General features: G+C 40.8%; 4 protein-coding genes across 6 annotated transcripts; all 4 read right to left on the minus strand.

Moving 5' to 3' along the window:
- Positions 1 to 17,133: 17,133 nt before the first annotated feature.
- kmt2ba (lysine (K)-specific methyltransferase 2Ba) lies at positions 17,134 to 66,166 on the minus strand. Its single transcript, XM_063010960.1, has 37 exons — positions 65,842 to 66,166; positions 53,286 to 53,355; positions 46,773 to 48,146; positions 46,165 to 46,355; positions 44,692 to 44,793; positions 43,613 to 43,769; positions 42,572 to 42,770; positions 42,280 to 42,329; positions 41,007 to 41,249; positions 40,514 to 40,608; positions 38,479 to 38,583; positions 38,273 to 38,386; positions 37,890 to 38,036; positions 37,681 to 37,773; positions 35,392 to 35,509; positions 34,548 to 34,661; positions 33,681 to 33,868; positions 33,419 to 33,520; positions 32,929 to 33,039; positions 32,494 to 32,570; positions 31,366 to 31,493; positions 30,296 to 30,381; positions 30,069 to 30,203; positions 29,816 to 29,974; positions 29,609 to 29,720; positions 29,337 to 29,415; positions 28,014 to 28,171; positions 27,381 to 27,533; positions 24,955 to 27,190; positions 24,747 to 24,866; positions 23,346 to 23,467; positions 22,593 to 22,724; positions 22,250 to 22,502; positions 21,605 to 21,712; positions 20,106 to 20,189; positions 19,360 to 19,489; positions 17,134 to 18,567 (listed from the first exon to the last, which is right to left on the minus strand). Exons 1-37 carry the CDS (start codon positions 66,136 to 66,138, stop codon positions 18,292 to 18,294), a joined length of 8,418 nt encoding a protein of 2,805 aa, XP_062867030.1. The 5' UTR covers positions 66,139 to 66,166; the 3' UTR covers positions 17,134 to 18,291.
- A 2,761-nt stretch (positions 66,167 to 68,927) lies between these two features.
- Positions 68,928 to 78,017, minus strand: ndufv1 (NADH:ubiquinone oxidoreductase core subunit V1). 2 transcript variants are annotated; one of them, XM_063010961.1, is made up of 11 exons: positions 77,928 to 78,017; positions 75,211 to 75,360; positions 75,005 to 75,087; positions 73,890 to 74,060; positions 73,253 to 73,436; positions 72,466 to 72,655; positions 71,909 to 72,121; positions 71,128 to 71,294; positions 70,511 to 70,592; positions 69,241 to 69,386; positions 68,928 to 69,164 (listed from the first exon to the last, which is right to left on the minus strand). In XM_063010961.1, the coding sequence occupies exons 2-11, from the start codon at positions 75,352 to 75,354 to the stop codon at positions 69,087 to 69,089; spliced, it is 1,458 nt and encodes a 485-aa protein (XP_062867031.1). In that variant the 5' UTR covers positions 75,355 to 75,360; positions 77,928 to 78,017; the 3' UTR covers positions 68,928 to 69,086. The 2 variants fall into 2 exon arrangements, with proteins under 2 accessions (XP_062867031.1, XP_062867032.1); XM_063010962.1 differs by having other exon boundaries at positions 77,985 to 78,006.
- Positions 78,018 to 83,208: 5,191 nt separating this feature from the next.
- On the minus strand, positions 83,209 to 91,748 carry hcn3 (hyperpolarization activated cyclic nucleotide-gated potassium channel 3). Its single transcript, XM_062985530.1, has 7 exons — positions 91,261 to 91,748; positions 89,425 to 89,857; positions 87,412 to 87,573; positions 87,110 to 87,328; positions 84,645 to 84,791; positions 84,298 to 84,538; positions 83,209 to 83,447 (listed from the first exon to the last, which is right to left on the minus strand). The coding sequence occupies exons 1-7, from the start codon at positions 91,746 to 91,748 to the stop codon at positions 83,257 to 83,259; spliced, it is 1,881 nt and encodes a 626-aa protein (XP_062841600.1). The 3' UTR covers positions 83,209 to 83,256.
- Positions 91,749 to 100,523: 8,775 nt separating this feature from the next.
- Positions 100,524 to 119,944, minus strand: clk2a (CDC-like kinase 2a). 2 transcript variants are annotated; one of them, XM_063010963.1, is made up of 13 exons: positions 119,855 to 119,944; positions 116,233 to 116,426; positions 112,908 to 113,136; positions 110,441 to 110,531; positions 109,591 to 109,657; positions 108,660 to 108,776; positions 108,304 to 108,470; positions 107,063 to 107,157; positions 106,808 to 106,937; positions 103,949 to 104,031; positions 102,503 to 102,582; positions 101,810 to 101,900; positions 100,524 to 101,687 (listed from the first exon to the last, which is right to left on the minus strand). In XM_063010963.1, the coding sequence occupies exons 2-13, from the start codon at positions 116,424 to 116,426 to the stop codon at positions 101,496 to 101,498; spliced, it is 1,536 nt and encodes a 511-aa protein (XP_062867033.1). In that variant the 5' UTR covers positions 119,855 to 119,944; the 3' UTR covers positions 100,524 to 101,495. The 2 variants fall into 2 exon arrangements, with proteins under 2 accessions (XP_062867033.1, XP_062867034.1); XM_063010964.1 differs by lacking the exons at positions 110,441 to 110,531; positions 116,233 to 116,426; positions 119,855 to 119,944 and having other exon boundaries at positions 112,908 to 112,965.
- Positions 119,945 to 121,896: the final 1,952 nt, after the last annotated feature.

Here is a 121,896-nt window from a genome sequence, read left to right on the forward strand (position 1 = left end):
CCAACTGGGTGATCTGGGGGCAGACCTACCTAGTTGGTCCACCTTGTAGATATAAAGTCAGAGACGATCGCTCATCTATTGCTGCTGTTTGAGTTGGTCATCTTCTAGACCTTCATCGGTGGTCACAGGACGCTGCCCACGGGACGCTGTTGGCTGGATATATTTTTGGTTGGTGGACTATTCTCAGTCCAGCAGTTACAGTGAGGTGTTTAAAAACTCCAGCAGCGCTGCTGTGTCTGATCCACTCATACCAGCACAACACACACTAACACACACTAACACACCACCACCATGTCAGTGTCACTGCAGTGTTGAGAATGACCCACCACCCAAATAATACCTACTCTGTAGTGGTCCTGGCCATTGAAGAACAGCATGAAAGGAGGCTAACAAAGCATGCAGAGAAACAGATAGACTACAGTCAGTAATTGTAGAACTACAAAATGCTCCTGTATGGTAAGTAGAGCTGATAAAATGGACAGTGAGTGTAGAAACAAGGAGGTGGTTTTAATGTTATGGCTGATCAGTGTCTATCTATCTGTCTGTCTGTCTGTCTGTCTGTCTGTCTGTCTGTCTATATGACTGTCTGTCTATCTATCTATCTATCTATCTATCTATCTATCTATCTATCTATCTATCTATCTATCTATCTATCTATATGTCTGTCTGTCTGTCTGTCTATCTCTCTATCTATATGTCTGTCTGTCTATCTATCCATCTATATGTCTGTCTGTCTGTCTGTCTATCTGTCTGTCTATCTGTCTGTCTGTCTGTCTATCTATATGTCCGTTCATTCATCCGATTGTGTCTGTCCCCCTTTCTGTGTCTATCTGTCTTTCTGTCTGTTTGTCTACCTGTCTTCCTACCTAGCTATCTATTTTTCTGTCTGTCTGTCTACCTATCTGCATATCTATCTTTCTGTCTGTCTATCTGTCTATCTATCTATCTACAGTGGGGCCAAAAAGTATTTAGTCAGCCACTGATTGTGCAGGTTCTCCTACTTAGAAAGATGAGAGAGGTCTGTAATTTTCATCATAGGTACACTTCAACTATGAGAGACAAAATGAGAAAAAAAAAATCCAGGAAATCACATTGTAGGATTTTTAAAGAATTTATTTGTAAATTATGGTGGAAAAGAAGTATTTGGTCAATAACAAAAGTTCAACTCAATACTTTGTAACATAACCCTTGTTGGCAATGACAGAGGTCAAACGTTTCCTGTAAGTCTTCACCAGGTTTGCACACACTGTAGCTGGTATTTTGGCCCATTCCTCCATGCAGATCTTCTCTAGAGCAGTGATGTTTTGGGGCTGTCGCTGGGCAAAACGGACTCCACAAATGTTCTATGGGGTTGAGGTCTGGAGACTGGCTAGGCCACTCCAGGACCTTGAAATGCTTTTTACGGAGCCACTCCTTCGTTGCCCGAGCGGTGTGTTTGGGATCATTGTCATGCTGGAAGACCCAGCCACGTTCCATCTTCAATGCTCTCACTGATGGAACGAGGTTTTGGCTTAAAATCTCACGATACATGGCCCCGTTCATTCTTCCCTTAACACGGATCGGTCGTCCTGTCCCCTTCGCAGAAAAACAGCCCCAAAGCATGATGTTTCCACCCCCATGCTTCACAGTAGGTATGGTGTTCTTGGGTTCTTCTTCTTCCTCCAAACACGACGAGTTGAGTTTTTACCAAAAAGTTCCATTTTGGTTTCATCTGACCACATGATATTCTCCCAATCCTCTTGTGGATCATCCATATGCTCTCTGGCAAACTTCAGACGGGCCTGGACATGTACTGGCTTAAGCAGGGGGACACGCCTGGCACTGCAGGATTTGAGTCCCTCTCGGCGTAGTGTGTTACTGATGGTAGCCTTTGTTACTTTGGTCCCAGCTCTCTGCAGGTCATTCATCAGGTCCCTCCGTGTAGTTCTGGGATTTTTGCTCACCGTTCTCATGATCATTTTGACCCCACGGGATGAGATCTTGACCCCAAGGGAGATTATCAATGGTCTTGTATGTCTTCCATTTTCTTACAATTGTTCCCACAGTTGATTTATTCACACCAACCTGCTTGCCTATTGTAGATTCACTCTTCCCAGCCTGGTGCAGGTCTACAATTTTCTTCCTGGTGTCCTTCGACAGCTCTTTGGTCTTGGCCATGGTTGAGTTTGGAGTCTGACTGTTTGAGGCTGTGGACAGGTGTCTTTTATACAGATAACGAGGTCAAACAGGTGCCATTAATACAGGTAACGAGTGGAGGACAGAAGAGATTCTTAAAGAAGAAGTTAAAGGTCTGTGAGAGCCAGAAATCTTGCTTGTTTGTTATTGACCAAATACTTATTTTCCACCATAATTTACGAATAAATTCTTTAAAAATCCTACAATGTGATTTCCTGGATTTTTTTTCTCATTTTGTCTCTCATACTTGAAGTGTACCTATGATGAAAATTACAGACCTCTCTCATCTTTCTAAGTAGGAGAACTTGCACAATCAGTGGCTGACAATACTTTTTGACCCCACTCTGTCTGTCTGTCTGTCTGTCTGTCTGTCTGTCTGTCTATCTATCTATCTATCTATCTATCTCCGTCCAATTATCCGATTGTCTGTCTGTCCACGTTTCTGTTTGTCTGTCTATCTATCTTTCTATCTGTCTGTCTATCTATCTAGATATCTATTTTTCTGTCTGTCTATCTACCTATCTTCATATCTATCTTTCTGTCTGCCTGTCCACCTTTCTACCTAACTGTCTGTTTATCTATTTTTCTGTCTGTCTATCTGTCTGTCTGTCTATTTATCTATCTGTCTTTTTTCTGTCTGTTTGTCTACCTATCTTCCTATCTATCTATCTTTCTGATTGCCTGTCTGTCTGTCCACCTTTCTACCTACCCGTCTTTCTGTCTATCTTCCTATTTAGCTCTTTCTGTCTGTCTGTCTGTCTGTCTGTCTGTCTGTCTGTCTGTCTGTCTTTCTTTCTGTCTGTTTGTCTGTCTGTCGATCTATCTGTCTGACTTGTAAAAATAGAGTTGGAACATGACAAAGATTTGGCATTCTGAGAGCATAATCAGCCAGGTAGCACATAGGTAGATTAATGATCCTCAGCTGCCCTCTAAGAACATGAACAAAGCACATATCACCAGCAGTGCCAGTCACCCTATGCACCCTGCAAACACACATCTACACACACAAAAACCACACGTGGGCATTTACACATGCAAAAGCGCTCATTTGCATGTAAATGAAAGCGCTCACACAGAATGTGCAAGTTGGGGTGTACACACACATATACGCTACGTCTGTCGTCTCGTCTCGCTCTTCTCTAACACCCAACCCCCAGAACCTCGGGGTCTAAAACTCATGCACTGGATAAAAAAAAGAGAGTTCATGGTGTGAAAACACATGAAGGCTGGTGAGAAGTGGGAACTGGAAAGGGGGAAGGGGACCAAGAAGACAGGAGGTCGAATAGTGGTAGAAAAGAAAGCTGTAAGAAAACGATGGGGAAAAAAGAACACGGACATTAACCTAGTTGTCAGGGCCTACTCCTCTGGTCACTGCTGTGGTTTATCGTCCGCCAAAGCCAAACGCTTCCTTTCTCTCTGATTTTTCAGATTTTTTAACCCAGCTTAGTGCCCTCTCATCCTCTGTACTGCTTATGGGTGATTTTAACATCCATATTGATGACAACAACTGTAAATTTGCCAGGGAATTTTTGGAATTGTTACAGTGTTTTAATTTCACACAACATATACATTTTCCAACTCATAAAAAAGGTCATACTCTTGACCTTGTCTGCTCTACTGGTGTCCTAGTTCATCAGCCGTCCAGCCATGACCTTACTGTCTCTGATCATTTGACAATCATCATGGACATTGAGGTCACTAGGCCCATCACTAGAGCTAAACGTAAAATATCCTTCAGGAATCTTCAATATATCTCTCCCTCTGCTTTCTCAGATTCTCTTGTTAAAAAGATGTCTGTCTGTCCTGTACTGTCTAGTAATTCATCTGACCTTGTCGATTACTATAATGACATACTCGCCTCATGTCTTGATGAGCTGGCTCCTTTGAGAACCAAATTTGTTTCATTTAGTCATTCCGCACCATGGTACACAATTGAGCTTCACCAAATGAAATCCCGTAAACGCCAGCTTGAAAGACTTTATAAGAAAACCGGTCTAACAGTACATTATCAGATTTATTCTGATTATCTTCAACATTACAAAGACGCTCTTACGGCAGCCCGATCCACTTACTATTCCGAACTCATACATGCTGGATCAACAAATCCTAAGACTCTCTTTTCCACAATAAATAAACTTCTCAAACCAGTTGACAATACTACCAATTCCTTTACAGTTGACAAGTGTAACTCTTACCTCTCATTTTTTCAAACAAAAGTTGAGAATATCCACAATTTTCTGACAGTTTCCCCTGTCATCTCTGTTTCTCCGCCTATCTCATCTCAATTTATTACCCAGCCTCTGTCTCAGTTCTCACCTGTGTCTCTTTTGGACCTATCTGAGATCTTAACAGGGATGCGAAGCTCCACTTGTGTTTTGGATCCTGCTCCATCAAAACTTGTTAAGGGTTGTTTTCCAGTTATCTCATCACTTATCACAGAGATAATCAATTCCTCTCTTAGTTCTGGCTCAGTCCCTCAATCACTCAAATTGGCTGCTGTTACTCGCATACTTAAAAAACCTGGACTTGACTCTAACATTATGAGTAACTTTCGGCCCATTTCCAATCTTCCATTTCTGTCGAAAATACTGGAACGTGTTGTTGCCTCACAGCTCAAAGATCACCTAAATTCCAATAATCTATTTGAATCATTTCAGTCTGGTTTCCGCCCCCAGCACAGCACTGAGTCAGCCCTCCTCAAAGTCACAAATGACCTTCTTCTTTCCTCAGACTCTGGACAAATTAATATTCTCGTCCTCCTTGATCTTACTGCAGCTTTTGACACCATTAATCACTCCATTCTTCTGTCCCGCCTTGAATCCTCTGTCAACATCACTGGTACTGCCCTTTTGTGGTTAAGGTCATATCTCATAAACAGACAACAGTTTGTTAATATCAACAATTGTAGTTCTGCCATTGCTCCACTGTCCCAAGGCGTTCCCCAAGGCTCAGTGTTAGGTCCCCTTTTGTTTATTCTTTATATGCTCCCCCTTGGTGACATCATACGTCGGCATGGTTTACATTTCCACTGCTATGCTGATGATATTCAGCTTTACATCTCCTCCAAATCCATTAATACTGAACTTCACTCCACTCTGACAAATTGCATCACTGAAATGAAATTGTGGATGAAAGCTAATTTCCTCAAATTAAACTGTGAAAAATCAGATATGATCATCGTAGGTCCTACAACCCTGGCAAAAACCACAAAAAATTTTCAAATTACCATTGATAATGACACTTTGTCTCCGTCTTCTAACATCCGAAATCTTGGTGTAATTTTTGATAGCAACCTCTCTTTTGACCGCCATGTAAATCACATCACCAAAACTGCTTTCTTTCATCTAAAAAACATAGCACGTCTACGTCCATCACTCTCCTTTTCTGCCGCCGAAACCTTGATTCATGCTTTTATTACATCCAGAATTGATTATTGCAATAGCATCCTTTATGGTACATCTAACAAAATCCTAAAAAAACTTCAGTATATCCAGAATTCAGCTGCTCGCCTCCTTACTCATACTCGCTCCCGTGATCATATTACACCTGTTCTACAAAAACTTCATTGGCTTCCCGTTGCTCAACGCATTCAATTCAAAATTCTTCTATTCACTCACAAAGCTCTCCATAATCAGGCCCCATCCTACCTCACCGACCTGCTCCATCAGCACATTCCCTCCCGTAGCCTTCGCTCTTCTGAGGCTAACCTACTGTCCATACCCTCTAGGACCAAGCACCGGACCTGGGGTGACAGGGCCTTTTCCATAGCTGCTCCATCTTTATGGAATGCTCTCCCCAAACACCTACGAGATTGTCCTGACCTGTCCAAATTCAAGTCACTTCTCAAAACTCATCTATTCAGAGTGGCATTTAACTTGTAACAACACAAAATAAATGCTTTTATTTTTGCTATTCTTTTTAATAGTTTTTATACTTAGATCACGACAGAAATGTGAAGTCCTAGATCCTAAAACTTGTAAAGTTTTCAGTTTCCTGATTGCATGTAAATCTGTCCTGTTTCTGTCTAATTTTAAGAAATTGTTCTATATTTGTTGTTCTCTCTCATAATTTAGCTAATTTTTAATGAACTGTCTTATGCTGCTCTCTTTGTTTTTATCTTAATTATTCTTGATGTTGATGTACTATTTTGATTTTGTACTATGATTTGTATGGTGTATGTACGTATTTGTTTTGATTATTTGTCTTATGTAAAGCGTCTTTGAGTATCTTGAAAAGCGCTATATAAATAAAATGTATTATTATTATTATTATTACTTACATATTCGAGGACTGGAGCTATTTATTTGAGTTATACACTGATCAGCCATAACATTAAAACCACCTCCTTGTTTCTACACTCACTGTCCATATAGAAGCACTACAATTTTACAATTCTACAATTACTGACTGTAGTCCATCTGTTTCTCTACATACTTTTTAGCCTGCTTTCACCCTGTTCTTCAATGGGCAGGACCCCCACAGGACCACTACAGAGCAGGTATTATTTAGGTGGTGGATCATTCTCAGCACTGCAGTGACACTGACATGGTGGTGGTGTGTTAGGGTGTGTTGTGCTGGTATAAGTAGATCAGACACAGCACCACTGCAGAGTTTTTAAATACTGTGTCTACTCACTGTCCACTCTATTAGACACTCCTACCTAGTTGGTCCACCTTGTAGATGTAAAGTCAGAGATGATCGCTCATCTATTGCTGCTGTTTGAGTTGGTCATCTTCTAGACCTTCATCAGTGGTCACAGGACGCTGTTCTGTTGGCTGGATATATTTTTGGTTGGTGGACTATTCTCAGTCCAGCAGTGACAGTGAGGTGTTTAAAAACTCCAGCAGTGCTGCTGTGTCTGATCCACTCATACCAGCACAACACACACTAACACACCATCACCATGTCAGTGTCAGTGCAGTGCTGAGAATGACCCACCACCTAAATAATACCTGCTCTGTAGTGGTCCTGGGAGAGTCCTGACCATTGAAGAACAGCATGAAAAGGGTCTAACAAAGCATGCAGAGAAACAGATGGACTACAGTCAGTAATTGTAGAACTACAAAGTGCTTCTATATGGTAAGTGGAGCTGATAAAATGAACAATGTGTGTAGAAACAAGGAGGTGGTTTTAATGTTATGGCTGATCGGTGTATACGGTCTGTTGAATATGCTTTTACGGTTCCAGGGAGCTGGGTTTGATTCCAGCTGTATCAAACTAGCACTGTCTGTGAGATATTCTTCAGACTTTCTACATAAAATTCAGATAGTGGATAGGTTTCTTAAATTGCTCCTAAGTGTGACTGAATGAGTGAACACTTGAGTTTGTTTCCCTGTCCAGAATGTAGCCAAGGTCTGGCAATCCAGATGGAGTTGGATGAACTACAACCCTGACCAGGACATGTGAAAACTGTCGTCAGTAAAAATGAATAAATGAGTCCTTCAAATTGATTGTGCATTTGTTATAAAGTAATAACAATTCATCATTAATTCATCAGGGTCACTTTGGATCTTCTTCATTCGGGAAACACTGAGCGCAGGGGAGGAAGACTTTGGACAGTGCCAATCCATCACAGGGTTTTGAGATTGGAGATTGGAGATTCCTCCAGTCCACTGGGAAGGCTTTTCGCAAGATTGTGCCCATATGTGACGTCAGGTACTGATACTGGACGTAAAGGTCTGGCTCACAAATGTACGCTCAGGTGGCGCAGCAGTGAAAACACATGCCGCAACCAGAGCTGGGATCTCGAATACATCATTTCAAATCTCAGCTCTGCCTTGCCGGCTAGGCTGAGCGGCCACATGAACAATAATTGGCCTGTTGTTCAGATGGGCGCGACTATGCCAGATGGGGTCTCTCTCTGTCAGACTGGTACAATTACAACCTCTGCTGGCTGATTAGAGGCGCCTACACAGAGATGAGGGTGTGTCTCTCCATACACAACGCTAGGTGGCACAACACTCGTCAATGTGTGGGTGATGAGATGCATACGGCTTGCTGCCCACGTGTCAGAGGGGGCGTGGGTTAGCTTCGATCTCCTCGGTCAGAGCAGAAATCGGACTAGGCGGAGAGGAAGCATTGGGCAATTGGACATGCTAAAAGAGGAGAAAATGCATTAAAAAATTTGACTCAATGTATCCCAAAGGTGTTCAATATGGGCTCTAATATCTGATAATCTGTACAGGACACATGGAATAGTAGGCTCAAAAATCACAGTCTTAAAGGCTGCCAAGAAGTTTTTGAGACTGATAAAAGAAACAGTTGAGTTATTTGATTGCAAGCACAGGAAGTGAGGCTTCAAACCCAACACTGTGCTTATTTTTATGCATGCTGTAGTATTAGTCTTTGTGACTTTAGTTACTGTCACTGTTTCTTGTGCTTTAAAGAAAGCGGACAGAACCATGATGACTGTAGACCATCTAATGCCATACAGAATTTGCCTCCCCATTAATGTTTAATGCCCATGAAGGAGTGAATAATGTGTGACCATGGTTAACCAGGTTATATTTTGACATTTCTCAGCACAGCAATTGCACCTACATGTGTGGGTGTGATTAAGTAGTGCTGGTATAATCTCTGGATTTTTTAACATTATAGTTGGCAATATTGGATTGACAGTAGTCCAGTAAGTCCAGAAATATCCAGGCAACAGCACCATGTGTTCAAAAATTGACAATGATTAACAATTGAAGGACTGAGTGTTCTATACAAAGAGTGGCAAATAAAGTCGGGGTTTTGCTTAGGTTGAGAAATTTAGAGACATTGAGCCAAAAAGGCTACAAAAGCATTTCTAAGGACCTGGATATTTATCAACCCACAGTACGTCAAAGTCTTGCTACTATTTCAAAAGTGGACTTCCGTCAAAAAGCCAAGGGCGTGAGTCCTTATCTACCCTTCCCTCTTTCAGACATGGCCAACTGTGTCTGTTGAGCCCCCAGTCAGGCCGGTGGCACCACTGACACTCAAGCTGGTTGTAGTGATGGGACCACTTTAATATACTATGTTTGTTATGAAGTGATAACAATTCTAAATTAATTCATCAGGGTTGCTATGGATCTGGTTCCACCAGGAAACAGGGGGTGCAAGGGAGGGACACCTTGGACAGGACGCCAAGGACCTGGATGTTCATCAAGTCTTGCTGCTATACCAAGAGTGGACTTCCGGTAAAGATATGAAGCTGTGCATTTATTATATTCTTCCAATTACAAGCTTCTTTACACCAGTCATGTTTGAATTCCTACAGAGAATCACAATATGCCAAGGGTGTGAGTACTCATCTTCCATTCCCTCTCTCAGACATGGCCAACTGTGTCTGTTGAGCCCCCAGTCAGGCCAGTGGCACCACTGACACTCAAGCTAGTTGCAGTGATGAGATAGAGCATTAGTCTGCTGCACCAATTGACCACTCATTTGCTAAACTGGTCAGGATCACGGTGGCTTGGCACCACTTAAAAATATTCTCAGCAAGGTGGATTCAGATTCAGAATTCTGGAGATTTCCAATGGGTTTACAAACTGCGTCTGCAGCTTTACACTTATTTATTTAATGGATTCATGTATTCATTTTTACCTGGGTCATGGTGGTCAGGGGAACCACTGGCCACAAGGCAAAAAATACATAACTGACATTGCACTAATCCATCAAATAGTTCCAATCTGAACCAATCACACTTTGACTTCTAACAAAAGGCGATTTAAAGCAGCCAATCCACGTTCTGATTGTTTGTGGAATATGGTAGAAAAATCAGGGTTCCTAAAAAAGATCCATGTATTTTAATTTCAGGGAAGAGGTTAATTACTCTAAGGATCGGTTCGAAAACCTAGTGAGCTCTCTACATAAATAGCATTTTACGTCATCCTACGAACTCTCCCGAGAAGAAGGCTGTTCGAATTCTTAGATGCATTAAAATGCTGCCTACTGAGGTGCCTTATTTCAAGCGATAATCTGACTGAATAATGAAGGAGCATCTGATGCCTCCTCAGCGATGAAGGCAATCCCAGCATTTTCACAAAAAATTACAAACATTAATTCGTATAAAGGTGCATAAGTGTCATTTATTTGCAAATTCGGGCTTATCAGTGACTGTTTAACTGTTTTCGGTACACAGAGCGAGACGTTACCTGGCATGCTAGCGGGTTGTGCCACCTCAACCCATTGGTTTGAATGGCCTGAGGTTAATAGTGTTAGCTTAGTAAGCAAAAACTGCAATGAGTAAATTGCAGTAATTGCTGTCTAAGTAGTGAGGACTTATTAGAACCGTCTCTACTTAGGCATCTGCCTAGGTAGGCGGTAGACAGCAAGGCAGCCCACTAGGTTTTCGAACACACCCTAAGTTTTGGCTGAGTCAGAGTCCAGACCTTACATTAATTAAGTTGCCGTGTCTCTGCAAAAAGCCCCAAATGGTCCAAATTTCCTTCTCATCATTATGCACAAGTATGCTCCATAGATACTATACAGCTGCTAAAGGATGTTCCACCTGATACCTGAGGAAAAAATACAAGGGTTTACACGCCATTTGGGTTCTCGACTCTTAATTGAGGTTGTTAATTACTGCGTGTAATAAAGACTATTTAGAGTAATTTTCCATATTATTAGTGTAAGCAGAATGTGTGTCTTGTATTAATATTTGAATAAAGTTAAGATGACAATTTAACAAGCACTGTATGCCATTCGAATCTGCACTTAAGCCTGAGACGTACAACACGTCTGGGGATGTAGGATATATAGATGGTGGCTGGAACTATAAGGCGGCAGCAGCAAAATGGGGACAGTAGGTGCAGTCGGACAGCAAGAAGGAACGGGGCAGTCCCACAACATTTAACATCCCATGTATGTCAGAGGTCTGTGCATGAACATCCAAACATCAATCATACTTTTCCTACAGCTTGGAGGACTATCATGACATATCAAAATGGTAAGATAGAGAAGTGAAGGAATGTCAGTAATGTTAATAATCTGCGTTATAATCATACATAGACATGTAGTAAGCATGGAAAGTCTGGCTTATACAATATATGTATCATTCCTATTAGTGTACTGGCAATACAAGGTAACCCTTAGGACATGAGTAAAGATCCGAACAGATGAATGAAGGTACAAAACGTACCAGGTTTTCGAACCTAGTAAAAAGAACTGTGGGTAGACATTAAGGTAAGGGAATATAGACAGTAAAAGTGAAGAAATGCATTCATGCAGTACAAAAAAGGTCAAAAGTGGGATAATAAATGAGAATAAATAAAAGATGGGGCTTAAAAATGCTCAACTTGAGAAGAATACTTACCTTATCTCTCCTTCCAGAAATCTTGCTGATTCCTGGATACATCCTTCACTTGTCTGCCTTTGCGCCCCAATGTGTCTCTCTCTCACCTCGCACCCCACTGCCTTTCACACTACAGTAAACGCTTTATCTGTCTAAGTTTTTACCCGATCTAAAAATCTATCTTGTTCGGGTGTCCCAATTTCCAAACAGACGTGGATGGACACGATGGAAATCACAAATTTAGTTGTGTCAAAATCTTAAATTGATAGTGACTAGAAAAGTCAACCCAGACACATGATGTGTGCGGACCAGACTGGGACCTGGATTTAAAATTACACAAAGGGGGGAACCACAGAAAGGCTGTACCTTTCACAGAACAGAAGCCAGGAACGCGAGCGACGGTGCCAGACGGGACGAGAGACGGCGAAAATCACTGTGGACCTCTCCGACTGTGCCCATGAGGAACGAGACAGTTGGTGTGCAAGAGGGGAGATAGCAAGTGTGTATGCATGTGCATGATCGAGTGCAAGTGCGTAAAAGGGGTGGGAGGGGGAAGCAGGAGCGACCGATGAGGAAATGCTGGGGAAATACCTCCGTCTTTCTCTAGGAGGTGAGGACTGGCTAAGCACAAGGACACTTTATGTTAAATCTGTCCTGAAACATAGCTCCGTGCACGATTTAGCTCTTAATCGCTTGTATTCCCCCTGATCTATGTCTTTGGATAGAGGCTGGAATACAGTTTGCAGGCAGTAAGTGAAAGGAGTAAGAGGGAGGGGAATTAGCGATGAAGAGGGGAACAAAAAGGGGAGCGAGATGTTAAGAGGGGGAGGGGAACAGACTGTAGAAGCAGACTGTACGTGAAGAGGGAGAAAGCTGCATTTATACACGTGATCGGTGATAACTTTGCCATCCATGCAGCTCCAAGAAATGGTTTAAGAATCCTTTAAAATCGCATTTAAATGAGCTTAATTTTTTATCTTATTCCAAATCCACCCAACACAAAGAAGCACAAAATTTAGATTACCTTACAATATAATCTGTACAACTGAAAAAGCTACAGAAGCATTTTTAAGATCTGCATATTCACCAGTCAACAAAAGACAATTCACTAATGCTCTACTACTCTAATAGTAGAGGTCACACCAAGAGCACAACATTTAATGCTATAGGAGGTAAAAAGAGCCCCAGGATAACAGCACATGCTAAAGTCTTGAAGGAAATTATTGCTCACTCATGTCTCAAGACTGATGATAGACTGGATGATAAACATGACAACTTTTTGTGAGTAGGTGAAACCAAACTCATTCCAGCTGTGAAGCATGGTGGAGAAAGCATCACGGTTTGTAGCTGCTGTGCTGCCTTAGGCCCCTAAACAATATACACCGATCAGCCATAACATTAAAACCACCTCCTTGTTTCTACACTCACTGTCCATTTTATCAGCTCCACTTACCATATAGAGGCAATTTGTAGTTCTACAATTACTGACTGTAGTCCATTTATTTCTATACATACCTTTTTAGCCTGCTTTCACCCTGTTCTTTAATGGTCAGAACCCCCACAGGACCACCACAGAACAGATATTATTTAGGTGGTGGATCATTCTCAGCACTGCAGTGACACTGACATGGTGGTGGTGTGTTAGTGTGTGTTGTGCTGGTATGAGTGGATCAGACACAACAGTGCTGATGGAGTTTTTAAACACCTCACTGTCACTGCTGGACTGAGAATAGTCCACCAACCAAAAATATTTCCAGCCAACTGCACCCCGTAGGCAGCATCCTGTGACCACTGATGAAGGTCTACAAGATGACCAACTCAAACAGCAGCAATAGATGAGCGATCATCTCTGACTTTACATCTACAAGGTGGACCAACTAGGTAGGAGTGTCTAATAAAGTGGACAGTGAGTGGACACGGTATTTACAAACTCCAGCAGCACTGCTGTGTCTGATCCACTCATACCAGCACAACACACACTAACACACCACCACCATGTCAGTGTCACTGCAGTGCTGAGAATGATCCACCACCTAAATAATACCTGCTCTGTGGTGGTCCTGACCATTGAAGAACAGCAAGAAAGGGGACTAACAAAGTATGTAGAGAGACAGATGGACTACAGTCAGTAATTGTAGAACTACAAAGTTCTCCCAGCGTAGTCAATTTGTCTTCTGTGCAGCCCTTAGCGAAACCCTTTTTCACCTATGCACTCTGCACAGGTGCCTTTCTATCTGCTAATCAGGGTCCTTACACAGCGTTTGAAGACCTCACCCACATAGTCCGGTCATCCTGCCCTAGCAGAAACAGCCCCAGGGTAACAGTACCTGCTTAAGTCTTGAAGAAAATTATTGGTCACTGAAAAACACTGATGCACACCTCAAGTTTGCAAGTTAAAGTTTTCTGTCAGTAGGTGAAACCAAACATGCAAAAACATATAATGTGTATGGAGTAAAAATAGGACTGCAAATCAAACTCATTCTAGCTGTGAAGCATGGCGGAGAGAGCATCATCATCAGGTTTGAAGCTGCTGTGCTGCCTTAGGCCTGGACAGCTTGCAATAATTGCTGAAACATTACATTAGAATTTCTAAGCAGTCTATAAACTAAAGCTTTGATACAATGACATAAAACACATGAGTAAATCAACAAATTAATCATTTGAAATTAAGAAAATGGTAGTTAAAATGGGATGGATCTCCACAATTTCTTCTAAGCTCCTTTAAAATCAGTTTTTGATCTGAACTGATAGGAGACCGAACAACCTACACCTTCAATATAATAGACATTTGGAGAAGTCCTTAGCTCAGAGGTTCACATACTTTTTCCACAATTTTGCCTGGACTCCAGATTTGGGGAAAATATTTGCATGCTTGAAGAAGATCAGACCACATTTTTAAATAGCACTGTTGCATCACAGCAAGAAGGTCCTGGGTTTGAATCCCAGGTAAAACGGTCCGGGTCCTTTCTGTGTGAAGTTTGCACGTTCTCCTCGTGTCTACATGGGTTTCCTCCCACGGTCCACAGACGTGCAAGTGAGGTGAATTGGAGATAAAATTTGTCCATGAATGTGTTTGACATTAAAAACTAGAACTCATGAATCTTGTGTTACCAGTAACTACCTGTCCTGTCATGAATGTAACCAAAGTGTGTAAAACATTATGTTAAAATCCTAATAAATAAAAAAAATAATAGTTGGTAGAGGGGAAGTGGGTGTTATATGGGAATTTTGTGAACACAAGCATATAGTTCACATGTTATATGTATGTTTTTCTCCTTTGTGGAGTGTATTGTTGTGTACAGTACAATTCAGTAAAAAGCAAGAACTACAAAAACATTTAAATGTTGAACCCAGGACTAAGAATTCAAGGATTTATTTTTGTTGCCATCCCAAACATGAAACAATGATTAGGAAAAAAGGTGTAATTACATTTTGATCAGTTCTAATTAATATTTTCAATGACGAATTTTTAAAATATGTAGGTTCATTTTTTCTTCAAGCAACTTTTTAGTTCTTAATCCAGTCTGCAAATTATGGACAAAAGAAATATAATAACTGCTGAATAATATACTAGCTCTATTTAGCACTGTGGCTGAGCTGTTGTTGCTCATAGACTTCAACACTAAAACTGAATGAGCTCTGGCAATTTACAAATCTGATGAACCTACCTGTTTGAAAGGTGGCACTCCAATACAGTTGCACGATGACAGTCACTGATCTCTTCAACATGACCTGTGTTTTCTGCAGCCAGTGTTTGTGTATAGTGACTGCATGGCTAAATGGTTGATATTTTGCAGCTGTTAGCAGTGGGTGTGGCCAAAATAACCCTCACTCACCCTCTTATCCAGGCTGGAGCCTATCCCAGCTTTTCAATAGGTGCGAGGCACACAGTAACACCCTGGACGGGGCGCCAGTCCATCTCAGGGCAGACATACATATATGCACACATAGGGCAATTCAGTGTCTCCAATTAACCTGACTGCATGTTTTTAGGACCTTCTTGCACCGAGCCGGCCAAAATAACTGAAACCACTAATTAGAAAGCACTAGTGGTCCATCTACTGTTGCAAAGAAGTTTTGCACACATGAAATTGAATCTTCCGTATGAAATAAGGGATTAACACACTCAACAAGCACTTTATTAGCTGGTACACCAGTTACATTTACCAAACAGATACATTTTGTGGGTATACAATTACTGACTGTAAGCCATATGTTGCTCTGTACTCGCACCTGTTGACCAGATGATGTCTGGGTGATTGGTGGCCCATTTTTAGCACTGCGATGACACTATTATTGAAATGATAGCATTAGTAGCAGTGTTGTTGGGATTTTTAATTATCGTTTAAACATACTAACCTTTTTATTAGGAACACACCCTATTAGCACTTGTCTAAGGTGTACAGTTAAAGACATAAGCAATTTAAATTTTTTTCATCAGTAGACTTTGATTGTAGGCTTTATATTTTTGGTAGGAGCATCATTCTCCTCCGAGCATTGATACTAAAATGTTTAAAAATCCTAAACACACTGCTGCACCTGCTACTGAGTTAGCACTATGTTACTGTCATTACCATGGTGAGTGGATGTATACATCAATTACCCAAAACATTAAAACCACCTGAATAATATTGTGTTATATTGTGTAGGTACCCCTTGTGCCAGCAAAACAGTTCTGATCTGTCGACGCATGGTCTCCACAAGACCTCCAAAGTGCCCTGTGGGACAGTAATAGCATAGTGGGTAGAGATTTAGGCTTTCAGGTGGAAGTAGGGATGTAACGATACACTCTACCCACAATGCGATGCGATACTGGGTTCACGATACGAAACTGAAATTGAAGACAAATTAGGTTTTTTTTTTATTATTATTTCTCTTAAAAAAGGAAATAAAATACTGCATTTGTGATTATCTTTTATTTATCTAAATAATGAATGCCCTTTTATTTCTGAGGTAGGTACAAACTATACAAAACAATTTTGAATTAAGCCCAATTTGGCTGAAAAACCCCAAATTTGGCAACCAGGTGTATAGCGTCAGTGACGTCAACCAGGCGAGGTGAATAGGGCCAGTGCCCTCCTGCTGTTTTAAGTGAATATCGATTTATTGAATCGGTTATTAACTGTTTTGTGATAAATCGTTACATCCCTAGTTGGAAGATTGGAAGTTTGAATCAAGGCTCTGCTATGAAGGCACTGTTAGGCCCTTGAGCAAGGCCCTTGACCCTGTCTGCTTCAGGGGTGCTGTTCTCTTTAACAGCAGTACCAAAATTATATAAAGACTTATGTTCACTTGTTAAAAGTAGTTTGTAGTGGATTAAATCCAGCAGCAAATTTCAAAATTTGGTTCGAAACTCGGTGTTGCCACCGGTCGGCTGGGCGCCATCTGTCAGGCGTAATTGGCAGAGCCTGCAGCAGATACTTATTGGCCACCGTATCTGCAGGGTGGGGGTCGGACTATGTGTGGGTGGTTCTTCATACGCTGTGTAGGGACCCTGATTGGTGGAAGAGACGCCTGTGCTGAAAGCAGGGGCGAGTGAAGGGGGGCTGTACACGTGTCGGAAGAGGCGTGTACAGCGACGTGCTCTCCTCGGATGCAATCTGGTATCTCTCAGCAGCGGAGGACAAAATTGAGTGCGCTAAATGGGGAGGAAAATGGGGAGAAAATGCATTAAAAAACAAAATAAATAACCAACAGCATTTTGTTCAAACATTTAGTTTCTTTATTAGGTTTAGAACATTATAAATAAAAAAGTGCATAGAAAATTAACACATTTGAATATTTTGTACAACTATATACAAAATTGCTATTGTGCTAAACGACACAGAAGAGAAGTCCTCATGCTAAATAAGGGGACTCGATCCTCGCACGTCATTTAAAAAAAATTTACACAAATAAACAAACGACAAAAAGTGAAGCCTACTGCTAGCAGAAACATGGCTTATACGTTTAAAGCTAGCACAGAACTGCGAAGTTCCTGTTCACTCTATTCTACAAGCTATTACTGGTCTTTAGCTACTGAGGTAGTAGACCTGTAAAGCCATCCATGTAGCTATAGGAAGATGGTTTTTCTTAAGGTTAGGTTAGGTTAGGTTTTTGATCCCTTAAATCCCTTAATTAGGGTTGTAACAGAAAAGAATGAACTGCTTATAGTTGGAAGGGTTAATTTTCTAAAGCACAATAGAAATCCTATAAAACATGGCATTTATATCATTAAAAAATATAAATCTGTCCCAAAGCAGATCAAGACCACTCAACTTAACACCTTCCTCTCATATACAGCCAAATCTCAGATAGATCTGTCTGTAATTCCTGTACATGAACGGTGTTATTTAATAAAAACCTGTACAAGTATCAGGCTGAGGGGTATTTAGGTGAATAGGTGAATAAATCGTTCCTGTACAGTGGTGAAAATAAGAAAGCAAAAGGTTTGGAAGTTATAAAAGCAGTAAAATTATGACCTTCATTAAAATGCTTACTAAACTATTGGTTCACAGAAAAACAGTCCCAGTAGCAGTTTCTAATACTCCCACTCATCTGCGGTAAAATTCAGAGCCCCAATAAGGTGCAAAAAGAAAGATGCTCCAGCTGTGGAGATCTTTCAAATCAGTAGCAAAAAGAGATCTAAAATCTCTTGGTTTTTTTGTTTGCTTTACTCAAAAGCCTCAGTGAATGTATTAGTTGTGGTATTGCTCTCTGACTCGGAGCACTGATTGACAATCTATGAATCTATCAAGAATCCTGGTGCTTAAATTCACACCAAGTTTCTGTCCCTCCATCCCTAATATTCCAGCTTTCCCATGGGTGCTAAAATGGTCAAATCAGATGTCCGTTCGCCAGAGAAATAGCGAGTTCCCCTAGTTCAAGAAGCGTCTACAGCGCCTAGCGCCGCAGTTACAGTGTAGCTTGCTGTTGGCATCTTCGATGGGGAACTTATAATCGTAGGTGAGCTCCTCCCCACGGTAGATCTTCCTCAGAGCGAATATGACGATGTGCTTCTGGCCTTCCACGTTAATCACCCGGGAGTAACAGTTGGGCTCGCATGAGTGGTTAATAAAACGGGCAGCGTTGCCGTGCGTAGTGGCATCCACTACGTCGAAGTCATCGATGCGGAACATGTAGCAGCCGATACCCTTTAGAGACCAAAAAATATCCATTAACATACAGAGAGGACAGACCAGATATTCAGCTTGTGAATATCAATCTGAGCCCATTGTTATATTTAGCCATTTCATCAGCTCCACCTACCATATAAAAGCACGTTGTAGTTCTACAATTACTGACTGTAGTCCATCTGTTACTCTGCATGCTTTGTTAGCCCCCTTTCATGCTGTTCTTCAATGGTCAGGACCCCCACAGGACCACCACAGAGCAGGTATTATTTTGGTGGTGGATCATTCTCAGCACTGCAGTGACACTGACATGGTGGTGGTGTGTTAGTGTGTGTTGTGCTGGTATGAGTGTCCCTGCTGGACTGAGAATAGTCCACCAACCAAAACTATCCAGCCAACAGCGCCCTGTGAGCAGCGTCCTGTGACCACTGATGAAGGTCTAGAAGATGACTTTACATCTACAAGGTGAACCAATTAGGTAGGTGTGTCTAATAGAGTGGACAGTGAGTGGACACGGTATTTAAAAACTCCAGCAGCGCTGCTGTGTCTGATCCACTCATATCAGCACAACACACACTAACACACCACCACCATGTCAGTGTCACTGCAGTGCTGAGAATGATCCACCACCTAAATAATACCTGCTCTGTGCACTACAAAGTGCTTCTATATGGTAAGTGGAGCTGATAAAATGGACAGTGAGTGTAGAAACAAGGAGGTGGTTTTAATGTTATGGCTGATCAGTGTATCTCCAATTTCAGTAAACTGAGCAACTAATAAAACAATATTGGCAACACATTATTTGAAACATACCTTGCTGCTGTAGTAATTTTCCCGCTTGTCAGTCAGAATCGAACGAATGACAATACCGGCGTACTCGATCACCATCTCTCCAGCTTCTATGTTTCTCTTACAGAAGAGACCACGTCCGTGAATTTCCGACCTGTCAACAAAAGAAAATATCTTAAGATCCTTTCATCTGAACTGTTTAAAGGTCTTACCAAGAAAACAATGTTTAAAAAACTATTTCTTTGCATTTCTTAGTTTCTTGGGACTACACCAACAACAATGAATGGATAATTTTACTAGTGAACACGGTATTTTTTTAATCAGCCTCTACCAAACAGTTGAGATGATCACAAAAATGAGGCAACTTTCAAGTATAATTTTTCAGCTGCTAGCTTTAAGTTGACATACAGGTTAGAAAGGCTGTTTTCATAAAACCATCTACCAATATTTTTGAGTTTAAGACATGTCAACCAAGGAGAAGATACACAGCTATTTAGACTCACAGTAAGTTCAACCAGATGTCTGAGCAGACCATTAAAGGGTTAATATGTTTCGTCTTCCACTTCAACACACAATAAAAGAACCAAATTCTGATCCTCATGCAGGGCTGCACATGCTCATGAGCTGAACCAGGCGTCTTGGGATTAGGGAAAACCTAAAACCCTGCGAGCCAGGGGGACGCTAGGGTTTTGTTGTGGTTGAAACATTGCCATACAGGTTGCTCAATAGCTCAAAAGATCATATCATAGGACACTATCTGACTGACTTACCTGTAAACTCCAACAGCCTCTTTAGATGTTTTCTCGAGGTGTCGGAAGCGCATTGCCATTGGCAGCTCCATACTGGTCGCACGTCTATAAAAATAAAGGAGAGGTTTCAGACAAACTTCACGAGCATAGTTAATTTGAGGTAATTATAGGTATATAATAATAATAATTAACAGGTTATCCAATACTTAGCAAAAACTGTTGTTGGATTAATGCTGTCAGTTATTTACAACAGCTGCCTCTTGAGTCCAGCTGAGAGAGGAGCTACAGATCTCTACAGAGCAGGAATGCCGATTTGAAACACACCCTCACCCACCCTCAGTGCACATGTGCCAGCTCTATGGATAGCCGCATTTGGAGATTCTAGGTCTGTGCTCACATGAAACGCTGACAAAACGACTCCATTTCCTATGTAATTCGGCGGTACCGCCCACCTTGCCACGGCACTGCCTTGAGTGTAGACTAACAACTTTGCTGATTATTTTTACAACTGGTCGTTGGGTTCATGGTTTGACCTAGTTTTCCTCTGGCCTTTTTAAAATTGTATTTATGCATTTTCTCCCAATTTAGCGTAGTCAATTTGTCTTCCGCTGCTGGGAATCCATAATTGCAGTCAAGGTGGCTATATTGCTGCTCACGCCTCCTCCGACCCACGCGCGGCCCTTAGCAAAACCCTTTTTCACCCATGCACGCCGCACAGGCGCCTCTATCTGCTAATCAGGTTCCTTACACAGCGTTTGAAGACCCCACCCACTAAGTCCGGTCATCCCGCCCTAGCAGAAACTTGTGTGCTGCAGGCACTGTCAATTATGCCCGCTAGATGGCGCCCAGCCGACCGGTGGCATGCCGAGTTTCGAACCAAGGAGTTCAGAATCTCTTCGCTGATGTGCTACCTCTGGCCTGTTTAAAAAGCCGGCAATGAGATGAATTGTTTACATGATAGACAGAAGCGACACACAAACATGGCGGAGAGAAACCGATTCTGACTGTTTCGCAAAACCCTGAACTGTTGTATTCCACTTTAAAATAGAACCATGGCAGTGTGAGAAAAATTATGTCAAGACTAATAGCGAGCTGTGAAACAGTGCGCCGGGTTTGCATTTCAGAAAGCAAGTTTACTAATTCTGGATTATCGCTGGTCGTAGCTTCATAGCTCTTCAATATAATTGTATTTGCCTTGATCTCATATTAAGTACACTAATGATGTCAGGAAGAACTGTAATGTTAAGCGTGTTTTGTTAAAGCTTGTAATTAAGTTTTCACTAAAGATGTGTAAAATCTAAAAACTTTTACACTACAATATTAAAGTGTTTTTTTATGTTTTTACTGACAAAGCTGATCAATTATCAGTTAAAAATAATTAGCAAAATATGAATCCCTTGTTAATTACATGGACAAATACTGGACTAATACGCACCTGCACCATCAACATGCTATGATGGAATCGTGTACACACACAAACATTCCTGTATTACTAAGAAAAAAGAAGGAATATATGTGACCTGCTGGATTTGAGCTTGACCTCATCCTCGTCGTCATCACACGGCCTGCTTTCTGGAAGTTGCCGATGTTGGGAGGCCAAGAAGTTAAACATGTCAAATGTAGCATTCCTGCAGGGCATAAAGAACTTGTATTAAGAAAATCTTGAGTTTGATACTGTGTTAAATAATATGATAAAAAAGCATAGTTAATTATTTAATTCAGGTGTTTCATTCAGTCCCATTGCCACATGTGTCTTAAAATTAAGCAACTAGGGCACCTGTACAGAAAGTGGAGGAGCACAGAGATCAGGGCGTGGCTCTTACACACAAATCCACCGAAGTGTGGGAGACTAAGAAGCAATAGGTGGATCGTGTGTCAGACGAATATACACCCCCCTTGGACGCCATCAGGGTCTCTAGCAGTGGATTGGCTACGCTCTATTGGGAGAAAAAATTCCTGGACCATGTTGAGGTTCATATCTTGTTCTGACCCGCACATTGAAGGCTAACCCGTGTAATACCCGATCACCAAACGTGTTTAGATAATCTGATTTCTGATAGACATTATGGTAATCAGCCATCCCTATTAATTAATCAATCTAACGAATCAACTTTTCATACCTAAATCCGCCAATATATCTGAACATTCTAGTTACTGGTTCATACCTTGTATAGACTTCAGCCCGAGCACAACCACTTGGGTTTATTGGTAGCTCTTCTTCAGCATTCTCCTGCTGGTGGAAGCGGAAGTTGTAACTGTGGCACTGGCCTGCCCCCTGCAGCTGCTCCAGCAGAAACAGCACGGCATCATGAACAACCCCCAGTACCCTGGCTCCACTTATCCTGCCCAGTGGCAGCTGCTCGAGCCTATGGCCTATCCGTGCCTCTTGAACTCCGTCCACCACGGCCTTCCAAGCCACTGCATAAAGGAGAGCAAGATAAAATATACTCATTTCCCCTTTTTTCTCCATCGTCATGGTTTACTTTATGATACTAGGAGGATTCTGACCTTCTATGCTGTCAGCCTCCACGCTGAAGCCATCGTCACTGGTGATTTTGAAGAGAAGGTGAGGCTGACCCTGACTGACACAGCCATCTCCTTCCTTTTCGGGCGATGGGCCGTCCTCGTCTGAACTCCAACCTGAAGCAAAGGACGAAAGGTTACACCTTTAAACATGGTCATACTAAATACCCTTGGTTAGGGATTAACTTCTTGTTGTCCCAGAGGAAATTATAATTATAAAATAAAGACAAATGAGCTAACTGACAGACATTGAAGTTTGTTTTAAGATAAAGCAGTAATAGTTAGTAATAGAAATGAACTTGTACACCCTTGTGGGTGCTTTACGTTATATCTTGTAAACCACAGTGCGTTTTGTTTTGATGCATAAATAAATAATAGCCTCAATTCTGTAACATAAAGCTGGACATCTTGGCATTGATTTGTCCTTATATGCACCCAGACAGGTAACAAAGTCCAAAACCATCTTTGAAGATGGGGTTGGGGAAACATGGACATATCTGTTTCAGCAACAAGATCTAGAAATAAACTATGTATTGCCAAATAATAGTTTGTTTTTAATAATAAACCAGGTTTATAAAGGCTCTGCTTATAGTCCTAGCTCAATTGGACTCTGCTACCAAGGGGTCTGAATGAGCTTTTTTTTTTTTCCTCTTTATTTTTCATGCAACTGACCAGCCTACATTCATACATAACCAAAATCTGTTCACTTCTAATATAGTGTATACTACTCATCTATACCTGCACAGGGGCCCCAGTCAGAGAGGTCACTATTTCTGGAGCTGACCCAGTCATGAGTATTGTCATGTTTGTCTTTTTCTGTTTGCGGTGGATCACTGGGTTCAGATTCCTCTGAAGTAATTCTGTAACACAGGTTACATACAATTTGCAACTGATTAGAACACATACACATAGTGTTAATTATAGTATATGTATAGTACTGTGCAAAAATCTTAGGCCACCACTAGATCTGTTGTCTTAGTAGTTGTATAATGACCATTTATAATTAATCCTTAGTCTCTAACAGTCTCTATATATACACCGATCAGCCATAACATTAAATACCACCTTGTTTCTACACACATTGTTCATTTTATCAGCTCCATTTACCATATAGAAGCAATTTGTAGTTCTACAATTACTGACTGTACTCCATCCGTTTATCTGCATGCTTTGTTAGCCCCCTTTCATGCTGTTCTTAAATGTCAAGACTCTCCTAGGACCACCACAGAGTAGGTATTATTTGGGTGTTGGATCATTCTCAGCACTGCAGTGACACTGACATGGTGGTGGTGTGTTAGTGTGTGTTGTGCTGGTATGAGTGGATCAGACACAGCAGCGCTGCTGGAGTTTTTAAACACCTCACTGTCACTGCTGGACTGAGAATAGTCCACCAACCAAAAATACCAACAGCGTCTTGTGACCACTGATGAAGGTCTAGAAGATGACCAACTCAAACAGCAGCAATAGATGAGCGATCGTCTCTGACTTTACATCTACAAGGTGGACCAACTAGGTATGAGTGTCTAATAGAGTGGACAGTGAGTGGACACGGTATTTAAAAACTCCAGCAGCGCTGCTGTGTCTGATCCACTCATACCAGCACAACACACACTAACACACCACCACCATGTCAGTGTCACTGCAGTGCTGATAATGACCCACCACCTAAATAATACCTGCTCTGTGGGGGTCCTGTGGGGGTCCTGACCATTGAAGAAGAGGGTGAAAGCAGGCTAAAAAGTATGTAGAGAAATAGATGGACTACAGTCAGTAATTGTAGAACTTCAAAGTGCTTCTACATGGTAAAAGGAGCTGATAAAATGGACAGTGATTGTAGAAACAAGGAGGTGGTTTTAATGTTATGGCTGATCAGTGTATAAGCAAGAAGCAAGAAGATCGTGGGTTCGATCCCTAGGTGGGGCAGTCCGGGTCCTTTCTGTGTGGAGTTTGCATGTTCTCCCCGTGTCTGTGTGGGGTTTCCTCCCACAGTCCAAAAACATGCAAGTGAGGTGAATTGGAGATACAAAATTGTCCATGACTGTGTTTGACAAACTGAGGAATCTTGTGTGTGCAAATCTCACTCCAGTGTATATAAACATTGAACCTTAATATTAACACTCATAAATATCAAACACTAACCTTTTGCTTTCAGATTCTTTGGCTTCTTTAATCTTTGGTTGCCCAGGATTTTCAGCTTGTGGTCTATCCAAGTCCAGCACATCCTTCATTGTTGGGGCCTTAATCCGGACTTTATTCAATCTACAATTAAAGAAGAATAATAATAAATAAACAGACCCTAATTATCTACAAATTAGATATTTATCTGCTCAATCCAGTCTTAACCAACCTGTTTAGCTCATCCTGGGAGCTGGGAACTGTTGGTTCGGTGATTGTGTTGCACTGACCGATACTAATTCGGTCCGATGCCGAGGACACCCTCTTGACTCTGACCTGAGGCTTTGAATGGGACAGAATGGTAGGCTTGTGCTGGATCTTTAATTCTGGAGACTGGTGGAACTTCTCAAGGTACTGGTGGAGCTGGAATTGGTGTGGCTTTATCGCAGTAGGGCTGGCTACGTCTCGGTGAGTTGCCATGGCTCTCTCAAGAATAGACTGCGCCTTATCTTCCTGGCTTCTTCCAAATACTGGTGATACTGGCACAGATACGTTCTTGAGCTTTACGTCACTGGTTCTTTCTTTATTTGGATTTGCGATGCTCATTTGAACTTCTGAAGATTGCTGGGGTACCGTCTTTAACAAAACTTTAGTGGGGGGCACGGATCCATTGATGTATGACACTATGCGTGTTGTGGGACTTTGGCTGGGGCTGGCTTGAGGCACCGGGCTCAACATGATCCTCTGGACGAGGTTCTGACTGTGAATGACTTTAGCAATCTGGCTAATCTGGTTGTAAGGCTGTGAATTAGCATTAGGAATCTGGTAAGTGTTGGTCTGTGGGTCTTTTATTAAAATTTGCCCAGAGCGGTTGATGAGTAGGACTTGCGGACTGGACGATGCACCGGTCAGACTTGGTTTGGTCGTAGAAGGGATGCGGATGGCGATGGCTCTGCCCTTTGTGGCGGTCTTGGGATGAGAATCCAGACCGTTAATAACGACTGGAGATGAAGTGACGTGGTTTTTTTGTGGAAGACCGGGAGAAGCGGGAAGAACGTTAACAGGCAAAGATAGTGGCAGTGACATGCCAGCGGGTACAGCCACTTTGAGCAGTCTGTGCTGGGGGATTATTATATTTCTATGCACAGGCGGACGTGAAGCAATGATTCGCAGCTTTCCTCCAGGGGGTCTGGGTAAGATCTTTGCCTCTGGTGGTTTCACGTCGATCTTTACTGGGACTGGGACTGAAGTGGGGGTGTCACTTATTTGTATTAGGCTGCCATCATGAGGAGAGATAAAATTACCGCTGACAGGATCCAACCACAACTCGTTTAACTCAGCTACTGGTTTGCTGTCTGCTATGATGTCCTGGTGACCTGCAACAAATTCACTGCTTGTGTAAAAGACAGGGGAAGTGGACGGCACATCAGGCACGTCGACCGTAGATGAGAACGGCACATCCTGCCCTATTAAATCTCCAGCAGAAGCACCTTCTTGGTGTGTTGATACTTCTGTAATACAGTCAACAAGCATATCCACACTCTCTTGCAAAGACAGTGATTCGTGAAATTCCTGGCTTTCTTCACCGCCGTTGCTGTTTGATGGCTTTTTATCCTGACCATGATAGCTGACCTCTCCATTAGCTTCACCCGTGTCACTTTCAGAATCGTTATCAGCCCCGTCCAGCTGAGAGATGGACTTTGAGGTAGGAGGGGTGGACACCCCAGGTTGTGCGGAGTCCTTGGCAGAATCACAGACCACGACCGTACGAGAGAAGTTAAAGTAGCGCGCGGAGTCCTCGTCAGCCGAGTCGACCTCGGTCAGACCTTCCGTATGGACTTCCTTAGCAAGGTCCTGCACTTCTCCCGTGCTGCCGTATAAGCCGCAGTGCAGAGTCACGTCATCGTTCAGCAAGGCCTCGTCGAACTCCAGCTTCTCGTTCAACACAGACGCGACTGCCACTTCCGTGTCGGCATCGAAGTGCGTACAGAGCAAGTCTTGATCTGCGACTCCATCTTCGAGGACTGCAGTCATGGAGATACCCAGCTCTGGAATTTCGGCCGAGAAATCTCGAGGGACCTCTGCAGATTCAGGTGGGGTCGCCTTGAAATGTTGCAGATTTCTTGGGGAGTGGCATGGCGACAAAACAGCAGTCGAAGGGGGGCTTCCGACCACGCCTTGCCTAGGAGAGTACGCCGAAGTAGCACTGGAAGGGGAGGAAGGAGGGCGGCCCCTGCGGCGAGGTGAATGGGGGCTTATAGGGCTCTCGCGAGCGCTAACTGGAGACACGGGAGAGCTTCCAGAAAGCGATCTGGGGTGAAGCCCACCTCGTGAGCCAATTTTCATCGGACTTAAGGGGGAATGAGGAGGAGATGCATTTCGGCTGCGTGAGAAAAGCCTTCTCGACCGGCGCGTGTCATCAAGATCACTGATGGTCAGGATGTGATGAGAACTAGAAACAGCAGAACCTATAGAGAGGGGAAAAGATTAATGAAATGCACACAGTGTTAACCCTGTGAAGGCGGAGATGATGGTGCTTTCTGTATGCTGGCTTTGATTCCTTGTACCGTATAGATTTTTCAACCAAATACTCGAATGTACCCACCCCTATTCCACTAGAGACAATCACATACAATTAGACCAAAATAAAAAACACACCTGGTGAGGGCAACGGTCTGAAAGTTCCACCAGCTGGTCTCCGGTTGTGATGGTGCATTGGGGTTTTAGATTCTGTTCCTGAGTGCATTTTTGAGTTAGGAGACGGGGTTGTGGGAGTTAATTGGATAGCAACATCAGTGTCCAAGTCCACATCTAGCAAATACATATTACAGGTCAGTAAATATAACTGTACAAGACCCAGTCAATTCAGCTTATAATAACTCTTAATTCTTATCACCATGTCAGCTGCTATGGCTATTATCATGGCTAGCTAATAGATTATTTAAACATCAAGGTGGTGGGTCGATTTGCTTTCTTGTGTGTATGGTGGTTAAGAGTGTTTAACTTATATGGCGTTTTTAATTGCAAGTGATTCCAAGAAGTTTTTGGGGGGGGGGTACTGAGGTGAAGATTTCCTCGTAGCTGTTCGTATTGTAGAATTGTGTTCTGATGGTGTTCATTTGTTGGCATGAGTAGAGGATGTGTTTAATAGAAGTTCTTGATTTACAGAGGGGCCTGGTCTCCTTTTAGCAGGAAGGTATGGGTCAATTTGGTGTGTACTATGCAGCATTGTGTGTATATACTGTATAACTGTAGAGAGAGAAAAAAAAATAAAAAAAAGTGAAAACTTACCTTTCTGTGGTTTTGGACTGTGCGCTATGGTGCAGTTCTTCTCATTTTGTCCAAGATTTGGATTTCTCCTATGGTATGCATGTCGCACATCCATCACTTTACAGGTGTACTTGCATCGTTTTCGAGGATCCACTGTGCTCCAGTACCACCGAGTGCATCTAAAAAAAAAACATAACCAGATTGTCAGCTTTAAAAATACATGGAAAGAGAGTTGAAACGAAAGAGAAATTGCATGTAATAGAGATGTTAATTGTAATTGAATTAACAAAGTCAGTAGGTTAACAGGGGGGGGGGGGGGGGGGGGGGTTAACCTTAAATGAAAGAGCTGCAAAGTCACAACAAGTGAATCCAGGATTAAGAAATGTGGAGCAGCTATCCAAACTGGCCTCAACGTTTCACACCTCACTAACTGCTACACTGTTTTTCTCATGCTAGATGTAAGGTTGAATTAAACAGTTCAAGCATTCAAGTGCATCATGTTTACTGGTTAATTTGCACTATGAGGCGGTCCTGCAATCCTACGGCAATTCAGTTAGCAATCGGTTAGTCAAAATGTCCAAGATGTCGAAGTCTGAAGCACTCGGACTGTAGCTAAATGTCTACAGGTTCACATTAAACTATTAAGCTAGGCTGTGCTGTGTATTGTAGCTTCCATTTGTTCCGTCATGCAATTTATGAGTTATTTACTGACTGCCGTGAAATTTGGCACTTTTCTTTAAAAATCGATGAAACTGCTGCTCAGGTGGCGCAGCGGTAAAACACGCTAGCACACCAGAGCTGGGATTTCAAATACATCGTATCGAATCTCAGCTCTGCCATCCGGCTGGGCGGCTATATGAACAACGATTGGCTGTTGTTCATCCAGGTAAGGAACCGGAGAGAGACTCCTCATAACTGATGCAGTTACGACCTCTGCTGGCCGATTGATGGCGTCTGCACAGAGTCGAGGAATAATGCGATCAGGGTGTGGCTCTCTGTGCACAAGGCTGATCTGCATGTGAACTCGCCTCGTGCAGGTGAAAAGATGCAGTTGGCTACTATGCATGTGTCGGAGGGGGTGTGTGTCAGTTCGCTCTCCTCAATCAGGGCGGGGGTCAGCATCAGTAGAGAGGAAGCATAAATCGAATGCGCTAGAAATCTGTGATTTCTGAAAAACGAGGTTCGTGGAATTAAGCACATTTTCCCATTAATATAGTCGGGTCCTACCTATAAACAATGTGCCTCATTGTCTGCTCTTTAAAAAGGTCAGTGGCAAAATGGGTCGCTTAGATTTAACTCGAATTTTAGGTTGTCTTAAAAAAAGTAAAAATAAATAATACTCACTGGTAACCAACAGGATACAATTTTCCAGCATTTGCAGATAGCTCAGTCAGCACACCGAGCTTCTGAATATGCAATGAGCCTGCATAAAAGAAAAAAAATACACCACTAAGGATTTGATCTGATCACCATAGTGTATAATTCGGCAAGTCTGCACATGGTAAGTATATAGGGGTGTAAAATCCACATAAGCGTATACTAAACAGGGGCACTGCAATAAAAATGAATCAGTTTAACAGTAATTAATTAACACTAGTGTCTACTGATGTACATACCAATCACGACGTTAATACACTCTGGTTCCAAGCCAGTGAGGAACTTCCTTCGAAGGTTAATACCATCAAAATCGACATAGACTCGTCGTAGAACCTCAAACCCGTTCACCATCTATAGATAAAACATTTTTTTTGTAGTTTACAGTATAACAATGGAGTGCAAAACAATCTTGTAAGGTTTGGGTTAGCACGTTCATCCGTGTGTACCTTGTTGTTGATGAGATCTCGATGTTTATGACAGTATACCTTCTTATCGATCTGAAAGACACAGTGGCTGGCACGTGCACACATGAAGTGGTAATTACTGTGACAAGAAGCAAGACAGCAGCCCACTGTAGCTCCTGTCTGGTTACACCTCTCACAACGCTGAACACAGACAGAGAGAGTGTGTGTGTGTTTATTTGCAGTTGGTCTGGAACATGACAATTAAAAAAAATAACAATAATAAACTTAGATTTACCAAGAACCGCCCCCTGGCTACAGCACTGTAGACATTCAGCAACGCCCCTTTAACCTCCTGCACTTCAGCTGACCAGATGCAGCAGTTTATATGAGCCCACTCATTCTGCCCCAAGTATAGCAGCCTGCCCGCCTCCTAAAACAGAGTGTAAAGACAGCTTAATATACAAGACAGAACAAAATGCAGAACCATAGTAAAATAATCAATACGAAGGGATGCAAACTTACGCTGGGCTTGGCTTCACCCTGTTGCTGACAAAGTGAGCAATGTCTTGCATCTAATGCAGATTGGTTGACATTCAGTGTATCTGCAGCTAAACAGGACACAAATTTATTTATTTATTAGGATTTTAATGTCATGTTTTACACACTTTGGTTACAACCATGACAGGACATGCAAGGTAGTTACTGGTTACACAAGATTCATCAGATCAAGTATTTAATGTCAACCACAGTCACGGACAATTTTGTATCTCTAATTTTTCTTTGGACTGTGGGAGGACACCGGAGCTCCCAGAGGAAACCCATGCAGACAAGGGGAGAACATGCAAACTCCACACAGAAAGGACCCAGTCCGCTCTACCGGGAATCAAACCCAGGACCTTCTTGCCGTGAGGCGACAGTGCTACCCACCGAGCCACAGTGCCGCCCAAATAGGACACAAAAACAACACCACTGTACGACTTGTGCTATGGGCATTATATTTTTTACCATTGTTTACCAAAATTGCCATCAAATGCGTTATGCTACTATAATAAAAATAACCTCATGGACTCGGGTGTACTTTGGAAAACCGTTAACATAAATGTAAACGTTCCACAAGCAAATAGCAAAAAATTACAAATTTGGTTTGTTAGTAATATACGAGTGAGAAAGTCATGTTTGGCCACTGGATATAATGGTATAAGAAACTCCATATATGGTCATTAAGGCTTGTGACTGTTTGGATTTAAATAAGCAAATATTTAATTAGCCTTTGACAGGATAATTACTGAGGTGATCAATAGGTTTCAGCTGGCAACAGTTGTTTTTAGTCAAGGCTGCAGTCACATGACGTGCAGAAAAAACACTTTTGCACTCGCTGTGCCCATGTGTCCTATGGAAAGAGGCAATGCTGCATCAAAATCAAATCTAAAGGTGGTCCAACAAAACATTTGTCTATGAGAGGAGACTGAATACCAGTAGAAACCAGTGCTGCATGGTGTATGGTGGACAAATAAAAACACAGCGTTTGTAATCAAAAGGTTCAACAGACCTGTGGTGTGAATGGTTTGCTACAAAAAAATCTGGACACTTACCTTGTGCTTTTAAATGAATGTTTTCTTGATTCTTATTTGTCGTTTTAGTGGTACGGTCATGTTTCTTCAACCACTGGGCATAACTGTGTTCTTTAGAGGGTGGAATTATAGCACCTGGGATCATACAACTGAAACAAAGTATCCACAAATACCTTAATCATGCTGCTGCTTCTGACAGTGCAATTACAAGAGGCAATAACACATGCATTATATTTCTTACTGTCCCTCATAGACTGATACTCACTGGCCACATTAGAAACACAACACATATATATGGGGTAAGACATCCAGTGCTCTCAAAACAGCCTCGATTATCAGGTGCTGAAAACATTTCCATTCATGCTGCAAATCTCCCATTCCTCCACATACCAAAAGTATCTAATTGGATTCAGGTCTGGTGACTGGGGAAGCCCTGAACACACTGATGTACATGTACTTGTGATGAACATAGAACTAGTTTGAGATAGCCTGTTCATTGTACCATGGTGTATTATTAAGCTGGACATAGCCATAAAAAGATGAACAGAGTGTGCCCAAGCATGCATACGGTTGGCAACAGTACTCAGGGAGACGTGTGTGCCAGGAAAATATTCCCCACACCATCACACCACTGCCAGGCTAAACTGTTTAAGCTGCCTGAACAGGTAAACCTGTGCTCACTATAGCCTCTTATAGTTATTGACTGACAAAGTGAAAATCGCCCGTCTTCTATTGTTGCAGTCCGTTTGACTCAGGGTTCAACACATTGTTTGAAAGTTACCTTAGCCTTGCTGTCAGCTCAGACCTGTTTGGCCATCAATGGTAGCTTGCTGGATTTTTACTACATTTGTTTAATTATTACATGTAACAACATTCTGTCTAAACACTAGAAAAGAAGGTAAGCATATTATTCACAGAGCATCAGCAGTCTGGCAGTTAATCACATGATATTCATTTCGATGTTTGATGCGAACAATAACTAAGGCTCTTAATCAGTGTCTGTTTTGATGCATTGTGACTGGCTGATTGGTAAACTACATGAACGATCTGGTCTACCCACGTTACTAATAATGTGGCCGGTAAATTTATATTTGCTGTTCACAAATTCTACCAAAGAATAAAAGAATTAGTTTAAACAGTAGTAAATACCTTGGGAATTCTTTTGTAACCGGCATCCATGTTTTAGGGTCCCGACTGTTGAACCAACTAAAAGTTTGCTCCAGTAACTGCACAAATAAATACATATAAAAAATGAATTAGCACAAAAAATAAATTCACAATACAACTTGGATGTGGCAGAACAAAGTCTGAATCCCTTGACACATCTGAATTTCATTTTGAATAAATATAACTGCCATTTTACCATGAAACACACAATCACCGATCTACTGGAAGTAACACAGCTAAATGTCTGCTTACTTTTGAAAATAAGAGAATTCATTTTTAAGCAATCAAGCAATTTATAAGCAATCAAGTGTGATTAACAACACAGTGTAAATGGGTATGAAAACTTTCTGAACCCACTGTGACAGACAGGAGGATGACAGTGGGGGAAATTCTAAATAAATACACATCCACAGTCACCTTAATGTAGAAAGCCTTCGCTTGGGCGGTGGGCCTTTTTTCTTCTGGAAGCGATTTTTCTTGTTGTAGCTTCCTTGTCATTACTACCACTACATCCTCATGAAATGCTTTCTGTTAAATAAAATAAGAACTGTTAAAACTGGCAACTAATAAACACAATAAATTACGATTAATGGTTAAAGGTAAACAGTACTATGCTTTTTGATGTCTGCAGAAGACAAAGGGTACAATGAAAAACCTCATCATGCGTTTTTCCCCACAGACACTAAAACGTGGACTCATCTGCCCACAAAACAGATTTTTTGACAGATGTCTTAGGGTCTGTCTTAAATGAGCTAGAGCACAGAGAACTAGTGACATATACGCATATAGTGGCATATAATTACCGTAAGGCTCTCTCTGCACGTAATTGAGTTTTTGGTCAGAATTGGCCTGTAGTAAACACCTTTTGTCACTACCCTTCAGATTAGACATATTTAAGCTAACTCACCAATGAAGTGTACAGGCCTTCTTGAAGCTTCCTCACCACAGAATGAAGATCACACACCACATTCCTTTCCTTTATAATCTCAGAATCAGGAGAGGCCTTGCACTGTTTAGATGCACACATTCCAGAAAACACGTACTTAAAAATCATCCAAGCAAACCTTTTCCTACTTATCATAAAGACACATGACCAAAGCGATACCAGGAGGTCATATTAGAAGATGTCCCTAATATACAACCAGACAGGAAAGGGTGGAGAACTTTACCTGTGAACAGATCTGAAGATGACGGGTGGTTGGAGAGATCCTCAGGCTATTCATGACCTTCTCTAGGCCACTCTGCAGTACACTCTGGACCACTTCTTGCCACCCGCTCGGGAAGTGCTCACTGCAGGCTGCACAGGAGAACACCAGACTTTTCCCACGCAACCTGCTTAGGATCTCATGCATGTCATCTAACAAAGTTGAAGATGAAAAAGTGACAGAGTAATAGTTAAAAACATGGGGATTATATGTAGGGAATTGTAATGTTACTTTTTAGTAAAAGATTATTGTCAGGCATTTTCAATCATGAGAACTAATAAAATAAAAATAAAACATAATACTATAATATAGTACACTGCCTGCCCCAAAAATGTTAGTTTTAATTACAGTATGCATTTGCCATGGCATTGCTTCGACAACCTCATGTAGTGTCACAACATTTACTTCCATCGACTGAAGCAACCCCAGATCATAAAACTGCCTCCGAAAAATTGAACAATGAGCAATATGCATGATGGATGCATAGTTTCCTGAACTTCACTTCTTATCCGGTTCTTATCCACTGCTGTTGAGTAGGGACTCCAATGTTCATCCTCCCTCTTTATGCTTCCTTGCAAATTAAACCCTTTTCCCCCCAATTTGCATCACTAACAAGGGCCCAATTCTTTGAGCTTGTCACATTATGCATGTGGAAATGCTTCTACTTTCATAGCCATATGTTTTACAGTTAAATATCAACATCAGTTAATATTCGGCAGTGATTATCCATGGCTTTTAAGTATTTATTAAGTATTTTTATTTCTTTGGCCAAGCAGTGTACTTACTACGGTAGTGGACACAGAATCCCACCCCAGACGTGAATATTCTAACCTGTGAGTCCTTCACACTTGGGATGTACCCAGTGGGCGCAGCGAGCACACTGCATCATCTTTCTGTCGAATTCATGCTCACTGTAGCACTTCAGACACACTGTGCAAAAGTTACCTGTAAAATGAGACATGAACGTTAGCAGAACACTTAATACTGTAAAGAAGTCAAGGTATTAAGGCTGTAGTTAATGTAGTATTCTATGATTCTATAAAGTCTCAAGATGTTCTTGGGATGGCTTCAACCCAAATCCAACACAGAATCAGATTTTGTGGATGCTCCCATATTTAGGGGTCGCCCTGGATGCTCTTACTGAGTCAACCTTTCATTTTTCTTAGGACTTAGGACTGGCACTGAGAGAACACTGACAAGTCTAAATCAGACAGTAGAAGTCCCTACTGCAACGACAAGTTATTGATTTCTTATTTAGACATTATGTCTTTTCTCAGACACAACCAAATGTGTTTGCTGGGTGGCCAAACCTTACACTCTGGTCTGGGCAGTTGTGGGCTAGTGTATCAGACTGCTGCTCCCTAATTAACCCTAATTAGCAGCTTAACTGTTATTTTGCTGACTATTTAGACTGAAGCACATAGACTGGGACATAGCCCAAACTAATCTACACTGGTAAAGGGAGAAAGTACAGATTGATAATTTCCTTTCTATTACTAACTACCACTACCTAGAAAATGGGTCACCTGTGATTGCTTTTGCCATATACAAAAGTCTTATAAGCCTGTTTCTAGCCAATCACATAGTTCGTTTAAGCAGAATTGTGAACAATATTAAAATATACATTTATAGAACACATTTACATCATTTTATTAAAACACTACCAGTGCTATACCTTGCTTATAATGGTCACTGCAGACACAGCAAAGACTAAGCTCATGATTCCAATTAAGCTCCCAGGATTTCCCAGGTGTCACCCCACAGCTCTTGCATCGTATACATAACATACATGTCTGTACAGAAACAATACAACAAGGTTTCTTTACTCTACTGCATAAAGTTATAATGGAAACTAAGGGTCTGTCTGAAAACCTAGTGAGCTCTCTACATAGAAGCATTTTACGTCATCCTACGAGCTCTACCAAAAAGAGAGCTGTCTAAATTCTTACATGCCTTAAAATGCTGAGGTGCCTTAATTTGAAGCGATAATCTGACTGAATATTGAAGGAGCGACCAATGCTTCCTTACCGGTGAAGGCAATCCCAGCATTCAGTATGGCACAACTATTCTCACAAAAAATTACAAATATGGCGGACGAATGCGGATCAACGAACGCTCTTTACAATTGTAAATAAATTCTCATTGATTTTTAATTTGTATAAAGGTGTTTAAGTGTCATTTATTTTAACAGGTTTTCGGTACACAGATGAAGACGTTAGGGGGTTGTGCCACCTCAACCTCATTGGTTTAAATTAGGCTAACTGTGATGCCGTAATCGCCGTCTAAGTTGTGTGTATAAATAATCTGCCTTATAAGTCAATGTCTTATTAGAATACTCTCTACGGCTGCTCAGGTGGCGCAGCTGTAAAATACGCTAGCACACCACAGCTGGGTTTTCGAATACATCATATCGAAACTCAGCTCTGCCACCTGGCTGGGCTGGGAAGCTGCATGAACAACGTTTGGCTGTTGTTCATAGGGTTAGGGACAAGCCGGATCATGGGTCCTCATAACTGGTGCAATTACGACCTCTGCTGGCTGATTGATGGCCCTGCACAGGGCTGAGGAATAAGGCTGATCAGGGTGTGGCTCTGAATGCAATGTGCTGATCGGTATATATGAACTCGACTCGTGCAAGTAAAAAATGCAGTCTGTACTGAGCACGTGTCAGTAGGGCTGTCGCGGTGAAAGAATTTCCCCTTGCGATATTCAGCCTGTCCTAATATCGCGGTATTTGTTTTTGAAAATTACTTAATTTATCTGGATTTTAGAGCTATATAAACAAGCTTTATTGTTATAATGACAAAGATGAGACAGCTTTAAGACCAATGAAATGCGTGTTTAATGTTAAATACAGAACAGAGCAGGGATGCGCGTCATTTCTCTATTAAAAAAAGCTTTAAATTAAGCTTCTAGCCTAGGCTAGATATGCACTGTGAAACGACAAAAAAAAAGTGTTTAGGCTAAATATTTTAAATGCACATCTAATCAAAATATGGTAAAAAAAAATAGAATAAAGAATAAAGTCTGTAAGAGTTTAAACCTGCGTTATCATGCGCGCTAGAAGAACCAACATGTTCACCTGATGTGGTTTAGAGAGGATCTGAGTGGGGTAGAGATGTTCCCGACGTTGCCGATGTTACACTAATACACACGTGTACTGTACCTGCATGCGACTTTACACAGCAAAACAAATCTAGCCTGGTTATCGCGCCACTATTAACCATCTATTTAGTAGGTATAATTAACATAACAATATATACTACATTTTAAGTTATTATTCGTTTCAATACATTTTTATTCAACGAAAAAATTCATTTAAATCATTCCAGCAAGCCAGCAAGAGAATATTTGCAGGCTGCAATGCCATATTAACCGTCATTAAGTGTTTTAGTACACCAAGGCTGTTTGAATATAGTCTAAATTACAAGTATTTTATTGAGTGTGAACTCAATTTAATCATTAATAAACTTGCCTATAATTCATGTTGCGATTGTTTACATTTTAAAACACAAAGCCTGACACTCAGCAGCAACGGATGTGAACAGGTTGCGGGAAAATGTCGCTCTTAGCTCATTTTCATTATGAATTTATTTAACATTTATTACGCTCGAACGTAAGCGTAAAACAAAAAAAAACGTGAATATCACGGTGTTGCGGTTGCTTGGCATGCCCTGCGGTTGGCTGGTCTATACCGCGATATTTCAAAATTGCGGTTAGCGCGACAGCCCTACGTGTCAGAGGGGGCGTGTGTCAGTTGAGAAGCATCCTCAGTCAGCGGTGGAGGGTTGAATCAGTGGAGGATGCAATCAGAGTAATAAAAAAAAAAAAAAGAATCCTCTCTACGTAGGCAGTAGGCAGTAAGGCAGCTCACTAGGTTTTCGAACAGACCCTAAATGTGATATTTTATAGGAACAGAAATGTCTAAATAAACATGTTAAAATTTGAAAAGGGCACAACTTACCCAGGAAGTATTGCACTTGTCTGGCTTGGGATATGTAGGTCCAAGACAAGATGGGTGGTAGCAATAAAAGCACTTTTTGCACTGTAAAACAGGCTACAAAGAAGCAAAACCCAAGCAGCTTGATTATCATTTGACATTGTGCATGCTCATTTAAAGAACAGTTTTCATCCTTGTTATGTGCAGGGTGTTAAGTCATGTTTTTTTGTTACCTTTCCTGGTTTGCTCTTACGTCCGCAGACACGGCAGAATTTGCAGCGCCTACAGCACCAGTTCTGCCTGTTTTCCTTCTGCGGCCGGTCATCTGCTGGAAGGCAGAAGCGATGGAAGGGCTCGCAGCACATCTGACAGAAGATCATCTGAAAGACAAGGTGCTCAAAGTTGAGCTTCGTGTATTTTAGGGTTTAAAATCTATACTGAAAATAAATTATTATGCAATCAGATCTAAGATGTGGATGTTGTCTTTCTTACTTGGCTCCTTTCAACCTGTTTGGATATTGTTTCTTCACCTGAGTGTCTTAACTGCTTGCATATGAAATAAATTCCAAATACCAACTGAACAGTAAATAATGTGCTAATAATTTTAAGCTCTTACATCATGATGGCCTTTACTGGCACAGAGCAGACACACACATTCCGGTGTTATGGGAGCTGAAGTGAGGACACTCAGCCCCCCCATTGCCCACACGTTTTGAATGTGGCAGTCCTCCTAAAAAACAAAAACAGCATTAATGATTTGTATTAAGAAACCTGTTTAAAAAAAAAAAAAAGTACTAATAAAATTGAAATGAAAATACGAACCTTGAAGTCTACCCGGATTTTGTGTGCTGCCTCTTGTGCCAGGCGTTGAACAAAGCCATTATTCAGTGTGGGCAGGACGCTGCGCGCGGTGTGCTCCACTGAGCTCTGAGAACGAGGAAGACAGTGCAGGTCAGTAAGTACTTGCTCTTGAGCTCCCTTCTTTGTCCGCCTTGCTCTGCCTGCTTTTTTGCCATCCGGCTGGGATGGCACGGCCATGGGGGACAACCCTGCAGCTTGCACCACGCTAGGCGGCAGCCGGTGCAGCTGGAGCTTCAGTCTGAGCTTTACGGATGAGCTTTCTTTGGGTGACAGTGCTGGAGCCCGGGAGGGAGGGCTACTCTGAGGCTGGGAGAGTGGAAAAACAAAGAGGGACAGGAGGTGGGGAGCCATTATAACAGGACCGCAACATGACCACTGCAAAGCAGAGCACAGCAGGCAAAGAAGAGCAGGAGGGAGTCGACAGCCAGAAGCCTCTCAAAGCCAAGAAAGCAGGTAGATGTTGGTAGAAAGCAGTAGATAGGAAAACTTTAGACGCAAACGTTGCTTGGTAAGGCCATGTTATTGTTTCCTATGGAGGTTTTCCTAGCTGATTGAACTTTGTATTACTGGCCGTGCGTTGAAAAGGTCGGCGACAAACGTGGGCAAATATGGTGGAGAGAAACAGATTATTTTCCTTTTAAAATAACAACCAAAAGAAAAATACAGCATGGTGATTAGTGAGCTGTGAAACCATGAGACTAGGTTTGTATTTAAGAAAGCAGGTCCTAATCCTGTAATATTGCTTGAGAGGGCTTCATAGCTCTTGGCTTTAGATAAACTAAACAAAGTTTCATGAAGCCACTTTATCTCTGGGGATGATCATCATTTGCATGTGTGAGAAGATAAGCCCAGTGAAAGAATAAAATACATTTCATACAAAACTCCATTTGAATAAACAGCAATACTGCCAGTTAATACTGTGTACTGAGCCTGGTTTTGCTGTGCATCATGTGAAAGGCTTAAATGCTGCAGAATGTCCATCCTTGTGGCGAACAAAGTGCGAAACGCATGTAAAAGCCTCCTTACACTGTAGCAAAGAAGGGAATTATTAGTGCATCTCACTAATAAAGAGAGAAAACCTCCTCCATTAGTACTGTTACCATTTCCAGTGCAAGCATAGCAGAATGTTGCTTAGTCATGCTGAGAATAGAGGCTGCAGTCTAACCACACAGTTTGCCTTTTACTTTGGTTTCACTTCAAATGTCGGTGGAAAACAGCAATCAATGCTGGACTAGGCACCTGGGCGCAGCAGAGCTTTCCTGCTTTAAACTTTAAAATACATTTCATACAAAACTGCATGTGGATAAACTGTCAATACTGTCAATATTGTGTACTGTTTTTAAGCTTGTAGCTCAGTGGCCCAGCCAGCAGAAAGTGGTTTTGCCGCCCTTCATAAGCAGAGCATAAACGCGAGGGTAAGCAGCAATTTTTTTTCTTTTGAATTGAAATTTGCATAAATTTAACCATGTGATGATGCCTGTTTCTGAAAAATTATTACATTTTGGGTTTGCCTGGCATATTTAGACCAAAATACAACAGAGCACCTAACAGAACTGTAGATGTCAACTTTACTTTTTTTTTCCTATTTATTTATGCATTTCCCCCCCATTTTTCTCCTGATTTAGCGCATTCAATCTGTCTTCCGCTGCTGAGGTTCCCTGATTGCACGCCTCCTCCGACCTATGCGCAGTACTTAGCGGACCCCTTATTTTCACCCATGCATTCTGCACAGGCACCTCTATCTGCTAATCAGGGCCCTTGGACAGCGTTAGAAGACCCCACCCACATAGTCCAGTTATCCCACCTAATTAATCACCGTGTCTGCTGCAGGCACTGCCAATTATGCCCGCTAGTTGGCGCCTAGCCAACCAGTGGCAATGGCAAGTTTCGAACCGAGGAGTTCAGAATCTCGGCGCTGGTGTGCTAGAGGAATTTTCCGCCTGGGCGGACTTCACTTTTTAATGCAATGTAGAAGTGATCAAGCATATGACGATACCTTGTCAATTTTTCGTCTACCCCAAGGTCCTCTTGGCAAACCAGGCTTTCGTGGTTTTAATACATCGACTTGAGTATCAGAGGGTGCAATAGTATCTATAAAAGACAATAAGAACAGAGGCAAATCAGACAAAAATAACACTAGCCACCAGGTAAGGACAGGAATTACATCAACCTCCCAGGAAAAACCCTCAAAAAAGCTAAACTCTTCAGATCTAGTGCTCTTTGGGGAGTAACTGTGTTACTTCAATTGTGTCTTGGTGTTTTCCAACTCCCTATATTCCTACAACAGTTTTTTTACAATGTGCAGTGTCAGCTGGGTTTGCTGGCTGTAGTTGCTAACAAGGGCCTCTAAACTTCAGGTAATCCAACAACTCCTTTTAAAGAGTATGTTTCTGATTGATGATCTGTTCAGGCTGCTCAGTGTTCACTAACAGATTAAAGCAATTACACCTAGTAATAAAGCCTGTTCTAGTTCAGTACAGAATTCATACCGTTAGTCTGAGTAACTGGAACACTGCTGATTTGTTCTTTCTCCGTCTCTGTATCGGATGCTGCCGTATCAGTAGACTCTGAATCTAACAGGTCACTGAAGCATCGTCGTGGGACCTGACGTCTAGGCCTCCTGCTAGGACTTGCATTAGAAAGTTCCACCGGGCTCGAGCAGTCTAGTGTGCCGTCTACCTCTCCCGCTTCCTCTGCGCCTCCGTACGCATCTGCGCGTCGCTTCATCTGAACTGCGGAAAAGAGAATTGGTCAAATAATGGGTCAGGGGTGACACGACAAACATGAGAGTTAAATGATAAACCTAAGGTTCAGTCTTAATCAGCCTTTTTTTTAACATTTGCAATTTAGTTTGGTTAAATCAACCTAGATTCGTTTGGGTAGGTGGAAACACAGTGTTCACTTTATATATATATTTCTCCCATTTAGCGTGTCCAGTTGCCCGGTTGCGTCATGCTTCCTCTCCACTAATGCCGTCCCCGGGTCTGATTGAGGAGGATAAAGTTAACCCACGCCCCCTCCGACACATGGCCAGCAGCCGTATGCATTTTTTCACCTGTACTAGGCAAGTGCTAATGCGGATCAGCCCAGTGTACTGAAAGACACACCCTGATCAATGCACTCCTTCCTAACCACTGTGCAGGCACCATTAATCAGCCAGCAGAGGTCGTAGTTGCATCAGTTAAGAGGAGACCCTATCCGGCTTACTACCACCCCACCCCTATATGAACAACAGGCCAACCGGATGGCAGAGCTGAGATTCGATATGATGTATTCATGATCCCAGCTCCGGTGTGCTAGCATGTGTTTTACCGCTGCGCCACTTAAGCGTCTTAATTATGCACTAGGCAGTTGTAGCTTAGCGGTTAAGGTACTGGACAGGTTGCCACTGCTGGGCCCTTGAGCAAGGCCGTTAACCCTCAATTGCTTAGACAATATACAGTCACCGTACTAAAAGTCACTTTGGTTAAAGGCACCTGCTAAATGCCGAAAATGAGAACGTAAATGTAATTGCAGTACAACATTTGCAGTAACAGACCCAGGTAACAGTAGAGCAGTACAGAGACAAAGTCGCTCTATTTTCTTATTTCTAGAAGTAGCAAACATATCAAACGTTAAGATAATATTATATATGCAGCACGTGTGTATTCTATACATTGGAACTATTTTTCCCAATTCAGCAAGACCCAGACAAACACAATGTAATGGTTAAGTATTTCTTTTTGTTTAAACAAATTCCTAACAAAAGAAGGACAGCCATACCTTTCAATCGTTTCATTTTGCTTTCTTGCATCCTCTCGCACTTTTTATATCTGTGGAGAACAAAAGCATTATGATTTTTTTTTTTTTAAATCACATAAATCAGTTGAGTATCTGCAATCAAATGGATTCCATGTGTTTTCTTACAAATTGCTGTCTCACTTAATCACCACAGTGCTTAGTATGAATTTCTGAAATGACCCCAGACTCCAAGGGTTCAGATGTTTGCTTACATTGGTGAATATGGAAGTATGTCCAGTGGTAAAGGTAATAGACTACCGATAAGCTAACTCACATGCAGCTCTGGCGTTTCTTGTTGGGTCCACCAAATTTCGGTTTATCCAGACAGAAGACACATGTCTCACAGTCTTCTATCCTCAAGCAGCCCTTGCATTGTAAACAGCGGTTCTGTCCAACTCTGAAAAACCTCCGCCTGTACCCTGGCCTTGGCTCGGCGGAGCCAGTGCTCTCAGGTTCAGAGTGGGAACCTTGATCTTAAATATTAAAAAAAACATAATTAAGCAGTTAAATGATTTCAAATGTGACATTGTATGTGAAATCTGGTAAAACATAAACAAGCTAGCCTGTTCCTGAGTACTTTAGAAAACTTTCAAAAAATTAAACACCACAGCTGCATTAACAAATGTAAGTTGAAACTGTGTTAAGCAAAAATAAAGCCAGACATCTTTTCAATAAGTAATGCAGTAATGCCACTGAGGTTTCTGGGCCCACGCTCATCTCAGATGGACCAAAAGCTTGTTTTTGGAAAAAAACAGACATCAAGTTCTCTGAGCCAAAGCTGAAAAGTGCAAAAGCCAACATCTGACATGGTCCGTTGGTGCACTGATGCCCACAGCATGGATGACTGGAATACCAATGAAGGTACCACTGAAGCAAAGGTATATATTAAGATCAATGCAACACCTTTACAGAAAGTACATGGTTATTTCAGCAAGATAATGCCAGGCCAACAGCAACAGTGTGGCTTCATAGATACAGTATGTGTGCTTGACTGGCCTGTCTACAGTTCAGAAATGTCTCCTAATGATATTGTATAGTATAGGCAAAATTTCCACTTTCAAAACTATAGTGATTGGTCTCCTCAGGTTCCATTCCCAATTCCAAAATCAAAGGAAATGTGACTGTCCTAACTTTTTTGGAGTGTGTAGCATGTAGGCATGAAATTGTATTTTGTTAAGCTTAGACAGTGAAATCCCCCTAAAAATAAAATTACATGGCATGTCCTACCTCACTGATTTTTTTTAAACACTTGACAAGTCTGCAAACAGCACCTCTGCACTGTAATACACATAGCAACCTCAGTATAACAAAATACCTTCTGTATCAGGTAAAGGTGAAATGCCCTCTCTCTCATGCAAAGGCAAAGCACTGAGTCTGGGAATATCATCAGGTATCATAGCACGAGGCTGCCCCAGTGCCACAGCTGCCGCCCGACACACGTGTTTTATGCGTGGACCCCCAACCAGATGCCCCTAAAACAAAAAGAGAAATTGTAAAACACGCACACACGTAAGAATGATGCAAACATTTATTTATTAAGTTGCTAACAATGTTTTAACACTGACCAAATAATTTTTACATACTGTTTACCTTCTTATACTGTAGGTTTTCATGTAAAAAAGGCAAGTAAGTACGAGTGAGATTATGATATTTCCATACCAGGCTATGCATAAGCAAACATGCAAACATTAAAGGGTTACTTTTTGAATCCACTTTGTGTATATAGATATACACTGATAAGCCAAAACATTAGGACCACCCTTTTAACATGCTAACAAAACAGCATCCTCCCATTGACACCTGGAACCTACAGTAGTGGTCCCCAACCACCGGGCCGCAGACCAGTACCGGGTTATTGGGTCATTTATTACCGGGCCGCACAGAAGAAATAAATAATTGGAGATCGCTACAAGAGCAATTAAATTTCCAATACTCTTCGGGTGTTATTGTCTCCAATCACCACTAGGTGGGAGCAGCATCTCGTTGCATTGAAAAAGCTCAGGATTCACATTGATTTTCCATTCCATAGTTATTCTATTTTAAATCCTCCCACACCTACCAGTCCATGAAATTATATCTTATATGAGTGCTGCAAAAAATGTTGGGGACCGCTGCCCTACAAGACATCTGAAGGATTCCTGTGATATCTGGTAAAGCAGGTCCTTCCCCCTTTGTACTTTATGAGGTGTGTCATTCTACAGTGCATCCTTGAGTAAAGCCAATCAATGCCCAGTCGTCCACATGATCTTGGACAAGACTTTGTTAAGCCAGTTGACCTTCTTCCATTGCTCCGATGTCCAGTTCCAAAGTCTTTATTTCTATTGTAGGTGCTTTCAATAATGGACAGAAGTAAGCATATACACGTCAAATGTGTGTGTGCGCACAAAACAATACCTGAGGAACCTCTTCATCGTCTGTCCTCACTACTTTTCTTCTTCTCCTTCCGGTTATGCTCATGCTGGTAGCATTTTCAGCTCCAGCTTTGTCAGACATCAGCTGAAGAAAAAGGGCCAATAAGTGTTTAGATAAATAAACGAACGTTTAACATAGAGCTGGGCGGTATGACGGTACGGGGCTTTGATTTCTCGTACAGTTTGGATTTTTCATATACCGCCATACTGCAGCACTGTTAATAACAGCTTACTTGTTAACCAGGTAGCGTTAGCATAACAGTGTTAACAGATGAGAGAGGTTTTCTCGACATGGTGGAACAAAAATAAACAAAAACAGCAAAGAAATGAGCTGTGTCTGAAGTTTATACGTTTTTTTTGGTTGCGACAGATTAAAACACTATATAATGTACGGTTTGTCGGGCACAGTTACTAAGCGATGTTACTACAGGGGTGAAAATACTTCCGTCTAATTGCTATACCAACGTTATACCAACGACAAGCTGGAAGTGCAGATATATAAAGTCGTCCAATTTTCTAACGTCTTTATATTTATTAAAGGGAGAGCTAACGGTAATTATATAATACTTAAACATTATATTAATAATAAGCACTGTATATATTGCACCTGTTTCAGGCATACCGATTCCATCATAGATTGTGTCATTTTGTGGGGCCTAGCAAACCATTTAGTACTCAAAACCTTCATTATAGGCAGCTCAGGTGGCACAGCGGTAAAAAACACACGCTGAACACCAGAGCTGGGTTCTCGAATACATCGTATCGAGTCTCAGCTCTGCCTGCCGGCTGGGCTGAGCAGCCACATGAACAACAATTGGCCTGTTGTTCAGATAGGGGTGGGATTAAGCCGGATAGGGACTCTCTCATAACTAATGCAATTACGACCTCTGCTAGCTGATTGATGGCGCCTGCACAGAGACGGGGTGTGTCTCTCAATACACAGTGCTGATCCGCATTGCACTCGTCAAAGTGTAGGTGACAAAATGCATACTGCATGCCGCCCACGTGTCGGAGGGGGCGTGGGTTAGCTTCGTTCTCCTCAATCGGAGCAGGGATCGGCTCTGGTGGAGGGGAGGCATGACGCAATCGGGCAATTGGACGCGCTAAAAGTTGGGAGAAAAAGGGGAGAAAATGCATAAACAAAAAATTCATTATATACATGGTGAAATGAAAATGTTTTATATGCTATGTACTTGTGACAGTAAATTCAGCCACATACATAAAAAAGTCCCAGTCATACAAAAACTAAAACATACCGTGATGTACAGTGAAACAAATACTGTGATACAAATTTTGTCATACCGCCCAGCCCTATGTTTAACATGTTAATTACTTGTTTACATCTGTTAGTAGGTTCAACAGAGCATGTTAATCAATGTTAGCATCTGTCAATTTGCATGTTATCTGGAGAAAAATGCAAACATAAGTCTTCTGAACATTTCTACATTTTTCTTACCTGAGCTGTCTTCATCTGTTTCTGCTGGTCGATTTTAATCAGCTGCACCTTGGCTCTCTTTAATAGGTGAAGCATCTTTTTATTGGCTCCAGACAGGTTGATTTTATAAACTGAACCTCCTGGGGCCACCACCACCTGAGAAGTACTTGCATCACTGGTTAGCTGCTCATTGTTGGTTGGGCTGCTCTCTGCTATAAAGATAAAAAAGGAAAATCTTTCACTGGAAAGCACTGTTGCCAGATGCAGGTCAGCAAGAATATGTGAGGGTTCTTCAAAAAGTTTCCGCACTCAAATGACATCACTTTCCTACATGGTTTTAATGCCATCAGCAAAAAATGTTTTTGGTTGAGCGTGTAGCCAGTGATGCACTGCTGCTTTCACATCATCATCACATGAAAATCTTCTTCCCCTTAAAGCTCCTTTGAGCGTTCAAAAAAGTGGAAATCAGATGGCGCTAAATCCAGACTATAAGCTCTCTCTCAGTCTCTTAGTCACGACCAGTTACTACTCCTCCCACCCTCACCATTGACAACAAAAATATAAAAGTGCTGAAACTTTTTGAAGATCCTTGTAATTCAAAAATTCATAGAAACAAAAAAAATTCGTACCAAGTGCTTTGGTTTTACCAGCATAGCAAAGTGCTGATTGTCTGCCTTTATGTTCCCCATGAATGGCTAATTTGCATACAACTCCTGGACAGTCTAGATCCCCTATCTTTATATCAGATGTCTTCAAGCTTGCCAACTCGGTGGAACACGTGGAAGCGCCCTGCGTGGCCTCATCGGGCTTCTCACAAATACCGCTGGACTGTCTGCTTGCCATTCGTTGCTCCTTCCGCCGAGCCAGACTTGCCGTGAGCTTCTTCAGCTTCTCGTAGATTTTAAGATGGCTGGAATCATAACCTGGCCTGACTGCTTTCTTTCGGGCACCGGAGAACCCACTGGATTTCCCTCCTTCAGACTTCTCAACAAAAGTATCCTCGTCGTCACCAAGGTTCTGCCGTTTGCCGCTCTTCCGCTTGCTTCCAAGTTTCTGGACTTGGGACACATCCGTTTTCGCAGATTCGCAAGACTCATCGTCCTGGATTTCTGTCTGGACGGGCTTCTTCGTCGGCAGTCCGGAGAGTTCTTCGTCATCCATAAACCTTTTAGGGACCTTGATCACCCTGGACGGGCGAGCACTGACCACAGAACCATGGGCTGCATTCTCCATCCGAGTGGATTCATCCGTTCGCTGCTCCTGGCTTAGTGGCAATTCCAAATCTTCATAGATGTACTTGACAAGCCGCCGTCTTTTTCTAGGAGGCTTAACCTCAGCCGGCTCTTGAGTTTCACTTATTTTTCGCCAGGGCTTCCTACGATTGCCAAATACTGTCTTGCGCCGCCCTAATTTGTGGGAAGCATGGGTAAGAGACTGAGTGTCATCAATTCCATCAGTAGAAACTAAATCCTGTGGCTGTATGTCAGTCGCCACCTCTGGAGAGGAACTCTTCACATCAGAAATGTTCTGTCTGTTGGCGTGCTTTAAAGACACAGAAAGAGCTTTCCTTTTAATCAGAGTTAAATTCCAAACTAATTTCTTCTGTCGCTTTCGACTCCTTGGCATCCTGCTTGATTTCTCCATTTCAGTTTCTGCTGTCACATCTTCATAGCCAGGCTCAGCCAATAACTGATCTTCCACATCTTCTACACTTTCACGCTTATCTCGATTTTTCCTAGAAGGCTTCAGACCCAAAGTCTTTTCCACTTGAGGCCTGCTTGACAGATTTTTACTGGGCACGGTTTTGCAAGCCAGTTTAACAACCAGTTTGGGCCTCGCGACATTTCGACGAGTTCTGAGACCTTCTCCACCTCTCCTCTTAATCTTCTCTGAGCGAGATGTCTTCTCTGTTTCTGCTGCTGCCTTCGAGCCTTTTCTTGGAGCAGGTGAATCAGAACCCAGAAGCAATGTTTCAGGTGATGGTAGAGATTTAAGAGGAGTTCCTATCAATGACAAAAAAAAAAGCAAACAATCAGCACATAGTCACAACCCTTTTGCTTTTGGTATACTAAAAGTACATTTTTAGCTGTGTAGTGATGACAATATGACAAGCAGCACCAAATCATGTCCTCTCCTTCACCCATAGCATTGAAAAATGCAAGCTATTTAACAAGGGACTCTGAAACTGAGGAAGAATCAATGCCTCTGGATGTCTTAGCATGTGTGTAATGTATAAGAAAGACAAGCCAGACTATATCTGTCGTTCTCTTAGGCTGCTTTCACATACACGCTTTGCATATCATTCACCGAGAGGCTGGGCGCATGTTGCTTTAGATCAGGGGTGTCGAACTCATTTTCACCGAGGGCCACATCAGCATTATGGTGGCCCTCAAAGGGCCGATTGTAACGTATCCTGCTGTGATTGCAGTCTGTTTTTCTTGGAGGCTAAATTCTGCATGTACAGTGCCTAGCAAAAGTATTCGGCCCCCTTGAACTTTTCAACCTTTTGCCACATTTCAGGCTTCAAACATAACGATATGAAATTGTAATTTTTTTGAAGAATCAACAACAAGTGCGACACAATCGTGAAGTGGAACGAAATTTATTGGATATTTTAAACTTTTTTTAGAAATAAAAAACTGAAAAGTGGGGCGTGCAATATTATTCAGCCCCCTTGCGTTAATACTTTGTAGCGCCACCTTTTGCTGCGATTACAGCTGCAAGTCGCTTGGGGTATGTCTCTATCAGTTTTGCACATCGAGAGACTGAAATTTTTGCCCATTCTTCCTTGCAAAACAGTTCGAGCTCAGTGAGGTTGGATGGAGAGCGTTTGTGAACAGCAGTTTTCAGCTCCTTCCACAGATTCTCGATGGGATTCAGGTCTGGACTTTGACTTGGCCATTCTAACACCTGGATACGTTTATTTGTGAACCATTCCATTGTAGATTTTGCTTTATGTTTTGGATCATTGTCTTGTTGGAAGATAAATCTCTGTCCCAGTCTCAGGTCTTTTGCAGACTGCAACAGGTTTTCTTCCAGAATGGTCCTGTATTTGGCTCCATCCATCTTCCCATCAATTTTAACCATCTTCCCTGTCCCTGCTGAAGAAAAGCAGGCCCAAACCATGATGCTGCCACCACCATGTTTGACAGTGGGGATGGTGTGTTCAGGGTGATGAGCTGTGTTGCTTTTATGCCAAACATAACGTTTTGCATTGTGGCCAAAAAGTTCGATTTTGGTTTCATCTGACCAGAGCACCTTCTTCCACATGTTTGGTGTGTCTCCCAGGTGACTTTTTATAGATATCTTTGAGAAATGGCTTTCTTCTTGCCACTCTTCCATAAAGGCCAGCTTTGTGCAGTGTACGACTGATTGTTGTCCTATGGACAGATTCTCCCACCTCAGCTGTAGATCTCTGCAGTTCATTCAGAGTGATCATGGGCCTCTTGGCTGCATCTCTGATCAGTCTTCTCCTTGTTTGAGCTGAAAGTTTAGGGGGACGGCCGGGTCTTGGTAGATTTGCAGTGGTCTGATACTCCTTCCATTTCAATATGATCGCTTGCACAGTGCTCCTTGAGATGTTTAAAGCTTGGGAAATCTTTTTGTATCCAAATCCGGCTTTAAACTTCTCCACAACAGTATCTCGGACCTGCCTGGTGTGTTCCTTGGTCTTCATGATGCTCTCTGCGCTTTAAACAGAACTCTGAGACTGTCACAGAGCAGGTGCATTTATACGGAGACTTGATTACACACAGGTGGATTCTATTTATCACCATCAGTCATTTAGGTCAACATTGGATCATTCAGAGATCCTCACTGAACTTCTGGAGTGAGTTTGCTGCACTGAAAGTAAAGGGGCTGAATAATATTGCACGCCCCACTTTTTAGTTTTTTATTTCTAAAAAAAGTTTAAAATATCCAATAAATTTCGTTCCACTTCACGATTGTGTCGCACTTGTTGTTGATTCTTCACAAAAAATTACAATTTCATATCTTTATGTTTGAAGCCTGAAATGTGGCAAAAGGTTGAAAAGTTCAAGGGGGCCGAATACTTTTGCTAGGCACTGTATATTGTCCTACTTTACCACAGACACAGCCTCATAACAAAAGAGACGCACCGGTTTCTCTTCCTGAAGCACAAACTTGTTTTCACTTTCATTAAATTTCCTCCTTATGCTTAATTTTCTTAATTATTTTCTTGTACATTTTAGGATCATGTGTAAATATGTGTAACATCATCTACTGGCGGGATGTGTCACTTTGCAGGTCACAAAATCAGCATGCATTTTGAAAGATGCAGTTTATTTAGGATTTTACAGTGTATTTTAAGACAATCATTCTGCCCTCACTAATAGTTTATCCCCCTTTCTCAGCTAGACAGACAGACAGACACAGACAGACAGACAGCTCCCTTCAGAATACAGTCGGTTTATTTGCTTCCCAGCTGTGTGATACACTGTGTGCACCAGAATGAAGTAAAAATACAAACAATAAAAACAATAAAGAACGTAATACAGTAAAAGCACACAGCTGTAGTCAAGTGTTACATCTGGTACAATATGAGATTTAACCAAACGTAAAATAGCGCTAAGGAGTTAGCATTTAGTGTAAAGATTCTAATTGCTATAGTAACAGTAACAATTGTATTTAATTACGGTAAATTTGTAACTAAAACGCTGTGATATACTCACTAAACATTTACAAACAACTGAGAATATAAACGCCACTACTTACAGAAAATGCTTTGGTATTATATTGCAAGATAATTATCTGTATTTATTTATTATTGTTTACGTTATTGACTACGCTACTTCACGTTCTTTTGCAGTAAAAGTCACATGGCTACTCAGCGAGGTTAAAGTTAGTTGCCTTGACTACGATGTCGCCAGTTGTACTTAAAGGCGCAGGACTCCCATTAAATTATAAGCGCGTCTCTGTAACGACTCGAACCATCACAACAATCATACAGTCGTTTAAGCTCTCGCGGGAGTTTGACACCCCTGCTTTAGATGTTCATGGTTTTATTTACACTTTATTTTCCATAGTTGTTTTTGATCTAGAATTACTTTGGATAGACTGTTGTCCAAGCTGAGAAAAATACACAGGTCATCTGTCATTACATAAAGTCTGACTTGTTTTTGTCACTCTACTTAGTCTTGGGTTGTTTTACTAGCAAGAGCTCCTATCATGGTGTGATTTATAAGAATAAAGTTTGAATTGCCAATTACATAATTAGGCAAGAGACAGGCAGGCCTAGATTTACACTTTTGTTTGTTAAATAAATAGAAGAAATTTATTGTCCAGTTGACATTTAAGATGGCACCAGAACTGGGGATGGTAATGATTAATCAAGTGCTGCCAGTTAAAATGTCATTAAAATTTAATTTAAGCAGCTGACCGTGATCTGCTTTACAAAAACAAGCAGGAGTAGAGTGCAAAGTGACCGGTGCTGAAATAAGATTCACCCTCACCCCACCCCCTTCATGTACATGCACCAGTTCCGTTTAGACTCGGAACAGGAAAACTTAAATTATTCAATTATGACCAATGAGACTATTATTACACAGTGAAATAACAAACAAGGAAACTATTAAACAAGCTGTTTCACATCAGGATGGAATCTGACAGCATGTTAAACTTGCACATGCAGATCTGTGTATTGTTTCGTACAAAAATCTGAAAATGTCTGGATACACAAGGTTAAATTCCAATTACTGGTTCTACTGTAATACACATTCTTTAGAAGGTAGAAAGTTAAATATGGCATTTAATGGCCTTTTAAAGCACTTATTTTGCTAAATTAAATAGGAACAATGTGAATCTAAAAAATCAAACATACCCAAGCCTTTGTACATGCCACATTTTAAATGTTTTCAGTAAATGTGCAAAATTGACTGTACAGTGCTGTTTGAGTTACTCTTGTGAGTTGACCCTAGTGCTGGACAATAATTCGATATCGATATATATCGTGATAGAAAATGTTCCAATAACGGTGATATGATTTTTAAACAAATTCGAACGATATATATTACGTCAGCTTTGCCGGTGTTACTTTTTTGCGGAAGCATTTTTTGCACGCAGGTGTTCCCACAGGGACGCAATTTAACAGCAGTAATACACTCAACATAAATGTCCACCACCAACACTATTACAGAAGAAGTACTACTACTGACTACTAATGATACTTAGTAGTTATACGAAGTTATAATACTTATTAGTTGTGGCGCGCTAAGAGTAAAGGCACCAACGGGCTCTGCGTGTTCCACTGTTGCCAGATTGGGCGGTTTTCCTCTAAATTGGGCGTTTTTTTCTCCGAAAAACAATTTAATGGAATTTAAATAACACTTCTATTTAACAGAAAATATTCAGTTTTAAGAAGCCCCAGCATTGTAGAAGGATATTAAAAGTAAAGTCAATTTTCAATGCTGATTTGGCTTAATAGTGTTGGTCAGAATGTGTCATATTCTTGAAAGAAAATTAAAATTTGTTTTCCATACATTCACACTGGCATGTTCTGGGGTTCAGATGAGTCTCATCAGTACACACAAGTTTGAAGTCAAATGATCAAGTACTGCAAAGGAATATCTTTGAAATTCTTCCTCATAATGTTAAGGTTATAGGCTATATTTTAGTTTTTCACTCGTCAGGGAAAATGAGAAAAAAAATAAAAAGCTTATTATGCTAGGCTTGATGTAATTCTGCATGGCACTCACTGTATAGGTAAACGAGTGAGTGACCAAAACATTACTAGATCAACAGCCACTTGCCACATACAAAAAATAAGGTATCGGACAGTTTCTGTGCCACCCCTGTGTGAGCAATGGTCTCAGTCTGGCCACCCCTATGAAAACTGTCTGGCTCCGCCACTGTCCACAGTTGAAAAAGAAGCAGATGAAATAGCTGATAAGAGAGGAAGGACTGATTCAGTGGTGTATTCAGCTTTATTCAGTATTATTCATATCGATATCGGAATTATATCGTATCGACCGAAAATAGGAGTTATATCGTGATATAAATTTTAGCCATATCGTCCAGCCCTAGTTGACCCCCATGAGTTTCCAACACTTTGTGTCTGACAATACTGTAAATAAGAACTGGGCTTGTACTAATGTCGTCATAGAAAGTTTGTAATAAGTAATTACTCTGTGAAATGCCTTGTCCAGAGCGTGAAGGTCGTCGGCCAGCGACCTGGAAGCCTGTGAATTCTTCTTCCTGTAAAACACAAAAGCAGACTTCATTAGTGGGTCTTCTTTTGATACAATTAGAATTTTAAAAGGTGCTACTGCCAATACAACCATCAATAACATCTTCCAACGGCAGTAACAAGCAACAGGTTAACGGCAGAACTTCCACATGTTCAACAAGTCAATTTGATTAAGGTATTTATGGCGTCTAGGAAACAAGCATTTAATGTCCTTTGCAGAAAAGTGTTCAGTGGAATTTTTATAACGACTTCTAGGGGGCTTCTAGACGGCGATAGGGGGTTTCACGCTACACCATCTATCACCAACTGGAATCGCAGACGAGCCTCTCTGGTCTCCCAAACTACGTTTTGTCATGAAAACAATCGCGAGCAGTGACGAGGGGTTTAATGATAATACGTCCGAAAATGCACGTCAACAAGTAGCGAGCGATCAAAGAGGAAAAATAATCGAATCTGAGTGAATTGGGCTACATGAACAGCATGGATTGTTCTATAGTGAGTTGGAGGTTAATAAATATTTTTTTTGCAATGCAACGTTGGTGTTAAGTTTTGTAGAGAACGATAAGGTCAGAAATACTGTAAAGCTTGTGTGTGTGCCGATGTATTCTGATATAAACTATATTATGTCCCTGTCCCACCTTTTTACAACCCCTCCCCTGCATTTCCCCTCACACCGTATCTTGCGTTCTCATTGGCAGTTCGACATAGCACTCATTGCCAGTCGGGCAACTCAGATCCAGATATCTGACATGCTGGAAATCTCGCTTCGGTCAAGCCGCTCGGATCGAGTCGTCGGGTAGTTCACACACAGCGATTGAGAGCAGAGTTTCGATCGCTGAGCAAACGCCAAGTTGCTCCCGAGCCGGCAAATCTAGAGCTGACCAGTCACCGAGCGAAGATCAGGGCAAAAGTCGTGTAGTGTGAACTAGGCATAAGTCTTTGATGGATGCTCGTATTATACTTGGTCTTAAAATGTTTTATTTGTACTTGTATTAGTAAAATAAAAGTTTAAGCAATTTAACAAACTACAGTTTTTAGTTTTCATTGCATTTTTATTGCAAGTGCTCCAACTCCTTTGGAAATAGAGTTTGTATAAAATGTGTATAACATGCATGATGCAGAACTGGTTCTGCTCACAGTTCAGCTTAGTGTTCTAAATTACTGCTGCATTCGCTTTAATACACTGTTATTAAACAAGACAGCATGTGTTATAAAACTCAGTGAGGTGTTTTTCATTTTAATGGGAGGCTATAAGACGTTATGGATTTAGTTACTGGTTAAAAGCAAGCTTTGCATCGCTAGTCCAAACTAGTCTGAAAAGGGGGTTTGTATATAGTAACAGCAGAACAAAAGCATAGACAGCACCTTTCAATGTTTTCTATGTGACTATAATGTAACTGTTATTTAGTAATGTGATCTGACATTTACCAACTGCTAGAAACAATTCCCCTTGTGTTACTATACCCCTGATACCGGTACGAATGTTTCATGGTAGCTCGTATGTGGTGCTGATGATAGTGTTTCATGACAGATTTTGTGTGGTGCTGGTATGAGCAAGACCTCCCAGCAACAATGCTGCACCTTGACTCAACACAAACACCCAGACGCACAGACACACACACACTCACTCATCACAAACCTCTATCTAAAAATAAAGTAACTTAAACTCATGATATAAAAAACATGATATAAAAACAGGACAGTCAAAGATATTTCCCTTATTATTTTTAGTTGTTGTTAAGAAACTAAGAATAGGGTTTCCCCATAAAACGTTCACAAAACCCCCTGTGTAAATAACTGCAAGGGGATAACCCCTTAGCTTTACTCAACAACTTCAGTGTGAATGATCTACCGTTTATACCTCGCTGGTAAAATTATTCTGCTAATGATCCAGGTTTTGATGGTGAAAGGAAAGATCTTACATAACATTTAACAAGACTGCATTATCTAAAAGCATGACAGTGGCATCACCAAGCAAAGCTTTACACAGCATCCAGTTCAACACGAAAAATAACCTCCGTACCAATGCAAAATATGTACATGCAAGTAGTCTGCTACGGTAAATAAGACTAGGGATTACCAGTTAACACATTAAATAAGGTGTGTGTGTGTGTATATGTGTGTGTGAATCTGCTTGAACTAACTAGACAAACATTATGCAAATTTTGTCCAATTTTCTCAACCAGTAATCAACCATCTTCAGCCAGCAGTTAACTGCTAAACTCGAACAGCCCCATTAACACAGCAGTGGTCTATAACACTAGCCCAACACCACTGAGATCCAGGTTTGAATCTCTTCACTGCTATTGGCCAGCCAGGCACCTACACAGACATGATTAGACAGACATTTTTTGCCATGGTGATGGTGGACGCTGGCGCATTTGGCTGCCGCTACCGTTACCGTATTTTACCGTATTTTACCGTATTTTATTGTATTTTTATCGTTTTTCGTTTTCATCTTTTTACACACCTTGTGGATCTATTTCTTTTATGTTACTTTTGATACTTTTATTTGTGCTTTTGATACTTTTTGTTCTTTCTACTGTACATCGCGTCTGCGGCCGGTGGTGAACGGTGGATGAGTTTTCCTGGGATCGGCACGATGTTGAACTATTCCGTTGACCAGCTGAGGAAGTTCAACAACTGCACTACTCCATCGTGTATTTCAGTCATCAAACAGCTTGGACTCCTTCGCCGGCCTCGTTATATTCACAGGGGCTCCCGGAGAAAGCTTGTTTATCTTCGAAACGGTAACGCTATTCCATCCTTCTGGTCAGCCGTGCGCACTGTCGCTCCGCAAACACGTCATCAGAGCGCTGCTGCCTTGCACACCAGTAGCGGTGTAGTCTCCATGACAACGCTGTCCACGGAGTGGGATAGGAAACGCGGAGTGGACTTAGCAAATCTCCGTTCTCTTCCTCGTTCCTCACAGCCAACTACACAACAATACCACTTGAAAATGGCATTGCTTAATGTTCGTTCACTCAACACAAAAAGTACTGTACTCAGTGAATTTATATCTGACAGTGAACTAGACTTTTTCTGTCTCACTGAAACTTGGCATAAACCCTTGGATTATTTTATGTTAAATCAGACCACGCCAATGGGATACTCGTATATTGATGAACCTCGTATGGAAGGGCGAGGTGGTGGTGTTGCTGCAGTCTATAGGGATGATATTAAAATAACCACTTTGTCTTTTCCTGCTGCTCTTTCTTTTGAACACCTGGCTTTCAAGTTGTCAGGGCCTACTCCTCTGGTCACTGCTGTAGTTTATCGTCCGCCAAAGCCAAACGCTTCCTTTCTCTCTGATTTTTCAGATTTTTTAACCCAGCTTAGTGCCCTCTCATCCTCTGTACTGCTTATGGGTGATTTTAACATCCATATTGATGACAACAACTGTAAATTTGCCAGGGAATTTTTGGAATTGTTACAGTGTTTTAATTTCACACAACATATACATTTTCCAACTCATAAAAAAGGTCATACTCTTGACCTTGTCTGCTCTACTGGTGTCCTAGTTCATCAGCCGTCCAGCCATGACCTTACTGTCTCTGATCATTTGACAATCATCATGGACATTGAGGTCACTAGGCCCATCACTAGAGCTAAACGTAAAATATCCTTCAGGAATCTTCAATATATCTCTCCCTCTGCTTTCTCAGATTCTCTTGTTAAAAAGATGTCTGTCTGTCCTGTACTGTCTAGTAATTCATCTGACCTTGTCGATTACTATAATGACATACTCGCCTCATGTCTTGATGAGCTGGCTCCTTTGAGAACCAAATTTGTTTCATTTAGTCATTCCGCACCATGGTACACAATTGAGCTTCACCAAATGAAATCCCGTAAACGCCAGCTTGAAAGACTTTATAAGAAAACCGGTCTAACAGTACATTATCAGATTTATTCTGATTATCTTCAACATTACAAAGACGCTCTTACGGCAGCCCGATCCACTTACTATTCCGAACTCATACATGCTGGATCAACAAATCCTAAGACTCTCTTTTCCACAATAAATAAACTTCTCAAACCAATTGACAATACTACCAATTCCTTTACAGTTGACAAGTGTAACTCTTACCTCTCATTTTTTCAAACAAAAGTTGAGAATATCCACAATTTTCTGACAGTTTCCCCTGTCATCTCTGTTTCTCCGCCTATCTCATCTCAATTTATTACCCAGCCTCTGTCTCAGTTCTCACCTGTGTCTCTTTTGGACCTATCTGAGATCTTAACAGGGATGCGAAGCTCCACTTGTGTTTTGGATCCTGCTCCATCAAAACTTGTTAAGGGTTGTTTTCCAGTTATCTCATCACTTATCACAGAGATAATCAATTCCTCTCTTAGTTCTGGCTCAGTCCCTCAATCACTCAAATTGGCTGCTGTTACTCCCATACTTAAAAAACCTGGACTTGACTCTAACATTATGAGTAACTTTCGGCCCATTTCCAATCTTCCATTTCTGTCGAAAATACTGGAACGTGTTGTTGCCTCACAGCTCAAAGATCACCTAAATTCCAATAATCTATTTGAATCATTTCAGTCTGGTTTCCGCCCCCAGCACAGCACTGAGTCAGCCCTCCTCAAAGTCACAAATGACCTTCTTCTTTCCTCAGACTCTGGACAAATTAATATTCTCGTCCTCCTTGATCTTACTGCAGCTTTTGACACCATTAATCACTCCATTCTTCTGTCCCGCCTTGAATCCTCTGTCAACATCACTGGTACTGCCCTTTTGTGGTTAAGGTCATATCTCATAAACAGACAACAGTTTGTTAATATCAACAATTGTAGTTCTGCCATTGCTCCACTGTCCCAAGGCGTTCCCCAAGGCTCAGTGTTAGGTCCCCTTTTGTTTATTCTTTATATGCTCCCCCTTGGTGACATCATACGTCGGCATGGTTTACATTTCCACTGCTATGCTGATGATATTCAGCTTTACATCTCCTCCAAATCCATTAATACTGAACTTCACTCCACTCTGACAAATTGCATCACTGAAATGAAATTGTGGATGAAAGCTAATTTCCTCAAATTAAACTGTGAAAAATCAGATATGATCATCGTAGGTCCTACAACCCTGGCAAAAACCACAAAAAATTTTCAAATTACCATTGATAATGACACTTTGTCTCCGTCTTCTAACATCCGAAATCTTGGTGTAATTTTTGATAGCAACCTCTCTTTTGACCGCCATGTAAATCACATCACCAAAACTGCTTTCTTTCATCTAAAAAACATAGCACGTCTACGTCCATCACTCTCCTTTTCTGCCGCCGAAACCTTGATTCATGCTTTTATTACATCCAGAATTGATTATTGCAATAGCATCCTTTATGGTACATCTAACAAAATCCTAAAAAAACTTCAGTATATCCAGAATTCAGCTGCTCGCCTCCTTACTCATACTCGCTCCCGTGATCATATTACACCTGTTCTACAAAAACTTCATTGGCTTCCCGTTGCTCAACGCATTCAATTCAAAATTCTTCTATTCACTCACAAAGCTCTCCATAATCAGGCCCCATCCTACCTCACCGACCTGCTCCATCAGCACATTCCCTCCCGTAGCCTTCGCTCTTCTGAGGCTAACCTACTGTCCATACCCTCTAGGACCAAGCACCGGACCTGGGGTGACAGGGCCTTTTCCATAGCTGCTCCATCTTTATGGAATGCTCTCCCCAAACACCTACGAGATTGTCCTGACCTGTCCAAATTCAAGTCACTTCTCAAAACTCATCTATTCAGAGTGGCATTTAACTTGTAACAACACAAAATAAATGCTTTTATTTTTGCTATTCTTTTTAATAGTTTTTATACTTAGATCACGACAGAAATGTGAAGTCCTAGATCCTAAAACTTGTAAAGTTTTCAGTTTCCTGATTGCATGTAAATCTGTCCTGTTTCTGTCTAATTTTAAGAAATTGTTCTATATTTGTTGTTCTCTCTCATAATTTAGCTAATTTTTAATGAACTGTCTTATGCTGCTCTCTTTGTTTTTATCTTAATTATTCTTGATGTTGATGTACTATTTTGATTTTGTACTATGATTTGTATGGTGTATGTACGTATTTGTTTTGATTATTTGTCTTATGTAAAGCGTCTTTGAGTATCTTGAAAAGCGCTATATAAATAAAATGTATTATTATTATTATTATTATTATGATTGGCCATGTCTGAAGTGGGTGGATGAAGTCTTGAGATGGACTGTCCAGGGCATTCCTGTCGTGCAGCCTGTGTTTCCCGTGGGAATCGGAAATGCCATGACTATGCTGAGAATAAAGCGGTTGATAAAAAGGTCAGCATTGTGAATGATGGGTTTGTAACAAAGGTCACAATACAGGACTAAACAAACATGCTAACTGGTTCTGCACTGTGTATATTTGCATTATTGCATTACTGTACCCTGGTCCTGAAGGAACATTGTTTTGTTTTAATATGTACTTGTATAACATTTTTTAACATTTTCGGCATTTAGCAGACGCTTTTATCCAAAGCGACTTACAGTACCGCGCAACTGAGAGTTAAGGGCTTCGCTCAAGGGCCCAACAGTGACAACCTGGCAGTGGTGGGGCTTGAACCAGCAACCTCTGGAATACTAGTCCAGTACTTTAACCACTAGGTTACAACTGCCCTGTACTTATATACAGATGAAATTACAATAAAACCTCCTGAACTTGAACTAATCAAAGAATAGAAATGCAGCTAGTATAGAGTTAAAGCTCTTACTAACAAGATTAGTGTAGATAATATAGTAGCAGAAAAGCAAACATCTATTATGGGGTGTGAAAAAAATGTGTCATAATCTAACATGTAGAGAACAAACATTATAAGGAAAATCACTTACAATTTAACATACCATTAAACTTCATATTGATACAAAAACGCTTCTCTGTGGTTTAAATGATAACCACAAAGTTTTCCATCTTTAATCATAATAGAAAGTTGTTTATAAAACAGCGAGATATTATAATGTAGAGACTTGTGCCGTTAAAGACGTCTCTAAACGTCTCTTCTGAAAGTGTCAATGCTGATTTCATTATGACACCACCAAGCCAAGTTCCGCACTTTACAACAGCATGGCTGCAAACTCAGAAAGTGGTATTGGGTGCTCAGTTGGTCTATTTTCAGAGGGTTCAGGCCAGTATCTGTGGCGCATTACAATTGTTAAAAATGACCAAAAAAAGCCACTCAGGTGGCGCAGCGGTAAAAACACACGCTGGAACCAGAACTGGATCTCGAATACATCGTATCGAATCTCAGCTCTGCCTGCTGGCTGAGGCTGAGCAGCCAGATGAACAACGATTGGCCTGTTGTTCAGATATGGGCGGGACTAAGCCCGATGGGGTCTCTCTCCCATGACTGGTGCAATTACGACCTCTGCTGGCCGATTGATGGCGCCGGCACAGAGATGAGAAAAAAAGAGTGCTCTCAGGGTGTGTCTCTCTGTATACAACGCTGAGCTGCACTGCACTCGTCAAAGTGTAGGTGATAAGATGCATACGGTATGCTGCCCACGTGTCAGAGGGGGCGTGGGTTAGCTTCGTTCTCCTCAATTAGGGCAGGGATTCGCATTGGTGGAGAGGAAGCATGATGCAATCGGGCAATTGGACGTGCTAAAAAGGGAGAAAGAGGGGAGAAAATGCATAAAGAAAATATATACAAAAAATATGACCAAAAAAATGGCAAAAACAATAACAATTTAAAAACTGGATTAGGTGTTGTCTGCATTTGTTAATACACTCACTAAATAAACATAATGCTTTATGGATTATTACCAAATTAACGAATAACCAACAAATAGGCATTGTTCTATTAATGCTTTCGGTTAAAAGTGCCATTGCAATTCATTTCCCACTTCTGACAGTTGATTAAAACTGAAAGTGGAGCACTTTCACATGAAAGTGGTACTGAGAGTGCAGAATCGTTGCCGAATTATGACTAGTTAAAGTTAAAGTCCTAGGTTTACATACACTTAAGTCATTAAAACTCATTTATGTGAACAAACTATACTGTAGTTTACTATCAGTTGTTTAGGATATATATATATTGGCACATCAAATGCAATTTGGCCAACAAATGCTTACAGACAGATTATTTCAGAATATTTCACTTCTAATTCACTCATCAAAATTGCAGTGGGTCAGAGGTTTACATCAACAAGTTAACTGTGCCATGAAGTAGCTTGAAAAATTCCAGGTAATGATACAGTGACTTTAGAAGCTACAGATAGGCGGACATCATTTCTTACATTTACTTTGACTTTTATTTAATTGCAGACAGGATGAACCTGAGATATTTCATGTTTTGTCTGGTCAGCTTCATTTCATTTGTTAATAAACATCCATTCTTGCATTTCAGGTCTGCAACACATTCCCAAAAAAGTTGGGACAGTAAAGCATTTACCCCATTTGTATTGTTGCTGTTCCTTTTCACCACACAAGACGTTTTGACACCGAGGAGACCAAGTGATTTAGTGTTTCAGCTTTTATTTTGTCCCGTTCTTCCTGCGAACACGTCTTAAGATGTGCAACAGTACGGGGTCGTTGTCGCATTTTTCTTTTCAAAATTCTCCACACATTCTCTATTGGGGACAGGTCAGGACTGCAGGCAGGCCAGTCCAGTACCCGTACCCTCTTCTTCAGCAGCCATGCCTTTGTAATGTGTGCAGCATGTGGTTTTGCATCGTCTTGTTAAAAAAATGCTGAACGTCCCTGGAAAAATGGCGTCTTGAAGGCAGCACATGTTGCTCTAAGATCTCAATGTACCTTGTAGATCTCAATGTACTAAACACTCAGCCTTTCCTAAATGATTCTTTTGTACCAAACCATGATTACAATCACCTGTTTGGAATCACATCATTATTTAGTTTTTTCACCTCATTACTAGCCCTAAGTTGCCCCCATCCCAACTTATTTTGGAATGTGGTGCAGGCCTGAAATGCAGGAATGGAGGTATATTAACAAATAAAATAAAGTTGAGCAGATAAAACATAAAATATCTTGGGTTCATCCTGTCTGCAATCAAAATAAAAGTCAATGTAAATGTAAGGAACACTGCATTTTTTTTTTTTTTGCATTTTCCATACTGTCCCAACTTTTTCTGATTTGGGGTTGTATGTTAATTGGAGGTACATATGAAGCCTACTTGCCTCTTTGCTTAACATAATGGGAAAAACAGAAAAAATCAACCAGAACCTCACAAAAAGAATGGCAGACCATTACAAGTCTGATACATCCATGGGGGCATTTTCCAAATGCCAAAATATGGTAACCAACTCTATTATTTTATTACCATGTTTAGTTAGTTCTGTTTAGTTAGATCATGACTTGTACCTGTATACTGAGACATGATGCAAAATATCCACATCATGTTTGTAAAATAACGTTACATTAGAGTCAAGACAGACACGGTAGTTACTCGTTTCACAAGATTCATCAGTTAACAAGTTTAATGTCAAACACAGTCATGGACAATTCAGTGTCTCCAATTCACCTCACTTGCATGTCTTTTGAACGTGGGAGGAAACCGGAGCTCCTGGAGGAAACCCACGCAGACACTCCACCCCACCTGGGGATCAAACCCAGGACCTTCTTGATGTGAGATGACAGTGCGACCCACTGAACCACCATGTAGCCATCCCAGTTGTGATGTTTATTAGCTCGGTTGTTGATTTGAATGTTATACAGGCATAAAACGTTCTCTCGGGGCTTTCTCAAAATGAGTTTGGACACCTAGCCGGCGCATGCGCACTGTCAGTGTAACGGTGCATCTTAAATCAGCAGTTTGAACTCTCACTAGATTAGATTAGATTCAACTTTATTGTCATTGTGCAGAGTAAACAAATACAGAGCCAACGAAATGCAGTAGCATCTAACCAGAAGCGCAAGATAGAGATTATATACATATAATACACAGTTAAAGTGCAGAAGTGACCAGATAAGTGAAATGAGGAGACATAAGAATATTAAGACTATTAAATAGATAATGATGATTGTACAGTGTATAGACTAATATGTATAAGTCTATACACTAACACAGCAATAACAGAGTCCATCCTCACATCATCCATCACCATTTGGTTTGGTTCCTCAACATCACATGAACGAGCCAAACTCCAGCGTATAATCAAGACAGCGGAGAGGATCATTGGATGCAGTCTGCCAACGCTTCAGGACATTTACAACAGCAGAGTGCTGAAGCGTGCCGGCAAAATTACAGCAGACCCCTCTCATCCTGGACATCACCTTTTTCAAACTCTTCCATCTGGCAGAAGACTCAGGACAATAACAACAAACACATCCAGACACTCTAAGAGCTTTTCTCCCCAGAGCTGTAACACTTTTTAACCACAGTTGTTCTCTTGGGCAAATGTTGGTAAATACTGGTTAACAGTCCGTGTGCTGTCGGGGCTGTTAAATATGTTCTACGTATGTTACATGTCATACATGTGTAATTATCTGTACTATTATGTGTATTGTTTGTACTACTATGTGGACTATTGTGTGTATTATTGTGTGTATCACCAAAGCAAATTCCTCGTATGTGTAACATACCTGGCAAAATAAAGTGATTCTGATTCTGTATTTACGGAGTAATAAAGGTGACTAAAGTGGCTACATAAATGGGTAATGAATGAGAATAAATAAAGTGAAGTATGTAAGTATAGCAATTATATACAGTATATACATTATTAGCACCTTGCCTACAGATTCAAATTTAATGTCAACCGGTGTATCATTAGCATGATAGTACTATCACATCATGCAGTTGTAGCCAAGCGATTAGGGTACTGGACTAGTAATCAAAAGGTTGCTGGTTCAAGCCCAACCACTGGGGTTGTTACTGTTGGGCCCTTGAGCAAGACCCTCAATTGCCATTGACAATATACTGTCACAGTACTGTAAATCGCTTTATACACTACCTGGCCAAAAAAAAAGCTCACCACCTGGATTTAACTAAGCAAATAGGTAAGAGCCTCCCATTGGATAATTACTGCATGGGTTTCAGCTGGCAACAAGTTATTTAACCCTAACTGATGCAGTGAGTAGCTTCTCATTTGTTAAACAACCATGTGGAAAGACACATCCTGTGGTCGTGGAAAAGACGTTCATCTGTTTCAGAAGGGTCAAATTATTGGCATGCATCAAGCAGAGAAAACATCTGAGGAGAAGCTGAAACTACTAAAATCGGGTTAAGAACTGTCCAGCGCATGATTAAAAAGTGGAAGGACAGTGGGGGGGAAACATCATCTTCCAGGAAGGAATGTGGTCGGAAAAAAATCTTGAATGATCGTGATCGGCGATCACTTAAACGTTTGGTGAAATCAAATGGTAGAAAAACTCCAGTAGAACTCAGGGAAATGTTTAATAGTGAAAGTAAGAGCATTTACACACGCACAATGTGAAGGGAACTCAAGGGATTGGGACTAAACAGCTGTGTAGCCTTAAGAAAACCACTTGTCAGTGAGGCTAACCGGCAAAAACGGCTTCAATTTGCTAGGGAGCATAAACATTGGACTCTGGAGCAATGGAAGAAGGTCATGTGGTCTGATGAGTCCAGATTTATCCTGTTCCAGAGTGATGGGTGCATCAGGGTAAGAAGAGAGGCGGCTGAAGTGATGCACCCATCATGCCTAGTGCCAACCGTACAAGCCTGTGGGGGCAGCGCTATGATCTGGGGTTGCTGCAGTTGGTCAGGTCTAGGTTCAGCAACGTTATGTGCCCAAAGAATGAGGTCAGCTGACTACCTGAATATACCGAACCACCAGGTTATTCCATCAATGGATTTTTTTCTTCCCTGATGGCACGGGCATATTCCAAGATGACAATGTCAGGATTCATCTGGCTCAAATTGTGAACGAGTGGTTCAGGGAGCATGAGACATCATTTTCACACATGGATTGGCCACCACAGAGTCCAGACCTGAACCCCATTGAGAATCTTTGGGATGTGCTGGAGAAGACTTTGCACAGTGGTCCAAATCTCCCATCATCAATACAAGATCTTGGGGAAAAATGAATGCAACTCTGGACAGAAATAAATGTTGTGACATTGCAGAAGCTTGTGGGAACGATGCCACAGCGCATGCGTGCCGTAATCAAAGCTAAAGGCGGTGTAAATGTCCAGCGTATTGAATCCAAGTTTCAGCACTGCCACTAGGTGTCCAGCTCAAACTTCTCACTAATTCAACAGCAAGCTAATGAACCCTGCTAAATACCAAGCCCAGACGATTACAAGAATGTAAATAAAACGGTTTAATGTCACCGGTTTGGTGTAGCTGAGGTAGCTGGTCGCTCTGGGTGGTGACCCGAGTGCAGGAGGGGACGGTAATCTTATCGCCCGCCAACAGAGAGCCGGAGCCCGGCAAAGCCACCCACGTCAGCTCATGCCAACACTCTGCACCGACCGTTAGCTACCAAGCTAACAGTGCACGAGCGGGCAAGTGCACGATGTTGCACAGATAATAGTGATGTTTCAGACACTAACCTCATCACTGGTGCAGAAACCCGCCTCTCTCCGGTGCGCGAGCTTCTGGCCGAGCTTCAGTAACTGCAGTAATGTCGGATCCTCTCTCAGTGTGACTTCAACATCACCGGGCCTCTCCTCTTCACAACCAACCCGCGCCGCCTCCAGCCCCAAACGCCCGACTTTCAACCGCTTCCCCGTCTTCAGCCGACTGCGAGGTGTCCATGGCCGCCCCGGAAAGCGACAGCGCGCTACAGCCCACGGACTCGCGCTCACAATGGCAGCCGAGGCTGGTAATCCGCCTCCAGCTGCCGCCATTATTATCTCACCTACCACCACAACAACAACGACGACGCTGCGCTGAGGGGAGGCACAAGATGGAAAGGCGCGCGATCGCGACCGACCAAGAGCATTCTGGGAAATGGAGTTTTTTTGCTTGATTACTTTAGGCATGGACGCGCGTTCTTGCCACCTAGAGGAGAAAAATGTTTTTTTTTTGTTTTTTTGAATTTCTTAACAAATTTGGTGTATTTTACTTGCCTTCAATTTTGGTTCAAATTTGGTAAGATAAAATAAAGCAATAAGCCACGAGAGGCCGTGCATTACTGTGATTTTAGCACGGGGATGACGTTTTTGAACTAAAACTTCTTTCCCCGTGCTAAAATCATAACAGTAATGCACGGTCTCGAGTGGCTTCTTGCTTTTATAAAACGGCGGTCAACATAAAATATAATAAATACAACAATGTTTAATTCATAAATGTATTTATTGTGTATAAACTTACAATAAAGCATTCTTCCGCGACGCAAAATAGTTCGATTAACAGTGTTGCTAGGCAACATGAGGGCGAAAATAACATTAATTTTTTCTTTTCAGTGGCGTATTAATATGGAATGATGTGAGGTGGTCCTAGGTGTGCGTTTATCGGGGATTTTACAACGGCTTCGAACGCGGCTCAGCCAATCAGATTTTAGGACCGGAACTATCCGTTTTATAAGTCAACATTTTAAAACAAACAACTCATTTTAATAGTCGAATATCTTGGCATATTCCACAGCTGCCTTTTTTCTCTGCTATGTGACATGCACAAGCTTCCATCATTCATGACTAGACCTTTTTACACATAAATTTAGTAAACATGTGAATTTTGTTTTAAGATTAAAAGCAAGTTGACTAAACTTAATAAAAATTGCACCACAGTGACATAATGTGTGCTTATTACTATTTAGTTGTGTAGGCATACTAGTACTAGTTTTGGAAATAAACTTACCATTTGATTCAGTTCTTTTTGAAGTGAGTGCATCCTTTCTCATGGGTACAAGTTTTTATTTTCTAACAGTAATTTTTTTTCCTTGTGGTGTTACAACATCTGAAATGTATGCGATTGAAAACTTTATATTAATTCATTTCTGTATATTTAAATTTTCAGCATTTCATTTAGCAGACGCCTTTATTCCAAGCGACTTACATTATGGTATACAGTCTGAGCAATTGAGGGTTAAGGGCCTTGCTCAAGGGCCCACCAGCAGCAACCAGCAACCTTCTGATTACTAGTCCAGTACCTTAACCACTAGGCTACAGCTTTGTATTTTGACATATCCTACCGCTGCCTTTTTCTCTGCTATCTGACATGAATGAGCTTCCATCATTCATGACTAGACCTTTTTATTCATAAATATAGTAAACATGTTAATTTTATTTTATGATTAAAAGCAAGTTGACTAAAACTGATAAAAATTGCACTACAGTGACAATGTGTGCTTATTACTATTTATCCACAAAGTTGAATCAGTTCATCTGGACACAAGTTTGTTGTAGAGATACGTTTCGTCACTCAATCCGAATGACTTCTTCAGACTGACTCCACTCACCAACACAGCCACAACCTTAGCAGTAGTTGGACAGCATGATTTACTATACATGGGTGATAATATACAGCAAAAAAGACACTTTAAACAGAGCACCAGTTTATCGCTAATTACTGTACAGGTTGTCATCTTATGTCTTTTAATACCTAAAATCACAGTTAGATTTAACAAATTTGTTCTACTTTTAATTTTATTGAGCCTCACCTGCTTAATACAGCTGTATGAAGGCAGGTGTAGTGTAAATGAAGGGGAAATTGAGACGGGTCAGATTTAAATTATATGTAAATAAAGGGTAAGGCCTATTCAATCATTTAAATTAACTTTTGAATCAGACATGGAGTACATCATGTCATGTCACTCTGGGTGATCAATTCTGCACTTGTTTTAAGGCAATTTGATTTTCATTTAAAATGCTCACAAATGGACTCTATTTACAAATAACCACATCCACATGACTATCACTATCCACCAATGAGTCAAAACATTAGGACCACCCTCATAATACACTCTCAAAGGCTGTCTTAAAGTGCATCCTGGTGCCATCTCTTCCACAGATGAACGATACACACGTGCCTGGCTGTCCACATGATTTTGGAAAAAACTGCAAGATCTTTTAATTCGGAACAGCTGGAATAAACCATGCAGAATGACATGGTCTATCCAACACTCACTCAATAAATAACACTTATCTAGGTGAAATTAGGAGTAGCCCATTTAACAAGCATGCTTTATATGTAAACACAGCCACTGAGACATGAGAAGCAGATGCAATCCTGAAGAACACAAGAAAAAGTGGGCCATAATAAAGATGTTGACTACCAGCAAATAACAGAGGACACTGCAGCACTGGTTTCGGATGATACAAAAAGAGGAAAGTCGACAATGGCACCTATAAAGAGACACTTTGGAAGATCAAGATGACAGTTGTTTAAAAAATGTAGTTGGTTAGGATGTCTTGCTCAGAGCTTCAGGTCTAGATCAAAGGTTTCAAAATTAGAAGGCCCCAGCAATTCTGAAATAGCCACTCAAGCATTTCCACTATATACACACATTCCTATTATGAAAGAGATATGTATTCATAAAGTTTAATTCATTACATAGAACATGTAAGTGCTTGTTTGAAGGATAATGCTTCCATTCCACACAAATTGATTTAGTATTTACTGAATCCTTTCACTTTACACTAAATAATACCGTCATTATAAAGCAGTTATGATACATTTTCCTGCATGACAGCACCAAGGTTCATAGAACTTTATTAGTCACTCTGACACAAGATGGAAAAGCCCACAACATGGATGTTGATCTAAACATGAAGTTTATATATCTGTGACAAAGAACACTCCTTTTCTTAAATAATTAAGTAAATGCTTATAGGAAAAAAGAGGAGCCCCTGTGTTAGGCTCTAGCTTGCTGTTTCTGCTGGAACTCTGAGATCCTGCTCTCCATGATGGGACGGAAGTGACGAATCAGTCCCTGCAAAAAACCAATTTTAGTTCAGTTTATTAAAGTAGTCGTTCGGCTAAATTTTTTAAAAAGTTGCTTTATATACCTGAACAGGCCATGCAGCACCGTCACCCAGAGCACAAATGGTGTGACCTTCAATCTGTTTGCTGAGCTCCCAGATCATGTCAATCTCTGCCTCCCGTGCATCTCCCTTCACAAAACGCCACATCATCTTATTCATCCAGTCCACTCCTGACAAAAAAACAATGAAAGGAAAAATTACATTGTATTAATAAATATGCAAACCTTTTTTATAGTTGTACCTTAAATCTTCAGTGCATTGCATTTTTTTAATAATTATGTAAGTAAGGGAAATCATGTACATTCTATATATAGTAGTCTTTATAACATCCTTGTCTTTTACCCCTACTGGTCATGTGGTCATACAGGTCTTGAATGCTTTGTAGAATGTTAGAGCATCTTCTCCCTTGTTGTTAAGGCTCTAAAATCTTTCTTGTTTGGGGCCAGATGGAATAAAAATTATGCAAACACAGACCACAGACTCTTGTAATAAAACAAATATAATAGATCTACTTGATTACTAGCAATTACACTTTCTTTTTATTGTGTTAATTGATTAATTAATTATCTATCTTTGACAGTGTTGTGTAAACCAATTTCACTCACCAGTTTATAATCCTAATGGGAAAATTATTATACTTCTTAAATTAAACGTACTCAAAATCTTTGGAACTCAGTGAAAAAAATAAGACAATCTGGCGGTGTCCATTGTATTGCAGTAGATGCTGGTGTTATTCATTCGCATATTTCATTAGACACAGTTTTTACACTGGTGTCCTTCCTGACACAACCTTCCTATTTATCCAGGCTTGGGACCAGCACTAAGGGTGCACTGATATGTGATATTTTTCCCCTTCAATGGCTAGGTACACGTAACACCATGTGACTTCTGTATTTGTGAGCCCAGCCCGGGATTAGAACCCTCGATTTTCAGGCACTGCTGTTACCAGAAGTGTGTCTCTTACCATTATGCCACATAAGCTCAAACTGAATCTCTTGAACCATTAAATCATTTATATTGAGTTTTGGACATGATTCATGTTCATGTCAGACACCCACCGTCTAGCCTCTTTGGAACTCTGTTAAGTGCCTCATATTATATACAAATTTTAACATTTTAATAAAAATCTTTTATAGTTCATAGCTGCTGACAGTTGGTATTTAACCTTACTAAAACAGCTGTGCAGCTGTTTGTAATTTAGTCACTTAAACATTCATTTTCTTCAAGTGATGTTTCTGTTTTTGTGTCCATGGCTTGTATATACTGTATAACAAAGTGATGCATAATTGCTTACCTTCTCTACAGGGAGTGCACTGCCCACAGCTCTCGTGTTTATAGAATTCGATTAAACGTGCGATGGCTCTAATAACATCAGTCTGTTAAAAAAAACAAGAAATAAAAAAAGAAATAATTCAATTCCAATACATGAATACATTTCTGTACTCGTTCTAATTCTGTAGCTAGTTTCACCATTCACAAAAGCACAAAAAATTGTATTGGTGTTGATTTTCAAGCTGCTAACATAAGACAGGTGACATGCTGGTACTTCTGACTAAAAACCCTGGTAATTAGTGGTAAAGCAAATTTATTTCTTCATTTGTACCAATAGCGTTATTCTGGTCAGGGATCCACCAGCCAAACTCACTGCAGGGCAACACACACTAGCACAATAACTCACACATCTAAGGGCAATTTAGAGTAGCCAGTCCACCTTTGGCAAGTTTTGATGTTGGGAGGAATCTCGTGTACGCAAAGGACATCGGGGACATGACAGTCCTACAAACACCATTCAAAAAATCAAGAAAAGTATTCATAATTATTTATAAATATTAAGAATCAATGGCATTGGTAACGTAATTTTTTACTACCCAAAAACCAAAACAGTAAAGCCAAGTCCAAACAGAGACTTACTGATTTGTCCATGACGATAAGTGCTGCAGTGCCCAGTCCAGTCTGAGCCTGAAGGAGGCCGTCGAAGTCCATCATAACGTCTTCACACACGTGCTTAGGGACGAGTGGTGTGGATGATCCACCAGGAATCACACACAGCAGGTTATCCCAGCCTCCACGTACACCACCTGTAACGGCCATGACATTACATAGTCAGTTCCACAGAATCGAGTCCAGCCAATCATGACCATGCCTGGAGCTTGGGAAAGGTGGGAAGGTTTTTTTTTTTATTATTATTTTATTTATGCATTTTCTCCCCTTTTTCTCCCTTTTAGCGAGTCCAATTGCCCGATTGCGTCATGCTTCCTCTCCACCAATGCTGATTCTCTGCTCTGATTGAGGAGAGCAAAGCTAACCCACGCCCCCTCCGACACGTGGGCAGCAGCCGTATGCATCTTGTCACCTACACTTTGATGAGTGCAGTGCAGCTCAGCACTGTGTACGTAGAGACACACCCTGACAGCACTCTTTTCTTATTTCTGTGCAGGTGCCATCAATCAGCCAGCAGAGGTTATAATTGCATTAGTTGTGAGTGAGACCCTATCTGGCTTAATCCCACCTCTATCTGGACAACAGGCCAATCGTTGTTCATGTGGCCGCTTAGCCCAGCCGGCAGGGGAAGGGTTTTTTAATACGTCTATGAAAAGATGTTATCTGAGAACTACTTGTATGTGGTTCCGTTTTTAGGAGAATAGCAGCTGCAGCTTAATTTACTAAAAGCACGACCAGCAGAAGATCATACCTGCATGCCTCTCGATAAGCTCCTTCATGGGAACGGACATCTCCTCCTCCACGGTGCAGGGGGTATTCACGTGACCCGAGATGTTAAAGAGCTTAGTGCCAGAGTTCCTCTCTCTACCAAAACTGGCAAACCACGAACCGCCTCGACGGCAGATGGTCGGCGCTACAGATACCGTCTCCACATTCGCGACCGTTGTTGGGCAACCGAACACCCCTGCAGACAAAAGAAACCAAATGTAAAGATTTCCCTTTATAAGCAAAATGTCATACTCACAATAGTTTTCAAAAAAGAACATGACCAAAAGTGTATTAAATAATGAGCCAAAACATTAGGACCACACAGCAAATAAGCATGGCAATGCCTGTTTGGTAACAATTGTGCATGTGATGGTAGTTACTCATAAATTAAACATGTTAAATGCAGCAAATATGATCAATCATAAAGACTAGCACTAAATTGCTCTGGGCAGATGACTGGGTTGAAGTCCTTTTGCCTTTTGTAGACAAAGATTCAATCAAAATAGAAACCAGGAAAATAAAGAAGAAGAAAAGTCTTACCCACGTCAGCGGGGAAGGGAGGCTTCAGGCGAGGTTTGCCCTGTTTGCCCTCAATGGACTCGATCAGAGCTGTCTCCTCTCCGCAGATGTAAGCCCCAGCTCCACGCATCACATACACATCAAAGTCGTAGCCTGAGCCGCAGGCGTTTTTGCCAATCAGCCCTGCTCCGTACGCCTCGTTAATGGCAACCTGCCAGAAAAAATTTGATGTGTTTATTAACTAGAGCAAGATGCTTAGTCTCTACGTTCTGCTATGTTGAAAACCATGCACCAACCATGTTTTCTTGTTAAGGCATGCTTAAGTGACGCTGCAGTCTATTGCACTTGCCCACCCTTGCTAAAACTACTGCTCGAATGTCAGTGTTGCAACCAGACCAAACTGGCCTCGGCCAAGGGAGGAGGGGGTGTCAACTTGTTAGCGCTGGAATTCTGACTACTACAGTCCAGTCAGCGTGCTTGGTCTGGTCATCATTCCCTTAATACTGGCAAGCTGTCCAGGTACTGATACAATTTTGTATCCCCAATTCACCTCACTTGCATGTCTTTGGACTGTGGGAGGAAACCGAAGCTCCTGGAAGAAAACTCACGCAGACACGGGGAGAACATGCAAACTCCACACAGAAAGGACCCGGACCGCTCCACCTGGGAATTGAACCTAGGACCGTCTTGCTGTGAGGTGACAGTGCTACCTACCAAGCCACTGTGCCCCACACTTTTTTACCAGCTGCACACAGTGGCATACCTGTTACTCTGCCGTCCGTAAACTATGATCGGTCATTTATCTCACCTGCAGATTGGAAGACTCGTTGTAGAACTCTCCCCGGATGTAGATATAGGCAGCACGTGCTCCCATGGCCCTACCGGCAACCAGACACCCCTCGACCAACTTGTGCGGGTCATGACGCATGATCTCTCTGTCTTTACATGTGCCAGGTTCTCCCTCATCAGCATTCACCACAAGGTACTTGGGCCTAAAAAAGTAAAGAATCAGTGTGGTTTAACCAAGACTAGTTAAGTATCATTTAAGTGCATATTCATAACACTGACCAAATGACTGACTAAACTAAAATCCAAAGCATTTATCAGATCAGTTGGAAGGCCTTATACAGCGATGCAAATGTTGAATCATTTATTCTATATATGCATTTTTTCCTTTTCTTCCAACCTAGTTATGTCCAATTACCCTGGTTATATGTCTCCTCAATCTCTACCTAACACATGCCCTAGCACATGCAGTTGCCGCTGACAAACCAAAAGAGGCCTTAATTACACCAGTGATGAGGAATCCCTCCGAATCCTTCCTACGCACCTTATATCATTATTAATACTGGCTTAATAATGTCTGCATTTAAGTGCTAGTACATAATGCACACTATTTGTATTTAACATTTAACACATATGGACTAAATCTCAGTGTAACAAACCTGCCATCACTGGGCTTGTTCATAAAACCCCATTTCATTCCTGTAGGAAAACCGGCACCTCCTCTGCCACGCAAACCAGACACTTTGATCTCATTGAGAATCCAGTCCACTCCCTTATCGAGGATCTCCTTTGTCTTGTACCAGTCACCACGGTTTTGTGCACCTTTAAGCCTGTAATGAAAACAAAACTTAATAAAAATACTTTTTTTTAATTACTACATAAAATGAAAAGAAGAACTTTTAAAAATACATTTAAAAATATATTTTTAAAAAAACATTTAAAAATACAAATGGCACAACGTATCCAGACACTTGATTGAAACACTTGTTTATACACTGATGAGCCAAAACATTAGGACCACCCACCTAACATGCTGTAAGAACAGCTCTGAGCCACTGAAAGAACTTCAGATGTCTTGTGTGTGTCTGGTACCAATAAGTCTTTTAACCTCAGAATTTTGTGAAAAGTGGACCTTTCACAGTGGACAGGACTTGGGCAGCATGGGCAGTTTGACTGACCTACGGCTCTGTAGCCCCAGACACATTAGACACATTCACCTCATCACAGATATTAAAACGGCCAGTCTATTCATCCAGAGTAGCCATGACATCATAACTGTCATGGAATTGGCATTGCCGTGTGGTTCTAACGTTTTGGCTGAAAAGTGTATGAGTAATACACTTAGTTAAAGGAAGTTAAAGCAGAGAAAATAATAAAATATAAATTTTTCTTACATTGCAACTAGATATATTATTTAGACCACTGGTTGAAAGGGTTTTACACAATAACCTTGGCAACAGAGTAAACGTCTCTGTTGCATGTATTTCACCATACTCACTGTGGTATGAAACATGAATTAAGTGATGTACTAAGATAAATTAGACGATAATTTGATCTAATATGCCCCAAGAAACCTTAATATAGATTTAAGTACTGTTTTCCAACAATCAGACTTTTGTAACATAGAAACAAGGCAAAGTTAACGTACTGTATTTACATGTTTAGATACTGAAGTAGTATTAAATCCACAAAACATATGTAAATAGCATAAATAAATAAAATGCCCATTTAAAGTAAAGGTGAACCTTTTAAAAGTTTTTATTTGAGAAGTTACCTCCAGTCATGTCGCCCATACAAGTTGGTAAAAATTCTGTCCTGGTCAGCCAACGGTCCAAACTTTGTCTTCTTGGGTTTGTCCTGAGGGGCACAACACACTTATGATTGTATTCTCTAAATTTGCTGTTGATGCCTTAAAATACATGCATTAAAATGTGAACTAAGAGCTCTGATGAGAATTAAAAATTGATAGAACAACAATACCTGCTGGACAGTGCTGTTATAGCGCACCAGTGCTACTTGGTTTCCATTGCTGACTGAAGTGGAGACCGCAGGAGCCACAAAAGCCAGGGAAGAACGTGACACCCCAGAGCTAAGTGTGCGACACACGCCGACACACGCCAACATTCTTAGCTGTTAGAAACAATTTATTTATTATATTACAAACCTGAAGTCAATTTCAATTCTAACCTTGTGCACTGTGCACTTCTATCCAGTGAAGTATCACAGCCACAGTCAGGCGGCAATCTGGCAACCTTCCAAACTATCAACAGACCTATTAGAAGCCCCTTACATAAAACCTATTTAAATTAGGGCTGTCGAAGTTAACGCGATAATAACGCATTAACGCAATCTCAATTTAACGCGATTATAAAAATTTGTGCCGTTAACGCAAATTCTAGTTCATGTTGAGACTTGACTGGTAGAACAAACGTTTTAATGTCGGACTTGCCACCGTTTTTCATTTGCGGTTTGTTAACATAATGTTACCGAGCGTGGTAGTGTCGTAGTAATGCACTTGCATAATAAAGAAGCTGCCAGTCCTCCATTCACGTAACGCTAGGACGGACATTTAAAAATCCTCCTTTTGGAGTGAACTGGTTTCATTTTTGATCAATATTATTTACCATTGGCTCAGGTACATGTCGAAACAAATGCTTTGTATATCATTGGTTTAACAGCCTCATTTGACTCCTTATAGAGCTACCACTGGCCAATCGGAGAAGGTCCGCCCTCTAAATGCTAGTCTGTGATTGGGTGGTTGAATTTCGCCCGCCCTCTCTGTTTTGTAAACACCGCTATCTGAGTCAATCACTCAGCTCTCATGATCAGGAACGCGGTGAAAATGCCAAAAAGTTAACTTTAGAGGCAGCGATGAACGGACCTAAATATGAAAAGACACAACATTTAGTGAGTAAAACAGTCATTTGTTATATAATTCTTGCTTAAATTGGTCAAAAACTCTGTTATATGGGTTCTGGATTCATTCTGTGTGTTGCAGTAGCATGTCCCCCTGTTCCTAATAAGATGTCCGGCTTTTTGGGGTGTAATGTCCTCCTTTTTGTTACTATGAATCTGGCCACCCTAGTCTAAACACACTCAGTTCGTGTAGAAACGTCCATGAAACCATTGGATAGTATTACTGCCTAGTATGTGAGTGAATAAAACTCCCTTACAGTTTTCTCTTGTCCCAGCAGTTTTTAACATTAGTACATTTAGCATAAAATGTGTTCACCATTGTAATTGTAACATTTCACTTAAAAATCCTTGTTTTCTATAACATTTACACAGATTTTTTTTTAATGCGATTAATCGCGATTAACTATATGAAATTCTGAGATTAATCGCGATAAAAAATTTTAATCGTTTGACAGCCCTAATTTAAATATACGATTACTTTACCCATACAAACAGGCTTAATGACATCTGCACATGCAGGACTCACAATTTACAGGATGGAACCCTATCACTCATGAATAGTCAAGCACATGCAACTCGTACATAATAACCTTTATTGTGTACCAATTGCACATATTAGATCATTTATCTTACACATGACTAAAACTAAGGTAAAGTAACTGAGGTAAAATAACTAAGCTAAGGTGAAAATGACCAGGCAGGATGGATGGATGGACGGACAGACAGTTAAGTAGATAGATAGATAGATAGATAGATAGATAGATAGATAGATAGATAGACAGGTAGACAGGTAGACAGACAGTTAAGTAGTTAGATAGATAGATAGATAGATAGATAGATAGATAGATAGATAGATAGACAGACAGTTAAGTAGATAGATAGATAGATAGATAGATAGATAGATAGATAGATAGAACTTTTGTCATTGCTCAGTACAGTTACAAGGTAACGAAATGCAGTTAGCATCTACCAAGTGCAAATAAAAACACAGATCAGTAAACTTACATATCTATATAATTATTACTATAGCTATGTACAAATATGGTACAGTATTAGGTCTATATACGTAGTAATATATGAATAATAATAATATTATTACGTACAATAAGTAACTATACATAGAGTCTTATGTATATAATTATGCATATACTGTATGTGAGAGGTAGTAAACATTCTATTTAGAATAAGCTAATAATATAAACAATAAGAAGTATAAAAATAATTAGTATGCATAGTAACATGTCTGTATATAACATGTTTATACGCAGACATGTCTAGTAAACTTAAAAGGCTGCTGTAAATCAACTTAGCTAGCTAAAGTTAGCAACTTCAATACACATCTCGCTAGCTTAGCTATTAGTTAGCATGTCAAAAAATACGTGAGTACATTTACCGAAAACTATTAATGTTACTCCACTGAGGTTTTATTACATTTTAAAACAATTTTAAACACTCGTTTCGTCTTTAAAAAAAACAGTTATTTAACGAGCAAATAAGGGATGAATTCCAAATAGATTCGCAATCCCTATAAAGTGTATAATTATAACACCTTCTACATCCTGTCTAGTGCACTTGATGTTTACAAATGAATCAATTTGGGATGTAACCCGTCAGAGAACACGGACACTTCTCCGGGTGACCTCCACATTTACTAAACTGACAGCGACGTCCTTCACGAGATTATACTACTTCATTTAACTGAATGCATTTCAGGACATTTATGCAAGCTGGTATAGGGTTTAATATTAATAATGCATAAATAAAAACCCCGCTTATCTTACCCTGGTATAGTGTCCCTGGATCTATGCTTACTGAAAATACCAGGCGGAAAACAGTACCTGAACCGGATACACGTGATGCCCGCTCTTCTTCTACTGGGGACATACACGTTCTATTTCGGCTTACATGTAGTAAGTGCCCTCGCTGGACAGGGCGGCAATCCATAGCAATTCTAGACACAAATGCACAATATACAGCATGACCACCTTCCTAATATTGTGTTGGTCCCCCTTTTGCTGCCAAAACAGCCCTGACCCGTCGAGGCATGGACTCCACTAGACCCCTGAAGGTGTTGGATTGAGATGATCTGACCACACGGGTCAGCCTTCGCTCCCCAAGTGCATCAATGAGAACTGGCCGTCCATGACCCTGTCGCCGGTTTACCACTGTTCCTTCCTTGGACCACTTTTGATAGATACTGACCACTGCAGACCGAGAACACCTCACAAGAGCTGCAGTTTTGGAGATGCTCTGACCCAGTCGTCTAGCCATCACAATTTGGCCCTCATCAAACTCACTCAAATCCTCACGCTTGTTCATTTTTCCTGCTTCTAACACATCAACTTTGAAAATAAAATGTTCACTTGCTGCCTAATATATCCCACCCACTAATCAGTGTTATTCACTTTACCTTTAGAATTTGATGCCTGCAACACACTTCAAAAGAAGTTGGGACAGAAGCAGGTTTAGCACTGTTTCATTAGCTTTCCTATTAATTACACTTTTTATTCGTTTGGGAACTGAGGATACTAATTGTTGCAGTTTGCAATTGGAAATTTTGTCCATTCTCGCACGATCTGAGACTTAAGCTGCTCAACAGTCCGTGGTCACCTTTGTCTGATTCTCCTCTTCATGATGCTCCATACATTTTTAATAGGAGACAGATCTTTGACTTTAGTTCAAACCCTGGGACGACACCGTCAGCAGTCCAAGTTTGTCCAACGCTGATTTGGGTAAACACACCAACCTCTTAACACACAACTGGGACGAATTTAGGAGCACAATAATAAAAATATAACAAATGAGAAATAAAGTTGCTGGTGTATTCTATTCATGACAGAATGGCAAGACTATTGCTTGACCAAAAGATGTCACAAATTACATATGAATGTCTAGAACTGTTTGGTGGTAAAGCAGAGGAATCCGGATTTTGCAATGTTGCTGAAGTCTACAGCAAACTGCACCTCTTGATTGATTTCTTTTTTTTTTGTTGTATACAGGATTGCTTCTTCGTTCCAAGGCAAAATGTTACAAAACTAATTTAATTATTGAATATTATAATTGAAGTATTTTAATGTAATCTCTAGGTGAAGCTTGTACTAAATAATGATTTAAAAAAAAACTTCATGAAGTGTCTTATCAAAATGTACTTTATTTAAAAAAATTCCTAAACTCTAATGCAAATTTACAACACTAAGTACTTTTTGGCATTGAAACAGTTGCGTTCAAAGGGTGCAGTAGGTTAATACATTAGCCTTCACTGTCTAGACCAGAATCTTGAGTATACAGAAATGCTGTATGTGCGGTATTCCTTTCTATCCTTTATGCAAAGGATTCTTAATAACTACTAATAACTATTTTGCATTATTATCCACACTATAATGTAACAGGTTGGTGCCGCACAGCTATCTGGGACCTGGTAACCTGACTTTGGTCTTGTGTCTATTTTTGTGTCTACATGGATTTCCTCTGGGTACTCAGAATAAGAACTGGCTACTAAATTGAGTGAGTATGTGATGTCCTGTGATGGACTGGTGACCTGTCAAGGGTGCTTTCTTACCCTGTGAAGCACAACCCTGACCAAGATAAAGCAGTTGTTTTTTTCTTTATTTCTCAACTGCTGACACTACATGCCCTTATATGAGCACTAACATAAAAGAACACATATACCCACACCAAAAACAAGCATCTGCAACCCTTTTTATTTTGTTTAAATCAAACCTTTATTTAACCAGAAAGTCTCTTGAGATTAAAATCTCCTTTTCAAGGGTGCCCTGGTCAAAATAGCACACCATTTCCAGTTAACAAATTATAAAATCAAGCATAACAAAAACAGACATGGGACAGTTTAAATTAAACATAAATCTTTCTCAAGGCGCAAGAATCATAGCAGCTACTGACAGATAATTACAAATACGAAAGAACAAAGACAGGTTACCAAACACAGCTTTGTATATAACAAATATACCAATGCTGATGCCTCGTTAGGTTTTATGAAGGCCGAGAAACCAGATCATATTGTACACAGTGATGAGTATACGACAACAAATTGGTTATGAACCATCAAAGCAGCGAAGTATAGATATCTTTTCCAGGGACGTCCATGCTTTTTTCAACAAGACGATGCAAAACCACATGCTACACACATTACAAAGGCATGGCTGTGGAAGAAGAGGGTACGGGTACTGGACTGGCCTGCCTGCAGTCCTGATCTGTCCTCAATAGAGAATGTGTGGAGAATTTTGAAACAAAAAAAATGCAACAACGACCCCGTACTGTTGTAGTGTTTGCAGGAAGAACAGGACAAAAGAAAAGCTGAAACACCAAATCACTTGGTCTCCTCGGTGCCAAAACGTCTTTTAAGTGTGGTGAAAAGGAATGGCAACATTACAAAGAGGTAAATGCTTTACTGTTCCAACTTTTTTTGTAATGTGTTGCAGGCCTGAAATGCAGGAATGGATGTTTATTAATAAATGAAATGAAGCTGACCAGACAAAACATGAAATAACTCAGGTTCATCCTGTCTGCAATCAAATAAAAGTCCAAGTAAATGTACATTTTATTTATTATTTGCATTTTCTATGCTGTCCCAACTTTTTCTGATTTAAGGTTGTATGTAAATAATATCTCTGTAATCTAAAATAAGTACTTAAAAACATAGTCTGTGCTAGTGTTTTCCAAGCTGCTTCCTGTTACGATTACAAAAACCCAGCATAGTCTTCGATTTCTTCACTAGGTTTTAAATATGCACTCTAAATGAGAGCCTAGTAGCTGTAGTTTTGTAATTTGGCCTGCGGATGTTGAAAAGTGATCCGTAGCTCAATGACGTAGCAATACATTTAATATTGGGCGGACCAAATCTGCTGGGATTGGGGGAAAGACTTTCTAAAAATATTTCTGTCTTATTAACAACTGAGTGAAACACTGATGGACACAAAGGTAGTGAGTGGAATATGTTTATTCATAATTTTGGGGTCATTATGGGCATATCAGAATACTGGTGAGGATATGTTCCCCCCTGTATTTGCTGTGATTACAGCCTTGCTGTAGCTCAGTAGGTTCCTGGGGCAAGTATCTTCTTCAGTTATCAAACTTTACAGTTCACAATGGTAGAACCAGGTTTGGCCATCCTTAACACCACAGGGAACACATTTTTTCTACCGTAGAGTCCAATAATAATGTACTTAACACATCCCCACCCAACACACAGATTGCTCATGGGAACTTTAGGCTTATACGCAACTGCTGAGGCATGGAAACCCGATCCATAAATCTCTTGAGGAACAGTTCAGCGCTGACGTTGTTTGACAGTTGCTTAATCAGTCTGAGAGGTGATTACATGAATCAGCTGGTATAATACTCGCTCATAAGCTGTTCAGGACACTTCAGGATTATATCCAGAAATTAGTACAGAAACTGTTCATTCAGCATGAATTGTAAATGCGTGTACATTAACATTTACGGCATTTAGAAGACGCTTTCATCCAAAGCAACTTACAGTACTGCGACAGCACACTGATCAGCCATAACATTAAACCACCTCCTTGTTTCTACACTCACTGTCCATTTTATCAGCTCCACTTACCATATAGAAGCACTTTGTAGTTCTACAATTACTGACTGTAGTCCATCTATTTCTCTGCATGCTTTGTTAGCCCCCTTTCATGCTGTTCTTCAATAGTCAGGACTCTCCCAGGACCACCACAGAGTAGGTATTATTTGGGTGTTGGATCATTCTCAGCACTGCAGTGACACTGACATGGTGGTGGTGTGTTAGTGTGTGTTGTGCTGGTATGAGTGGATCAGACACAGCAATGCTGCTGGAGTTTGTAAATACCGTGTCCACTTACTGTCCACTCTATTAGACACTTCTACCTAGTTGGTCCACCTTGTAGATGTAAAGTCAGAGACGATCGCTCAACTGTTGCTGCTGTTTGAGTTGATCATCTTCTAGACCATCATCAGTGGTCACAGGACGCTGCCCACAGGGCACTGTTGGCTGGATATTTTTGGTTGGTGGACTATTCTCAGTCCAGAAGTGACAGTGAGGTGTTTAAAAACTCCATCAGCATTGCTGTGTCTGATCCACTCATACCAGCACAACACACACTAACACACCACCACCATGTCAGTGTAACTGCAGTGCTGAGAATGACCCGCCACCCAAATAATACCTACTCTGTAGTGGTCCTGACCATTGAAGAACAGCATGAAAGAGGGCTAACAAAGCATGCAGAGAAACAGATGGACTACAGTCAGTAACTGTAGAACTACAAAGTGCTTCTTATGGTAAGTGGAGCTGATAAAATGGACAGTGAGTGTAGGTTTTAATGTTATGGTTGATCAGTGTATACTGTCTAAGCAATTGAGGGTTAAGGGCCTTGCTCAAGGGCCCAACGGTTTGCAACCTGGCAGTGGTGGAGCTTGAACCAGCAACTAGTACCTTAACCGCTAGGCTACAGCTGCCGCTGAGTGGTGTAAAGTACCAAGTGTTTAAGAGATTATTATTGATGGTTCTTTGTTAAAGCAAGCCAATCAGACAGTATCCATATGGAAAAAGTTATAAACCTACACCTACAAATACTCACGTCAGTGACCTGGAAGATTAATATTGTATGCGCTTTATATTGTATGTGTGAAATTCAATCACTGTATGCATATACATGATGCATGTACATTATGGTCTGGTTTCAAAGCCACCACTGTACATGAATTCAAATTTAAATGCACCTTTCTGACTACTGAAAGCTGAAATGGTTCACATATTTAAACTCCACAAGTCAAACAGAATCCCTGAGTAGCTGTATCCATGTACATGGTCAGTTGTCATGTGATAGAGGACAAAAAATAGCAAAATGTCACTGTCCTTTCCAATTATTCTTTGTTGGATTGTTTGTTTATTAGAATTTGACCATTATGTCTTACACTTTGGTTACATTCACGACAGGACAGGTAGTTCAATTATCTCCAATTCACCTAACTTACATGTCTTTGGACTGCTGGAGGAAGCCGGAACTCCACACAGAAAGGACCCTGACCGCTCCACCTGGGAATCAAACCCAGGACCTTCAGTGCTACCCACAGAGCCACCATCTGCAGGATTCTACCTACTCATAGGTTGGATGCAATGTTGTTCTCTACTTGGTTTAGATGGTCCATGGCAGCTCTCTCAAAAGCCCTCCTCATGATGGGGTACTCTTCAAGCACTTCGTTAAAGCTGTCCACGCTGAGTGAGTAGAGTCTGCAGTAGCTGTCGGCGTGCACGCTGGCAGTACGTCGCCCATGAGTCAGCAAGCAAATCTCTGAGAGGATAAAAACATACACTGATCAGCCATAACATTAAAACCACCTCCTTGTTTCTACACTTACTGTCCATGTTATCAGCTCCACTTACCATATAGAAGCACTTTGTAGTTCTACAATTACTGACTGTAGTCCATCTGTTTCTCTACATACTGTTTTAGCCTGCTTTCACCCTGTTCTTCAATGGTCAGGACCCCCACAGGACCACCACAGGGCAGGTATTATTTAGGTGGTATTATTTACCACAATGACATGGTGGTGGTGTGTTAGTGTGTGTTGTACTGGTATGAGTGGATAAGACACAGCGATGCTGCTGGAGTTTTTAAACACCTCACCGTCACTGCTGGACTGAGAATTGTCCACCAAGCAAAAATATCCGGCCAACAGCGCCCCATGGGCAGCGTCCTGACTACAGATGAAGGTCTAGAAGATGACCGACTCAAACAGCAGCAATAGATGAGCGATCGTCTCTGATTTTACATCTACAAGGTGGATCAACTAGGTAGGAGTGTCTAATAGGGTGGACAGTGAGTGGACACGGTATTTAAAAACTCCAGCAGCGCTGCTGTGCTGAGAATGATCCACCACCCAAATAATACCTGCACTGTAGTGGTTCTGGGAGGGTCCTGATCATTGAAGAAAAGCATGAAAGGGGGCTAACAAAGTATGTAGAGAAGCAGATGGACAACAGTCAGTAATTGTAGAACTACACATGGTATTCTATATGGTAAGTGGAGCCGATAAAATGGACAGTGAGTGTAGAAACAAGGAGGTGGTTTTAATGTTATGGCTGATTAATTTGAGATCTTTGAGAAAGTTACAGGAGCTATAAGGTAAAACAGTATTTACCCCCAAAGTAACATCCGTCACTGAGTTTCTTTTCCTTCTTGTCACGGGTGTAGACGGTGACACAGCCGTGCTGGATGAAATACATTTTACGGCCCAGCGTTCCCTCATGGATGATGACATCACCCGGCAAGAACACCTCGAACCGAAGCTTAGTCAGGAGCACGGTGACGAAGTGAGGATCAGCATTGCTGAACAGCGGCATGTTTGCTACTAGTTCTCGACAGTTGTAGCTCACAATTTCCTGTGAAGAAAACATGACATTGAGGTCATTTCATTATTAAGACATCTCTGCACATGCGAACGATGTTTAATGTTAAATTTCTTTGCAAAAAAAGACAATGAGTGACCTCTTTGAGTGGGTCACTGAGTTCCCCCAAAATGCTATCCTCATCGAATATCTTTCCCTTGAAACGGTGCTCGTAATACTCATGAATTCTCTGTCTCAGGTCAGCAGGAAACTTATGGAAGGACATGTACTGCTCCACCTGCTTATACTGTGAAAGACAAACCATACAAACATGCTATACATTAAGAATAAGCAATACATGCAATGCAAAAAAAGCTATCAATCTATCAATCTGTCTGTCTGTCTGTCTGTCCGTCCGTCCGTCCGTCCATCCATCTACAGGGGTTGGACAAAATAACTGAAACACCTGGTTTTAGACCACAATAATTTATTAGTATGGTGTAGGGCCTCCTTTTGCGGCCAATACAGCGTCAATTCGTCTTGGAAATGACATATACAAGTCCTGCACAGTGGTCAGAGGGATTTTAAGCCATTCTTCTTGCAGGATAGTGGCCAGGTCACTACGTGATGCTGGTGGAGGAAAACGTTTCCTGACTCGCTTCTCCAAAACACCCCAAAGTGGCTCAATAATATTTAGATCTGGTGACTGTGCAGGCCATGGGAGATGTTCAACTTCACTTTCATGTTCATCAAACCAATCTTTCACCAGTCTTGCTGTGTGTATTGGTGCATTGTCATCCTGATACACGGCACCGCCATTGGATGCACATGGTCCTCCAGAATGGTTCGGTAGTCCTTGGCAGTGACGCGCCCATCTAGCACAAGTATTGGGCCAAGGGAATGCCATGATATGGCAGCCCAAACCATCACTGATCCACCCCCATGCTTCACTCTGGGCATGCAACAGTCTGGGTGGTACGCTTCTTTGGGGCTTCTCCACACCGTAACTCTCCCGGATGTGGGGAAAACAGTAAAGGTGGACTCATCAGAGAACAATACATGTTTCACATTGTCCACAGCCCAAGATTTGCGCTCCTTGCACCATTGAAACCGACGTTTGGCATTGGCACGAGTGACCAAAGGTTTGGCTATAGCAGCCCGGCCGTGTATATTGACCCTGTGGAGCTCCCGACGGACAGTTCTGGTGGAAACAGGAGAGTTGAGGTGCACATTTAATTCTGCCGTGATTTGGGCAGCCGTGGTTTTATGTTTTTTGGATACAATCCGGGTTAGCACCCGAACATCCCTTTCAGACAGCTTCCTCTTGCGTCCACAGTTAATCCTGTTGGATGTGGTTTGTCCTTCTTGGTGGTATGCTGACATTACCCTGGATATCGTGGCTCTTGATACATCACAAAGACTTGCTGTCTTGGTCACAGATGCGCCAGCAAGACGTGCACCAACAATTTGTCCTCTTTTGAACTCTGGTATATCACCCATAATGTTGTGTGCATTGCAATATTTTGAGCAAAACTGTGCTCTTACCCTGCTAATTGAACCTTCACACTCTGCTCTTACTGGTGCAATGTGCAATTAATGAAGATTGGCCACCAGACTGGTCCAATTTAGCCATGAAACCTACCACACTAAAATGACAGGTGTTTCAGTTATTTTGTCCAACCCCTGTATCTATTGGAGTGGGGTGTAAGATCATCATTCAAGAGCTAAAGCTGTGATCTGACTGTATATTCCACAGAGGCAATAATCCAAATTTAAAGCAGCTAAAATTCATCCATATGAATGTGAAATACTAATATCAGATTATTAAAAGTGCTTGGTTGCAGTCGTTGCTGCTTGGGGTGATGCCGCCTGTTAATAATTCAGGGCGCAATTATGGGTGTTGGATGACTGTTGGATAAATGAAATATTTATTTGTAAAACAATGTTATGTTTTTCTTCAATTTCTATTATGTAATATGATATTGAAATTATTCGGTTTGACAAATTGCATTTACAAAGGCTACAAGAAGGGGGGCACTTACATTTTCCACACCACTGTATGTTTACTTGTATTGTGTGATTTGTGTGAATTTCTTTAGAAAGTTTAGATGTATTTACATTTTTCAAATTGACTTACAATTATTACATTGAGGGTTAAGGGCCTTGCTTAAGGGCCCAACAGTGGAGACTTGACAGTGGTGGGGCTTGAACCAGCAACCTTATGATTACTAGTCCAGCACCTTAACCACTGAGCTACCACTTACATGCACAAAAAAGATACCACGACCTTTTATTTGTTTATTTATTGATTCATGATTCATGACCTGGTCAAGGTTGCTGTGGTTTCAGCATCACCTGGATACACTGGATGTTTGGCAGAAAGCCACCCTCAAAAGGGCACTCCTACTCTTCCATAAGAGTATCCAATGGAGTTTCATGTTTTCAGGAGTGATTTAACACCAAACCAACTTATCAGATGGAAACTAAAATGGACCTGTGAAGAACCTGCTAAACTCCTCACAGTCAGTGACCACAAGTAAGGAACAAGCTTAGTGACACCGTGCCACCCTTTTGACCTCAGCCTCGGTATTACTAATTAATTAGGAAAATGAAACGCATTAGTACCTTCTCTTGGTAGAGCCGATGGGAGGCGTCTAGTGACTGCACCAGGTTGGTCGCGTGCCCCAGGAACATGGCGTAACAGGTGGCACCTACAATCATGCTCATCATGGTGAGCCAGACATCTGTCATCCTCTCAGGAGCCTGGGCGCCGTAACCAATACACAGCATATGACTCATGGACATGAACAGCGCGTATGAATATTGCTCCTCCCAGGTGGCGTTCTGACAGGACGACAAAGGAAACGACAGTTTGTAAATGACCAAACAAAACATCCCAGTATTTTAAACTCTGTTAATCTCCTCACCACCAGATTATTTTTGGAGACCCAGCAGTCTGGGGGGAAGTCCTGAAGCATGGGAACCATGAACTGAAGACATCCATCCCAGTGACACAGCAGAAGCATCATGCCAATAAGATTCACTATTCGAACCACTGCGCTGGCCAGGTCATACGTCATGTGGAAGATCTAGAGGTCATAGAAGTGTAAAACAAGGTGTAATCTTTCCTAATTACTACAAACCTAAAACTATTAATTGAATGACAGCAGTACAAACAAATGAGTGCTTTGGGCTTCCAAACTTCACACAGAAAGGACCCGGGCCGCCTCGCCTGGGGATCGAACCCAGGACCAGGACTTAAGGAGAGAAAGTAAATATACAATGTAAAGACCAACTTAATACCCAATAAATTCATCTTTGGTTTCGATTCATCCGTAACCTAACAGAGATTGGTTATTTTAGATAAGGCCTGATCACCTTTAGACCTTATCCTTGAGAGAGAAACAACACTTAATAACAAATGGTCAGAGGATCTCAATGCACCGGATGAAGAGTGGACGCTAATGAATAAATAATAAAACCCTAAACTTAACACAATACTTTACTGGTAGCCAATGGAATGAAGCCAAGATGGGTGAAATGTACTTCGTCTTTCCTGGACCTGAATGCAATCGAGCAGCTGCATTTTGATCTAATTGCAAGTGAGACAGACTAAACAGACAGATAGCGAGATAGAGAGTCACAGTAATGAATGTGGGAAGTGATAAAACCAGTTTCTAGATCTTTGGATGGCTTGATGTTTTTAAGTTTGCTGATGATTGTCAATTGAAAAAGCTGTCAAATTTAATCTCAGGACCAAAGATGACACCAAGTGTGTGTTCTAAAACCTAGTGCGGTCTCTACATAGACAGCATTTTACGTCAACCTTCGCACACTCCGGAGAAGTAGGCTGTTCAAATTTCTAGATACCTTAATATGCTGTCTACTAAGTCACCTTAAATCTGAACGCTATTTTGACAGAATAACGAGGGGGCATCCGATGCTGCCTTAACGGTGAAGGCAATCCCAGCATTCAGTGCGGCACAACTTTTCTTTTTTTTTTTTTAATGCATTTTCTCCCTTTTTCTCCCCCTTTAGCACGTCCAATTGCCCAATTTGCATCATGCATCCTCTCTGCCATTGCCGATCGAAGCTAACCCACATCCCCTCCGACACGTGAGCAGCAAGCCGTATGAATCTCGCCACCCACACCTTGACGAGTGTGGCGCCACCTAGCGTTGCGTGCGGAGAGACACACCCTAAGAGCACTCCTTCCTCATCTCCGTGTAGGCGCCTCTAATCAGCCAGCGGGGGTCGTAACCGCACCATTCGGACAGAGAGAGACCCCATCCGGCATAGTCCCGCCCATCTGAACAACAGGCCAAACGTTGTTCATACAGCCGCTCAGCCCAGCCGTACGGCAGAGCTGAGATTCGATACGATGTATTTGAAATCCCAGCTCTGGTGCGCTAGCGTGTTTTTACGTTTTTTAAGTGTAATTAATAGGAAAGGTTATGTAAGATTGGTAAACATGCCTCTGTCTGTTCTTATCTACAAAAGGGGGGCACTGCAGAAAAATTTGGGAACCACTGGGCTGTACCATTCCCCACCATTCTGAGCACTTGTAGCCTAGTGGTTAAGGTACTGAACTAGTAATCAAAAGGTCACTGGTTCAAGTCCTATCCCTGCCAGGTTGCCGATGTTGGGCCCTTGTGAAAGGTCCTTAACCCTTAATTGCCTAGACAATATGATGTGAAAGTACTGTAAGTTGCTTTGGAGAAAGCGTCTGCTAAATGCCGTAAATGTTTATATCTTTATGGACCTTGCTTTGTGCTAAGGAGCACAGTCATGGTGAAAAAGGAAATGGCATTTCCCAAACTGCTAAAGAGTTGGAGGTGTAATTTAATCATTAAAAGGGGTGTCCACATATTTTTGGCCATAAACAGTCAACCTGAATGTCATTGTACCCTCTAAACAGCACAATTTTACTGATTGCTCACCTCTTCCCATTGGTGTATATAGCGAATAAGTCTAGACAGTCGAAGTAATCTCAGCAGGCTGAGGATCTTGGTGAAGCGGACGATCCTCAGCGCCCTAGCCGTGCGATACACCTCCGCCGACTCCAGCCGAGCCTCCAGGTCCACCACCAGGAAAAAATAATCCACTGGGATAGAGGAGATAAAATCCACAAGGAACCAGCTCCTCAGGTATCTGCTTCGAATCACCTTCGGGTCCAGAATGATATGGGAGTTGTCATCCTCCGTTATGCCTGTGCGGAAGTTTAAGACGAGGTCGGTCAGGAACAGGGTGTCCGAAGCCATGTTGAAGATGATCCACGGGAGCGTGTTCTGATCCTCAAAGAAGGTGATGCACCATGGTAGGATGACCAGGTTGCTCATCATTAAAAAGAGCATTATCAGGTCCCAGTAGAACCTACAATAGGAATAAAAGGACAAGACTTATTTTAAAAAATGGTCCATGTTCCAACTCTTATTTTACTCTCTCTCCTTTAGGGCTACACCAATTTTAGTTGTTGATGAGCTGAGCTTCATATTAAGCAAGACCACATGGGAATTAATGTCTGTTAAAATGGGCGCACCATCCCCTTCATTCCTCGTACTTCTGTCATCCATTAAGTCGTTACTACATAAAGTATGAACTAAAATGTAATCAAACAACTGATATTTGTAGCCGGTAGCTCAGGTGGCGCAGCGATAAAACACACGCTGAACACCAGAGCTGGGATCTCGAATACATCGTATCGAGTCTCAGCTCTGCCTGCCGTCTGGGTTGAGCAGCCACATAAACAACCATTGGCCTGTTGTTCATATAGGGGCGGGTTTAAGCCAGATAGGGTCTCTCTCATAACTAATGCAATTACGCTCTCTGCTGGCTTATTGATGGCGCCTGCACAGAGACGGGAAAAAGAGTGCTGTCAGGGTGTGTCTCTCCATACACAAGGCTGAGCTGCACTGCACTCGTCAAAGTGTAGGTGATAAGATGCATACGGCTGCTGCCCACGTGACGGAGGGGGCGTGGGTTAGCTTCGTTCTCCTCAATCAGAGCGGGGATCCGCATTAGTGGAGAGGAAGCATGACGCAATCGGGCAATTGGACGGGCTAAAAGGGAGAAAAAGCATAAACAAAATAGAAAAATATATATATTTTAGCAATTGGCGACGACTTCAAATATTACAAATAGATACCACTTAGCTGCCCTTTATTTGCAATAGGTACCTTAGGGATCAAGGCTGGGCTGTGATTACGTTTTATCATGTTATGTAATGTTTTAATTCTTGGACAGACCGTTTGCCGCTATCACTGGTATGCAGAAATCTTGGATTATTGTTCAACAAATTGGTTACAAAACTTGATTTGCTGACTCAAAAACTTTGATTTTAGCCTTGATGGGGTTTTGGAACCCATTCTGGAAACACTAGGGAGTAAAGAGCCGTCTACTCATAACTGAGGCCTATTTCGAGATGCTTTTCAACTACTAGCAGTTTTGGGAACTCCACATTACAAGTGTCTGGAGGCAAGGCTCAAACCCAGGCCTCCAGGACCCAGGAGCTGTGCAGCTCCAGCACTACGTTCCCTCCCAGTGTTTACTTTACTGGACTTAGAAATACTCTAAAAATACTTTTGCTCTGTGAGCAAGTACCTTTGGAAAGACATTGATGTTAGAAAGGTATCCAACCCCCCAAAATCCAAGATGTCATATATAGCAGCTTTAAGATTGTTACCATTGGCAAATGATCTCTGTCAAGAACTCTCAATGCCTCTATTCTGTCTCATTTCTCATGTTTTCCTTATATAATTTTTATACCTCGTACTCACCTAAAGTCACTGTATGGATGGATGATCCAAACCCCAAAAGACCTGACCCTCTCCTGCTCGACTGTGACTCCTTTGGTGCTGCCGTACATGCGTAAGGAATGCTTGTTCACCTGAGGCTGGAGCATGGAGCTCAGCTGCCTCTGGAAGTACGTAGACTGTTCGCTGGAGTTGTAGTCCTCCATGCCTGGATTTATGGATCCACCTGGCCCTGCTGTATCCGCTTCTTTACCAAAGAGACGTGAAGTTTTGGCCGTTTCCTGCAGGGGCACGGAGTTCAGATCGTCAGTAGAGCCAGTCTGCTCGTTGTAATTACGAACCAGGGCTTGGAGTCGCCTGCTCAGATCCGATCCACTTCGCTCTTCTTGGTCGGAGGAGACGGAGGATGAGCGCCAGGCCAAAAAGGACAACCTGCCGCGAGGTCTGGAGGTGCCGTTCGGGAGAGGACAGTCCTCGTTGCCGGCTTCTTGACCTGAACCATTGCCGTCCATTCTGCCAGATTTATGTAATTATACTTTTTTGTATCTAGATGGACTTAAAGCACATAAGCTAGTAGTAGATCATGGTTGCCACTGAGATCTTGTTGCTGCTTCTCAGGTCAAACTTAAAACTGAGCCTATTAAGAGAAAGAACAAACATTTATTTTAAATAGTACACAAGCTAACATTTAAATAAAAGCCTAAGAAAGTCTGGCACAAAGTGGTAAGCCATGACTCAGCTTTGCTTGCAAAGACTGAGCCTTTGGTGGATCCCACTTTTATACCCGGACACCCTCACTGTGACCTGCTTATTGAGGATTGTTTTAAAACAACGCAATTAAAATATTCTATAAATTATTCACTCAATTTGTAGGCATTAAATAAGCTAACATTGAAATAAAGGCCTGAATGAATGAATTCACCTTACTTCCTGTAGGCGTTGAGGAGCGGTGCTAGATGTGCTGTACTGAACGAGCGTCTCTAAAGTTCATGTGCAGAAAGCGGAACGGTGCAATCCCCAGCTTGAAGTGTAATTGGATTGCAGGTGGTTCACCTTTATCTCCCTCTCCACTGATACCCGAGCGTCCGGAGTAATTACAGGCCACGTTTCACGTTGTGAGTGGGGTTGGGCTAAATACATTGAAAAAGCTTTGACGTCTGAATACAAAATACGATTTCCTTAATGTATTATGTAATGTAATGTATTTTGAATAAAGACATAAAGAGTAACGTTTTCTGAATATATTTAGAGTGTCTTGATGGACTAGCAAGCACAGTGAGCTGCACAGAACCAAGGTCCACAAGTCTCACCTTTGGTCTCTGTCTTTAACCTTATAATGGCCTGCTCAACCCTTTGGTTAGCTTTGAGTCTAAATACTTAGCTGTATTCAAATAATCATGTTTGGGCCGTATCTACTCCTCAAAGTGAGGGTGTGACACCCTGAGATGGACTAACACCCAGATTACATACAGATTGCATTCCTGCCATGTGACCATTGTTTTTTTGGGTGGGACTGTGTCACTGCAGGAACAAACTTGGACATGCATATAAGCTAAAAATTGCATAGATTAATTGTACATTGAGATTTTCATGAATACAGAGCAAGAAGCAGTATTAGCAGTTATCCCAAATAGTTCAAATTTATTTTGTATTCTTACTGATTTTTAAATTAGACCAGTTTCAATGATTAACTAAAAATAACACAACACTGAATTTTAATCAACACATTAATTTCGCCACTGTATTTAAAGCAACCGCCACCTTAAATATACACCCTCCATAGTCAGTGTTCATAGACATTTTGTCAAATGCAAGAAAAACAAGAATATGTGATGAGTTAATTCTCTTAAACCTTTATTCAACTGAGAAAAGTACAAAGAAAAGATTTCCAATGTTTTCACTGACCAACTTCAATGTATCTTGTAAATAAAAACATATACAAAATCTAATGTCTACAAAACACGCCGGGTTTGCTGTGAAATTATTTCACTGGCTTGCTCAAAGTGTTGACCTTCACCCCTTTGAACCGCACAGAAAGGACCCGGACCGTCAACCTGGGGATTGAACCCAGGACCTTCTTGCTGTGAGGCGACAGTGCTGCCCACAGAGCCACCATGCCGCCCTAGAAAAGCTAATAAATTAAAAATTTGGGGTGGTCTGTCCACCACACAACTAAACAGTTTGGTGGATGAGGAAGCAAACAGTACAGAACGACAAATTAACTAAGTCATTCATTATATACGAATGCATTTAATTAATGCACATGTGATACATGTACATAAGTACAACACACTACCATACCAGTTAGTGTCATTCCAGTGCTGGGAATGACCCACCACCCAATTTACATTTGATCAGCGTTGGTCATATTAGGGTCCTTTACCATTGTTGGATGGGCTAGAGGGGGTTGACAAAGTCTACAAACAATTGTAAAATTGTACACCAACTAGGCATAACATTATGACCACTGACAGGTGAAGTGAATAACACTGATTATCTCTTCATCACGGCACCTGTTAGTGGGTGAAATATATTAGGCAGCAAGTGAACATTTTATCCTCAAAGTTGATGTGTTAGAAGCAGGAAAAATGGGCGAGCGTAAGGATTTGAGTGAGTTTGACAAGGGCCAAATTGTGATGGCTAGACGACCGGGTCAAGAGCATCTCCAAAACTGCAGCTCTTGTGTGGTGTTTCCAGTCTACAGTGGTCAGTAACTATCAAAAGTGGTCCAAGGAGGGAACAGTGGTCATGGGTGGCTAATTGATGCACGTGGGGAGCGAAGGCTGGTCCAACAGACGAGTTAAAGGATCTGCTGCTGACATCTTGGTGCCAGATACCACAGCACACCTTCAGGGGTCTAGTGGAGTCCATGCCTCGACGGATCAGGGCTTATTTGGCAGCAAAAGGGGGATCAACACAATATTAGAAAGGTGGTCATAATGTTATGCCTGATCGGTGTATATCCACAAAGTGCATCTATTTGGTAGCTGTAGGTTATAAAATAGCCAATGATATATCTTTAAATGACACAAAACAACTGCATTTAACTTATTATAAGGGTATATTATAACAATTTGGCTTGACTTGTGTCATGACTTTGAGCTTTAATTTTAATAATTACTTATTTTCAATATAAATATTATATATAATAAAAACAGATATTATTTAACAGTCTATGTAAAAAACACCCTATAAAAATATTCTACAGATTCAAATACTGAGTCACCGGACATTCAACAAAAACGAACAGAAAGAGAAACTTTAAGTATGGTTAAAATTAATAGATAAAATTAATATTAGATTAAATTAGAATTAAATAATTACAGTAACAGTTCATTCTTAAGCTGATTTTATGAATCTGTCTAATCAGAAAAGGCTTTACTTGTCCATGTATACAGTCAAGGACAAAACAATAATCCATATTCATTTTTTATACATCACATAACTTTACACTGTTCCGCCCGTGGTGTGGTAGTCCTACTCCTAGCCGGCCCGGTATTGTTGATACTGAGTCCCCGAAAAGCACCAAAAAGAGAGTCGTCAGTTTTTTGAGGAGCTTTGGTTTTTAAAGACTTCCTGTCTCGGGGTGTCTGAAAAAGAGAAGCCGAAAACAAGGGCTCTCATCCAATACTTTAGAGTCATAGACTTCAAATTAGAGTTAATTTATTTGATCAGAAATATTTTAGAAAAAATAAGTTACAATCATTACCGTGTGCCAACATAACAGCACTGTGTCTTCTACTATAATTCTTAATGAGATTGAAGAATACAGAGTAATGAAGGTAAAAGTCCTGCTTAGTATTGAATCCTATTTAGATCATCCAGTCCTTTAAAGGTCCTTTCTTTTAGACTTTGCTCTTCAGCTAACCCATAGGTTAGCTGGAATTGCTATGACAAAAGCTCTGTGGTCATTGAACAGTTTGTGTCTAGACTTGGACAGTTTAGGGCAGCACGGTGGCTAAGTGGGTAGCACTGTCCCCTCACAGCGAGAAGGCCCTGGGTTCCCTCCGGGGGCTCCGGTTTCCTCCCACAGTCCAAAAACATGCAGTAAGGTTAATTGGAGACACTGAATTGCCCTATAGGTGAATGGGTGTGTGTATTTGTATGTATGTGTGTCTGCCCTGCGATGGACTGGCGCCCCGTCCAGGGTGTTACTGTGTGCCCTGCGCCCATCAAAAAGCTGGGATAGGCTCCAGCACCTCCCACGACCCTGATTGGATAAACGGTTGAAAAAGTGAGTGAGTGAGTGATTACTATTATTTTGCTCTGCAATCTTTTTTTTACCTTGCAACCCACCCAAAGGTTTGAAAAAAAAAACCTGCATTAAGCTACTCATCCTAAAAGGTTTCCAGGGTCATACAATAAAAAAGTCTAATAAACTCCACAGGCCAAAGATTGTGAATAGATTCCACTTTGAATTGCTACCATCTTTGCAAATCTCCAACCATAGTTCTTGGATAAAATTTTGCCTCTCTAATCATCCTCCTTATTGTATATGGAGCAAAATACTGTACAATAGCCAATAATTGTTGCCCTTATATGGGCATTTTTATGAATGTAGATACTTTTAATTAGCTTTAATATTCAATATTCCATGTTGATAAATGACTAAGGGAATTTGGAATCTGCCATCTCATATCTACACCTCAGTCAAACAAAAAGTCAAGTTAAACTGCATAAGAGTTTGTTAAAATATAAATGTATTGTTTAATATTCCTTCTTCTGTCAATGATTTTGGAGCTGACTATAGTTGCTTTAAGCCACACTTACCTTAGAGTAACGGTGTGGTGTCCTGTAGTGGGTTTTTAAAACTGTACGCTCTGCCTTTTTCTGGGCGACTACCACTTGTCTCAGCTTCCTGTCAAAATATTAACAATATTATATTATACACAATACACAATAATGAAGAGGAAATGTCTTTTGTAATTGCATAAACAAACTGAGATTTGTGAGATGACCACAAATGCAAATTTTTAAGAACCTGCAATGAGTTATTACTGTTTTAACCACAATTGGGTGTTTTTTTATTATTATTATTCTATTATATATATGACTGGACTAAGAGCATAAACTTTAGACAGTAGAGGAAGCAGCATGGTTTGAGACTGCTGCAAACTTGCTTTGAGGATTCGGGCACTTCACAGAATGCCTACTTTTTAGAAATGTATACATAATTTGAGCTTATTTTATTTGCTTCAATTAAATGCAGTAAATCTCTTGAATCTCCTTCACTGTAAATACGAAGGCTTACCTTTGCTTAAATATAAATTAAAATGAACAATAAGCCATAGAAATGGACCATTAGTTCAAAACACATGGCAGTCACGCCCACACGGCTTTACAGACAGATATTAATGCAGCTGGCACAGCACGCTTTCTCATAAAGTTATAGCAATAACAGGCGGCACGGTGGCTCAATGGGTAGCACTGTCGCCTCACAGCAAGAGGGTCCTGGGTTCGATCCCCAGGTGGGGCGGTCCGGGTCCTTTCTGTGTGGAGTTTGCATGTTCTCCCCGTGTCTGCATGGGTTTCCTCCGGGTGCTCCGGTTTCCTCCCACAGTCCAAAGACATGCAAGTGAGGTGAATTGGAGATACAAAATTGTCCATGACTGTTCAATATAACCTTGTGAACTAATGAACCTTGTGTAATGTCATGAATGTAACCAAAGTGTAAAACACTATATAAACACTTAATAACGTTAAAATCCCAATAAATAAATACATATAGCAATAACAAAGCCCAACCACTTAGAGGGATGATATGATTGGTCTTTCATTAAATTCCTATTGATTGGCCAGAGACAAAGGGGCTTCTTTCATTTAACCCTTCACATAACCATCTTATTAGTTTGTTTGTTTGTTTATTAGGATTTTAATGTCATGTTTTACACTCTTTGGTTACATTCATGACAGGAATGGTAGTTAATCAGTTCACAAGTTTATATCAAACACAGTCATGGACAATTTAGTGTCTCCAATTCACCTCACTTGCATGTCTTTGGACTGTGGGAGGAAACCGGAGCTCCCGGAGGAAACCCACGCAGACACAAGGAGAACATGCAAACTCTACACAGAAAGGACCCGGACCGGCCCACCAGGGGATCGAACCCAGGACCTTCTTGCTGTGAGGCGACAGTGCTGCCCACTTAGTCACCGTGCCGCCCCCCTGTTATTAGTTAGTTGTGCTTACAATGTTTTCTATTATTAACACTGTGATGGATGAATTCAATTGTTTTCAATAAAGATCAGACAACTAATGTGGAAATCCAAGCAAATTGAAAAAATTTGAGAAAATGCTTTTGCTCAAAAAGTCCAAGATAAATATATATTTTAGTTCCATTTATACACTTTCGGTTCTAATCTAACCAAATTATCCTGTTAAAACAATATTTTCATAGACGTTTATGTGGTTTTTGATTTACGTTTAGTGTTTGGAGATACTTGCCTCTCTCTGTGCAGTTCTGCTTGGTAAGTTCTGATCCAGGAGGAATCATAAGTGATCTGAGAATGGCAGCAAGGCGCGCTTTTCCTTCTAACAGTCTTCTCTTTCCGTCCAATACCATCCTTCATCCCTGATAAACAGCTGGCCAATGATCTCTTCACAACAGTATCCATGTCTTGCTCCCGGTGCAATAAGGACGGCAATTAAGTCTAAATGTTGGGTCTATTTCTTAAAACTCACCAAGTAATAAATTTTGCAGATTCCTTACTAATTGTCATAGTCGCTTCATATTTTTAAACTGAAGCTAATTTTTTTTTATGCTCAATAGAACGGCTGTCTTAAATCCCCAGTCAGCACCTGTAAAATGAAAACAAGATTCACCACTGTGTCCTCCAGAACAATAATGAATGGTCTAAGGATGCCCAAATGGTTCTCTTCAAACAAGGGTCCTTACATACCTTCCGTCTGATGATCGCCTGGATACTATCAGATCCAAGCCAGTGTTTCTGCTGCAAAAGAAACTTGTGACAACTGGTTGATCTTTGGCGACTTGGGTTTTAAACCCTTGTAACCAACCAAATCGCCACTTGCTAATCCCAAAACAACCTAATACTTTGTAATCTTGTTAGCAACAGCAGGAAACTCTAAGGGCACGTGAGCATAGTAACCAGCCTGTCAGTTAATTCATACATACAGGTGGATGTGTTCATTTTTTGTTTTAAGACTGGATACTTCAGGTCAAACTTAAGCTCAGTTGATTTGCTGAGTAAAAATAAATAAACGCATTCTGTAGAGGAAGGAAACCTTTGCAGATGATATCTCTCTTTTTCTGATTAGCTAGTCTCAATGAGCATGAGGGAGATACCAGAACACGGGACACTACACAAGGAGAGCTGGACAAGGCCATAGAAGGGCATCAATCCAACAGCAGGACTGGAAACTGCTAATTTATTCAAGGGGGAACAAGTGGAGCACTGTCAGAGCATGATCAGTTTAGAATTGGATCAGTAATGGGGCAGCATATCCTTGAAAGGTCACACAAACCTACACAACAGCCAGCTTGAGGATGATATCCTCAGACATTGTCTTACACTGGTGCAGTGGGACCGGAGTTCCTCTGGGTGCAGGACAATACCTGGCCTCATGTAGCCAGAGTGTGTAGCACTGACACCATTTACAGGCCCTCACGTTTCTCAGAGCTGAAGCCAACTGAGAACCTCCGGGACGTTATCTATCTTTGCCTCCGATGCCACCAAGTAGCACCACAGACTGTCCCCAGAAGCTCACTAATGCCCTGATCCAGGTCTGAGGAAAGATCTCTGAGGACACCAGCTGCTGTCTAAGCAGCAGCATGGCCGGATGTTGTCAGGAGCACATACAGGCATGTGAGAGGCTATACACACAACACAAAAGTCACGTTATGAGTTACTGTAATAAAATGTATGCTAACTGGATCAGCCTGTGATTTAATTTTTTTTTTACTTTTCTGAGTAATTTTGAATCCAGGCTTTGATGGGTTGATGATTTTGGTTTCCACTGACCGTTCATCAACAAATTACATAGTTTATAACAGTAAAAATTTGGAGCTGGAATATCATGTTCATTGAGATACAATGTGAGATTTAAGTGTTTTCTCAATTTTTTTAGCAGTATGGATAGATTAGATAGATAGCTAGCGGATGGATGGATAGATAGATACTTTAAAGATTAGATAGATAGATAGATAGATAGATAGATAGATAGATAGATAGATAGATAGATAGATAGATAGATAGATAGATAGATAGATAGATAGATAGATAGATAGATAGATAGATAAAAATACTTTATAGATAGATACTTTAAAGATAGATACAGATAAATAGGATAGATAGTTTAGAGATAGATACTTTATAAATAAATAGTTACAGATAAACAGGATATATACTTTATAGATGGATACTTTAAAGATGGATAGTTTAGAGATAGATACAGATAAATAGGACAGATACTGTAGATACTTTATAGATAGATAGACAGATAGACATAGATAGATAAATATAGATAAATATAGATAGACAGACAGATAGACATAGATAGATAGACATATATATAGATAAATAGATAGACAGACAGATAGACATAGATAGATAGACATATATATAGATAAATAGATAGACATACAGTAGATAGATAGATAAAGAGACATATATATATATATAGAGAGAAATAGATAGACAGATAGACGTAGATAGATAGACATATATATAGATAGAAAGACATAGATAGATGTATAGATAGATAGATAGAGACAGATAGATAAATAGATGGACAGATAGATAGATAGATAGACATAGATAGATAGATATAGATAGACAGACAGATAGATAGATATAGATAGATAGATAGACATAGATAGACAGACAGATAGATAGAGATAGATAGATATAGATAGATATAGATAGATACAGACAGACACTTGGTTCACATGCCGATGTTGCTTCCAAAAGAGTGGTTTGGTACTGAGTTCAAACAGGTTGTTCGCTGAGCCTGTGGAGCCTACTGCTTCATGGATGAGGTGTTTAGGTGCTCCTAAACATTTCATTTTACAAGGACAACTGAATTAACACTTGGATCGTTGTTAACCCAACTACCCTTTCTGCTGCGAACGTTTGCCCTGTAAGAATAGTTGAAATGCTTTATTTTACGCAGCAATTGACAAGAGATGTGGTTGAAATTAAGATGAAGAGGAAGCCCCCTCTCTGTTTGCATCAGAAATAAATTAAAATAAAAGACAATCAGTCTAATTGAGAGAATTCTCAAGATGCCTCTCGTTTTCTGCCACGACTTAAACAAACACCAGGCAGACAGACAGAACCTTTATTCTATACAATCAGATACATATATATTTGTATGTACAGATTTACACATTTATCTTCATATAAAAACGCAAAACAAAAATAATGCTGGGTGAAATAAATACTGTAAACCTGTGCTGGCAATAATGGCAAGGGCACAAACTCTGTGCTTCATTACATGAAAAAAAGCTCAAACAGTTCAATACAAAACAAGTTCGTGTGTGTTTCTTAGCCACACTCAATCATGACAATTCAAAAGGAGTCTTTAAAAGTTTGCGCTAGATTGGAAAACAGTAGCTCGTGATGGACAGGTCTTTCAAAGAGCAGTGCTTCTACACAAAAGCATCTCTTCGACTGCTGACTGTTCAATAGTGAACGAGCCTACTGGAAGAACTAAGCTTATTCCGGTGAACGAGCGGCACCACAATTTTTATCCAATCAAAATAGGGGGCAACCGTTCCATTTGCTGCTACAATTCATTTTCATATGAATGTTTCTCCAAAACCTATAAAAAATACCATATTTTTGACCTGCTACAACAGATTGAACCAGTCATCTCAATGCAAACTTGGCTGTATATGCCACAGCAGATCCTTAAAACTCCTCCACTACTTTGTATTGTCAACAGTTCCTACCATTTACTCCTGGATGCGTGGAAGACTTTGCTTGAGAACATTTACAAACTGCAGTAAGAATGAGACGTGACGGCTGATGATCTGATAGCTGGGTAAATATTGACCTGCTGTTATAGGACATATAAGTAACAACCCACAACTTAAGACAAAACAATTCCTTATTGTGTCACCTTAAATACTACAGTTCTAGACGTTAAGACCCCTTTAACTTAGTCCACCTTGGTAATACCTCAGTAAAACTTTTACCAGGTGACCCCAAACAGTTTTCCCAACATACCAACTTTAGGATGTCAGAGAAAGCTGCAGCGTTTATGGGTGCTTAACAAAGGCAGGTGGAGCCAAATGTCACCGGCTAATGTCCCGATTGGCTTCCCAGCTCTTTCCAGGCGTCTGATCGCTAGCAGTGACGGGACTTTGGAAAAACGGATGCCTAAGTGCCGCCGACATAGTGATGCGCCTTGACGGCTCATACTCCAGCATGGCTTCGATGAGGTCGAACAGTCTGTGATGCTCCTCAGCCTCAGAAAGAATGTATCGCTAAAGGAAAGAAATAAAAAAAAAAGTATTGTCTTAAAAATGTAACAGCTAAAGTGATTAAGCTTAAAATTGTCAAACAATCATTTCTAAATAACGTCCCCAATTCACAAGCCGCCTCTCACCCGCAAGGGCTTGCAGTTCTCCCGAACGTATCTTCCTGCAGAGGAGCTTTCGTCCCAGTCTAGACGTCCACGGTAAAAGTACTTTTGTTTTCTGTCAGGGTGCAAGAAAAATAGATTATACACACATATTGGGTGACAAACACTTTGACCAGATTAAAAGCAAAGAAAAAAAGTAAATAATTGTAAACCAACACATGTACATTGCCGCAAAAACACTATACGGACCAAGGTACTGGGACGCCACTTCAAATTTTTGAATCCATATGTTTTAGCCAAAACAACTGCTAACAGGTTTAATAAACCAATTGAATAAAGAAAATTATGCCTCCAACTTGGCAGCAACAGTTCAGGAAAGACTAACAGATAAAGCTTTCTTGACCAACATCAGCACCCAGCCACCCACATGCTACTTTGACTGAAAGGGCAGAAATCCCACCAACAAACTGCAAAGTCTTGTGAGAAGGCTTATTAGAACGGTGTCTGTTGTTGTAGCTGAAAAGATCACCCTGCTTTAATTAACATTTGTTTCTGAAATGGGATGTCCAAATAATTTTGGCTATATAGTGCATATTGAAACAGTAATTTAAAAGGAAATAAAGTGAAGAGTTTTAGCATTTGGGTTGCATGCTGATAGTAGCATGTTTTAGGAAAACGCCCGGCCAAATGTATGCAAGTATATTTGCTGCGATTTACCTGGTTTTGCGGATCATCCTAGAAGGGACAGGTCCCAATATTCTCTCCATCATGGCCAAGTGCTCTCTATTATCGTGAGTCTGGTGAGAAGAACAATAGCTTTGATCCAACGATAATAGAAACGATTGTTGTGTGTGTGCCTGTATGTGTATTATATATACTGTATATTTTGTAGTGGATGCTCGGGTGACATTGCGCTCTAATGTGCTATACCACCACAGCTAATACCAACAGCTCTGGAGTTCGAATCTCAGCTTTGCAATTGCCCAACCAGGTCCCTACACATACATGATTGACCAGCTCTTCCACCTTCAGACAAAGGCAAAGAGACCATTAATTAGCGCTGCAATTGTGACCACTGTTGGTCGGTTAAAGGCCTCTGCACAAAGATGGTGGATCAAACGCAATAATGCTCTGCATAAACCCACATCAAAAAGGCTAAAAAACACTGCACACGTGTCGGAGGGGTTGCATTTAGGCCTCTGCTTAGTCAGAGTAGGGGTCTGCAACTGAGTTTGGGAGACAAAATAATTGAATTTCTTTTAGGAACGGGACAGTGCAGAACAAAAGCAGCAATTTCCTAAATTGGTACAGTCTATATACTGTTTTAGTGCTAAGTTCAGGAATAAAAGGTAGTGTTTTAATTGCCTGTATAATAGAGCTAATACAGCAGTAAATCAAAATAATAATAATCTATGGGGCTAGGGGGATGACTTGTCATATATACATATACATCTTGTTTAGAAGCTGGGGTCAGAGCGCAGGGTCAGCCATTGTACAGTGCCTCTGGATCTGAGTGGTTTAAGAACCTTGCTCAAGGACCCAACAGTGGCTGCATGGCAGAGCTAGGATACGAACCCACAACTTTCAGATTGCTCCCAAAGCTCTACCCACTAGACTACCACTGTCTCCAAATATGATATAAATATGATATGAATGTAAAATAGTCAGTCAGTGCATGCATTACTAGATATTACTAAATGACTGGGGAAAAAAATACTGAAGAACGACTGAAGCAAATGAAAGCTGTTGGTATTAGTTAGGGGTGTGTGTGTAAGTACATACACCCGCATTAGACCAGATTTAACTCGAGGTTAATCTCTTTACTGCAATAACACAACAGAACCTGCCTGCCGATGCGAGTCGGAAACATAAAAAGTGCAGGTGGAACAGTTAAACAATGAAAAAAGAGCAGAGTTCTGTAGGTACTCAGTAGTGCAGAGGTCTATTACGCTAATCCTCCACTGTTGGAATCTGGGTTCCAACTCAGCGGTGCAGGCATTGACACAAATGAGAGGTTATGTCTGATGTCGGAAGCCCTAGGATGGATTGGTGCACTGTCCAGGGTATTTTGTCTAGCGCTTAGTGTTTCCAGGTGGAAATGGACCTGTTGTGACCCTGAGCTGGATAAAGCTGTAAAAACAAGATTAAAAAAGTAGTGTGTACCTGAAAAAGTGTAAAGCCAAGGTAGTACTCAAACAGAATACAGCCAACACTCCACACGTCACAAGGCTGGCTCCAACCCAGTTCTGCACACAAATGCATAGCAAGGATACATCAATAACACCAGACACTATGGTTATTCATAATATTGCATTTACAACAATGTGATCATGTTGAAAAACTGAATATAAGCCCTATTAAAACCTTATTTAGTGTGAGGCCAGGATCACAACTTGCAGCAATTAGGGTAGCAATATGGGTTTAACAGGTGTAGCAGTGTTGTTAGGACTTTTTAAAGCCCACAACGTCAATGTTGAGGTGTTTGTTTGTTTTAATAACGCCATGTTATCACATTTCTGATATTCATGGCAGGAATCAGTGTTTTATGCTAGTTTTAGTGGTCTTGTATTATATATTTGTTTTCAGTCATAGTATTGAGGAATTTGACAATTATTTCTGTATTATCCTGGATGAGGATTTTTTAGGCATATGTAGTCTTTGTCTTTATCTGATGTACTTTGGGCATTTGTTTAGGATATGTTTGATAGTGGCTGGGAGAAGTTGTAAAGTAAATGTAAAGCCAACAGTGTCCTGTGATCAAAGCCTATCCAAGAACAACACACTACCATGCCATTACCATGTTAAGTCTGAGAACAGTGCTGAGAATCGTCCACCAGCTCAACAATATCAGGTCAGTGTTTAAGGGGTAGGGTTTGGAAAAAGGCTACAGTCAGTAATTGTATACGCACAAAGGCTTAGCTTATAATGAATAGACATACCAGATAGGTGTACCTAATAAAGTGCTTGGTGACAGTGCAAGTCTATTTAGGATGTAAAGGTTCAGTATTCAAGTCAGTGTGTGGTTTGTTCATCTGTTGACTGAACAAATTCTACTACACTCCCTTTATAACCATGAATAATGAATTTGTGCATTAATCAGTGTTTTTTTTCTGATAACCTGCACCAGCAAAGTGCAGCCATTATCTAGTAGAAAATATTTATAATTCAGTCCAAAGCCCCAAAAAACAGCTATGATTATATGGTATACAATTTGATTTAATATTAAATAGTTACTGGTAGGGATGTAACGATGCACCACAAGACAGGTAAAAATCGATTCACATGTGTAACGATTCAAATCGGTTTACATGTATAATGAATCGAAATTCACTTTAAACAGCAGAGAGAACAGGCGCTATTCACCTCGCCTGGTTGACGTCACTACAGGGTTGCCAGGTTCGGAATTTTCCAGCCAAATTTAATAATGTGAGGATACTTTCTTTATTTGTATTATTCATTTATTTATTTAACGTGGGATTTCTTTCTTTCTTTTTTTTTTACACAAAAAGGGAAATGTGCAGCATTGGTTTGCATAGTTTGTTCCTATCTTAAAAATAAAAGGGCATTCATTATTTAGATAAATTAAAGTTAATTTAGGAATTAGGAATGTCCCGATCCGATCTCAAAGATCGGGATCGGGGCCGATCAAGGCATTTTTTAACTGATCGGAATCGGCTTTACTAAACCCGATCCTAATCCCGATCTTTTGTTTTACATCAGCATGTCCGCTGTGTGGAAATAGTTTGAATTGGAAAGTGAAACAAGTCCAGCAGCGAAGTGTAACGTCTGCACTGTGAGCGTTTCACGAGGCGGTAGTAGCAGAGCTGCGTTCATTACTGTAGAATTGTACTGTTTATATGGTGTGTGAGTCGAGGATCACTCCGGTTTACAAAACAACGTAGTGATGCACTCGTTTAATAAAGAAAGAAATACACGGTATATTCACATATTGTCGGGAGCAGAACACTTTATTAACTTCTTCCGTTACGGTTCCGAATAGCGGACAGCTAGAGCCAAGCACGCTATTCCATGCACTATGGAAGCCCCAAAGGGTCAAAACACATTCACTTCGCATAGAAACATCCATCAAACCATTGTCACAATACAAGCACTTTAAAAACTGGCTTGCCTTCATAACAAAAGAGCCTTTCCATTTTATTTTGGTATTCAGGTTTTACTGTAATGCTTTTAAGTAACTTTTTTTCTTATATTCAAGTTAAGCTGCTACACAGATTTCTGTTCATTTTTAGTGTATCACTGCATTAAACAGATTTTTTTTCTTCGAATGTAAAGTTTAAAGTAAAACTGTAATTATCTCACTCATTTTGATTGATTTTGTAAAAATACAAAACATTAAGCCAATAGCTTGGATGCAGCATTTTTCCGTACAGCACTGCAGAGCTATTTAGTTGTTAAACATATACACTGGATTAATTTGAATAACTGTAATGTACTTGAGGTGTGCACTGTGTGAACAGTATTATCCAGTTCTTATCTAGAAAATACACGTATCGGTTTGAGACTCGGTATCGGATCGGGATCAAAATTAATAATCGGGATCGGTATCGGGAACAAAAAAACGTGATCGGGACATCCCTATTGAGCACAAATACAGTATTTTTTTTTTTAAGACAAACAATCAAAGGAAACTGTCATAATTTGTCTTCAATTTCATTTTGTTTAAAAAAAAAATAGGGAAAAAATAGTATCGTGAACCACATTGCATCGTGGGTAGAGTGTATCTTTATATCCCTAGTTACTGGCAGTATCTAGTTTCCCACCTCATCATGTAATTCTAATCCAGACCATAAGGAATATCAGCATCATTTATAAATGGCTCATCAGTGAATCAAATCATTACTAAAAATTCATCTGATAAGGGGAAAATTAAAAACCCAGAATTAATATATAATTGGTCATTTTGCATAATACTGTGTGTGTGTGTGTGTGTGTGTGTGTGTGTGTGTGTGTGTGTGTGTGTCAAAACAATGGTCTGGAAAACAAACAGGAATATGTACCTACCAAGTATGACCTCAGGTGCACGATAGTGCCTGGTGGAGACTATTGTACTGTGGTGTTCATGGTCAAACGTAGCACTTCCGAAATCTACAACCCTTACTGAAGTGCTCTTCACTAAACGCTCATCCCTCTTCTGAGCCCAAAAAAACAAAAACAAGACATTAAGCCACTTAAACACAAATTAAATACAACAGACAAGATCATAGAAATGTCCGACTTAAATATGATAAAAAAACATATTCAAACCTATTTGCTCACCTTTTCTACGTTGTACGTCATGCTAAAATCAGAGTTGACAAACAGAATGTTTTCTGGTTTTAAATCCGTGTGGGTCAGCTTGTTTTCATGTAAAACTGTAATCAATAAGCAAAGTGTTAAAAGAAGCATATTGCTAATGATACAACTTGTTCTTCACACATGCCACCCTGCCACATTCAAATAACAAGACACCCAAGTACACTCGATCTGATCTGACAATTTGCACATGCATTTCCACATTATGACTGCCACTACCAGCAAATTCATTTCTCAATTTTTTCACATACACATAACCCTCCTGTTTAAGAGTAGATCATAAATAAAAATGATGGTATAAAATAGAATTAAAGATCAACAGCTTATTGTTAATCCCATTGTAAACCTACTTAGTTCTACACTTGCAATCAGAAATATTGAAACCCCCCAACTTAAAAGGTATGATTGTGATGTGTCAATACATATTCTCTCTGTTTACTGAGACTTCTTGTTGTATATTTTAATTCACACACAATAAATTTTAAGAACATAAACTGTCATCATCTTAAGTTCAAATGAAAAACAAAGTTCTTTTGCCGAATGTCCACGTACACTATTATTTAATCCCCAGCCTCAGTACTTAGTAAAACATGCTTTTGCCTTGATAACCTCTAATAAGCGATCTAAGTGCTAACAAGCTTTTGGCACCTCTCTTGTGGAATCTTCACCCATTCTTCTTGTGCAAAGGTTTCGAGCTCATTGAGGTTTGATGGATTTCATACTGCAACTACTTTTGTTTAAACCCCACCAAAGATTTTCTGTGGTATTTAAGTCTGGAGACTAAGAAGATTTTTACTTCAGGGGGTTGAATTTTTCTGACTGCAACTGTATGTCTGACGAGATTATTATGACCATTATATAGTGTAATTTTTCTTTTTAGTAAAACAGTATTATGAGCTTCAAAAGTAAGGTGACCAAGTATTTCTCTATTATATATAACGATTGTATAAAATAGTTGGTTTTGACCTGGTAAACTGCAGTATCAGTATCAGGAATTAGATTCTGAATGCTTTCTAACAGATCTAATTAGAAAATTGATGCTGAATACCAATTGTTTGAACCAATTAGGGTTGAGGAGGCTTTAATCTCTTCAGAAATGTTTTGTTCAAAAATACCCAATATAGTACATTTTATAATTTTAATTAATAATAGTTTTAACAGAAACCAATAAAATATCTGAGATGGTGATACTTTGATGCACTCACATTTGACAGCTATGCAGAGCTGGAAGGCCATGTCCCGGACCTGACTGATTGAATAGGGCACGTAGTTGTTTTCCTTCAGGAAGTCAAAAGTGCTGAGTGCTAACAGCTCAAAGCTGAGACACATGTGACCGTGGTAGTCAAACCAGTCGAACATCCGTACACACAGACTAAAAGACAAGAATAAAAAAGTGCAATGAGTATATCTCAACATATTCTTTACACACAGCACAATATTTCTTAGTGGCTGAGGAAGAGCTTGTGGTGTAATTAATTTTTAAATAGAAATGTGAGGTTAAATAACATCAAAGCACAAACAGTGGAATTAGGGAAAGATGGATTTGTTTTTGTCCTCTTACTTTTTGTTTTCAGGGTCTCGCTCATTAATCCTCTCCAGTACGTTGATTTCTAGCCGTGCTGCCTCCTTGTACTTCTCAACATTTTTTATGATTTTCAGAGCAACATGGGCTCCACCCCTGGATGAAAAGAGAAGCAGTAAGTACTAGATACTACAGAAAACCTTTCATTTTCCCCACATAAATATCCAGTTGCCTGTGTACTATTCCACCTGCATTGTTCATTTGAATTTATCAGACGCACTTATCGAGAGCGACTTAACAGAAGTGCTTACTCTAGTACAAATATACACCGGTCAAGGAACATACATCTACTCAAACAAAAGTATAAGTAGAGGGTTTTTTTGTTTATTTATTTATTTATTAGAAATTTAACGTCATGTTTTACACTTTTGGTTACATTTATGACAGGAACGGTAGTTACACATTACACAAGATTCATCAGTTCACAAGGTTATATCGAACACAGTCATGGACAATTTTGTGTCTCCAGTTCACCTCACTTGCATGTCTTTGGACTGTGGGAGGAAACCGGAGCACCCGGAGGAAACCCACACGGACAAGGCGAGAACATGCAAACTCCACACAGAAAGGACCCAGACCGCCCCACCTGGGGATCGAACACAGGACCTTCTTGCTGTGAGGCGACAGTGCTACCCATTTAGCAACCGTGCCGCCCATATAAATTATAAATAGATGCTTTAAGTTGGATTTGATAAAGCATTACATCTGATAGTTACATTTTCCACCTATTCCAAGTGTCCACAAATAACTTTATAGCTCAAACCTATTAGTATTATTACTATAATAATGTAGAACTTTACACAGCCCACGTAAAAATATCACACAAGCATGATAAACTAGGTAAGAAAATAGAGGTCACTAAAAAGTTAACTTTGTTTTATAGTCATTAACTAACATGCATTTAAATTACCTGCGATGGTCGATGCATTCCATTACCCTGCCGAAGGTGCCCTCCCCCAAGGTTCCAACTATTTCATCTGAGGACAGATAGGGAGAGGGGGAAACATAAAAAGACAGGAGAAAAAAAAAAGAAAGCATTAAAAAAAAGGGTACTGTACAAGCAACAGAACCATAAGGCAGGCGATAAATTACTATTGTCTGTCAAACGCCCTCATTCCCTTGTGGCAACTATCATAACAGGTTAATCTAAAACGAGTGCCCGCTTTTCACACACTCTTATCTCAAGAAAAAAATAAAAAAATAAAGAAAGGGCTAAACAAATCTAAATAAATGTTTACCCTTGTATTACTGTGAAATCTACAAAAGTTAAGGACCCCCTGCTAAACACTACTAATACGCTGAAAAAGAAATAATCAAAGTACCGGTCCCAAATTAATCACTTACGTTAATTTAAATCAAATGACTAATTAGATAAACAAGACCCAAACCAGTTTTTTTTTCGGTAGGAGACTAAACTAAACCTGTCGTAGCTATTCTAGGAAATGGTCAATTAAAAAAATCCTGCTACAGCAGTAGCATCCCTTAAATACATCCCGTAAATCACCCCATCGCCCTCAAAAAAGAAAAAAAGCAAATAGCTAAAATATATATTCACACACACAAGATCTAGAATCATGCCAGAAGACATTCTGATCTATGCTGAGATTTGGAAAGTGCATTTTAGATAGAAATTATCGCAAACGACAGCATAACCTCTTGCCCTTGAGTGTGTGAGTGTGTCTGCTCTGTGCTGCTACTGATAGGGAGAAAGGTTACGATATAAAAGTAGGAGTAGTAGTAGTAGTAGTGGCAGTGTGTACATCTCTCTTGCAGGACGTCGCCACTCCGACAGATCAGGTGACCCTCCTCGTCGTCCCTCACACACAGCGCCCTCGTCCCGCTGGCACTCCGCTGCATTCGGCCCCCGCCAGGGTCACAGGTCACAGCACAACCGCCAATGAAGGAGGGGGGGTGCACCGAGAATGAAGGGGCCACGGCGACGGAGCAGTGGTGGTGGTGTACGTAGGTTTGGTGATCATGGGGCGGTTCATATGACACCACGGGAGGAGATATATAACGATAGGGATATAGTGCAAGGGAACAAGTCAAAATTCACATTTTGTCCCTTTTTTTCTTGTTCTCTACATGTACTTTCCCCCTCAACCCTCTGCCTAGCGCCCCTGACAAAAGGCTCATCAACCTGCATCATAAACATTTATGCATATAAAAGCACACATGAGCAAAAAAAGTGGTAACCATCAAATAATACAAGTTAGTACACATTAAACTTTCCAGTAAAGAAAAAAACAAGCAAGGTGGAGATAAAATATATACCTAAGGACCTTAAACAGTACCTAATGTCTTGTTTTAGCTACACACCATCTCAATGATTTGTAGCTAAGAGAAAGGTAAATTGTAGATAAATCTAAAATCTAGTTCACAACTAGGGATACACCGATACCATTTTTACCCTTCAACACCTTAGCCTCAGGTATAGACCAATACAATACTTTTTTATATTCGCCTATAAATCCTGACATTGATACAATTCCACTTGTGTCACCAATAAAAACGCTTGATAAAGGACTTTTACTAGTAGCCTCACATTACACAATAATGCAAGCTAATCCACAGGTGTTATCAGTACATATTACAGTCAATCAGCCAATGGTGACTGTGTATAAATGCAGAAAGGTAAAGGGCAATACAGGATTATTCTGTATTCTAAAATTCAAGCCAGTAGGAGGTACACTTGTATGGGCGGCACGGTGGCTTAGTGACCCCTGAAAAAGGGAAAAAAGCCGAAAGAAGAAGAAGAAGAAGAAGAAGAAGAAGAAGGAGGTACACTTGTCAGTGCACTCTTAGTTCGTTTTCAAGTATGGATAAAATAAGGAGGTGTGGCAGGATAAGCATCGAACCACATACAGTTCAAGAAACTGTGGGTTAAGGTCCCAACAGCGGCAACCTGGCAGTGGCTAGGCTTGAACCAGCGGCCTTCTAATTACAAATCCAGTCGTTTAATCACTAAGCGACTACTGCCCTCATTTACACATCCAGAGTAATAACTGTGCCACCATCTGGTATGTGGGCCAGAATAATACGTTACCGCAAACCCTAAATACGGGACCAGCCGAAAGACCAAACAATTGGCTCTTTTCCATTGCACAGCACTCCACCACACAATATGGTCTACATTCAAATTCAGTACAGGCTGTACGATACCTAATGTGCTACTGTCTGTTTGTAATTTAAAAGAATGTTTAATTTACAGCAGAAACTAAGAGCTTCTTCATCAGGCACTGCAAAATGCCCCCACAACAATAGCAGTAGCAACAGGGTGGTTTTCAGCTCTATCTACTGCAGGTCTATTTTTCTTCAGACCTGTTTAAGCTGTTTTTTGTATTTCAAGACACTGAAATCCAAATGCAAAAAATTCTATTGAGACCAACATTGCTCTTGCTTGGTGGTACTTGGATACAGTACAGGTGCCCTGGCAATGAAAACAACCACTGAATGCAATACTATGACTTTAAAAATGTACCATACGACAGAGTACTGTGTGATGGAAAAGGACAATTGTACGCATGAAAGCTACTCAGCTTGACCCATGTGCTTAGATGAGATTATTTAGGAAATTGAATGAAAATGACAATCTCTAGGGCTAATTTAAAGAATACCTAGACCGGTTTTGTGTAAACAACAACAACAAAAAACTAACGAACTGGAATTTCAGCTGACACCAACTTTAATAGGCCTATTAAACTAAAGCTGAATTTATTAAAGTGGCAAGAGTGCCTAATTCTACACTTTAGCATTGGACTCAGATATGGTTATTGTACAATTTTGTGGGGTTCAAATTGTGTGTTATATAATTACTGTTGGATGATTGCTAGGCAATAAAAATATGCAATACAACCCTGTGTAAAAGCACCAGTTAACAACACTATCAGCGCGAATGAAGATGCGGTATCGGTGCAACCCTTTTCACAACGATATAAAATAATAAAATGCAATGGCTAAAGAAAAACTCTCTTTTTAAGTAGAGTCAGAATACTCTTTGTATTTTTAAATTTGGCCTTATTTCTTATAAATCTGAAATATTTATAAATTAAAAAGGTAAAAACAAAAGCATACTTACCAATTCCTGGGGCTGCGAAGGAGAAAAAAGTTAAAGAGAAACAGCAAGAGCTGAAAAGATGGAGACAGCGAAAGTAAGAGAGAAAAGGGGGGAGGGGTGGAAAGAAGAGAGAGGGCCAGGCATCAAGACTTGGGTTGGGAAGTACTCACCGAGGTGGATGGGCTATAGGACCTGGTTCTACGCCGCCTTCGTTTGTGCTTACGCCTGCTGCCTTTGTGCCGTTGGTGTGCGCGGCGGTAGTCATAACTGCTCGAGGCGTCGCGTGAATGGAAGCCGTCCTGTGTCCCCCGATCACGTTCTCGGCTGTGATCCTGTCGCCAGTAGCTCTCGCCATAGCGTCTTTCGTATGTCCGGCGTTCCACAGAACGATTGTCGTAACTGGAAATCAAAGAATTATATTCATCAACCTTAATGTGTGCCATAAACAATAGGCAAGTGCTAATGATCTGTATACTGGCCTTGCAAAAACAGACAGACCAACACAGCATACACTCTAGGGATATTGCAGTTTCTCCTCCACTGAAAATTATAATATTGTAAACATGACTAATACAGCACAGTTCATGCTCAGAAGCATAGACCACTGAAGTCGTGCGTCATTCTGTAGTCCTCGTTATGCCCATATTTGGAGACCCGGGTCAACTCAGATTTCCTATGGGAAATTTGAACGGGGTTTTCAAAAAATCGACTCTAACGCATCCTGTGCTAAATAAACATGTTCAGAACCCTGTACGTTTTGTCCTGTGTACATTTTTCTTCTGTACATCACTGGATCCCCTGAATTACGAGGTTGTTAAAGGGTCATAATACTAATAATGCTGGACGTAAGCCAGTGCTACTGCGCATTAATTAGACGTCACTGAAGTACACCAATCGAATTGACTGAAAGAGCGGCCCGCGTTTGGTGAGTACAACCAAAGGCGTAACACCCGACCATCCTTGCTTTCTATTTTATTGTAGCTAGCTACTAAAAATAGCAACCAAAACTTGTGAATATCACCGCACTGTTACACTGGTGAATCACGCTGCTTCGTGCGGTTATTTAAGAGGCTTAAAAAAGAAAAAAAAAGAAAACATTAAGAGGCTTCCAGTTTAGTGACGTCAATTCAGTGTGCAGTAGCGTTAGCTTACATGTAGCAATATTCATATTTTGACTCTTTGACGACTTCATAATTCAGAGGATCCAGTGATAATAGACAGAAGAATCTCCATAAAACAAAACGTAACAGCTCTGGAACATTTTTTATGACTACAGGATGCGAGAGAGGCAATTTTCTAAATCTCCATTCATATTTCCCATTCAAAATTTCTCTTAGACCCGGGTTACCAAATATGGGCATAACAACATGGCGTGGACTACAATATGACGACACGACTTCAGTGGTCTATAGAACAAAAACCGCTCAAGAACGTGGCCATCTGATTGCATTGGAGAGTCAGCTAGATCAGCATCACGGTGTATCAGATCAGAACTGCATTAACAATAGGGGGGGGGGGGGGGGGGGGGATGAGGAAATGCCTTTCCTGACAGCTAGCTCATGTTTTTAAATATTTGTACATCTTATAAACATATGGAACATATGGACAACCAGCATTTAGCAGTGTTTAAGTCAAGGTTTGTCTTGAGTTCTGGGGTGGAGTCCACCTCATGAAAGCTTAAAAACTACAAGAGTTCTCTTATATCAATGCAATTCCAAAATGAAACCAAGCATTAACATGGTAATTCAAGAAGAAACCTTAACTAGCAAAATATGGGGGATGAAAGTGTAGAGAATATCTAAGTGCTGTACATGAACTTGGTAACTACAGTGTATCACAAAAGTGAGTACACCCCTCATATTTCTGCAGATATTTAAGTATATCTTTTCATGCGACAACACTGACAAAATGACACTTTGACACAATGAAAAGTAGTCTGTGTGCAGCTTATATAACAGTGTAAATTTATTCTTCCCTCAAAATAACTCAATATACAGCCATTAATGTCTAAACCACCGGCAACAAAAGTGAGTACACCCCTTAGTGAAAGTTCCTAAAGTGTCAATATTTTGTGTGGCCACCATTATTTCCCAGAACTGCCTTAACTCTTCTGGGCATGGAGTTTACCAGAGCTTCAAAGGTTGCCACTGGAATGCTTTTCCACTCCTCCATGACGACATCACAGAGCTGGCAGATATTCGAGACTTTGCGCTCCTCCACCTTCTGCTTGAGGATGCCCCAAAGATGTTCTATTGGGTTTAGGTCTGGAGACATGCTTGGCCAGTCCATCACCTTTACCCTCAGCCTCTTCAATAAAGCAGTGGTCGTGTTAGAGGTGTGTTTGGGGTCATTATCATGCTGGAACACTGCCCTGCGACCCAGTTTCCAGAGGGAGGGGATCATGCTCTGCTTCAGTATTTCACAGTACATATTGGAGTTCATGTGTCCCTCAATGAAATGTAACTCCCCAACACCTGCTGCACTCATGCAGCCCCAGACCATGGCATTCCCACCACCATGCTTGACTGTAGGCATGACACACTTATCTTTGTACTCCTCACCTGATTGCCGCCACACATGCTTGAGACCATCTGAACCAAACAAATTAATCTTGGTCTCATCAGACCATAGGACATGGTTCCAGTAATCCATGTCCTTTGTTGACATGTCTTCAGCAACTGTTTGCGGGCTTCCTTGTGTAGAGACTTCAGAAGAGGCTTCCTTCTGGAGTGACAGCCATGCAGACCAATTTGATGTAGTGTGCGGCGTATGGTCTGAGCACTGACAGGCTGACCCCCTACCTTTTCAATCTCTGCAGCAATGCTGACAGCACTCCTGCGCCTATCTTTCAAAGACAGCAGTTGGATGTGACGCTGAGCACGTGCACTCAGCTTCTTTGGACGACCAACGCGAGGTCTGTTCTGAGTGGACCCTGCTCTTTTAAAACGCTGGATGATCTTGGCCACTGTGCTGCAGTTCAGTTTTAGGGTGTTGGCAATCTTCTTGTAGCCTTGGCCATCTTCATGTAGCGCAACAATTCGTCTTTTAAGATCCTTAGAGAGTTCTTTGCCATGAGGTGCCATGTTGGAACTTTCAGTGACCAGTATGAGAGAGTGTGAGAGCTGTACTACTAAATTGAACACACCTGCTCCCTATGCACACCTGAGACCTAGTAACACTAACAAATCACATGACATTTTGGAGGGAAAATGACAAGCAGTGCTCAATTTGGACATTTAGGGGTGTAGTCTCTTAGGGGTGTACTCACTTTTGTTGCCGGTGGTTTAGACATTAATGGCTGTATATTGAGTTATTTTGAGGGAAGAATAAATTTACACTGTTATATAAGCTGCACACAGAGTACTTTTCATTGTGTCAAAGTGTCATTTTGTCAGTGTTGTCCCATGAAAAGATATACTTAAATATCTGCAGAAATGTGAGGGGTGTACTCACTTTTGTGATACACTGTATAAATTCTCTGTTGTGTGCACTTACCTCCTAGAACGTGCATACATGCCCTCATGTCTGTGCCCTCGTCCCCTGCGATCCCGATCAGTACTGGAAGAATAGGAGCGTGAACGTCGGTGTCGGGGCTTTCTCACTCGCTCTCTATCTCGCTCACGAAATCGTTCCTGATAGCTGCTGCGGCTGGCACGCTCTGACGATGCATACCGCCTAGAATGAGGCATCTAGGTACATACAGAAGAGACATTATTTACAAGATTAACATGATTGAGCGGAACACAAATGTACAACTATTGATATGTTGCACAAACGTTTTGCTTTTTTATTCAGGGTTACATTTATAACTGATATATGAGCTTGTGGTGTAAAGCCTAAACACTGGGCTCACAAATACATGAGGTGTATGGTGTTATGTGAGCCTAGTAATTCAGGGAACACACATCAGTGCATCCTTAGTTCCAATCCTAAGCCTCTATAAACGCGAGGGTTGTGCCAGGAAGGGCACTCGGCATAAAAACTGTGCCAAATGAACTATGTGGCCTGAGGATCTGAATGGAATAATCAATTTATAATTGATATCAAAAAGAAAACACAAATTGATACGAATGTTTTGCTTACATTTAGAAAGAGATTAGGCGGTACAGCCATATAAAACACGCTAGCACACCACAGCTGACATCTCGAACTTGTCGGTTCAAATCTCAGCTCTGCCATCCGTCAGGTTGTGCTCCTACACTAACAACGATTGGCTGTTGTTCAAGGGAGGGTGCCGAAGGGGATTCCTCATAACTGATGCAATTACAACCTCTGCTGGCTGCACAGAGTTGAGGGATAATGAGGATCAGGGTGTGTCTCTCTGTACACAAAGCTGATGTACATATAAACTCGTCTCATGCAGGTGAGAAGATGAAGTCGGCTACTGCACACGTGTCGGAGGGGGCGTGTGCTAGTCACGGCTCTCCTCAGTCAGAGTGGAGGTCAACATCAGCAGACAGGGAGCGTAATGTAATCGGGTAATTGGATACGACTAGATTAGGAGGAAAATTGGGTGAAAAAAGGGCTTTACTTGGATACACATTACGTGACCGCATCAAATGTTATTATTTAGACAGAAATCAGAGATAAACGACAAGAAAACCTGTTGGGTTTATCTGTTTTTAAATTCACCACATACAAAAATAAGACAATTGCATCAAAGTCTTTCAAAGTCAGAAAGAAAACTGTTTCCTTTCCATACCACTGTAAGCACTCACCAAATACTAAAACAAAAAAACAAGATCGTGTTATACTTTGTCCTGGTAAAAACTGTGGATGGCAGTGTACTATTCAAACTGCAGATGCATTTGAATTGTGCAAATGACAGTCTTCGTGCAAATGATCTGTGAACTAGTCATGCAAACGCTGTCTACATGCAAGTCTGCTCAAGATGTTTATGATGGGCTGAACCTTCTCAAAAGGTCTATTTACCTTGAGTGTGCACATTTACAGAATAGAATAGAATGCCTTTATTTGTCATGTATACATATACAAGTGTACAGTACAACGAAATTCTTTCTTCACATATCCTGGGGTCAGAGTGCAGGGTCGGCCTGGAGCCGAGAGGGCCCAACAGTGACTGCATGGCAGTGCTGAGATTCGAACTCTCAAACTTTGGATTGATAGCCCAACGCTCTACTCACTAGGCTACCCTACATTTACAACTACTAAATGACATTATTCGTAATAGCTTCATACACCGATCAGCCATTACATTAAAACCACCTCCTTGTTTCTACACTCACTGTCCATTTTATCAGCTTCACTTACCATATAGAAGAACTTTGTAGTTCTACAATTACTGACTGTAATCCACCTGTTTCTCTGCATGCTTTGTTAGCCCCCTTTCATGCTGTTCTTCAATGGTCAGGACTCTCCCAGGACCACTACAGAGCAGGTATTATTTAGGTGGTGGATCATTCTCAGCACTGCAGTGACACTGACATGGTGGTGGTGTGTTAGTGTGAGTTGTGCTGGTATGAGTGGATAAGACACAGCAGTGCTGCTGGAGTTTTTAAACACCTCACTGTCCCTGCTGGACTGAGAATAGTCCACCAACCAAAAATACAGTACAGGCCAAAAGTTTGGACACACCTTCTCATTCCTGTGGTTTTTCTTAATTTTTTTTAAATTTTCTACATTGTAGATTAATACTGAAGACATCCAAACTATGAAGGAACACATATGGAATTATGTAGTAAACAAAAAAGTGTTAAACAAACCAGAATATGTTTTATATTTTAGATTCTTCAAAGTAGCCATCTTTTGCTTTAATGACAGATTTGCACACTCTTTGAAATTTTCTCAACCAGCTTTATTAGGTTTCCACCTGGAATGGTTTTCAATGAATGTTTGTGCCTTGTCTAGAGTGAATTTTTGGAATTTGTTGCTTTTTTAATGTGTTTGAGACCACCAGTTGTGCTGTGCAGAGGTAGAGTTGGTAAAATATAAAACATATTCTGGTTTGTTTAACACTTTTTGGTTCACTACATAATTCTTCATAGTTTGGATGTCTTCAGTATTAATCTACAATGTAGAAAATAAAAATAATCAAGAAAAAACATTGAAGAGAAGGTGTGTCCAAACTTTTGGCTGGTGTGTCCAAACTTTTGGCCTGTACTGTATATCCCAGCCAACAGCACCCCGTGGGCAGCTGCTGTGACCACTGATGAAGGTCTGGAAGATGACCGACTCAAACAGTCGCAATAGATGAGCGATCGTCTCTGACTTTACATCTACAAGGTGGACCAACTAGGTAGGAGTGTCTAATAGAGTGGACACTAACACACCACCACCATGTCAGTGTCACTGCAGTGCTGAGAATGATCCACCACCTAAATGATACCTGCTCTGTGGTGGTCCTGACCATTGAAGAACAGGGTGAAAGAAGTCAGTAATTGTAGAACTACAAAGTGCTTCTATATGGTAAGTGGAGCTGATAAAATGGACAGTAAGTGTAGAAACAAGAAGGTGGTTTAAATGTTATGGCTGATCGGTGTATATTATATACAAGCAAATACAATAAATATCACTATAAATAGTTTATCCTCATTCCGTCTTTTAAAAAGAGTTGGAGTGGATTATACAAACCTTGATGATTTAAGTTTAACTGTATAGAAGACAGGCTTTAACAATTTTGTTGACCCAACCTGGCACTGCATCCTAAATAGTATGTAAGAGTATTATGAATCCAACGTATGGTTCATGTTTTAATATACTGTTTAGTACAATAGTATGAAGGTTTGCAGCCAGCCAGACGTTAGCTTTCAAAACAAACAAGGACATTTAAATGAAAATAAAATGAGCACATGAGCCCTCACATAGCTCAGACAGAGTACAGTACATATAAATCCAATCGGGACTCTAAAGTCTAAACAACTAGCGCCTGCTTGTTTTGATAACATGCTAAGTGTAAAGCGCTAGCTCGGCTACGCTAACCCGCCCATGTTCAGGCTGTAAACTGTAGAAACATCCAGTCGCCATCTTGAGCGAGTTAGCAGGTCGCTAGCCCAACGTTTACCGGCCACACAAACGTACAAACCACTCGCGTTTATAGCCGCACTGTGATATATGGAGCCCGCTCGGTGTCAGAATGTAAACAGAATGGTTTTATTACCGTTTTAGCGGCGAGGCCTGTGCGTTTATCCCAAAGAAAATCCGTGTTTGCGTTTCAGCTTCGTCTCTCCAAGCTGAATAGTTAACCAATATAGCGGAGTGAACCCGAAGCTCCGCCCCCTTTACCTCACATCACTCACAGTGATGCGCGTTCACGTACTTCACCTACTCGATGTTGGCTGGATATTTTTGGTTGGTGGACTATTCTCAGTCCAGCAGTGACAGTGAGGTGTTTAAAAACTCCAGCAGCGCTGCTGTGTCTGATCCACTCATACCAGCACAACACACACTAACACACCACCACCATGTCAGTGTCACTGCAGTACTGAGAATTATCCACCACCCATCTAGCTGTAAAGTATCTATCTATCTATCTATCTATCTATCTATCTATCTATCTATCTATCTATCTATCTATCTATGAAGTATCTATCTATCTATCTATCTATCTATCTATCTATCTATCTATCTATGAAGTATCTATCTATCTATCTATCTATCTATCTATCTATCTATCTATCTATCTATCTATCTATCTATCTATGAAGTATCTATCTATCTATCTATCTATCTATCTATCTATCTATCTATCTATCTATCTATCTATCTATCTATCTATCTATCTATCTATCTATGAAGTATCTATCTATCTATCTATCTATCTATCTATCTATCTATCTATCTATCTATCTATCTATCTATCTATCTATGAAGTATCTATCTATCTATCTATCTATCTATCTATCTATCTATCTATCTATCTATCTATCTATCTATCTATCTAGATATAGATATATGAAGTACACCTATATATAAAAATATGTGTATATATATATATATATGAAGTATCTATTTATCTATCTATGAAGTATCTATATATCTATATGATCTATCTATATATCTATATATCTATATATAGATAGATATGACATATTTACCTATATATAAAAATATATATGTATATATATATATATATATATATATATATATATACAGTATATATACAGTACATACAGTGGGGTCAAAAAGTATTTAGTCAGCCACTGATTGTGCAAGTTCTCCTACTTAGAAAGATGAGAGAGGTCTGTAATTTTCATCATAGGTACACTTCAGCTATGAGAGACGAAATGAGAAAAATAATCCAGGAAATCACATTGTAGGATTTTTAAAGAATTTATTCGTAAATTATGGTGGAAAATAAGTATTTGGTCAATAACAAACAAGCAAGATTTCTGGCTCTCACAGACCTGTAACTTATTCTTTAAGAAGCTCTTGTGTCCTCCACTCGTTACCTGTATTAATGGCACCTGTTTGACCTCGTTATCTGTATAAAAGACACCTGTCCACAGCCTCAAACAGTCAGACTCCAAACTCAACCATGGCCAAGACCAAAGAGCTGTCGAAGGACACCAGGAAGAAAATTGTAGACCTGCACCAGGCTGGGAAGAGTGAATCTACAATAGGCAAGCAGGTTGGTGTGAATAAATCAACTGTGGGAGCAATTGTAAGAAAATGGAAGACATACAAGACCATTGATAATCTCCCTTGGGGTCAAGATCTCATCCCGTGGGGTCAAAATGATCATGAGAACGGTGAGCAAAAATCCCAGAACTACACGGAGGGACCTGATGAATGACCTGCAGAGAGCTGGGACCAAAGTAACAAAGGCTACCATCAGTATACACACTACGCCGAGAGGGACTCAAATCCTGCAGTGCCAGGCGTGTCCCCCTGCTTAAGCCAGTACATGTCCAGGCCCGTCTGAAGTTTGCCAGAGAGCATATGGATGATCCAGAAGAGGATTGGGAGAATATCATGTGGTCAGATGAAACCAAAATGGAACTTTTTGGTAAAAACTCAACTCGTCGTGTTTGGAGGAAGAAGAAAAACCCAAGAACACCATACCTACTGTGAAGCATGGGGGTGGAAACATCGTGCTTTGGGGCTGTTTTTCTGCAAAGGGGACAGGACGACTGATCCGTGTTAAGGGAAGAATGAACGGGGCCATGTATCGTGAGATTTTAAGCCAAAACCTCCTTCCAT

The sequence above is a fragment of the Trichomycterus rosablanca genome, chromosome 2 (genome assembly GCF_030014385.1).
Source record: "Trichomycterus rosablanca isolate fTriRos1 chromosome 2, fTriRos1.hap1, whole genome shotgun sequence".
NCBI classification, from domain to species: Eukaryota; Metazoa; Chordata; class Actinopteri; order Siluriformes; family Trichomycteridae; genus Trichomycterus; species Trichomycterus rosablanca.

Bases quoted from the DNA above. Each gene is read 5' to 3' on its own strand.
- kmt2ba (XM_063010960.1), bottom strand. From the start codon at position 66,138: ATGGCGGCAGCTGGAGGCGGATTACCAGCCTCGGCTGCCATTGTGAGC. The intron at 37,774-37,889 runs GTAACAAAAAAA...GCTTCTTTGTAG, and splicing joins GTAAGAGCAAACCAGGAAAG to CCTGTTTTACAGTGCAAAAA. The intron at 19,490-20,105 runs GTAAGTCAGTCA...TTTTGTTGACAG, and splicing joins GAGGCTGTTGGAGTTTACAG to GTCGGAAATTCACGGACGTG.
- ndufv1 (XM_063010961.1), bottom strand. From the start codon at position 75,354: ATGTTGGCGTGTGTCGGCGTGTGTCGCACACTTAGCTCTGGGGTGTCA. The intron at 75,088-75,210 runs GTATTGTTGTTC...TGTGCCCCTCAG, and splicing joins ATAACAGCACTGTCCAGCAG to GACAAACCCAAGAAGACAAA. The intron at 72,656-73,252 runs GTGAGATAAATG...TTTTTCTGGCAG, and splicing joins ACGAGTCTTCCAATCTGCAG to GTTGCCATTAACGAGGCGTA.
- hcn3 (XM_062985530.1), bottom strand. From the start codon at position 91,748: ATGGACGGCAATGGTTCAGGTCAAGAAGCCGGCAACGAGGACTGTCCT. The intron at 89,858-91,260 runs GTGAGTACGAGG...TTCCTATTGTAG, and splicing joins CATCCATACAGTGACTTTAG to GTTCTACTGGGACCTGATAA. The intron at 84,539-84,644 runs GTCACTCATTGT...TTTTCTTCACAG, and splicing joins TCAGTGACCCACTCAAAGAG to GAAATTGTGAGCTACAACTG.
- clk2a (XM_063010963.1), bottom strand. From the start codon at position 116,426: ATGCCTCATTCTAGGCGGTATGCATCGTCAGAGCGTGCCAGCCGCAGC. The intron at 107,158-108,303 runs GTGAGTGCATCA...TATTGATTACAG, and splicing joins GCTCTGCATAGCTGTCAAAT to TTTTACATGAAAACAAGCTG. The intron at 101,901-102,502 runs GTAAATCGCAGC...GCACCCTGACAG, and splicing joins AGGATGATCCGCAAAACCAG to AAAACAAAAGTACTTTTACC.